The 144179-nt window shown below is 38.2% G+C and overlaps 2 long non-coding RNA genes across 2 annotated transcripts; one reads left to right on the top strand and one right to left on the bottom strand.

Annotated features, from left to right (window-relative positions):
* The first annotated feature begins 49528 nt into the window (after positions 1-49528).
* Positions 49529-98669, top strand: LOC108582696. Its single transcript, XR_001896483.2, has 3 exons — positions 49529-49954; positions 97784-98022; positions 98470-98669. It is a non-coding gene; the product is annotated as an uncharacterized LOC108582696 (long non-coding RNA).
* LOC103878958 lies at positions 82074-113452 on the bottom strand. The gene is made up of 3 exons (XR_002517771.2): positions 113258-113452; positions 109200-109279; positions 82074-82155 (listed from the first exon to the last, which is right to left on the bottom strand). It is a non-coding gene; the product is annotated as an uncharacterized LOC103878958 (long non-coding RNA).
* Between the last annotated feature and the right edge of the window lie 30727 nt (positions 113453-144179).

The following is a 144179-nucleotide window of genomic DNA, read 5'->3' as shown; positions in this document are numbered from 1 at the left end:
GAACTTGAACATGTTTCATGAACATCCTTATCTTACAGGTATCCTCACCCTGAGATACACACTTTGTGTATGTGTGTGTGTGTGTGTGTGTGTGTGTTTGCAGTATCTGGTAAAGGAAAAAAATACTTTTAATAAAACTCAGCTACTGCCAGCCTGAATAAGTGGCATCCCCCACTACTGAGAGGATCTCTATATTTACAGCAATGCTTCTTCCAAATGTTGTTGGGGGGTGTGTGTGTGTGTGTGTGTGTGTGTTTTTCTTTCCAAGTACAACTAAAACTTCTCGTGTGTTGCAAAACCACATGGAAGTGGAACGTTAAATCTGGGGGTGGGCATGTCTGTGTAATTTCCTTCATTTCTATAAAGTTTTGGTGACTTTATTCTCCCCTAGGCTACAGATTAGCTTAACAATTGCAAACCAGCTTCAGAGGTTTTCCCCTAAGAATAAAAAATAAATGATAGCATGTTTGAACAGGTGGGACTTGGTGAAAGTATCTTTGTTTTACATCTTAAAATGTTCACCCAGCATCTATCTATCCACTTTCATTTGGAACTATACAAATCATAGAGAGAGAGAGAGAGAGAGAGAGAGAGAGAGAGAGAGAGATTAAACCTCTTTTTTTTTCGAATTAACACAGAAGCCAGAACCAGAGGACATGGTGCTCCTTTCTGTTCTAATCTCTACCTAGATTGGGGTGTGTGTGTGTGTGTTGTGTGTGTTTTAATACAGATTCCCAAAGGAGGGAGAAAAAAGAAGTGTAATATAAATAAGCAAACAACCAATTGACTTAGCAAATCCTTATTTGGCTGGCCTCTGGTTTTTGAGAACCCCTTTCCTTGTTTTGATTTGAAATGATGCCACCAAAACATATTACAGAAACACTGCGCTTTGCAAAACAGAACAAGCCAAATGAGCCTCCCCAAGTATAAACAGAACTCTTGTTTGGATGAACTGTTTTTGAAAATCCAAATTAAACCAATGGTGGCCTTTTAAAGTACGTGCGTGTTTCCCTTAAGTGCTAAAACTATATTACATTCCTGCAATTATTTTATTCCAAACGTCCCAGTTACAATGTGGTTTTTAAGTTGTCTCGCGTAGGAATGATTTTTATACATTCAGGGAACATGATTTTAGAGACACCAGTGATAACAGAAGGTGTTTAGGTATTACATGTTGTACCATTACCAGGGAAAAAATTGGGGCAACACACAGCTTGGCAGAAATCAGTTGGGTGCCACTGTGTGAGTAAAGATGGACAAGTTCCTAGCATCTGTTTGCCAGCAATTAGTCAAGTCTATGTTTTTCCACCCTGAGTACACTTTACCTAAGTGCTTGTATCACGCCTTCCATCACGAATTGTGATGTTCTACTCTTTGCAAATCATTATTAATGATGGCGACATAGTTTGAGGTCAGATTCACTGGCCTGAACATTACTTTGTCATTAACCTCTGAGAAGGTAAAGCTATGAGTAACAAGGCCAGGCATGAACATTTTCAAAACATCCAATTTGCCTATTCTGGATAGATGCAAAAGGATGATACAGTGTGTTCTTTCCAGCATTGTATCAAATCAGGTTGCGCGTAGAGTCAACGCAATAGGAAGTTAGTCTATTTTACAAAAGTTCACTGGTACGTCTTATATCTGTTTGTTTACTCCAGACTTGAGACTTGGAAAAAATTCATTTGCCTTCCACATATGAGATTGACCCCTAAAATGAAGGGGTGAACAGGAAACTATCACTTGTCTTCCTTCATGAACAATGACCCCCACCCTTGTACCCCATCTTCCTTGCCCATACAAGGGCAAAGGTCTTGGCGTAGCTTCCTTAAGCAGACCTTGATGTGTGGAGACCTGCAGAGATGACCAGCGGAGGTTAGATGGTTTTTCTCTGAGATAAACTTAGTTCCATGCCTCCTGTCTCTCATCCATCGGAAGCTAGTTTAATGTTGAGCAGAGTGGTCAGAGCAGAAAGAAACAATTTCTGGCTGTCTTGTAGATGATTACTAATGGTTGTGCCTAGTTCATGAGTCCCTTTTGTCTTTTAGGGAGAATAGGATATGAAAAGAAATATGAGATGCGACTAAAAGATAAATAAATCTTGTTATTTTAATAAACATAAAAAGGTACACTCCCTCATGGGCATTCTCACCTTTGACTTTGTCCCTTTCAAAGTTTATACAATTTTTCATAAGCCTTTGGAGCTCCTTTTTTCAGAATGGCTCTTAGAGCCTGAAGCACATTCCTTAAATGTTTAAATATTTGAGGGCAGATTTGACTTTGGCAGCAGTCAATTACCTTTTACAGTTGGGGAATCCCATTTGGATCCCAAAAGGAGTTGCAACTGTAAAGTAATGAGACTAATATTTTTATGTGGGTGATGCAGTGTTTCTAAAAGCCCAAGAGTTTTGAAGGTAGACATGAATGTCCATGGTTTATTCAACCAACATCACTGACCTAACACCGAGCTTCCTGAATACGCATCAGAAAGGGACCTGCTAGCTATGTTTGGCTATGCAAAGCCTTAGTTATGGTTAGGGATGGGATTCAGCACCCGTTGTGGTGTAGTATCTTCCTGCTATTTCTAAAACGCATCTATATAGTCCATTTTCACGCTGCGGATAAAGACATACCTGAGACTGGGTCATTCATAAAGAAAAAGAGATTTAATGGACTCACAGTTCCACATGGCTGGAAAGGCCTCACAATGAAAGGCATATCTTACATAGTAGCACACAAGCGAGAATGACAGCCAAGGGAAAGGGAAAACCTCCTGTAAAATCATCGGATCTCGTGAGACGTACTCACTCCCCCGAGAACAGTATTGGGGAAACTGCTCCCATAATTCAATGATCTCCCACCAGGTCCCTCTCACAACATGTGGGAATTATGGGAGCTACAATTCAAGATGAGATTGGGATGGAGACTCAGCCAAATCCTATCAGTGTCTATGGGGATAATGACAGGCATGTGGAAAGGAAAACAGAAAATAAAGATGAGAACAAAAAGAAATTGGAGAAAAATAAGACAGAGAGTTTTGTTAATTTGGTGATGGAAAATGGTGGATAACAGGATCAGAAACAATCTTTTGAGCTTCCCTCAGTAGCATTACTCCCAAGAAATCCTTCTGAGATTTGGGGACTGGTTTCTGTGATGGTTAATTTTATGTGTCAATTTGACTGGTCTATAAGGTGCCCAGGTAACTGATCAAACATTATTCTGAGTCTTTCTATGAAGGTGTTTTTGGACAAGTTTAACAATTAAATTGATAGACTGAGTAAGGCCAATTGTCCTCCCTAAGGTAGGTGGGTCTCATCCAATCAGTGGAAGACCTGAATAGAACAGAAAAGTGGACCTTTCCCTAAAGACGAGAGAATTCCTCCTACCTGACTGCCTTCAAGCTGGGTCATTAGTTTTTTCCTGCCTTGGGATTCCAGTTGAAATAATGGCTCTTCCTCAGTCTCGAGCCTGCTGGCCTTTGATCTGGAACTACACCGTCAGTTCTCCTGAGTCTCCAGTCTGCTGCCTACAGATCTTACAACTTGTCAGCCCCTGTAATCACATGAGCAAATTCCTTATAATGAATCTATCTGTCTATATATGTATGTATGTATTATATATACATATATAATACATACACACACAAACTTCCTTCTGTCTCTGTTTCTCTGGAGAACCCTGACTAATACAGTTTGGGTACTCACAGTGATCTTGTAGTCTGCGGTTTTGCTGACCTTGCCCTTCATAAATCTTCATCACCATGTTAATGAATCTTGACAGATGAGAAACTCTAAGCCAGAAGGCGGGGGGTGGGGGGTGAGGGGAAGCCAAACACCAGGACTGGCAATAGCTTATTGTGGCTGCATGTCTCTGCCCAAGGCTCCCGGGATTAGCACAATCAGCAGGTGGCTTGGGACGGACATCTGAACCGGAAGAATCCTCTCCTTCCTCACTCTCACCCCCTGCACCTCTATTCTGTTGGGGATCATTACAGATTTTTAAACTCTAACTGTGGAAACGAATGCAGCTGCTCTTTGTAATTGTTTGTGAAACTGAGTTAAAGGGAGGTTGTTGTGGCACTGCAGGTGCAATCATTAGATGCATCTATGCTGTGTAATTAACCTCATTTCCATGTGAATGTCCATGGTTTATGCGCTGCTTACAGAACTCACGCCATGATCATTACACTTACAGTCAATCCAATTAGACAAAGGTTCCCACACTTAGAGAAAGATCAGGACAAACTGCAAGGGTAGGCCTCTCTCAAGAAGGTCTCTAGTTAAATGTCTCAAAATAAACAACTGTGGCCTAATTAATTGTATGACAGGCCAAAGGAACACACCAAGGAGCTACTTATGTGCCTGGAGCCCCATCCTAGGAAGCTGCTTAATAGAATTTCCTTTTGTTCACACTTGCAGTGGCTGAGAGATGTGCACAAATGGGGGATGGTCTGGTGGCTATACTTCATCCTCTCTCTCCGGTTGCCCAATGAGATATCCAATGGCTTTATTTTGATGATTTGTTTAAATCCTTTTTTTATGTTTTCAGAACAATTAGGGGAAAAAAAATCCATCCATGCTTCTCAGAGAAAGTTACTTGGTCAAGCTAGCAGAGTTTTCGTGATATTTTAGCAGAGCTACAGCCAGAGGGCGCCATTGAAGGATAGTCTTTTTCCTGGATATCTCAGATTTATTCGCTTCCTCTTCCTCTGAAGATCTTTAATGCAGCTGGTTGAACCCCTAATTTTAAACATTTTGTCATAACCTGTATGCTATGCATGTCTGTCCTTTCTCTTTAAGTGATAGTTAGTTCCTTGAAGGTAGAACTCATACCTTAGAATTCTATTGTGTCCCCAAAAATGCCTTGCACCACAACAGTAACTCCCCGGGAGCTCAATAAATGCTTGGAGGATCCACTGATTAAATGATAAGGACCAGTATTTGTCAACTATTCAAAGGAATTGACATAAGTTTTTAATATCACAGAACACATCAGAGACTATTTGAACCTCAAAAAAGTCAGGCTAAAAATAAAGGAAGTCAGGAAAAAGAGCAAAAAGATACAGAGTAAACCACAGTCCTTGAAAGAATGAAAGCTTATGAGGTTTTTTTTTTGTGTATGTGTGTGTGCTGAATTTCTGACTAAGGTCAGAAGAGCGAGACCATCCTGGCTAATATGGTGCAACCCTGTCTCTACTAATAAAAAATACAAAAAAATAAAATAGCCGTGCCTGGTGGCACGAGCCTGTAGTCCCAGCTACTCAGAAGGTTGAGGCAGGAGAATCACTTGAACCCATGATGCAGAGGTTGCAGTGAGCCGAGATCACGCCACTGCACTCCAGCCTGGGTGACAAAGTGAGACTCCGTCTCAAAAAAAAAAAAAAAAAAGAACACAGACTTGTCTATAGCATGTATAGCATCCCAGGCTGAAAATCCAAATGCTTTCTTCCCTCACCCATTCCACGATCATTTATATGCCAAGTGCTGTACTAATGGTTGTAAATGTGTTCAAAGTCTAATGAGGAAGGCAGACATGTAAAAAAGTAAATAGGTATTTATAGTATCTGGTAAATGCTATAATTGCAATGGAAACAAAATTGGCACAAAACCAGCCTGGAAGACTTGTATACTCTGTGTGTGTGTGTGTATTCTAGATACATATATATCATCGCTATATAAAAATGTGTGTGTGTGTGTATATATATATATATGCACAACCTAAATAAGCACAATTGCCTAGAAATGAGGGTCTACCCTATTGAGAGGAGATGATTCTAAGTAGAATTCTGGTGGTCCAGAGCATTAAAACATATTTAAAAAACATTTCTGAGATATCTGAAACAAATATGGCAGAAAGGTTAATGTTTATAAAATCTTGGTAGTGAGTAAAATATGATTATTGCATTATTTTCTAGCTAATTAAAATATTACCATAAGTAGAAATAAATAAACAAATGATAGAAAACAGAGAAAAAGCAACCAAAGAAGGTAAGAAGGTTTGCGTCAGTCTAGTATTATTTTTTTAAAAAACCTAAAATCAGATCACCCACGTTTACCCATCTAATATGACAACTGTCAGTTTCCGGCTGACTAAAAGTCTGTAACCTGCCGTTGAACCCTCCCAGTCATTCTGTCTGTGGGAATATTTTTCTGTAAGACAAGCCAGGGCAAGTCTACAGCGATCCCTGTAGAAGAGTTAAGGACTGACTGTAACTCGGGAAAGTTTGAACACTCAATCCGGTCCGTAGTAGATAAGAGCGTCATGGCCTGTGGTGGCTATTCTTTGTTTCTCTTTCCCTATTCATTGGTCATTATTCTCCTCCCTACTTCATGCCCTAGAAGACAGCCCTTAAAAAAAACTTCAACAACTGGATTCCCTTGTCCTCCGGAAAAATATTTTAGGTCAGAAACTCAAGTATCTAATTGAATTTGATAATTCTTGTCAGAGGAAAATTTCACCATCAAGCCTCTAAGATATTCTGCAGCAACATCCATAACTTGGGACTTGAGCCATAGAGAGTGTGAGGTCCAATTACTGAAAGTACTAATTACCTTCATAAAATAAGTGAGGGCTAAGGGATGGGGGTGGCTATGGGTGGATATAATTTAGTTTCTTTCCATTGGCCCACATAAGACCTAACCTGGGAAAACATCACCTAGGCATCAGGTCTCAGTTGGTCCTAATAGTTCTTTCCTGATCCGTAATTGCTAATTCACTTAAGTAAAAAATATATATATATATATATTCAGTCTCACAGGTGCCAACCTAAGTAAGCCATTGCTTTAGTTGGAGTGGCTGAAAAAATACAATTACATTACATTCAGGAACATTCCACTTTCTTGAAAGAATGTAATTAACATTTGGAAAATGATTTGCTGCTGGATAATCTGAGTCTGTTAGTTCTATAAGAAAACAAAAAAAGGATAATAAGTCATGTAAGTTTTTAAAGCACAGAAGTGTGTCATGTAGAAACCAGGTCTTGATGCCAAAAGTAAAGTCAGTGTTAACAATAACTTTTGCTTCTTGTCATGAAAATATTCTAATGCTTCTTATTGGGATAGGTTGTGAGTACATTGTGTCTATTCGTCCACCTGATCCAAAGAAACATCCACGCTTCCAGGGAACAGATTTTCTCAAACAACTTACTGGTGCTCCTTTTGGTGTTCTTATGGTAGACAGTATTGTGTATCCTTTAGCAAATATTGGTAAAGGTCTGTGTTTTATAACTTTCATCCATTCATAAAATAATTTGGTGTGGAGTAAGATTTAGCAATAACATAGTTTCTGGATAATAAAGCCATTTTGGAATTGGCATTCACTGGGAGGAAGCCAATATTTTAAAATAATGTTTAAACAAGTTTGCTGGCTTTATTTTTAGACTAATATGTTTATGTATGTATTAAAACTCTGCATCTCCCATTATTAAATAAATTGGGTATAAATTATGCACACTCAAATCCTTAAAGGCATTTACCTAGAGAAAAAGGGAGACTTCATTTGAGAAATGTTCATGTGGACATATAACCACAAGTATGTTGTTTCATTGCTGGTTAATCCATGTGTAAGTTTGTCTAGTCTATGCCTAGACTACCTATTTGTATTTATAGGTAAGAAGCATATACTATTTAAAAACAAGCAAAATTGAAATCAACTTCATAAGTAGTAGGAAAAGCGATAAATTTCTGATTTCTTGTAATTACTTTAGTAGGTGCAGCCAGACAGTGAAAGCCAACCTTCCATGGCAAATTCAAGGTGTGGTTCAGGTAGGAATAATTGACTCTTTTGAAGCACATTTCCTCCTTGTCAAATCTGACACACATGTTCAAAGCACATGGATGAATTTTTTCATAAAGTATATTTATAGCATTATTTACACAGGGACTTATGTAGTGGAGGAACAGGGACAAGAAAACAAAGGTAGAAACCTCCATCACCTTGATTCTGCATTGCAGACCAGACACTTACATCTTCCTATATGTGTTTTTATATGTGTGCCATTATTGGGTAAGGTTTGAATACTCATACTGAGTCACTGGACTAAAAGTTGGTATCAATAATAACTGAAAAGATAACACATCGTCAGACAGTGTCCAATGATCAGACTCATCTAGATATTTACTGCCATGAAGACAGGCCTGAGGAGTCTTGCCCAGATGTTGCTTGACTTAAGACGGGGTTATGTTCCAATATGCCCATCGTAAGTTGAAAACATCATAAGCCGAAAATGCATCTAATATACCTAACCTACCAAACACCATAGGTCAGCCTAGCTTGCCTTAAAGCTTCTCAGAATTAGCCTGAAGTTGGGCAAAATAACTAACATAAAGTCTATTTTATAGTTAAGAGTTGAATGTCTCATGTAATCTATTGAATATGATACTGAAAGTGAAAAACAGAACTGCTGAAAAGTCAAAAAATCAAAAGTTGAACTATCATAAATTGGGCACCATCTTCTGTATTTATCTTGAAATTTCTAAGAAAGACTTCAGCAAAATAATGTGAAAGTGTTTTGAATAAAAATGGTGTTTCGATGATATTTCAAATTTATTTTTCCTGAAGCGTGTTGAAGCTAATTCCAGTCAACTTGTGATTTCATTTGCAAGTACTTTAGTATTGTGTACATCCTGTTCTGGGAGTTTAGTATCATGGCAAGATGCTCGGTATGTAACTCTAATGTACTATTACAGAGAATGGTTTCTAATGCTTATGAAACATTTGATATTCCAACATAGAAGTTGGAAGAAGCTGCTATTTAGCTACCATCAGAAGAGTCAGATTTATTTTAAGAGGAAGACTAAACTTTGTAAAGTAAAAAAAAAAAAAAAAAGAAAAGAAAAAGAAAAAAAAGTAAAAAAGGAAAATATACCTGCATGGGTCGTAAATGACATTTATTATTACATAGACTTGTCAAATGAGAAACACAAATCTAGTATTTTCATATGTGTGAACTTCTACTGCTAATTTTGACTCTTACCTTTTTCATTCCTGAGAAGCATGGTGAAGACTATCCCCGGAATTTTTAAATGAAATAATCACAATAGCCTTGTGTTGAAATATGTCTAACAAATTATTAATAATTCAGTTGAAATTTCTGAGCACTTTTGATGCAGAAAACTGTACTAAAATCTAAAGTAGAAAAATAAGCCAAATGCTATTCCTGATGCAAAGAATTCATAATACAGTGGTTGTCAGAAGCATATATGGAAATTATTTTTACAATGTAGGCTTAGCTTAGTCATATTACTCACACAGAAACAAGGTGGTAACACACAAGATAGGATTATTGACTCTTCCTGGAAAGGGGAGTCCAGGAACATCTTCCCGGAGAGATGTCACAGTTGATTTCAAATACACAATGCAGAACCTTTCATGTGGTATGGTAATGAAGACTAACTGTTTATTGAATTTTTTTTTTCCTGGAGTCATATGAAATATATAAGTTACATGTTATAACCAAGTCTCTATGCAAGATTTGTCCAGTTCAAAAATTTAAAAAAAATTAAATTATATTTTAGAATTTTTAACGGGTACATGGTAGGTGTATATATTCATGGGGTACATGAAACGTTTTGATACAGGCATGCAATGTGAAATAAGCATATTTTAGGATCAATACCTTTGCAAATGGTTCAGTAGAGTTTTCTTAGCATACGTGATTTTAAATAAGGATACAATCAGACATTATTGTTAAAATTGTATAGAGTTTGGGGTAACCAGTCTGGTAGACTAAAAGAAATTTTAGACAGTGTTTTATAAGTACAAACCAGAGAAAGTATGACTATTTTGTCAATGAAATATTATCTGTTGATTAATTTGAAAACTCTAGGCCTGGGGGATTATGTGATTCTCATTTTGGTATCCAAGAGGCATCTGGATAAGCTTGTTTTTCTGTGCATCAGTTGTGCGGCAACACTCTTAGTTATTACATCTCCACAAGAAAGAGCCACAGCTGAACCTCATCATAACCTGTGTTTTGTGTGTCAATTCTTGCATTAGCAACATGACTTTTTTTTTTTTTTTTTTTTTTTTTGGTGAGATTTTACCTGCAATGTTAACAAGGTCAATGCGTGTCAGAAGCAGTTATTTTCATTTAAGATTTATTTCCCTATGGATAGTCTTAAGATGTTCAAGTTCCTAACGAGGGCATTGAAGTTAAAGCTTAACTACCTTATAAGGAAAAACATAACTACTGGGAGGATAGCCATGATACATATTTTAGTCACATCAACTCTCTTGTAGGAAGGCAGGAGGCAGAAGTGTAGGAGTGTATGTGTGTGTGTGAGAGAAGGTACACACAAATGCATATGTATTAGTGAACACAGAAGCAACGACTGATACTTCACTTTAATCTGTTTGTCTTTGTTCACATAGAGAGTTGTTGGTTTTGTCTTCTTCTAACCGTAACTTTATTTTGTATAGAGATATAATTTTACTCTATTTTATTCTGCCTGCTAAGGTTTAATGGTTTAAATCAAACCTTAGCAGACAGATTAAAACAGACAAAACTTATCTGTTTATCTCACTAGACCATACAATCCCCAGGGGACAAAAAAGTCATTTTGTGATATTTATATCTCTTAATATACCCCTTCCTAACTTCATTCTGTGTCCTTTGCAGTCTCTTGACATGAATATTATAAACACTCAAACCATAACATTGTAAGTAGTGCTTCTCGAACTTTCCATGCACATAAATTGCCAGGGATCTTAGTAATATGTGGATTTGGATTCCATAGTTCTGCAGTGGGGCCTGTTTCTAACAAGGTCTCAGGTCACATTGATGTGGCACGTTCTATGGATTGACTTTTGAGTAGCGAACCATCTGCCCAACCCTGGGCTCCCCACTTTTAACCCATTTCTAGCACAAAACTGAAATCATTTCTGAAAAAAAGGTGTGGTAATTGTTTGGGATAAGGTATGGATTTATTAAGCTCGAGTGTCAATATGACTTAAAACTGATTACACCGGGATTTACATATTAGTATCGTTCCCTTCAAAACAATTATCGACTATTTATTCCAGTGTGAAAACCCTACTTTCGGAATTGTCTGCAAAGACTCAAAGATCAGTACTCACTCACTCATTTGCTTATATTATGATTCAACAAATATTTACTATGTGTCAAAAAAGTCCTAAGTACTATGCTAGGTATTTAGAGACACACTGATGAATAAGGAAAAGTTGCCCGTAAGTACTCAAGGAGCTCAAAGAAGGAACAAACAGTAAACAAATAATGATGTTTCAGCATAATAAATAAAGATGTGTGTGCCTCAAGGCTATGTTTCCTTAAACCAAATAAAGGCCATTTGAATTTAAAATTGGTGTTGAGTCTGGTAATTCTGATTGAAAATAATTGTGGCTATCAAGCAATGAAACTTTTTTTTGAAAGTCTTATAACTTGGTTCCCAAGTCTAACTCTAGCACACTTAGACTTATGCTAGAAATGGCATTTTTTGGAGTACGTATATAGTCTCCAAAAATAATTTCTTTGAAGAAACCTATCGGTGAGTAGCAGCAGGATTGTGGCAGAATAAACTTCATTACTTCTTATTTAAGCATATTTATTTCACAAGCTATGGGTTTGATACCTGTGTGTGTCTATATACACACGTGCACACACACACATGAATGAATACCCTATACCAAATTTAATAATATTTAATAGTTCACTCAGTACGTTATTGGTTTATAAAATAAAAGACTAAACTTCATGAATTCTTAACCTGTACCTCATACGTTGCGTAAAGGTGGGTAACCATATATTTTATTATCCAAACTAAGGCCCTTGGAGAGTGAAAGACAGCACTATTAACAGTTACATCAGGCACAAATGGGGACTATTTTGGGGAAACCAGAATGTAAGATCCTCTGAAAGAAAAGCCCAAAAATACTAAATAAAAACATTCTCTGGTTTGGGTTTGGAGCACCTGCATTTAATAATTTGTTCTTTAATTTGGCAATAATTTTTCAGAATATGGATACTGCTACCATCTGACTTAAAGGAGATATTTTGAAGGAAAATCCTATACAGTTTTGAGAAGCTGGAATACGCCTCTTAAGGATATATCTATATATATATTTGGTGGTTTAAACAACATATCTGGGAGACTCATTTGATCAGTGGGTTTTTTACATAGTAATTTGTGAACTGTTTTATGAATGCCGGGCATTATTTTATAATTTACAGCTGCTTTGGCCAGACGTTCTTGAAAAGGGCTGTGGTACAGCTCTTTCATTGAATCTTGAAAAAATTATATTAAAATACATTGAAAGAAAGGAAAAAGGAATAACTCACTTGGGCTTAATAGATTATTTCTATGAGTATAGAAACAAAGAAAAAAAAATGTGGGGCCATCTTCCTGAGATACTGAATATACAATAGAAAGAATCCTGTATTTTCCATTGAAGTGGATATTTAATTTTTAATTGATAATTTGTTTTTCTTTTGACTCTAACTGCCCTTACCTTTCACAACCTTATATATGATACTCATTTTTCATAAAATTGAATTTCTTTACATATTTGAATTGCCTGTTTGTCTTTTTCTGCTATAATGGGACTATAACACTTTGACAGGTTATTCCTCATTTTTTGAAAAAGTAGCACCCTTCCATAGTTACTCTGTTTGAAATAAATTACATTAAATAAAAGGTTAACTAAAAATAACAATACATCATTAACATCAAAAAGACTATTGATTGAATTTCATCTTTTATTTCTAGTTGAAATTTTTCAGTTCGATCTTTTCTGATATTATAATTTTTTAAATACTCAGATTTGGGGGTTTTGTCTTAGCCTTTTTTATCTTTCATCTGTTCTTTGGAAATACAATTTTCTTTAACAAATCCAGATGGTCAATTTCTATTGCCTTATTTACCTAAAATAGTTTTTTGCTACCGATTGTTCTCATCTTCAAAACTCTTCACATTTGATTTTTTAACAGTGGAATTGTATGCAGTACATAACACATTTGTATTTGAAACACAAAATACAATCATCCAAACCCTCTCCATAGTATGTAATTATAGTATAGATTGTTCAGAACCTATATTTCATAGACTGTAGTTTTAAAATCAGTTGAACATTTAAAAAAAACCTTGAAATGTGTGATTAAAGTCATATTTTTTTTTAATTGAGGAAACAGAGAAAGTAACATCCTCGTGTGGCCTATATCTTCAACCCTAAGTTTTACAGGATTTGAATAGGAAGGTATTTGTAATCAGTAGACTACATTATTTTTTTCATGTAACTAGGAGCATTATAAATCCTCTCAAGTATTAACTTTGCTTTGTCTGACCCTTCGGTTTTATTTTCAATGTCGGATTTTGATTTAAATTGTTATAGTGCAGTGGATTTTCACAATTTTTCTACTGGTCTGGCCTTTGTTGAGAGTCTTATGCATCATATAAGAAGGTGACAGAATGTGTTTATGAATAAGGGCCTTAGGTATTTGAACTAGAAATACTTTTTTTTACATAAAAATTATTTTTTAATTTTTAAAATTTTACTTTAAGTTCCAGGATACATGTGCAGAATGTGCAGGTTTCTTACATAGGGATACATGTGCCATGGTGGTTTGCTGCACCTATCAACCCATCATCTAGGTTTTAAGTCGTGCATGCATTAACTATTTGTCCTAATGCTCTCCCTCCCCTGGCTCCCCACCTCCTGACAGGCCCTGATGTGTAATATTCCCCTCCCTGTGTCCTTGTGTTCTCATTGTTCAACTCCCACTTACGAGTGAGAACATGCAGTGTTTGCTTTTCTGTTCCTGTGTTAATTTGCTGAGAATGATGACTTCCAGCTTAATCCATGTGCCTGCAAAGGACACGATCTCATTTTTTTTATGGCTGCATAGTATTCCATGGTGTATATGTACCACATTTTTTTATCCGGTCCATTATTGATGGGCATTCTGCACAGCAAAAGAAACTATCATCAAAGTGAACAGGCAACCTACAGAATGGGAGAAAATTTTAGCAATCTACCATCTGACAAAGGTCTAATATCCAGAATTTACAAGGAAAAATTTTTAAATGACTATTTTCAATGCAAAGACAGAGAAACGACTCTCAGTATTTTGTTCTTGTTGAGATATGCCTGGAAACCCCTGGGAGAAAAGATACCATGTCAGAGTATAAAAGTTAAACTTATTTATGTTTATTTATTATGTCAACTAAATCATCCAAAGTCAATGCTCAATGATCCCTCATGGTCTATTCTTGAAAGGTGATTAGTTTTATGTGGTTTGACCATTTACCTTGGAAGATGATTTTTTGGTTAACTAGAACGCTATTTTGAAATAGATAGTCTCTTCTGAAACCTCCGAATGTAGCCAATTTAACAGACATCATGTTTTTCTGGATGCTGCAGAGATCAACAACAACAACAACAACAACCACAGAATTACTTGACTGTCATAGGGCAAAATCCTAAAGAAAACAAGAATTTTTTTTTGTCACCTTCTCTTTCTTTCTGACATTGGTTTTCCAAAATCATACCGCTGTCAGATAGCCCAGTACCCTTGGGAAAACATTATTCACAATTTCCTGATCACTGAAAATATTTTTATCTCTTCTTTCTACTTTCAAATACTCATTTCCCCAGTCTTCTTTCCTCAGAGGACTATCCTTGAGTTCAGCCATGTGCTAAATAAGTTTTTCAGTTCTATGTTCTTGGTTAAAATCACTCATAACACATCATACAGTTTGAAAATATAACCTATTTGTTTTTTCCTAGGCTTCCCCGAGTTTTACAGTGATGTTTAGAAGACCGCCTTGTAAAACTCTTTATAGTATTTGAATATGAATGAGTAATGTTAATTTTATTGTCATTTTCTTATGATCATTTTACTCGTATCTCTGGTCTCTAATTATGTGAATAATCTCTTCCCTCACCATTAATGAAACAATCAAAATAGCCTAAACTTACAAATCCATTCACTTAGACAACAGAGATACCAAATTGCATAACCATTTATCTATGTTGCCAAAAAAACCTGGATTACTTCTTCAGTCTATAAAACTCATGTTAGTAAATGTACATTTGACATATCTGTCACATGCTATCTTTTATCCAAGGGACTTTATAAACACAGATCTTTATTTTCCCTCCCTCTCTCCCTCTCTCCCTTCTCTCTCTCTCTCTCTCTCTCTCTCTCTCTCTTTCCCTCTTTCCCTTTCTTCCTTTTTCTTTCTTTCTTTCTGGATCACACTCTGTCACCCAGGCTAGAGTGCAGTGGTGTGACTCTGGCTCACTACAGCCTCCACCTCCTGGGCTGAAGCAAACCTTCCATCTCAGCCTCTCAAATAGCTGAGACCACAGGTCTGTGCCACCACACACAGCTAATTCTTTTTGTATGTTTTTGTAGAGACATGGTTTCACCATGTCATCCAAGCAGATCTCTAACTCCTGGGCTCAAATGATTCATCCACCTTGGCCTCCCAAAGTGCTGGGATTACAGTTGTGAGCCATGACTCCTGGCCACAGATTACCTTCTATGAAGGTAACTTTATTCATTTTACAGATGGATTAGATATGTCTTTATAATAAATTAATTTCTAAAGATTAAATGATATAAACAGAAAATTCATGTTTAATGATAATTATAGAGCCATTGTTTAATTAAGTACTTATTATTTATTACACACTGTGATAGGTGCTTTCTATAGACAGTCTCTTTTGCATCAGCTCTAAGCTGTATATGTAAAGATAATCATCTTACAAGGAAGAAAACCAAGAAAAAGAGGTTAGGAACACACCATTCATAAATAGAAGTGAATTTCAGGTCCTGAGCTGTCCAGATCCAAATGTCAGAGTTAGCCCATCTGGGTCATTTTTAAAGTACTTAAAAAATATATGTATTTTGTTATATATAATATTACATATAACATAATAGATACATATGTTTATATTATTAAAAAAATTATATTCATACAGTATATTAAATATATATTATATTTATATAATATATAACATATTACATAATTATATATAATATTTATATAATATATAGCATTTATATTATATATAATATATATTTACATTATATAATAATATACAATATTTACATTATGCAATAATATATATAATATTTACATTATATAATTATATGTAATATTTATATAATATGTAATATATAAGTATTTATATTATATATTATATATTATATTATATACAATATACAATATATAATATATATTTATATTATATATAATATATACATGCACACATATACATACACATATATATAATTTTCTCTTTATATATTAGGCAAATATTATGCACAATGAGACTGCCTCTGATTTTATTCTCTTACCTTTATTTTTCTGCTTTACTCATATCTTGTTCTTTTGTTCCTCATCCTCTGTTTCTTTCCTCTTTCCCTGTGGCTTACAGTTGCTGACTGCTTGATGTGGCAACCGTTAAGTCCTGCTGAGCTTCCTATGTATACTTACAGCTGCAGATTCACCAAATTCACTCTGCATTAGCCACATCTCATTCTCATTCCAGGTATTTTCTTCAATGCATAAAATAATAGGGTGCAAATGTATTATATTCAGAAATCTTCGCTCTAGCTGAGTGTTCCCCGAGACTTAGCTGATTTAACAGTGACTCTGATTTAAGTACACACATACACACACATGCACTCGCCCACGCACATGCACACACGCACCCTGCTCAGGAAACTGGTCTGAATCTTAAGAAACTTGAATTCCCTTTGGGGCTTCTCCATTTGCCCATGGAAAGGGGAATAAAAGGAGAGGCGGGAGGATATCGATAGGGTGGAACACTGTTTAAACACTAATAGTCTTTTATGTCCACTATTGATGATCAAATAGAGTAGAGCTGAGCTAGTACAACTGAGTTTTGATTTTGGAGACAGAAAATGCCCCAGAAGACTGAAAGGGAGAAATGGCGCCAGAAATTCTTCTTGTCTCAGGTGGTACCATGGATACTTCAAGTCATTCTTAATTTTTAATGGGCATGTCAATCACCTGAGGACTTATTAAAATACAGATTTGGCTACAGTAGGTCTGGAGTTGTACCTGAAAATCTGCATTTCTAACAAGCTCCCAGGAGGTGTGGACGCTGTGGAGCAGCTGAACTAACCCCATGTCCCCACAAATGTATTTTAAGTCTCCCCCTCTCACCTCATGTGTCTTTAGTTTACCCTACAGCCAATAGCAATGTGCTAGTGTTTGGAGATCCAAGGATGACAACACATCATCATGGCCATCAGGTGCTTAAACCGTGAAGCTTTGCATGTATACCAAAGTAATTCCAGCTAAATTCTATCTGGAAGGATGGACTTTTGTTGTTTTGTGTTTTGTTTGTTGTTGTGTTTCCTGCATGTCTCCTCAAATAGAGAAGGAACCACACAGGGAAAAACAAACAACAAACAATCAAACAAACAAAAAACATCAATTCAGTGGCATTGTAGCCTGAATATTTAGCCTATGCTTGTTCCATAACGATGATCTATTCTCTCCATTTTTAAAGAGTGCTTTCTAGGTTCTATTGCTCTCCTTCCTGGCCCAGTTAGATGCCAACATTCTCTCTAAACAAGGATATATGACTTGAAAATTATTCACAATTAACCTAACAAGAATATTTAAAGGAAAAAAAGAGTTGTCATGGTGACCACATGCATCAACAGATATTATTAATTAACAGCCTCTGCAAGGAAACAGAGACTTGGCTTTGGGGTTACGGATACAATGCACCAGTAGCTGTATCTGAGCAAATTATAAAGTGCCTGTGATTGTTAATTTTCTGTGTCTATTTGGCTAGACTGTGGTGCCTAGTTATTTACTCAGACATTAGTTCAGATGTTTCTGTGAAGGTGTCATGCAGATGTGATTAACATTTGCCATCCGTTGACTCAGTAAAGAACATGACCCTTGATAATGTGGCAGGGTCTCATCTAATCATGTGAAGGTTTCAGAGCAAAACTGAGAAATCCTGGAGAAAGCGTTTTGTTTCAAGACTATACCAGAAATCTTGCCTGACTTTCCAGTCTGCCAGCTGCCCTGTGGATTTCAGACTCAAGCCTGCAACATCAAAACTTATCTTAGTTTCTAGCCTGCCAACCTACACTACAGATTTTTGACTTTTCAGTCCCTGCAATTGTGTGAGTCATTTCTTTAGAAATAAATCTCTTTATATATACAGATACACACACACAGAGACACACGTGCAAATATATGCTGCGTACATATTAGTTCTGTTTCTCTGGAGAAGCCTGATTGACACATTGCTCATCTCTCTTTAACCTCTTAAACTTTTTCTCTCTCCATTCTAATGTGTGAATTGCTTTCCTTAAAATAAGTTGATTGATATAATAACACTGTTTGCTAAGAAATATATGTTAGCATTGTTCTGAAAGTATGATATATTCTGCATGGTTGATGATTGATAGCAAAAAAACCCAGAGTAGTCTAAGTCCTTAAGGTATATTCAGTAATTTTGGGGCAAAGATGCATGCCTAAGAAAAGGTAAAATAATATAAGGAATTAGATAATTAAGTGTTAGAGTGTATAACCAAGTGTATATTATTGACGATAAGTGCTGTAACTGTTTAATTAGGGAAAGAAAAATTTTGTGGCACAATAGGTAGAAAGATTGACTTGAGCCATAAAAGGAATGGAGATTGTAGGGATTAGGGCATTTAAAACTCAGGTAATGGTGTGAGTCAACAAATAGAAGCAAAAAGGAGATGATACTGATATAAAGAAAATCCACTCTTATCAGATAAACACGCCCTTTCTTTCTTCAGGCAATATACACCCAGATCTCAAGTGTCTGTTACCTGTACAGAGATACTCCTCCATGACTTTGCAGAAAAGAATATTTCATGACAGTTGGGTCTTTCGAGAGAGAGTGTGATTTTAACATTTCACACGAAGGTCAACATTCAGCAGTTTTTTTACATGGTAACCCAGCACAGAATGATGTGATGGAAATTAACACCTTAAAATATATGCGCGCGCGCGCGTGTGTGTGTGTGTGTGTGTGTGTATATATATATCTCACAGCCCCAATTGGACTTTTTAAAACCTCTGCTTCCTGCGACTTATGACTAAGTGTGGGTAATTAAGCCAAGATCACTTTTTCCACTCCACCCATACTTCGTAAAAACCTGTTGTAATTTTTCCTTGATTTATTTGCTCTTTTGTATTTTTCTTTTGCAATTTGCTACAACTAATGATTTCAAATGAAAGACTTTCATATCAGTAGGTGACCCAATGATTTACTGATCCTTTTAACACTGTGAAAAGAGAAGTCCATTACATGCTGGGGGGTGAAAAAGAGAGGGAAGGGGAACTCCTAACAGTGGTGTTCTATATTTATAGCTTTGGGCTTTGGCTCCATATGAGGCTATGGAGGTGTCGGGGGGATGGGTGGAAGGGGGTAAATGATACTCATTTGTAAGTATCAGCAATATTAACCAAGAAAAACAAAAAAATTGATTTGTGGAATCCATTAAGATATAATTATGAATAATAACCTGAGAGTTGGCAGGGTGGGACTTTAAAAGGTATATGAGTTTTAAAATGCATTATATTTTGCAATTTCAAAAGCATGTGTTCCAAATGGTAAATGTATGCCCAAATCTGGTCCATGAAATAAAACATTCAAACTAGAAACCTTATTTACTTTGGCTTAGTCTTGGTCTTTCCCTTTTATCTAGAAATGAGTCAATCAATTAGCATTTTCAGGGAGTCTGCTATGGGCCCAAGAGGGTGATGAAGAATATGGAAGAAGCAAGGATTATATACATGTTAAAACAAACAAAAACTTTGGGACTTAGTCCAATTGACTGAGTCCCAATTCAGTCAATGCCTCTCTTTCCAATTGCTTCCCCAAATATCTCCTAACTCAAAAACGACTTCTTACCTAGGGTTGCCAGATTCAGCAAATACAAATACAGGACACCTGTATTTATCTGGCAACTAAACCATCCGTGTATTTTTTTGTGATCAACACTTTCCATAGCCTTCTGCTTTAGAAAAGACTGCTATAAAAATGTGAGAAAACACCCCGATACCTTTTAAGAATAAAGATAATGTCTGCTTATTATTATAAACACAATACAGGCTTGGAGCTAAAGCAGGAGCTTATTCAATACTTTTAATGGTAAAGGTCAAAAGCATGGAGAACACTTACTCTCTTACCCTCCATTTTATTCTTCCCTTTGGCCTTGTTTCTTTGTATTAACAGAGATCTTTGCTTTAATACTAATGAGAATAAAGAGAGATTGTAGGCACAGTCCTGGCATAGCCTTTTGGGGAGCAGTGAAGCTTCTCCTAACCAAATCCATTCCCTGGCACTTACCACCATGTTGCCTATACAGAAGTCAGCATTTTGGAAGATTAATTGTTATCCAATAGTAAAGAAGGTGCCAGGGTCTCTTCCCCTGTGTCAAAATTTTTATGGCAAATAACCCTCAGCTCAACTCACTGGCACTCAGGCCCATGTATGGTTACAATCCCAGACTGTGGCAAAGGCAACTGCTATTTTTTTTTTTTAACAGAAAAGCCCAGAGCACTTATAATATTGGTATTTTAGAGCAATGAGTTAGTGTTCATCCAAAATTTCAGATTTTTGTACTCCTGTAAAGGAAAATCATATTTTTAGGAATGAAAATGTAAGTTCTATTATCTCACAACTTTCATCTCTTTCTCTCCTGCACCTGTGTGTGTGTCTGTGTGTGTGTGTGTGTGTGTGTCCCCTCCATTTCTACTTCTGAAAGTGCTGGCCAGCTAGGACCTGCTTAGAGAGTGAAAATATTCACTTGGGTATCACTACCACAGCTGTGGGAAACCCCTTCTGCCAACCCAATATCAAAGTCAGGGCAGTCTAGAGTTTCGCTGAGGTTTGCAAAGCTTTCGGTACATATAGACCAAAATATGATTTCAGATGGAAATCATGTAATATGTGGTCATTTGTACCCCCAAACCATGTAAAGCGTGGCAACATGGTTGATGTTTCACTTTCCATTGGATTTGGAGGGGTTCGTAGAGAATGAATTGCAAGTATGGTGATGATGGGGACCTCAGGTAAGTTGCATTCCCTAGCCGGGGCTTACCAAGCCTTTCTAGTCAAAATAATTTTTGTTATCTGCTTTCTAAGAGCATGGCCATCTGTCTTTTAGATTTTTCCCCATAGGAGAGATCCTCATCTCCTGGAATTTTTCACCTTTTGTCTGTTGAATAGCACAGAATTGGCTTTGAGGAATGGCAACTTCCAAGAGACTCTCATGCTGACTCAGCAATCCCCAAGTGTTTGTTTTTTTTTTTTTTTTTTTTTTTTTCTTCCTTAATGTTTGTAGCTACATTGAAAATGTGGAGGAAAAAGAACTGGCTAAAGCTATGCTGGAGAAAACAAAACAAAACAAGAAAAAGCAGAAACAAACAAAAAAAAGTCAGTGTTCCTTTTCTGAGAATTGGATAGACCACCTCTATCATCACTCAATAATCAGAGTTGATTCAACATTCTTGAACAGTGATAATAAGGCAATTGTCTTAAGTACTAATGAGCATTTGAATCTAAAGACCTCATCTAGAAATGAGTTTAGGAAATTTTCTCAGTTGCTTAATAGCCACTCAATTCTATGCAACACCCATTAAGCGATGTCAAGGCTCCAAAGAAAAGATTTAATATCAAGCTCATAAATGCCTTTTGGGTTTCTAGGTCGGATGAATAGTTGAAAGCACGTGCACCAATCAGGACCATTCCTTCTTCATGACATCTGATTGTGAAGGTTGTGAACAGTCCACTGTACATTTACGTACCATTTCTTTTTCTTAGTTAGAAATTTTTTTCCATGTAGACTGGGCTGATATCCTTTTAAACTCTACTTAAAAAGAAAATGAAATTTCCTAAATATGTATTTTATTGCTCTGAAACACACCATTTAAGTATTTGCAGAATTACCTGGAGTGTGTAATGTCATGGAGGTAGGGGATCTTGATTTCAAATGTCCCAAATCACAGGGTTGAAAACCTTTATTATAGACTACTTAGGTTAATTTGGGGTGTCGTCCCAGATTATTTTCTATGTCAGAGGTTTGAGAAATACAAAGACTAAGGGGACTGTTATTGTAAGAGGTGGTGGTTTGTGATGGGATCCCAGGCCTGGGTGTGGTTAGAAAACCTTTATTATAGACTACTTAGGTTAATTTGGGGCGTTGTCCCAGATTATTTTCTATGTCAGAGGCTTGAGAAATACAAAGACTAAGGGGACTGTTATTGTAAGAGGTGGTGGTTTGTGATGGGATCCCAGGCCTGGGTGTGGTTTTTCAAGTAGTACCTCCAGACAGCAGCAAGGTGCCAGGCTGGAACTAACATGAGGAGACTGGCAAGGTAGTATAAACAAAGTAGAATACTTCACTGTTTGTGTTTTCAGTGCCTCTTGGCTGCTTTCCTTCTCGCAGTCCCTTCCTTCATAATACACCAGATTCCTGATTGACTCACCAGGAAGACCCTTTAACTTTTCCTGATAGGGACAAAAACCTTATTAGTGAACAGGAAAATAAATACATTCCTAGAGAAAGAGCAAACGCCTCTTGTGTGGCTGCTATGTTATGGCCTCTGCCCTAGGTAATTTACATATATAAGTTCATGCAATTTTCCAAAAACATGAGAGGCAGGCATTCAGAAAAGTTAATTAACTGGCTCAAATCAAGGTCACATCATGGCTGGTGGCATTGGGTTTCAAATTCGACTGTGTTTACCAAAATAATTTACCGCTTTACAAAATAATACCAAACTGGATTAAAATGGTGTTTCACAAATTCTCATTTAAAGAGACTTCACACAAATTTTTCGTGATCCCTAATTCATCGCCTCATTATCCTACCTTTTTCTAAAAGAAATAATTTTGAAGTTGCCAGAGAGGAAAGAAGCAAAGGACTTTCATGAAGTCTTAAGTCCTGAAAATAAAATCCTATTGGGTGTTGGGGGAGCATAGATAAAAGTTCTAAAGTTCATATTAGTGATAAGCCCTAACTGAGGATGAAGATGGAGGTGATAAAGACCAGTTTTGGAATGATCACTATATGTCAGGCATCATCCTATGTTCTCTGCATACCTTGACTCATTTAATTTTCACAACAACCCCATGAGGTATCTACTGTTAATTAGTTAGTTAAGAGAAGTCAATTCATTTGTCCATGGGAACATGTGCACATGTGTCTATTTGAAACCACATTTTCAACCTTCACAACTATGTGCTGAATTGTGCTCTTTACATGTGAGTAATAATATAGTGTTGCTTAATTTAGCAATGGCTTGTGATTTCAGAGACATCTGTATGACCACTTATCATTTCTGGGTAGTGAGACACTACTATCAAAATCAGCGGAGACTATCATGTACCTTGGCCTTAATGGATGCCAGGCCTTAACTCGGAAAATAGTTGTGGAAGGAAGATGAGTGGTTGGACTTAGAACAAAATGAATCATTCTGGCTTAAACTTTGGCCTGTCCTTTATTAAATAACATATAATAAATAGAATAATAAATATATAGGTAGTGAGTGCAGGCTGGGCATATGTTTAATTTGTTTTGCTTTTTAATTTTTTTTTTTTTTAAGACAGAGTTTCACTCTTGTCGCCCAGGCTGGCGTGCAATGGTGTGATCTTGGCTCACTGCAACCTCCACCTCCCGGGTTCCAGCGATTCTCCTGTCTTGGCCTCCCAAGTAGCCAGGATTACATGCGTATGCTACCACGCCAGGCTAATTTTTGTATTTTTAGTAGAGACAGGGTTTCACCATGTTTGCCATGCTGGTCTTGAACTCCTGACCTCAGGTGATCGCCCGCCTTGGCCTCCCAAAGTGCTGAGATTACTGGCGTGAGCCACCGTGCCTGGTCTGCTTTTTAATTTTTATATGCTGATGTCTCCATTTACTTGTGAGACAGAGAGGAAGACATTGGAGGAAAGGTGCTCATATACAATTGGGGACACAGGAATGAGTCAATAAAATGTTGGGCAAAATGCTTATTGACAGAATTTTTGTACTTCTTTATATGGAGGAATTAAGAGAACAAAAAACAATAAACTCAAAGTATAGAATTTCTAACTAAGAATTGGAAGGCAGAAGAGAATGGAATTTTTCAAGCATCTTCTGTGTTATGTCTACTTCAAATATATGGTTGGTCATCTTGTCAATACCTTTACCAGGCTGATATTGTTTAACTCATTTTATAGTCACAGACATTGAGGGTCAAGTTTGAGTAAGTTGTCTAATGTTACATTGCCAGTAAGTGAGAAACATTTCAGATTCAAAAGCATGATCTTCCCGGTTGTAAAACCCGTGATCAGTTTAGCACTCCAGTTACGTTTTAGCAAACATTTTAAAGCATATCTTACATGTAAAACATTACATGTAAAGCATACCTTTATATGTGTGTAAAGTGCTGCTTTTTGGAGGAAATTGCCTGTCACCAGAAAAAAATTTTTAAGTGAGATTGTCGTTCTGTTTGGAAGATTTGAGTACTCATTTGTTGAGTTTGGGGGGTATAAAAAAATGGCTTCTGGAGAGAACTGTTAGATCTCCAGGGTTTGATTCTGATTAGGAATCTAGTGCTAAGGCTTGACATCACAGTGGCTTAAACAACAGAAGCTTCTTTTTCTCTCTAAAAGAAGCAGTCTAGCAGTAGGTAGACTAGAGATCACATTGTATGGGAGAAGCATCAGAAGCATGGCTTCTCCTGTTTGATCTTTCCGCTCTTTCATCTTTATGCATAAGGCTTCCTTAGACTCATTTCACACCTCACACTCCAAGGGGATTGTGGGAGTTCTAGCCATTGCGTCATCCCTCTAGGCAGCAAATAGAAGAAAGTTTGAGAAGGTGGCTATCTTTCCCCCCTTTAGGAGTCTTTCTCAAAAATCCCACATACAAATTTCAAATTACATCTTACCAGCCACTCTTAGCAGTAAGAAAGTTTGCAAATAAAGTCTTCTGGCTGGGCATATTGCCACATGGATTAAATTTGGGGTTCTATTACTTAGAAAGAATGGGATAATGGATATTGGATAAGCTACTTGAAGTATTAACCACAATTAGCTAATCAGGTACTCACTCCCAGTGGCAGGACTTCCAATATAAATTCATTAAAATAACATCCTCATTTGCTGTGTGTGGTCTGGGATCATTAACAAATAATTGGATCAGCTGCCCACTCAAGGGAGAAGCCATGGAAGGTAAGGAGAGTGTGTGTTTGAGAGCCGTGCAGTCTGAGGACTGTCGCCATGGATGGGGAAAGAAGGAATGACTCACAAGTCTTCACAGAGCTTAGTCATTGCCCTTGTGGATCTGTGTAAACCATGTACAAGCCAACCAGGAGAGAGACAGCTGCGTGAAGCTACATTCTTTACTGGCTTCAAATCGGAGACAGGAGTCCCCACCCAGGCATCGTTCTAGTGCTTGTATAAATTAATGGGATTTAAAAATATTTATTTTCTTATGAGCAAACACCTACGTGATCCTAGGACTAGAAGAAACCCAGGGCGATTTTCTAGTAGAAGCAAAAGTTACATCTATCCGCTCCCAGGTAGCTTTTCGAAGTAGGTGTTCAGTCAATCACCTTCCAGTGTTTGGACTTATTAAACGATTTAAGAGTTTTATCCACCTACCCTTGAGTTAGTTTTAACAACCCCAGAGATTTTTCTGTCTCTCTCTTCCCCGACTCCTACTTCCTTCCAGGGTTTGTGACAGTCTAGCTAGAGGCAGAGGCGTGGCTTGGATTTTCATCCCGCTGCCTCCCTTCCAATCAGCCATGTCATGGTGGAATTTTTATTGGTCATAAATTTTTTTACTGGCTAGATTAATGTGATTGAAAGCATCACACCCAGTAAATAGCGTCTGCTATTTGCTTTAGCAATACCTATGGAAAAGGGCAACTTGGGACCCCGGCACCGTGGAGCTGGTGAAACCATTGGCTGTGCACAGCGCGTTGGAGGCCCTGTTGACTGATGACCAGAAGTTGCTCTTAGAGGGAGGTCTGCCCAGCAAGAGGCTCCATTGGTGCATGCCACTGCCATGTGTAGCCATGATTCACTTCACTGACTATCAAAGCTTTCTACAACTTTGCTTGCTGACTTTTGACCAGAGGTTCCCTTTCAACACGAGGAAAATCTGCCGAGAGAGAGAGAGAGAGAAAGAAAGAACATTACGGGGAAATAAATGGCAGCCCTGTTTCTGGCAGTCTCGGTTTTATGGCCCGAGGAGCCTCACTTGGAGGCTGCCCTGGGGTGCTGCCCAGTGAATGTGTATTGTGGCATTTTATGAAGCATGGTTTATATCAGCATGGATTATTATAACAACAACAAGGGGGATATTTAATAAAACCTTGTTTGATGGCAAAGGCTCCCATACAAAACACTTCTCCTAGGCCAAAGAAACGAGTGGAGAGTTTATAGAAGCACTACCCTCAGAAATCTACGTTCACAGAAAACCATTTTCTGAGACAGGTTTTGAAAGAAGGTGTGGAATCTGCAAGCCTATGGTCCCCATCTGTTTTCTCCCCTCTGACCCTTGGTTGTTTGACTATATGGTCATGACCCTACGTTGAGTGGGGTAGATGATCTGTGAAGATGTTCGTGCAGCTTCATCTTCGTGCCTCCCAGCAGTGCCTAAAGCCCGCCTGCTCCTTCCTTCCTGGAAGAAATGCCAGAATTTCACTTCTTTAAAAAAAAACAACTTATAAAATAGAAACACAAACAGAGAATGAGCCAGATTGCTGAGGGGGATCAAGGAATGAAATACAGACTCAAAAGTTGCATGGACTCAGAAACCCCAAAACTTTCCCAAAACCCAACCTGGAACATTTATCTTCCTGACTTTCTTTAGTCTCAGGCCAGTTTTTAACCATTAGACGACTTACAATTATAATGTTGGCAACGCTTAAGTTAGAGGTGGCTGCAGGGAATTCTCTTTTTAAATTCAGTTGCTTGGGTAGGTGGTGTTGGCAAGACTGTCTTGTCTTTTGGTGCCAACTCCGAAGTACCAGAATGCCATTCCTGAGCTGGAGTTCCACAAATCAGTTTGGAGATGCAAACTGGGAAGACAAAGGGAGCCTGAAGAGGGGCTGACGTGGAAAGACTAAAAGAGTGGCGAAGAGAGGAGAGAAAACAGAGGAGTCATGAAAGATGTAAGACCAAGGAACGGAAAGTTGTTTGCAAAACAGAATGAGGGGCAGAAGGAAATGACAGGAAAATAAGGCGCAAGTCTCTGGAAAATACATCTAAAAACAGAAGACATCTTTTATTTGAAATTATGAAGTTGATTTCATAAGGCTTTCTAATAGTTTTGAAATATCTGGCTTGTGTTTACTCCTAGTTCCCTCCTCTTCCATTGTCATGAACCAAATCGTACCTAGCCTAGGTACTTCATGAGCTCTCAGCTTGTGTTTGTGAACGGGAAGTGCTATACAACAGCAATGAGCATTTTTGGTGTATTGATAGAGGGGAAAAGGCCTTGGTGAACCACAGAAATAGCCTTTTACATGAAACACCATCCAGATCACTACCAGCCAGTGGCTCTAATCTCAGCTGAATGTGCAGTGTTTATTTTTCCAAGAATGGGGCCTTCTATGACTCACAGTACTCAGATGCTACTTACTAATGGGGCCTTGTACAAGTCAAGAATGTGACACATGGCGAGACACGCAGCTTAACAATCACAAACAACAGCACAGTTAATGGGGGGTGAAGCTTCGGTGACATATGTCACACCAAAGAGCCGACTCGTCATGTTCCCTGAGGCCACAGATGAAGGGTCTCTGGATTGTGTAATAATGATAAAATATTGCCATCTGTTGTCATCCTGTGTAAGCAGGCTCTGACATACATAACATTGATGTTTTTCCAGACTGCCTCTCACATTTCTCCAGGGAGAGGATGTGTGAAAAGCATGGGGGAAAAGAGCAGAACATGCAGCCTGACCTTATAGGAAGAGAAAAATAACAACATTTTGAAAGTTCAAACTGGGAAGAGAACAGACTACATTGCGTTGGTCCAACCCCTTACCTCCAGTCATGGGAGTAGCTAAACCAACCAAAGGTTGCTGACACGCAACTGATCAGATTATAAGAGTTTGCTTCAGGTATGCTGTCAAATGATCTTGGGGGTATGTATTCCTCCTCACGATGGATTCAGAGAGTTTTTGATCTAGGAGGACCATTATTTATTGTCTGAGTTAAAGGCAGGGATATTGGGCTATAAAAATCACACATGGTATGGACAAAGCAGCAAACTGTAATAATCTCAAATATCCCCTACTGTGCTTATTCATCCTATCTAATAAATATCCAGAATTCCAGATAAATGTGACAAAATTGCTTTTAGTTTTTTCCTTTGGCTAAACTTGTAAAATATGGATTAAAAGGAAATTGAAAACCAGCGTGATAATTATGTGATGCTTCAGAAGCCTGAGGAGGCAATTATCAGACCTGACAACATAGAACTTGGGTTACGATATCTCTCCAGGGACTGCACAATGCAGTGGATTACAACTGAAATCCCTACATAAAACTGGGACCCTGGGAGGACAGCAACCTCAGAAGAAGGTGGTGGGGGGGGGAACAATTTCCAACACAAAGAATCTTGTTTGTATTTGCCAGGGCTCTGGCTGGAAAAAAAAAAAAAAAAATGTTGTGATGAAACTGCATCAGAAATTGAAAGGATTTTACAGATTCAAAGTTAACATTTATACTATTTTCATGTTTCAAGAACTCCAAGCACAGAAAATTTACAGTAAAACTATCAGGGCCAGTGGCCACTGGGATGGTATCACTGTGGTGTGTCCCAGAAGTGAGTCCCAAATTGTTCTAGAACAATTTTCCTACAAAGCAACCCCACACAGAAGTCTCAATAAAAAGAGAAAAAAAGACAGAAAAAAACAAGAAAGAGGGTTTTACTTTTCATGACAAGTTAATGGGTGCAGCAAACCAACATGGCACATGTATACCTATGTAACAAACCTGCACATTGTGCACATGTGCCCTAGAACTTCAAGTATAATAAGAAAAAAAGAGGGAGGGAAAAATCTAAGTCCCACTAAAGAATTCTAATGTCTGATGAAACACATTAGGGAAAAAAAAGTCCTCCATGAGCCACGTTAAAAAAAATAAAAATAAAAAAAGCCTCAGAATTTTCCAGAATCAGATATGTGTTCCTCAGATTCAAAAACCACATCTTCAAAAATGTAACTGAAAATTAATATACATTGGGATACATTGTAGTGAATGCAAAACATAAAAGACAAATATAAGTTTTCAAAACAAAGGGAATGAAAAAAACTGTCGGCACGAACTATCAAAAGCCACACAACCCAAAGGCAGATGTCAAAAGTACAGATTCGTTTCTCTCCAGATTTCAGCTGCCTCTTATAGAAACACATTACATTGCTTTCCAGTTGTTCACGAGAAATGTAAAACTGTAATAATGTGTACATATATAAAATACATAAAATCTTAACTTGACTCCCTAAATTCCATTTATTTTTTTATTCATGTTTAGTCACTGTGCTATAATAGTTGTCACCATTTTAAATCTCATTCACTACAAAAAGATAAGTAGGAATATGTTAATCCCCACTTAAGTAACAATGAAACAGTTTATACCAAGAGTGAGTGTCAACAACATATAAATAATAATTCATGGCCATAAAGTATGGTTTTTGTAATAAGACACAAAAGTAGAAATAATTTTTGTTTGTTTTCCCTGGAAATCCTGTTGTTGGGCAGATTATATTAACCTAGAAATTCACTTCCTAGAAAAACCAGCTTATTTCACACTATGCTTCCTTTCTTTCCCCTGTTGATCTATGGAGGATCTGAAAACCAGAAATGTAAAGGTGAGTCATCAATGACCAATGGAAATAATTTTTTAAATGTCCTTTTAGAATTAGCACATATTGATGTCACTGCACAAGGCCAAAACTTACATGTACCATGTGACTTATCCTTCAATACGTGGTTCATTATCCTATAGAAAATTTTTACTCCTAAAGATGTACGCACATTCATCTGGGGCTATAGACTGAAAGATATATTTTTTCCATAACTGTACTTTTTCTCTCATAGAACTGTAAAAAACAAACAAACAAACAATGCTTGGCTTCCCTTCCATGTTGAAGAACTATCTCAATCATTCTCTCCTTTTATACTCAATGCATTTATACAGCCTAGATTGGGGTGTGGGGGTGGGATATCACTGTAAATGCATTAGATTCTGGTGAAAAGACAACCTCAGAGAAGGTACAGTATTCCTAATCTAGTCAGATAATTTGGTGGTTGAGCTCTGATCCGGGTTCTAACTTGATTTTTTTTTTCCCTTAGAGCTTTCTCTTTCCATCAAATCATCATCCCAGTCTTCCTTTCTCTCTTCTGAAATAACAGAGTAAAATGTGGACTTTACAAACTTAGTGTATCCAAGATTATTTAATTTGGGTAGTTTGAGCATGTCACTAATAAAATATAATTTCAAGTTTGATTCATGCATGGGTTGGTTCAATGTGCTCTGCCTCACGGCTAAAGATTGTATCCCCAAAACATCCAGTTAAAAAATCATGATAATATGAAAGAAAACGGGGCAGTCGGATTAGGTATCGAATCGGAGATATCTTTACATAGCTGACTCTTCTCAACTGTCTAATCTGGACCATTTAATATTATGAAAGCATATCTCATTATTTATGGCCACAGTTCTCTATCTCCATGAAACAAACAAAAGTTTAGATGGCACAGTTGTGCTGAATTAAAACTAAAATTTCTCACGTGAGCTGTCCTACACAGCAACTGCTTTGTTATAGCTAAACACACATCTTTCAGTAAAATCAGGAACATACTGGAAATTAAAAGCTGTAAATATCATTTGGCCATTTTGCCCTGTGTTGCAATCAAGAGTTGTTTGGCTGTGTGGTTTTAATTCTGAAATATATTCAGATTTTAGTTTAATGAATGGTTGTGTTTTCAGAATAGCATCTCCACAACCCATTGTGCCTCAAATGCATATCAATTCATCACTGGCACACCTAGGATCTTTAACATTTAGTGGATTAAAGAAAACGGCAAGTGTTAGAGTGTGCCAATAATGTTATAATCAGGGCACATGCCCGCTATCACCTCCCTAAATGGAGGCAGCACTCAAAATGTTTGTTGTGCTACAATTAATCATATGCTTTTCAAATGTCAACATAATTTTCATGGTCTGGTAAAAAGTAGTGTTCGTAATAGAGAAAAATAATAGAGTTACCATTAAAAATTGATCTGTCACTGTTCATTTTAAAATAGTTGGTTCTGCCTGAACAAACTGTATGGAATTTTAAAAGTTTCCATCCAATGTATCCCCACATGCCTGCTTGGAAAGATTACCTGGCTTTCTGCATTCAGACCAAGTGTTGCTATTCTGCAGTGCTATACTTGAATGAAAACATGATGAAGGAAATAGAGTAATTTGATTCTTTCTGAAAGTCAGATCTCAACGTCTGAGTATCTTACACGTAGTAGGCTCTCTGACAAGACGTGCCATTTGTTGATATTTAAAGTGTCAGCAACTCTCGATGAAAAATGACAGAAAGCTCCTAAACTTTCCAGAAATAAGAATCCTGATACAGTGACAATTGCTCTTCTATTCCAGAATACTTTATAAGAGTGGGATGGGAACTCACCACATGTTCAGGTGCCCTTATTGTAAGCTTTGAGCCAGTTATTTGCTTTATTAAAATAAATACTTTGAAAATTTCTAAAAAAAAAAAAAAAAAAGAAGAACGCTTTCTTTCTCAGTTAAAATGTAAATAATCCAAAGGCTAAGCTAGTTTTGTCATAGTAACTTCAAGTCATAAATATTGCATGGACTTTGAGATTCATTTAACAAGAAACCAATAATTTGTGATTATTATGATCACATTTCTTTTATGACTTTTGCAGTTCTACATTGTTAACTAATTAAAGTTAATATCTACATGAACCCAAAAAGATAGGTCTATACAATCTATTTTACTTTTTACTAAAGACATTGTTACACTATTCAATAGTAGAAATGTACTTTTTCCAAATTATGAAAGTTATAAAATCAAAGTTAATAATTTCAAAAGTTAACTTATCTAAATCCATTGCTTATAATAACATTGCAGAAAGTTGCTCATTTTATTTTGTTTTGTACTATATAGACTGTTATCTCAAAAGTCTGAATGCCTAAGACTTCAGCAAATCTTCAAACGACCCTGAGCAAAATCACCTGGAAGAATTAGAAACACAGATTCCTGGGCTCCACTCCACACCCAAAGATTCAGCTATTCCAGGGATGAGCCAGAAATCTGTATTTTAAAATCCCTCCAAAATGATTCTGATGATTAGCTCTGTGTAAGTTATATCATATTGATCAGATCAATTTTTTTGCCAAAATCCTTAACACAGAAGGTTTTGGGATATGAATTATACTTGTATCCCAAATACTTAAAGCTGTCCATCCAATGGGGCTGATCAGTATTATTTATTTAAGTTAAAAATTCATGTGCTTCTCTGACCCAGCAATACTACTTAAGAGAATTTATCTTATATGTTTACCCAAATATATGCATATTTTAATTACAAATAACCAGAACCCACCCTAAGATACATCTGTTGGGAACTGGCTGAGTAAAAGATTGTAACACACATGCTCTGGGGCTATAAAAAGGAATAAAGAAACAGGATGTACATTCTGTTGTATATATCCAGGATATATTGTTAGATGAGAAACAGAAGCATGCAGTGTAGAATATATGTTATTATTTGTGTAAGAGAGCCAGGAAATAAAAAGGTATCTTTGTATTAGCTTCTCCTTGTCTAAAAAGAAGGATAAGGATACACTAGAAACTAATAAATATGGCTTCCTATGGGGTGAGAATGTTGAAGATTTTGGAAAGGTGGATAGGGCATGAGTGAGACATTTTGTGTACATATTATTATGTTTAAGTCACAAAATGTGTCTACAACATAATTTTTAAAATATATAAAAATGCAAAATAAAGTTATTTTCATGTTTTATCTTATAAATTACATGTTTTCTAATCTTGAGGTAATGAGAATGTATAAGTCTAATTTGTTCTTGACAATGCATTCATACAATAAAATAAAATCTAATAAGAGATCCTTCAAGAAGGACATAAAATAAGCCCAATATGTTAGGAGAAGGTGTCAAGCCAGGTGGTATAACAGCCTGCCATCAGTCTGTATGTAAACGCTAAGTGCTCTCTAAATGTGCTGGAATGACTTATTTTATTCACCAGGAGACTCTTCATCTTGCCGGAAGACTCTTCATCTCAAATCCAATAGTGTGAGGGAGAATATGACAGCCTCAGAACAACTAAGGCATCTTTCTAATGCAAATCTGTCTGAAACCCCAGATTCTGGGGAAATTCTGGAGGTGGGTGGATAACAGTTACCAGCTTTGACACACAGCCAGAACACCTGGGAAGGCACACCCAGATCGTCCTTCATTAGTTTCTTTTTATTTGAGGCATATCTTAAGGGTACGTGTGTATGCATACATACACTTGTCTGTCTGTGTGTGTATGCATACATACACTTGTGTGTCTGTGTGTGTATGTAATAGTGCTATGAAAATCCGGTTAATATCTGGAGTGAGAGCTATTCTTCCATGGAGTTTTGATACAAGCGAGATAGTCTAGACTTTCATACGAAGATATTTCTTAAATATGACTCCACTCTTACCTAACAAGCCAAAAGAATATTTCTGAGTGTTAGGCATATGGGGATTTCCAGTTACCCACTGGACCTTCATGAACAACACCATGCTGAAGCTTGTAGAAGGGGAAGGCAAGTATCCTAAGGCTTCCACCTATGCTAATTTTCCCAAAATACCACCTGCACCTCCAGTAAGCATGGCTCTCTTGCCGTAGGGTTTGGATTCTTTTCCCAAAATAAAAGACACCCAACCCTTCATAGAATTTTTAGTCATTTCATTCCTAACGAGATGATTCATCAGTATAAAATTAGGCAAACATATAGAAAAAAAATACTGTTGCAAATATACAAATGCTCATATGTGTCATTTTGAGAACCATCCTGGTTATGAACCACTTTTGAATGGCATTATTACATGCCCTTCTCATTGTCTGCAGAGCTTGTAGCAGCTGCCAACTTTATAATTCTGGGTTCCTCGAGGAATAGCTGAAATCTAGAAGTAGGGTTATGGGTGAATATGTGGTACTCTCACCTGGCACCAGAACTGAATTTCAATCGATGTGATAAAAGTCAAGAATTTGCACAGCAGTCATCTCAACTGAAAATCCAATGCAATGATTTGTCCTGACTGGCCTCTGGAAGATCTAACATAGAGTCTCGTTAAAGTTCTGTTTACTCAGATTTGAAGTCCTTTCTTACCTAATTCCTTGGAGTTTCGATGTTCATATCATGGCAACACACAGGAAAGCAATTTATATCTAATTTTATCCATGCATAATATATATTATGCCATACAATATTAATCATTTTAACAACAATAACAACAGTAACAAAAACAATCAACCTCAAAGGATGTCATCCTGGAAAAAGCCTTTAGTGCATTTAGTCCAAATTTATTTTTTCTTAGAAGAGGAAACTGCCATCCAAGAGATGGTGAAACTTGCTGGATTCACTTGTCTGGTTAATGACCGAGAAGTGCTGTCTAGATCACAGGCCTCCTAATTCTAAGTTTAGAGTTATTTCTTCCATCTCATGTCACCTTTTCATCACCATTGAGAAACATTCTAATTCCAGGAATTTTTAAAGTATGTATGTATTTGCACGGAAACTTTTAAAATTTTCATTTAATCTCTCAGTGATCTTGTTTTATTTTTATAAGTTGTATGCTTCATGAGTTTTCTTACAATATGCACTCATTTATTAGCACTTACAAAAATACCTTTGAAAATATGTTGGCATTACACCACTCTGTAGCTGTCTGGAAATTTCTTGAAAACAGAAAATATACATTAGGAAGGAAAATGTGAAAGTATAATTGTTCTGGACTCCTAAGCCTAGATTAAGGGTTGTTTTGTTTTGTTTTTGTTTTATGCTATCCCTACTGGTGACTTCTGTTTCTTCTAACTACTGGCTCTTGATACTATAGAAACTAAGTCACACATTCTCCTGGGTAATGTTCCTAGGGAGAAATAAGAGCTCTAGAGAAATCTTGTCCCATTGCTTATTCAGTCCAACTCATTTCTAGTTTGATTTTAACTGTGCATATGGTAGGCATTAAAAACTTGCTGAAATGTTCTTCTTTCGTTAGCATGCTCTAAATCAGAGGGAGTCCAACCACTAACCTTCTCAGACGTGTCCCTCGTTATGGATTATACTCAGAAGACAGGTCTGACAATTATTTTCAGCATGTCTTATTTTAGAGATTTTAAAAGACACGAATAGTAAGTTTATTTGCTTTTATTTTTATTTTTGAAGAGAGGGCTTTTCTTTTTTTCAAATTTTATGTGAGTCCCAAACGTATCCAGGCAGGTTTTAAGGAGCTGGATTCCCTTGGTGAATCAGTATGTGTGAGATTATTTGAGTCCTCTCATAGTCTGCTTAGATGGACAACCATTCCTTATCAAACATAGTCACAGATCTTCTTTTTCTAAAATCAAAGGTATAGAATATTATATGAATGTAAAAGAATGCAGCCTTTGTGTTTAATAAATGTCCAGCAACTTTCCATGCTATGAAACTATTTTTTTTTTTTTTTTTAAGATGAGTCTTGCTGTTTCACCCAAGCTGGAGTGCAGTGGCACAATCTCAGCTCACTGCAACCTCCACCTATAGGGTCCAAGCAGTTCTCCTGCCTCAGCCTCCCAAGTAGCTGGAACTACAGGCACCTGTCAGCATACCCAGCTAATTTTTGTATTTTCTGCAGAGACAGGGTTTCACAATGTTGGCCAGGCTGGTCTCAAACTCTTGACCTCAACTGATCTGCCTGCCTCAGCTTCCCAAAGTGCTTAGATTACAAGCGTGAGCCCCTGCTTCTGGCCCATGCCACCAAACAATTGAAAACTTCACATTTTTTCTATGCCTGCATCTTCTCATGACTGTACAGTGTAGCAGTGGAGGAGTGGAGAGGGGTGCAGGTCTCTGAGTGAGTCAGCGTGTCTAGGTTCCAGTATTTACTCTGTTGTCAATTCACTGGACAATTTTCTGAGGAATGTGTCTCTCAGCATGAATTGATTGAATGAATAAGGATTTCCTTGAACTTCAGCTCCTTTATCTGTAAAAGAACAGAAGACACAAGTGAGTGAAATTCAGCCATTCTGCACAGGGAATGGAAATATCTTAGATGTACCTAGAATGAATACAAGCAGATTTTTTTTTGATGCATTTTTTTTTTTGATGCTTCGCTGGCTGACTTTTACTGAGATGAGAGCAACTCCACTCATACTGGGTGTAAATATTGGATTTCTAAATAGGATTCCTTCTGACTTATGGTTTTTCTGACAAAGTAAAGAATTTGGAAATCACTGTGCTTTATGAATTTTAGAGTTTCTCCCAGCTCTAAGATCCTGTGGCTGTGCTAATTATGATGGCAGTTGAAATTAACAATCATCTTATGCATAAGTGCTTTTATTTAAATATGTGATTCAAAATATCTTCTGTAGGATACTGTGATGATATTTAACTTCTTCAAAGAGGAATTATATTCATCTCCTTATTTTAATTTTTAACATTTCTACTTCATAGATGAGTCAGACACAAAAGGGAACATATGGTCTTGGTTATTCAAGACCACAGAGTGAGTTGCATGAATCCCAGCATTTGGATCAAATGTTCTGATTTCTGATCAAGTTTTGATTCCACTATCTTACCTGGAAATTAAAAAATATGCATGAGTTCAATCTGTTGTTGTGTGAGGGTTGAAGTATTTTTATAACCCTTGTGGAATTCTGAGATGGGAAAAGTTGCTATGGGTCATCTAGTTTAGCTCTGTAACCCATGCAGGAAGTCCTACTACATGTTATTACATGTAGTAATAGTAACTGTTATTAATTGGTAGTAACAGTAACTGTTATTAGTTGTTATTAACAGTTCTTCCACATGCATGCCACTTTACTCCAAGATGGTCATAAATATTTCTGGCTCAACAATATAAGAATAGCAAAATAATCCTTGAAAAGATTTTATTCATCAATACTTGACTTAGAAGGATAAAAATTCAATAAAAGCTGGCCACATATGGCAATACAACAGGTACATTTTGTGAAATCTCTCAAGGATTTATCAATGAAGTTAAAATACTTGACACATTTGTAGTCAGCTGATTGGCTCAACTCTTCATGTTTCAACAAGTCTTTCACAGACACATCAAGAGACATTCTCTTACCATTACATATTAAATCTATTTTCAATGTCACACCAATGGAAAAGGATGTAAAATTAGGGCAAGTTGAATAGTAACAAAGAAGTACTTACCTAGCTCTGTTTGTCTTAACTATTCCTCCTAATGCTTTTAGGAAATGCCCAGGAAGTATCTCAGGTGAACTAACCATAAGTTTTCCCTACTACTTGTCATGATGTTTCTTCTGTTGCACTTATTTCTCTCTCTGACTCTATCAGTGATGTGTTTGTTACTCTGTACCCTAATTTCCAGTAATGCTGCCACCCAACACTACCTAACAGATATATCTTCTTATGATTTTCTACTTCAAACATTATCTCTGCTTTAGCTGCCATGAATATTCTGTGATCTAACACAGGGCACATTCACTTAACCTTCAGTTAATATTCATTCCGTATTAAAGCTACAATACAATGAGGCTTTGGTTTTTCGATGTCTTATAGGTATTTTAGCAAACTACTATTTTCATTTTTTACTACCACTTTATTGAAAATTACTCTTACCCTACATAAATCCGTAGAGTGAAGACCATATGTGAAATTGATCTTTCCCTTTGACTCTGAAATTGACCTTGAAACAAATTTAATGGCCCTCAGCTCTCTTTTCTGGGATGTTTTTTCACAAGATTCTTCAGTATCTTTGGATTAAGTCTATTCCACATCCCCTACAGAGGTGGTCAAAGTGCAAGGTAAATGTCACATTTTGTTTCTCAAGCCAAGACTCCCAACTACATAAAAAGATTGCATATTTTTTATAAGATTTCCACTGTAAATTTCCACATAAACCCACTAAATATTTTGTCCCCATCTGTAATAACTCCAAGCTGTTTATAGAAGCACAATAATATGCACAGTTACTCATATTTAGAACTATTGAAAGAATGGTTGTAGAAGTAGCACATGGCTGTTGTTTCCCAAGGAAAGAACTTAAGATACAACTCTTGCCCAGTTTAAACTTGGTGCCAAGGCACCCAGAGACTGTGTCTTTGAAATATCCCTGCCCTAGTAGTTAAAATAAATTGAGAGGTCTGCCTATTCCAGGAATGGTCCCTAAAATGGCCATTTTTTTTTTCTTCATGTCCAGTGATTATTTTTTCACAAAGTTGCTTTTAAAAACCGCCTTTTTGCTAACGAAATGCATAATCTATCCAAAAACAAGGCTGTGGCTTAGCAGGTTGTTTTACTCAGCTTTCCAACTGAAAGTAAACAGGATGCTGTGCTTAATTTTCCCTATTTTTCTTCATTTACAGTCATGCCATACTGTCTCCTCCCTCATTGCCCAAGGCTAATTTAGATGGAGCCACATCGATGTGGTAACACCAGGAAAAACTATTCCTCCTCCTTATGTTTAACTCAGAATCCAGAAGAGGAAAGAGTTAAAATAAAGAAACATACTTTCATATACTGGATATTTATCTACTGGATAATATATAGATGACACCAAGAATGGATTTCAGGAAAGTACTTAAGCAGAGAAGAATGTAGGTTATAGAAAAATTCCAATGTGAAAAATCCAGAGTAACTATAAGGAACATGTGAAACACAGATTAAGTCTTAATGCCGTTTGATTTTTTGTAGTTCAGATTCACAAGAATGAACAACTAGCACATTCATGAGCTAAATTTCTGTTTGTAGATTTATTACAAAAATTAAGGAATTTCTGACTTGATTGTGATTATTGGTGTAGCAATATCTTTGCTGTACCTGATTCTTGGATACTGTTTATGTTGGCAGAAATGCATATTGATAGGATACCAATGCTTTGCAAAAACAAAATCATTGTTTATTTTTAAAGTCTTACAAGTAAGTGTATCAGCAAAAGTATAATTCAATATCCTTTCTTAGTTATGCCTCTTAATCAAGCGTGATTTCTATTTGTTTTTAAGATTTTGCATGCATATCAACTTCACTGTTGGAGAAAAATTACAAGTACTACTTCTTAAATGGTGCAGTGGGAAAGTGAATCATTGTATTGATATTTCTATACCCTAAGCATATTTTATAATTATTATTTGATATGTCTTCTACCTAATATTTAATACAAAACATAAAAAAACAAGATAATAATATCAATGGAAGGCATGAATTAAACTGTCCAGTGAGGTGTCATAGAGTTGCACATCCTGGTGCTGACCACTTTGGGATATGACAACATGAACGCTATCAGCCTCAACTTTAAACTCACCTGCTTATTTTACCTTCAAGGAGTATCTATAAACTAGTCCATGGTGTCTTGAAATTTTTTGTAAGGGTTTTTGAATGGAGTTGCTCACAAAAACAAAGAGGATTCAAAATTTTTAAATACCTGTCTTAAGAAAAGCCTCTTTGTGTACTAAGACCAAATATTCTATAAAAAAATAAGATTGTCTATGTAGACAGTTGGGCTGTGTACAAGTCCAGCCACATCCAAATGCATTTCTGAAGACCAGAACTTATATGAAGCCTCATTTCACATGTCATTAAGAACATCTGTCAGCAGAAAGAATCATTTCACTTTAAAAGTTTTATGTCCTGAGGGTTACCCAGTGCATTAAGCCCTGGGTGAAAATCGAGTAAGCCGATGATTTGAACCCACTCAAATGAAAAAGAAAAAAAATAAAAAAGCAAAGCACGTTGATTTTTTCAACGAGGGATCAAGCTCTGAGCTTTGAGATGGAGTCCGTATCCTAACCTTTTGCACAATACTCCTGTGTGATTGACTAAATCCAGAAAAGCGTCCAGTTTCTTAATGCTTCAGGTATCCAAGCTTGGGTAGATTAACTTTCCATTCATGAAATGTTTCATTCAGGTATTCAGGTATATTGAAGGAAAAATAAATGAAAACTTAATATGTATTTGCATCAAGTCATTTCACCATCAATAATCTGGACTTGATGGAAAATTAGAAAGATAAACTGTAAAGTTGTTTATATTCATTGCAAAAATATGTTCTCCATATTTAGCAGCCCTGTTCATGTAGTAAAACGAATGTATACCTTTCTGTTTCTTTCACCATAAACAGTACTGAAATCTACCCATCAAGTTTAGATACACAACAGTTAGTTTAACTTAAATATTACCCTTATTTCAGTTGCATCTTTTTAACCTGTGAATACAGAGGGAAATGTGTCCTCTGTTTGTGTGTGTGTGTGTTTAATTGCTACCTGCAAGGACCCATTTTCTTTTACAGCTTTTCACATTATTTCCTAGTCAGGTTGCTTTTTTGTGCAGTATGTTTTTTGGCTGAACTTTCAACTAGAAGAGAAGCTTCATTCTTATTATTATTCATCTTTACATTAATGTTTTCAAGTAAGTAAATCTTGTAAACATTTATTGCTGTTGCTATTGTTATTCTTTCTCATCAGGGCAAAAACAAAACTTTGAGTTTTGAGGAAAAGGAAGAATGTTGAAGTCCATTGACAAGTATTTAGTTATCCCTTACCATATGTAGAAATCTGAATGAAAACTTCTACATGGATATGGGAAAAGTGGAGAATGCAAGGATCTTCTTAGAGAACAGGAGCCCATTAGAAAATCTAATGAGATTAGAATAAATGTAATATAAAATGGTTCTGATCATCCCTTGTTGCATCATTCCAGTTGCTTCAACTTAGTTGATTTCACCAGTGCTTGGTTGGGTTGTTGCAAAGCTTTGCTTCAGTGTGCCAGTGTACCATGTTATTATATATTTGTCCATGAAAGTGCCCAGGAAATGAGTTTGCATTCACGACATTTTGGTATTGCACAGAACTGCCATTGTAAAAGCCCTGGTACCCACTGCTAAGGCAGAAACCTACCCTTGAACTCAAGGCTAACACTTGACTGACTAGAATACGATGTTAAACTGATGTGAGTAGAGACTTTGCTTCACCAGTGCATACTTGGCTCTTAAAATTTAGTACAGCATATGTCTCCAAAACATTCATAGGCCCTTAAGTTTTAAAGATGAAAACAAGAACTCAGTGATTAGAGACCATTAAATCAAAAGAAAAATAGAGCATTTATATAGAAGACAACAGTTTATTTAAAATGTAAGGTATTTTGTATTCACCTAAAAGAACAAGGAAGCATTACACAACTTCACCCTTTTGCATTTAAGGATGACTGTAACCAGAAGTTCATTCATGTCACCCTCATACATCAGATGGAAACCAATCTTTAGCTAAATTAGTACTTATTTTTCTGTAATTCTCTATTTAATTTTGTTTTCCAAAAGACTATTGAGCATTATACTAATGAATAAACTTCCAAAAGTGCTCAGTTCAAATGAGATATAAACATTATTGGGATCTCTCAATTTGAATTCAATGAAATGGAAATACTGAAAATCACGTTATCTGAGAGTCACATATGAAATTATCCCCTAAGTCACTAATCTCTTAGTTACAACCTTTTGGCCTTAGGCTTTTTCTGTCTCAGCCAGAATGTAAGAGAGAAATCGTTGCTGCATTTGATTCACTAGATTAATCTAGGAATAGCAGCTGACTTCCCTCAAATCCATCATAAAGCACTGGCAAACAATAGTGTATTTCTCAGGTAGTGATTGATGCCAACTCCCTGCCCTTTATTTCTCTTAAGAGTAGTGAAAGCTTTTAGGTTTTAGGTTTTGAATTGCCCATGAAAAGGGCATTGGAAATGTAAACACAAACGGTTTTTGCAGAAGCCCAGTTGGTCCAGGAAGCCTTTAATTTGCTGACACTAGCCTATTGGTGGCTGAACCTGCAGAAAGTAGATATTATCCTTTAAAATGTCATGGGGCAGACTGGCTGACAGTTTTTTGTCAGTCAATCCAATCACCTAAATCACTTCTTTGTATCTGATCCTGGGAAAAAAAAAATAGCAGTAAGGGAATTACAGAGGATGTGGTTATCGTGAGATAATCAACCCCCTGGGGAGATCAGACACACCTGTGTTACTCTAGCTTTTGCCTGGGAGAATGATTAAGGCAGAAAAATTGCACCCTATTTCCTTTACCCCATCACACCTTAATACAGCATTAACCACCAGCCTATAAATACATCCCCTGATAAAATCAGCACACATTGCACACAGGACTGCTGTCCACAAGGAGAAGTGGCAAATCACACAGGAAGCTATAGACAGTTATTATTTCTCCAGCAAGAATTCACAGATAGAAAGTGATTGCAAAAGCAGTGTCTTCTGAGAATGAAGGCCATAGCTGGGTCCTCTGGGATTTACCCTACAAGTCGCACCTGCCCCAGCTGGGACAGGTCACCTTAGGGACAGAATCTTCCTCTTCTCAATCATTGGGTTAGTGCATATAAAAGTACCCTGCATAACAGGAAAGACAAGAGTTCTCTTTATTTCCTTTGGTTTCAAACCTGCTTTGCCTAGGAGCCTTCAGTCAGGAACAACTTTTCTGCCAGGTGAAATGGAGTGTTTACAGACATGGGAAAAAAATTTAAAACAAGAAATTTTTATATCCCTTCTCTACACTAAATGCATTTCATTGCCCCAGACTTCTCAGGCTATATGCCAGAAATCTCACATATGAAGGAAAACTAGTTAAAACAAAACCAATCCCGCCCATCTTGATTTCAATGTGGAAAAAATCTTTCCACGTGGGTTAGTTGTAAAATAGAAGTTAAAGAGCCACACCAAGTGAACCTTATGTGTGCAGAGGATTTGGGGGATTCCCGCTCCTTCCCTTATTACTATGGAGAAGGCAGCATTCTACATATCTGCTTTCGTTGCCAGTCAAAGTGAGTTTGCCACTGGGTTGGTCTGTGCTTTACGTGCAATAACTGATCCTTGGATGTATGCTTAAGTCTGAAATAGATTTCCACAAAATTGGAAAACAGTTAATGCAATAGAACATAAGGAAATGTGTATCCTTGTATGGATTATGTAATTTCGTGATGATTTTTAAATCATTTTGATGTCCAGCCTGGCTGAAGATAGAGATTAAAATGCACATGAGTTGCAGGTGGACTTTAAGATGCAAATATCTTCTGGGAGATGAGTGAGAGAGTCTTAGAAAATGATTCCTGAGGAGTTAAGTCAAAAGATATTTGGGAAAGGATTCCTGGTGGGATAAGAGTAAATTGTTCTTTTTAGTTAATGCACTAATTTTCCCCTCAAAATGATGTGTGAGTGCTGTGATTTCCCCCATATCATCTCCAGCAATAAGTATTACTAGACCTTTTATTTTATTTTTTAGTCTAAGAATTGTGAAGTGATATCTTGTGCTATTTTGTATCTTTCTAATTATTAGAGTGTGTAAGCCTTTTCTCTTATACTTATTGACCATTCAGCTTTCTTCTTTTGTGAATTACTTATAATATTTTGCCTATTCTTTATTGAGTTGCTTGACTTTATTGAGTTTTTTTCAATACTGATAGGCAAATCGTCCCAGTAACCTTCATTCAATAACTCATCCTTACTAATTTGTAATCACTAATTTGTAAGGCCACTTTTGATATATGTTTCATTATATTTATGGATCTGTCCTGGACTCTCAAAACTGTCCCTTCGATGAATTTCTTCGTGTGTATGTAAATTCTTTTGTGAGACAGTGTGTGTGTATATCTTCACAGAAGAGGCAATTGTTGTTGTTGTTGTTGTGAACACTTATCACAGGGAGCATTGCCAATACCCGAAGGTGAAGATACCCTCCCCACATGTGTGTTTGTGTGTGGCTGTTGTTGTTGTTGTTGTTGTTTCTTTTCTCTTAATATTTTTGTTGCCACTCACACACAAATGTCACTTTTGAAAGAACAACTATATACTATATATTATTATTGTTATTATTGAATATTTTATCTGTACGTTCTATGTGTTCACATCAAGGAACTTCTCTTTGGTTCACACCAGGGTGTTGCCACCAATTTCACATTTTTAAAAAGCTACTACACTTGTATTCCTAGTAAAATCCTATTAAGTGTTTATATTTTAATGTGGATTAAGTATGGTAATTTTTTTAGATCTTCACATTATTTCATAAAAGATAACAATTTATACTTTTAATTTATTATCCTCATTTGGTTTGGATATGGAGCTGTACAGGATCATAATGAATCAATAACTTTTATCTCTTTTGTTCTCTGAAACTGATTTTGAGAGATGATTGTAACATGGTATTGTGTGTATTAATATTTAGATCATCTCCAAAGTCATCTGAGCTGTGGAGGATGTTTTACTGAGGGAGGGAGAAGACATTTTTGATAACTGATTAAATTTCGCTAATTTTTTTTATATTTGTAGGTGTTCCATTTCTTCTCAAGTCAATTTTGGGAAGTCAGATTTTTTTTTTTTCTTTGAAAGGATATGTTTAAGCTAAGATTCAAAATGTCCAGCCAATGGTTGGGCATATTTTCTCATTTTTTTCCAAATTCTCCAACGGTATTTTGTTCTTCTTTTTATACTTATTTTGTTTATATTTTTGCCTTCTATGTTTTTCTAATCAATCTTTATCGTAGTTATTTATCTAGTCAAATGTTCAGCTTTTTGTTTTCTTGATCCTCATGGTTAAGGACTGTAAATTCAAACCAAGCTAACACATTGAAGTCATGTAGAATAATGCCTTGTGTAGATTATGTACGTAATGATTAGAGCTACTATTACTGTTATTATCGTTTCTATTTATATTATCAAATTCTCGAATGACACTTTTGTTTTGGGATTTCTTCCTTTTAATTTTATTTAGATATATGTTATTCTTATTTTTTACTTCTTGAGTTTGATGCTTACTTCGTTATTTTTATTCTTCACTCAGTATTAATGTAAGCATTTATATATGTGAATTCTCTTAAATAACTGAATCTTGCAAAATTTCTAATAGCTATTGTTTAAATTTCATTAGTATTCATTTCATTTCATTACTACTTAGACTTTTCTATGATCTTGAATTTAATTTTTACCTTTAGTTAACACATTTTAGAGATTAAATGTTTTCTTATTTTGTTTTTTCCCTTAATTCTGTTACCATATCATCTTTTACTTTGATGAGAAAGCGTTTTCTGTTGTACTGTCCTATTCCTGTCTTCTTGGAGCTTATTTAAGGTTTATTATGGCTTCATATATGTCAATTGTGAATGTCATATGGACCCTTGTAAAGTCTTTCTTTTTTCTGAATTGAGAGTAAAATGCACACAAACATGCACACACACGCATGCACGCACTATTAGGTCTCCCTTATTCATTTCTTTTAATGTTTTTAATTTTCAAAGTTATTTTTGATTTGCCTTTTTGTCAGGGATGTGAAAGATAAATTTAATTCTACTACTATTGGGTTTTTGTCTACTTTTTAAATTTCCTGTTGTTTTTGCCTTAAGAAATGTGTCATTCTTTTTGGTACACAGATAATTGCATCTATTAGATGTTCATTGTCATAATTTTCATGTTGCCTATATTGCCTTTTTTTTTTTTTTTTTTTGAGACGGGGTCTTGCTCTGTCCCACAGGCTAGAGTGCAGTGGCGCGATCTTGGCTCACTGCAGCCTCCTCCTCCCAGGTTCAAGCAATTCTCCTGCCTCAGCCTCCCGAGTAGCTGGGATTACAGGTGCCTGCAACTGCACCTGGCTAATTTTTGTATTTTTAGTAGAGATGAGGCTTCACCATCTTGGCCAGGCTGGTCTCGAACTTCTGACATCGTGATATACCCGCCTTGACCTCCCAGAGTACTGGGATTACAGGTGTGAGCCACCGTGCCCAGCCTATATTGCCTTTTTAAATGCTATCTTTCTGAATTCAACTATTTTATATTAAAGTTAAAATTCTTGTTTCCTTTAATTATTCATTTGTTTACTGTTCCTTGGTCTACATTTTTATTTTCAGCTACCACCTGCCTACTCGCCCTCTCCTGCCTGTCCTCCACCTCTGTCAAATCACTGTTTTGCCGCCACCGTTACATGGTATAGGAGTAGAGTCTGTATACAGTTCTATAGTACAGAGTTTAGTCTAGTGGGAGGTGCTTTTTAACTTTCTTTGCTACATTTTTATACATTATATATACCTATTTTATACATTATCTATAAATATATATTTACCATTACTGGTAATTTCTAAGAGTATAAGCCACAATTCATGTTATGCTTTATATTTTTTGCGCTGCTGCTTCTTTTGTTTCTTCCTTTTACAATATGATCCCTTTTTATTCCTAGCTCTGTTGTGTGCTGTATACACTCTGATTGTGCAAGTTTTACTTGGTATTTTTCATTCTATTTGGTTGGTGTGAAAGTAATGGTAAAAATCACAATTACTTTTGCACAACCTATAGTAGTTTCTTTACAACCAATATTACTTTGCAGTATTACTTTCAATCTCATCTTCTAGAGAGTATCTATTGACTGAGAACTAAGAAATTATGATTACCTTTATACTTTATTTTTCCATCCTCTGCTTTATTACCAGAACTTGATTGATTTAATTGTTTTAATAGTTTCATTAGTGTTTGCATTTATACTTATAATTTTACATCTTTATTGTTTTATGTAGTTTAAAACTATTTTCCTGACTTTTGTAGATTAATTTTTTATGTTATTTTTCCTTAACTACTTTTTTTCAAAGTTATGCTTTTAAGAAATTCTTAAGGATTACTCTTACATTTTAGTCTGCATATACAATATTATATTTCTCCCATAAAGACAAGTTTTATAATCCATATCCTGTCACCAAAAAGGATTTTAGCTACCTCCCTTAGACTCTAGGCTTTATGCAGGGACTCCTTAATATGCGGGAGGGGAGCTGCACTCTTAATCATACTTTTCTCAGTATTAGAATTTTAGTTCTTGAATTTGTCAGCTTTGATGCATTGTATTGTTTTAAATTTATATTCTTTTCTGGACCAGAAGATTTATCTTTCTAACAATGATTTATCGTTCTGTTTTGTTTTGTTGCTGTATTTCACAAAGCTTTTACTCATGCTCAATATGTGTGTATGTGGAGTGCTTTCTTCATATTCTCTTCTTGTTCTCTTGTCCCTTCTCTTGTGTGTGTGCTTACAAATGAACTCTGGGGGTAAACAAAAAGCCCTGATTTGTAGCATTTGCTCATTTCCATAGTGTAAATACTCCCACTGTGATCAATTTCAAGCTATGGACATGACATCAACACACTCTCAAAATTCCTGAAAATGTAGCAGTCAGCTTTTGCAAGTGCAAGTCACAGTGAACTAGCTTCACCACACCACAGTTAAATTACTGTATCTTCAAAGTTTTGGAAACTCTGATATTGTAATTCAGTGGAACTCTAGTAAGATTCGGGAATGTGTGGTTTTATATGCATTCTCATCATTCCGATTTAGGGGGCTGTGAACCATGGTGTTCTTTGTTAAGTGATATTAGCAAGAAGGTGAGTTGAAAGAGACATTAGTTAACACTAATGAGAAGCAGTATTTTCACTTGTTATGGACTGGCACTTGGATTCCTCTTTCAACATCTTCCTTAAAAACCACTAGTTTTATTATCTTAATTAATAACACCACCATCTCTGAGTCGTGTTGCTAAAAATGTTGTGTCATCCTTGATTCCTCTGCAACTCCTTTTATTACTAATTCTATACAACATATGTCCAATTAATCTGCTTCTCTCCATTTCCATTGCAATCGCTCTAATCAAACCATCATTAATATTTGCCCATTAATGCTGTCCGTACTGTAGTTAGCCATGTGTAGCTGCTGAGCACTTGAAAGATGGCTAGTTTGTATTGCGTTATAGGGGCAAATACATACTACATTTCAAAAATTTGGTACCCAAGAAAGAATGTCACATGTATCATTAGTATTTTCATGTATTGATTGTATGTTAAAGTGATAATATTTTGGGTGTTTTGATTTAAATAAAATATATTAATAAAATTAATTTCACCCCTTGTTTTTACTTTTTAATTTTGCTATGAAAAATTGAAATTTGCATATATGGATTGCATGATATATTATACTGACCTAAGAAAATTGGAACTAAACCTCTGTAGTAGTTTTCTAAATGGTCTCTTTGGCATCCACGTTTGTCTCTTCCCTCACCACCAGCACTTACCATCTAGTCCCTCAATTAGATAAAATATTTTAAAATTGTGAATCATTTAATGCCACTTCCCTGCTCCAATATATGTCTATTTCATTTAAAATAAAACATAATCTTCTCATCATGGCATACCAATTTATTTAAGATCTAGCCTCTGACTAGCCTTCTGTCTGCATTGCATGGTACATTGCCTGTCTGCTTTCTTTCAGTTCTCATCAATATCACCGCTGCCTCATGTCTTTGCATTTGCGGATTCCTCTATTGAAATACATTCCCTCAGAGCTTATAGGACTCACTCTTCATCATGTTCAACTCAAACATTACTGCTTCTCTTTTTTAGAGTGGGCATCACTGTGTTACTTTAACTTGCCTTACCATCTTCATAGGAGACTTAACTAGGGTAAAAACGTTACCCTTTGGACATATATAGGTTTATTGTAATGAAACTCAGCATCCTGAGCTGCACTGTAAGAATACCAATCATAGCAGGAAGTGAAGTTCTTAGTTGGTTGCTTTACATGTGCAGAAAAGGTTGATAGTTTTTTTTAATGTGACAGATCCCCCCTCCCCGACTCCTGCTTTCACCATGTGACATGCAAGCTCCCACTTTACCTCCTGTCATGAATTATGAATAAAACCTCCCTGAGGCCTCCCCAGAAGGCAAGCAGATGCAGGTGCTATGCTTCCTGTACAGCCTGCAGAACCATGAATGAATTAAATCCCTTTTCTTTAGAAATTACCCAGTCTCAGGTATTTCTTCACAGCAATACAAGAAGAGCCAAATACAATGACATAAATCAATTGACCATTACAAGAAACTGTTAATACTACTGCCCTACTTCATTTCAAAAGACAAACACATTGCCCTTGCTTATAGCCTCAAGTCCAAAGGAAATTAGGCTGTAATTAAGAAGAAATTACTGCCAGCATGGTGGCTCATGCCTGTAATTCCTGCACTTTGGGAGGCTGAAGCAGGCAGATATCTTGAGCCTAGAAGTTCGAGACCAACCTGAGCAACACAGCGAAACCCCCATATCTACAAAAATTAGCTGGGTGTGGTGGTGCATGCCTGTAGTCCCAGCTACTCAGAAGGCTGAGGTGGGAGGATCATCTGAGTGTGGGAGGTCGAGGTTGCAGTGAGCTGTGATGATGTACCACTACACTCCAGCCTGGGTGACAGAGTGAAACTCTGTCTCAATAAAAAGAAAAAAAAAATCAGACAGTTGTGTCAGAGAGAAAAGCAGCAAGTAAGCTCTGTATCATCTTTCTCACTGTTGTAAACCTGCAACATAAGTATTATCCTAGATTAAATTTGTTAACTAGACACCAGGAGCTAAACTTGACCCACATATACAACATGTGTAGCCCATTTTTGTGAAACATATGACTTGCAGGAATGTATATAAAACATATATGTACACTTTAATGATAAAAAGCAAAATAAACACTTGCCATCCATCGTGCAGCTTGTCTTAAACTAAAACTCCCTGTGTGACTCTCCCAGATTGCATCCCCTTCTGTGATAGAATAATGACCCCTCAATGATGTCTGTATTCTAATCCCCAGAACCTCTGAATAGGTTACCTCAGGTGTCAACAGAGACTTTGCAGCTGTGGTTAAGGTAAGAACTTTGAGATGGAGAGATTAAGTTGGATTAACCAAGTGGGATCAAAGTAATCATAAAGATCCTCATATGAGGGTGTGGGAGGAATCAGAGTCAGAAAAGAAAGACATGATGAGGAAACCAAAGGTTGGCATCATGAGCCATAAACTGAAAAATGCAGAAGGCCTCTAGAAGCTAGAAGAAAAAAGGAAACAGGTTCTTTCATAATGCCTCCAGAAGAAAGACAGCCCTACCAATATCTTGATTTTACCCTTTGAATTCTAGAAGTATAAGAGAATACATTCATGTTGTTTGAAGTCACTAAGTTTGTGGTAATTTATCTAATAGCAGTCATAGAAACCTAATGCACCCTCCATCCTCTGGAAATAACCACTATCCTGACTTTTCAGATAATCATTCACTTGCTTGCTTATTTGATTTTAAATTCATACATGTATGCATGTATCTCTAAACAATTTACTGTTCAGTTTGTATACCCAAGTAGCAAGCACAATCCTAGCTTCTGTAAGGACAGGGTAATGTTGCTACAAGTTATATGAGATGTCCACAGAGAAAATAAACTGAGCAGTAGCTCTGGTTTCAGTTCCCTGAGAGTTTACAAAATCTCTTTCTGGGTAAATCAACGGGCAAGTTCATGAGTAAGGCTTGAGTAACCCAAGACTCACCAAGCTGGTACGCCTGGTGCAGCTACAGTATGAGCTTCGTACTAAATATCTGGCAGAAATCTTTTCACTGGGTTAATACGTTCCAGTGTCTACACTTACAAAGGCTTATAGGTTCCACTTATAAGTCACACTTTGAAGATTTGTGGTTTTTTTCTGTATGGTGTCTCTTCCACCTCTCTTTATTCATTTCGACCCCTATCTTCTATGTTAGAGTCTTTTACAAAAAATTATCTGTTGATTTGGGGCTTTCTGCTCCATGAAGACTAACCCACCAATTAGAGTCATGCTGTTGGAATTGCTCTTAGGTTTACTGTAGAATAATTTGGGGAGCCATTGGTTTGGGATCCCTTGATGTCAGGATCCTAAGATAATACTAGTCAGATTTTCAGGAAAACAGTTTCCCAATTTCCTGTCTGAAGATTAATGATCAGGTCACCTGTCTGTTTGGAGCCACATGGGGAAAGAAGGCTGGGATGCAGGGTAATTCCTTTTAAGATTCAGGATGCATATGGCTACTTAATCCCCTGTTTTCATTCTTTACAGTATCCGCGTTCTCATCCTTGTCTGCCATCCCACAATCCCCAATCCACAATCCTACTAGCCACAAGACAAATCTGTAATATCAAACGTGTAGGGAAGAGCAGTTGCTCAGAATGTGTGACAGTGGACATGTGGGGATCTCTCAATATATCTCCATCAGCTTCTCAGCCCTTCTGATGTTAGCCATCCTGCCTTCTCCCCGAGTTGCAGAAACATGAGATACCACAGACTGAGCTTTTTGAAAATCTTTCTTCATTCCAAGCTTGGGATTTTGCTTTCTTGGGTCAGCTAAATCCATTACCACTGGGCCATCCCCTTACCAGCTTCCAAAACATTTCCACTAGTGTCCTTCACCATTTTTCTACGTCCTCAAGGCTCACGTATTTTAAAAAATGCATTATTGTAATTTTAGTGTGATTTTTGAAAAAAAGTAAAGAAATGTGTCTATTTAATCTCCCTTACAAGTATATAGGTATGTGTGTGTAATGGAGTCAGCTTTGTCGATATGTAAAATAAATAAGGATATAATGAGAATATTGTAGATCAAAATCCAGATTTGTGACTTCTTGTAACAGATCGGAAGACTTGCCAACATGAAGCCCGTGATAATAGTTAGTTCTGTTCGGTTGCCAACCGCCTCCTTTAATATGAGCATGAACTTTTTTTTTTTTTTTTTTTTGGATAGGTATTTTACTTATTTATTTATTTATTTATTTATTTTATTTGATTTTAAGTTTTGGGATACATATGCAGAACATGAAGGTTTTTTAAAAAGGTATAAATGTGCCATAGTGGTTTGCTGTGATCACCAACCCCTCATCTAGGTTTTAAGCCCCACATGCATTAGGTATTTGTCCTAATGCTCTCCCTCCCCTTGCCCCCAACCCAACAAGCCCCAGTGTGTGAAGTCCCCCTCCCTGTGTCCATGTGTTCTCATTGTTCAACTCCCACTTATGAGTGAGAACAGTGCATGAACTTTTTTTTTTTTTTTTTCTTTTTGAGATGGAGTTTTACTTTTGTTGCCCAGACTAGGGTGCAATGGTGCAATCTTGGCTCCCTGCAACCTCCACCTCTCGGGTTCAAGTGATTCTTCTGCCTCAGCCTCCCGAGTAGCTGGGATTACAGGCGCCCACCACCACACCTGGCTAATTTTTTGTAGTTTTATGTAGAGACATGGTTTCACTATGTTGGCCAGCCTGATCTCAAACTCCTGACCTCAGGTGATCCACCTGCCTTGATCTCCCACAGTGCTGGAATTACAGGCGTGAGCCACCGTGCCCAGCTGAGCATAAACTTTTTAAACAGTCTCCACCACTCCTTGTTGCCTTACAGTGAGAACATTTCATTATTTTCCAGTACTTTCTTGACATTTGCAGTGTGAGCAATAACCTTTCATAAATCATACAAACGAACACTATTTCTTAACTTTTATATCATGAGGAGGATATCCAAATGTGGATACTTTTTGTTCATTTCTCACTTTGTAATCTTCTTATTTCCACTTCTCATATGACACTTACTACACGTTACCTTGTTTTAAAAACAAGATTGTGTCATATTTCTCCTAGCAAGCTAAAAGATTAATAATGGCAGAGCTTATGTTTTGTTAGTATGTTCCCAGAACATACAACCTAGTAGGTACTAAAACATGAACATTGAATGAGTTCTTGTATACACAAAATTATTTTAATGAGTGTGTTTAATACTCTAGACAAGAGTTCCCCTAAAAGATGTTCTTTGGAAGATAAGTTGTATATAATGTTAATAGTTTTATGCGAAAAAATGGTTCCATGACTGTTACAAATTGGGAAATGTTTAAATGAGCAAAGCTAAATGCTTTCTTTACTGCAGAATTGTTTAAGTGTTCATTAATTTACCGATAATATTTTTACATGTCTTCTGTTTGATGGTCATTATGCTAGTTGCTTCAATGATAATAATGTTAACACTGATTCTGCTATTGTGGACCCTAAAATCTAGCAACATGCCAATAAAAGAGAGCATCAGTGGACTGTTTTCCCTCAAATTTATTTGAACAATAAACTTCTTTTTGGGGAGCATCTTATGGCACTAGTATTTCATGGTACACCCTTTGGGAAACCTGGCTCTAGCCATAAAAATAAGTATTTTGATTCAGAAACTAGTTGGGAATTTTTATGTGCAATTAGTTCCAGACCCTGTAGTAAATGGGGACTAATAGATTATAAATAGTACCAGATAGGGTACTCCAAACCCAACTCCATTTAAGAAAAAGTGGTGGAAAAACTACCTCCCAATGGAGATATAAATCAACTCCAAGGGCAACTAATGACTTTGCTTACCATTCGACTTTCCAAGCCAACCTCAGAAGGTAAAACATATTATAATCAATACAGAATATTGCCCAATAAGGACCCAGACACTTAATGGTGTCATGCTGCAAGTGACACACATTTGAAGCTCGTCATGATGATGAAGATGGTGCCATGCCTTCCCAGTGAGTAGCATATTATAGCAAGACTCATCATGACAGATGTTTTTCACATACCAACCAACCTAAATTACCCAATCCCAAATACCTCAAACTCACAGAGTATATTTTGGAAGAAGGCCAGATTCTATTAATTAACTTTTATCTCTCTCTTGCTCTTTTTTTTTTTTTTTACCTTCTCACATACACTTGCTTTTTTGTAATGCAATAAAATTTTCAGTAAACCTCAGGAATCTGCAATAATTAGCAATAAGCTTTTGAACAGGGATACACACGGAGGTATATTATAGTAGCATATTAGACTCTATCCCCAAAAGATAAATGCTAAAAACTGTCATCCGTGACTTTTATTTATTTATCTATTTATTTTTATTGTTTTTATACTTTATCCTTATTTTTTATAAATTACAGTCTCCACTTGAGGTTAAAACTGTAGATGCAGGATACTCTGAAAGTTATAGATCCTATTGATAATTCAACTTAAATATATATATATTTTTTATTATACTTTAAGTTCTAGAGTACATGTGCACAACGTGCAGGTTTGTTACATATGTATACATGAGCCATGTTGGTGTGCTGCACCCATCAACTCGTCATTTACATTAGGTATATCTCCTAATGCTATCCCTCCCCGCTCCCTGCTTCCCACAACAGGACCCGGTGTGTGATGTTCCCCTTCCTGTGTCCAAGTGATCTCGTTGTTCAATTCCCACCTATGAGTGAGAACATGTGGTATTTGGTTTTCTGTTCTTGTGATAGTTTGCTGAGAATGATGGTTTCCAGCTGCATCCATGTCCCTACAAAGGACACAAACTCATCCTTTTTTATGGCTGCATAGTATTGCATGATATATATGTGCCATATTTTCTTTTTTTTTTTTTGAGACGGAGTCTCGCTGTGTCGCCCAGGCTGGAGTGCAGTGGCGCGATCTCGGCTCACTGCAAGCTCCGCCTCCTGGGTTCACGCCATTCTCCCGCCTCAGCCTCCGAGTAGCTGGGACTACAGGCGCCCGCCACCTCGCCCGGCTATTTTTTTGTATTTTTAGTAGAGACGGGGTTTCACCATGTTAGCCAGGATGGTCTCGATCTCCTGACCTCGTGATCCACCCGCCTCGGCCTCCCAAAGTGCTGGGATTACAGGCTTGAGCCACCGCGCCCGGCCAATGCCATATTTTCTTAATCCAGTCTGTCGCTGATGGACATTTGGGTTGATTCCAAGTCTTTGCTATTGTGAATAGTGCCGCAATAAACATATGTTAAATTGAGTAATATTCCTCCCTAAATGTTTGATTATGACCCAGAAGCATGTCAGTGAACCTTCTGACACCTCTACTAAGACTAACAATTTCTAGTACAGTGAGGAAGCGAAAGCAGACACAAAGTGGTAAATACATCGCTCCTTCCCTAGAGGGACTTGCCTTTTAACTTAAGTAAGACAGAGCACAGACACAGCTGAATAATTAACCATAGCAAGTCATAGTCATAAGTTGACATGGTAGGGAAAAGAGCAATACAGAAATAGGTTGCTTTGCTTTGCTTTAATTGTTTACTGTGGTATATTCAATTTAGAAAATAGAAAGAATCATTTTTAAATGGGAACCAAAGAGCTGAGAATAAAAAGAACCCAACAGTTATTGGAGGGATTATAGAAAAATAATAGTGACAGCATTTATAATTAATGGACATTGACTGAGTGCCTACTATGTGTCAAATAGCTCATCTTCACATTCTGCTAATCTTGGCAATGGTCCAAAAGTAGTTGTTTTACTTACCATTTTATTAATGGGCAAAGCTAGACTCCCAAGCTAGTATTTAGATAATATTGCTCAATACCTACTTGCATGGAGAACTTGAATTAAAGCTCAGCTCAGTCTAACCCCAAAAGTCACAGGCCTTTCTACTATGCCAATTCCCTCCTAAGAAACAACCATATTTGAAGCTTTGCCTGTCAAGTTTAAGTGGCACTTTGTTGAAACCCCCAAACCGAGTTGCAAATGTTTTCCACTGAGAGAGCAAGACCATCTCTCAGTTGATATCTCTAAGTTAGAAAATATATCTGAAAATCATTAGTAAGGTGCTAACATTGGCATGGGAGAACAAAATCTTCCTTGGGACAAAGAAGAAGCTTTTAAAAATATCTAAACATTTGATCATAGTTAGAACATCTCGGTCTCTAAGGAGGATGACGGCCAACCTCTACCCCAGAACTAGGGTCGGATTGCCAAGAAGCCAGCATCTTATTATGACAATGTTATTTTCCTGCATAGCTGTGTGGGCCTCACAGGATCCCATCACCACGTGACAAGTTGCCTGCAGACGCTTGTCTGGGAATTAGTCGCTGGGGGCTGCCAACTGGCCTGGACAGGCTGAACCAGAGAAGCAGATATAGAAGCAATTAAGACACACATATACTCATGCACATGTGCTCTAGCGTGTGCAAACACACACACACACACACATCCCACTGCTACCACCAACCCACTCAAACACCTGTAGCTTCATTTGCAATTAATAAATTAATTAAAATGTTCTCATGGGAAAATGCCTTAGTGAAACCATAGGTTTATTGTAGTGAAACTCAGCATCCTGAGCTGCACTGTAAGAATACCGATCATAGCAGGAAGTGAAGTTCTTGGTTGGTTGCTTTACATGTGCAGACAAGGGTGATAGGTTTTTTGAATGTTTTTCCCCTCCCTCTTTGCACTCTTAGTGTTTTGTTTGTTTGTTTTAATTAGAGACTATGGTCTTGCTTTCTGCCCAGGCCGGAGTGCATTATTGCAATCATAGTTCACTGTGGCCTCAAACTCCTGGGCTCAAGAGATCCTCCCACCTCAGCCTCCCAAGCAACTGGGACTATAGGTGCATGCCACCACACCCAGCCAGTTTTGTATTTTTTGTAAAGAGAGAGTCTCACTATGTTGCCCAAGCTGGTCTCAAACTCCTGGGCTCAAGCGATCCTCCCGCCTTGGCCTCCCAAAATACTGGGATTACAGACTTGAACCACCCCACCTGCACCAGCCCCAGTTTAATTGACTAATGTCTGTTGAGAATATGGCCCAAACTTAGAGGGAAAGTGAGAGAGAGTCTAATAGCAAAAGTCGTATTATTTACATCAGTCCCCGTATTATAGCTAGTTTGTTCTTGAAATCAAAGCTAAAGCTAAAGTACACACTAAAAGGTGGGAGTTTCAAGGAATTAAAAATAACACAATAATAAGTATTGGAAACTTTTAATGAAGTACATAATTATACTTTTTCATGTAAATTATTATCTGCACAAGGTACCATGATGGAGTCAGAGGGTGGAAAATGGATATAAATATATTTATCTTTAACACCCCCTGGATTAACTGATGTTATTACCAGCATATAATCATACATATTAATCATGATGTATACAATCTTTTAATAAAGATACGATTCAAGACCCCCTTTCCATGTCTCATTGGTGCTACCAGATGTAGTTACTGAATAACCTGAATGTTAGTTCACGTCTCATTGTTTCATTCATTTCTTCATTCATTCACTTATCTGCTCACTAATTTATTCATAAATATCCAGTTTCTTTCAATTGTCCATAGTCCTAATTAAGGAGTCTCCAACAGGGTTTTCAACCTCTACGCCATTGACATTTTAAACGCGATTGTTCTCTCTTGGGGTCTAGGGTGAGGGGCCTGTCCTATGCATTGTAGGATGTTTATCAGCATCCCTGGCTATCACTCACTAGATGCCAGTATCATAACCCTACCCCTCCCTGGTAGTGACACCAAAAAATATGTCTCTAGACATTGTCAAATCACCTTCAGTTGAGAACTACCAGCATTGCAGGCTTTACATGTCTTTCTAAATTCTTGAAGTGTCATGACTCTGTTCTTTCTCCACTATTCTCTAAACCCTGACTCTATCTGTAGAAAAATAAGCCTTCTATGGCCGGGTGTGGTGGCTCATGCCTGTAACCCCAGCACTTTGGGAGGCTGAGGCAGGTGGATCACGAGGTCAGGAGTTCGAGACCAGCCTGACTAACATGGTGAAATCCTGTCACTACCAAAAATACAAAAATTACCCGGGCGTGGTGAGGCACACCTGTAATCCCAGGCACTGAGGAGCCTAAGGCAGGAGAATCGTTGGAAGCCGAGAGGCAGAGGTTGCAGTGAGCCAAGATGGCATCACTGCACTCCAACCTGGGTGATAGAGCAAGAATCCATCTCAAAAAAATAATAATAAAATAAAATAAAGAAAAGAAAAACAAGCCTTCTAAGTCTGTGCTCTTCTCATTGCATGTGGAATTAGTCCCCTACTGAGACAATTGACCATTGTTCCTTACAGTGGCTGAGGCACAAGTTTCAAACCCATCATATAACAGCATCAGGGTATGAATTTAGGAAATCTTTTTTATTTATTTATTTTTTTTGAGATGGAGTCTCGTTCTGTTGCCCAGGCTGAAGTGCAGTGGCACAATCTCGGCTCACTGCAAGCTCTGCCTCCCGGGTTCACACCATTCTGTCTAAGCCTCCCAAGTAGCTGGGACTACAGGCACCTGCCACCACACCCAGCTAATTTCTGTATTTTTAGTAGAGATGGGGTTTCACCGTGTTAGCTAGGATGGTCCCGATCTCCTGATCTCATGATCCACCCGCCTTGGCCTCCCAAAGTGCTGGGATTATAGGTGTGAGCTACTATAGCCGGCCCGAATATAGGAAATCTTAAATTTCACATGCCAAGAAGATAGTTTGAAGAAAGGAAAGAAGTTAAGAGTTTACAGGTATGATGGGAGAGTAGAAAGATCATAAGACTTAAGCTTAAATCATATCCTGTCCACTTAGCTAATTGTCTGTTATTTAAGCTTTCTAAGTTTTAGTTTCCTACTCTACAAAATAAGGAGAATATTGTCTATTATGCAGGATTTTCCCACACAATGGCAGAAAAGGAGTGCTCAGTTAATGTTTTGTCTCCTTCATCTCCATTAATATAAATTCAGACTAAGGTCTCAAATTTTGTTTTTGAAAATTATAGAAGTAGTTTTGAGTTTTCTTACCTACGTATTTTTACCATTTGTGAAATGTGGGATGTACTTCCTAGTATAGGTCTTCAGAAGAGACTCGGGTTTATCTCAGGAAAAGGTGAATGATAGTATCTTGTCAATCAGGGGCGATGAATCAGCGCTGACTTGCCCTGCATTTCTCAATCCAGCAGGTGCCTGGTGGAGCCACTGCGTCAAGATGCAGTTTGCTGTGTGGTCTCTGCAGTCAGGCCTCCCATCTATTACATTTGACTCAAATGGAGCCCGGATGGGACTCAAGGTCTTAATATTTGAGTCTCTTTACTGTACTGGAAAAATAGGTTCCAAAAATAGGGCTGTGAACTCTTTCACTGGGCAATCCTTTCTTTTTCTTAGGGAGTCCAAAATGCCTCAAATCAAAGTGGAGACGTTATCAGCCAAAGATAGCTTTAATGTGCCTCTGATATACAGTTTTTTTGAAATCATAAGTGGTTTTTGTGGAAGTGTAACTTTATTTGAGTAAACAACTGAAAAGTTGGAACCACACAGCATGAAAGGATATTTACTACAAAGAACAACAACAAAAACCCAAAACCTGTCATCTGATCTCAGAACAGCATTTTGCCCCTTGCAATAGCAACAATGAATGCTTTGTTGGAAAACAGGGGATTGGTCTCTCTTGATATGACCCTCAATTTATTAGATGCCCTCTGAACATATCTAATATTTTGTGTTGTACTATTTGTAGGCTTAGAAATTTGTTCACTTAATTTTTCCTATACATTTTCCATTGGCTCTACTCACGACTTTTACCATTTCTTATTTGCTTCACTGTAACTTATTTTTATTGTTCTACGTATTAAGAAATAAAGACTAGAGTGTAAGGAGGGGAAAGTGGAGGAGTATAAGAGTATAAGAATTAACATTATTGCTCTCCAGCTCGTGGGAGAAGAGTTAAATGCTTTAGAAACATTATCTCATTTAAATTCAATAATAATTTGGGAAGGGAGATATTATATCAATTTTTTAAGAAAAAGAGGAAACGGAGATCCAAGGAAATTGACTAACTTAGCAAAAAAAAAAAAGAAAAAAAATAGAGGTTTTGAGTGATGGAGCTAAATTTCAAAGTTAACTGATAAAACCCTAATGCTTTCTACCCTGCCATGTTACCTATTAGAAGTGTCTCTGACGCATCCTCTCCAATCTTCTTTGCAAGCACATCCCATCAAACCAGAGACTGAGGGATTCATATAGGATTTCCAACTCTCCTGGCAGAGTCTCAGTGAGTCTCTTTCTTTTCTTTTCTTTTCTTTTTTCTTTCTTTCCCTCCCGTCCTTCCTTCCTTCCGTCCTTCCTTCCTTCCTTCCTTCCTTCCTTCCTTCCTTCCTTCCTTCCTTCCTTCCTTCCTTCCTTCCTTCCTTCCTCTCTCTCTTTCTCTTTCTTTTTTTAAAAATAGGTATTTGCTCTGTTACCCAAGCTAGAGTGCAATGGCCATAGCCCACTGCAGCCTCCACCACCCTGGCTCCAGCAATCCTCGTGCATCAGCCTTCCAAGTAGCTGGGACCCCAAGTGCAGGTCACCACACCCAGCTAATTTTTGTACTTTTTTTTTTTTTTTTTGTAGAGATGGGGTCTCACTATGTTGCTCAGGCTGGTCTCAAACTCTTGGGCTCAAGCGATCCTCCTGCCTTGACCTCTCAAGCCATTGGGATTGCAGGTGGGAACCACTGCCCTTGGCCCTCTCTCTGATTTCTGAGATGAGTCAAGGCCATTTTCCATGCTTGCTTCAAGTCTTGTTCTTGATGTAGACAGGACTTGGGAATGATTTGACAACATTTCCCTTTACTCTTCCAGCCCGCTGAGCAACAGCTACACCAGAAGTAGCAGCAAATTGGAGCTTAGATTGTTCAAGGCTTATTAAAGAGCAGGCCTGTGCGAGTGCTATGCCTGCATTTTCCAAACTCACAGTAACCCTATGAGCTCAGTGATCCTCATTATGCAAATTAGGAAGCTGAGGACTAGACAGGAGACTAGTGGGTTTAAGTTACTTGCCTGAGACTGCACAGCAGAGCTACAAGTCAAATCCAAGCTGATCCCTGACAGCTACACTACCTGGAGAATTGACTCAACATGCTGACGGGGTTGAGCTGCAGATGTATTTTTTCCTTCAACCTGCCTCGGCACTGGATTTAATTTTCAGAAAATCCGAGCACCTGGGCCAAGAAAATACCCTGAGCTCACCACCACTGTTGTTTACTCAAGTCTCATTTAGTGCTGGGGGCAATGATGTGCTGGAGGCAGATCTCTTCAGTTCAGATAAGAGAATGGTTAGAGGGAGAAAGAAGCTGCCAATTCTCCAGGAGAGCCCCACCTTTGGCGGTTGCATCCCTTGGTGTTTATGTGAATTTAGAGGGCCAGGTTTTAATTTGACACTGTCTTCAGGAGATCTAATTAGCAAGTCATGGGGTTTCCGTCTGCTGATCCTCCCAGACAGTAAATGTGTATACCATCAACACCAATAAGAAGACAGCAGTAAAGAAACCTTGGGAGGGGACATAAAGGTCCCGGGGCAAGAGTGCTGATTCAACCCAGATGAGTCAGGTGTGCCAGCAGAGGGCACAGAGACCTGAACTTCCTTCTTTTGCACATGGTCTGGAGACCCAAGACTCAGATCCAGAAAAGAAAACAAGTAATATTTGGATATAATTGGTATCATTGGTGCCAGTGGTCAGTTATACTAGAGATCTTGCGGGGGCTGAAATAAAGTATTTTTCTTCAACAGTGACTACTGATACAAATTTTATTACTCTGCAGTTATCCCACAATGGTTTCGAATATGGCATCTGTATTAAAAAGTATGTCAATTTAGGACAATATAGCACATTTTGAGTCAGGTGGGCCTACGTTGGAAACTTAGCTGCCCACCTTCTAGATATGTATATAACTTAAGTCCTGTGAATCTCAATTTCCTCCTCAAAAAATGCTGGATTGAAAGGTGTATTTCTCGTTGAAGAGTTATCATTGTTAAATAACACCTTGTAAGCCAAGCATTTAGCACATAGCAAATGTTCATTGACTGCCATGTATTATTCATTAAATAAACATTGACTAAGCAACTGCTAATTGTAAAAATAGCAGCTATTATTTGCTGTGTATGCATTCCATATCAGACAATATATACACATTATTTTATTCTTCATGTAATTCTTGCAAGATATAGTTGAAGAAATGGCTATATTTGAGTCCTGTTTTGTTTTTGTTTTGTTTTGTTTTGTTTTAACAGCAGAATCTCAGAGCATTTTAACTTCCAACATTCTAAGGAGAATGTAGGATCTAAGAGGAAATTCACATAAATATATCTAAGTAAGACTATTTTATTGGCAAAATCATCATTGTCAATCACCACTGACAAAGAACAACAACAAGAACAACAAGAACAAAAACCGAGCTGAATGTGGTGGCACATGCCTGTATTCCCAGCTACTTGGGAGGCTGAAGTGGGAGGACTGCTTGAGCCCCAGAGGTCATGGCTGCAGTGAGCCATGATCACGCTGCTGCATCCAGCTTGGGTGACAGATGAGAAGACCCTGTCTGAAACAAAACAAACAAACAAACAAAAACGAAACTCACCTTAAATTTCCGTCTTTGCAAGGCTTCTCCTATTATAGGCTACTCTATTAATTATTTATTTTGAAATACAATTAGTAGTTTGAAAAGATACATTAGCTTTAAGTAAATTAATCAATACTAGCTTTTTAGATCTAGAGATAAAAATTACTTGAGCAAATAAGTTTTTTTTTTTTTTTTTTTTTTTTTGGTGAAAATGATGTCCTTGTAAACTAGGCCTTTAGGGATCCCTTTGAAAAATAAGCTTGGTTTGGCTATCACAAATGGACAGCTACCAGACAAACTGAACCAAAACAACCGTCTTTGTAGAATCCAAATGAGCATATGTGGCCTGCTATATAACTTCCAACAACAACATCCTTCATCAGTGGATAAAGGCCAGAGACAGAAATAATCAAAAGAGGTGGAGATTGGCTGGACGCAGTGGCTCACCCCTGTAAACCAGCACTTTGGGAGGCTGAGGCGGGTGGAACACCTGAGGTCAGGAGTTCCCGACCAACCTGTCCAACCTGGCAAAACCCCGTCTCTACCAAAAATGCAAAAATTAGCTGGACTTGATGGCAGGCGCCTGTAGTCCCAGCTACTTGGGAGGCTGAGGCAGGAGAATTGCTTGAACCCAGGAGGCAGAGGTTGTAGTGAGCCGAGACTGTGCCACTGTACTCCAGTCTAGGCGACAGATTGAGCCTCCGTCTCAACAAAAGAAAAAAAAAAAAGAGAGATAAAGATTACGTAGTGTGTCAAAAAAGGTGATAAATGACTCAAAAGGTTTTTCCCTGAAAAACTCCTCTTGTTGAAGGTTTTGAAAGAAAATGGTTTTCTGAGATATAAGTGGATAATGAATTATTTCTAACATAATCTTAATATAATGTGAGGTTATAACTATGTTACTAAAATATGTTAAAAGAAGTTGTCATTGTCTTTAAGAGCTTATTTTTTACAAGTAGGCAAATAATAACTTTTTATGTTTTAGAAACTTCATGGTTTTATACATTGCTGAAAGCAAGATACTATGCTAGTTGTCACTGTGAAATGAACATTCATCAGATATCAGTGCTTACTTAGAGGAACTTCCCACGTGGCAGGGAAAATAGGACATAGTTTCACAAATCTATTACATATAATAGGAAGTTACAAAACCGTAAGAGAAGCTATAAGTAAACTATTTTAGGAATTTACTGAGAGAGATTTCAAAATAAACCACAAGTATGACCTTTAATCGGTTTCTGGGTTTTTTTATTTGTTTGTTTTGCTTTGCTTTTGTCTGTTTGTTTGGTTGTTGGAGATTTGAGGTTTAGTGAGGTGAGTAAGTAGGGGTGACTTGCAACATATTCGGGGAATATTGACTCTGTCACAGACGTCCATTGAATTAGATGCAGGTTTAAATGCATAGCATAGCCTTCCTAGATGCCCCCAAATCAAGGTACAGTGACCTATTCTCATTCCAGGGCATTCAAATTCTCCTTATGTGCCTTAACTATTCTTGGATAACGTAAAAAACATTTATACATCAAAGAAATGGGGATATCAAACTCCAAGCTAGGGAATAAAGTTGAAAGGCAGTTTTAAAGAGGATACGATACTTAGGCCAATGACAAAATCGTTCTACATAACTGTGTGTTAGATAACTGATTCGTATAGTGTCTGTACATCTATTTAGCATTTTAGTAGCCTAAAAATTGGTGGACAAGTAACAGATTACAGTCTATGCCTCTATAAATAATCCCATGCTCTGTGTCTGTGGAAAAGGCTACCTGGTCCGTCTGAACACTCTCAGTGACTTAGAAAATGTTGATTAATAAAGCTTCAACTTGTTTTGGTCCACTATGGTGATAAACTTTTGTTACCCTTAAACTGAATTAAGTTGTATTTCTTTATGAATCCTACTTGTTTATGTATATAATTCCTTCTGAAGCATCATAGAATAAATGTCCATTTGCATGGTCATCATTTAAGCATATGATCTAAGAAACCATTAGAAAAACGGGGAAATTGCGTTAGATTTTTCATGTTATTTCACCTCTAAAGTTTTATAAAAGACCATAAAAACTATCACTTGTGGCTCTAGGTAAGAGAATTGGCACTAAAATAATTAAATCTTGCTTGGAAAACAACAAAGAGACAATTAGCACTGTTAAGTAAGCTCTTTGTAATATTTATTGCAGTAATGATGGCCTTGCACACACATACACACACACACACACACACACACGAACTAGTACACAATTCTAAGCCCAAGACTACACAGTGAGCAAAAAAGTTAGTTGCAGGCATTACTTGACGCCTAGCTTGAATTTTTTTACTAACCAGCTAACTATTTGGAGTATCAGAGCGCTGTCTTAGAGTACTAATGGCTATATCAAGCTGCTTTGTTGTTCGCCTATAGCTAACCTCAGCTAGAGTTTCATTTCTCTCTCTTGGCTGTGAACTCTCTAATGAATCAAAGCTAGAATGAATTTGCAATTTTCTTTTTTTTTTAAAGCGTTATTATTTTCATTGGATGCAAAGAGATGTATTTTCTTTTCTTTCAAGCAAATAGATGACATCTGGCCATTTTCTCCCTGTCGAAAAAGCATTCTGCTACAGCTGAGCCATGATCCCACAGTTGTTAAACAGCAGGGATTATCAGGCAGGACAGTATTAAGTGGTATTTAACAGCGAGACCAAAGTTCTCTGTCAAATGCCTGACTTAGGACTCCTTGATTGTTAGCATCCCGGCTCTGAGACCTTTTGCACGGAACCATTTTTCATTCTGACAACAAACTACTGTGGCTATCCTGGGTTGCTTTACTAGAGCTGACAGCCAAGTATTTCTGTGGCAGAAATATTGCCACAGAGTAGAGAGATCAGGGGTGGAAGGGAGACATTTTTATCCCCTTTCACTCCAAGTGCAATGACATTCCAAGCAGTAGGTGTCCCAAGTCAATGACTTGTTAATCTATTCAGTATGATCCCCTGTCTAGTCCAAACAATAGCGGGATGGGGGCAGGGGAGTGTGGACTATCGGCTTCACAATGCAATTGTCTAAAGTGCGTATTACTTTCTCCATCTCTTCTAGGCACATTCTCATTGACATAGGCAGGGGAGGGTGACCACTGAAACTGTCAATTTAAGTACCATTCTCTAAAAGGTTTTTTATTGGGGGGTAAGGGGGAGAGGGAGAAGTGTTTGACAGGTTCCTAAAGTTCAAGGGCAACCGTTTTATGGTCCTAGTAAGACATCATTTATGGAACTTATGATATGATGGGTGCAAAGGCAGGAAATAAAAGAAAGAACCTAATGAAAGTTTAATCTTCTGGGGAATTTGTTCCCCTCAGAGGCATAAATTGAGTGACCTAAAACTAAATTTCCCTGTCACAGGCTGGCATTGAGTTCATGCACATTTTACAGCTATCCTAGAAAGGAATATATATTTTAAAATAACTATTTCTATTATTAAGTGATTGCCTGCAATTGCTGATGGAGCCTTAGGAGCGCTCACGGTAGATTTATTGGAGAGGTTACTACTCTTCTATACAACAAACATAATGGAGGAGTTATATAAGTGTAGTTCCCTGCACAGTTGTCTGATCCTGATTGTAGCTGTACATATCTATATCTGATTGGCTGAAAAGCTAAAAAAAAAAAATCTTTGAGAACTGTCACATCAGGCGGCCCTATCTGGGATCTGGAGTGCTAAATCCGTATCTAACACTGGATGGTGGATGAGACATCATTCACAATCCCTATTACACATGAGGCATAATTCAGACTGGAGGTCATGTGACCAAGCCTGGACTGACTTTCCAGGTCTCTAGGAATGAAAAGGAGGAGGAAGCAGAGAATATGACTAAGACATGAAGAAGAACCATGTTGGGTAAGAATATGCTATGGCTACCATCTAATGTTCCCAACCAAGGCCACACATGATGGATGAAACCTATGTTCATGTGAGGAAGTCCTGGTTTGTTCAGTCTTTTTCTTTTTTTTTTTTTCTGAGATGGAGTCTCTGTCACCCAGGCTGGAGTGCAGTGGCGCGATCTTGGTTCACTGCAAACTCCGCCTCCCGGGTTCAAGCAATTCTCCTACCTCAGCTTCCTGAGTAGCTGGGATTACAGGCACCCACCACCACACCTGGCTAATTTTTGTATTTTTAGTAGAGACAAGGTTTTGCCATGTTGGCCAGGCTGGTCTCAAACTCCTGACGTCGTCATCTGCCTGCCTCGCCCTCCCAAAATGCTGGGATTACAGGCGTGAGCCACTGCGCGTGGCCTGTTCAGTCTTTATATAGTGTTCTCCATTAAGCCCAGCACACCTGGTCCTTAATCAAAGACAACTTTGGGAAACCTCACATGTCATGAACAGACCCTTTCAAATTCATTAGATCACTTCGGTAATAACTTATGAACACAATGTCTTATACATATGCTTTGTGTTCGTTGACACAATAAGCATTATATCTGAGATATATAACATATCTGTAGGATGAACATTAATGTTATATAATAGAAGCAAACACTCATCTCTGATGTATGTAATGGAAATGAAAATAACATGCACATTTAATTGCTGAAAGACTAAGAGCTGCTTTCAAGGTCACACTAGTTGTGCTCAGATCAAGATCAAATGGAAAGGGTGTTCTGTTTTTAGGGTTTTTTGTTTGTTTGTTTTTTCATGTGTTAGGGATTAGTTACATTGCAATGAAGGAAACACTAGAGAAAATGTCTACCAGAATATTGTGAGTGCTTCTTATAAAGTAGGCTTTATTCTTTAGAGTAGTTTTAGGTTCATAACAAAATTAAGCAGAAGACACAGAGATTTCCCACCTACCCCCACCCCCAACACATGCACAGCCTCCCCCTTTATCAAAATCCTCCACCAGATAGTACATCTGGTACAACTGATAAGCCTACGTTGACACATCATTATCACTCAGTCCAGAGTTTACATTAGGACTCATTATTGATGATGTACGTTCTATGGGTTTTGACAAATTTATAAAGAACCCTCCCTTTTAAAAACTCAATTTAGGAGCTAGTAGGATGGTAATAAAATATAAGAGAAAAAGTATTTGGGACATTAGCTTAATGATTGATAACAATAAAAAGGTTTTTAAGTCATCCCATGAATGATCTATCACTAGAAGGAAGACTGCAGACCCTGGATTCAAATCCTTGGTTTCCTACTTATGAGTAACTTTACCCATTTCTTCTGTTATATAAAATGAGAATAATTACAACCCATTCATTGTAAAGCATTTCAAGCCGTAAATGTGATTATGCCTTTCAGGGATATTGGCAAACAGTAACTGTTAAATACATGTAAGCTCTAACTATAATAGGCACTATTACCTTAGTGATAGCAAAATTAGCAACAGTTAGTTCACTGTCAAAATCAAGGGAATTACATTAACACAGGGGAAAATGACACAACATCTATAATTCATTTTATTTCTACAATACATGCTAAATATTTACTTAAATTGCCAAACTTCTAGCTCATTGTGGAATTGAGCAAGTGTCTTCACTTATTTTTCTTTGCTAATTAAATTAAACATTGTCTCGTCTTCTTGGCATTTGAGGCCCTCTGAATTACAGCTTCTAAACTGGATTATCAGCTTCTCTCACACTTCACTGTGTATGCAGAGATGTACTAAATATTCATTTTGGCCAAGTGCCCTTGGTCTAGCCCTACAACCAGTATTTGGTCAAATCCAAAATAGAAGCTGAAGTCAAAGAGCACGGCCATAGAAACGACTTTTGGGAAGTGAAGACATACATAAAAATGTACCAAAAAATCTCATTAATATCATGTTTTATCATTAAAAATTATAGTTGTCAAATGCATGTGGGCTACATTATATTGTAGAAAAGTTATTTCTCATATCTGCTCCTAGATTTTTTATGTTAAAAATATTTTATATTTTATATATTAAAATGTTACATATTAAAATATATATTTTACATATTACACACACACAGACACACACATATATATAAGTTGGAGTGCAGTGGCTAGATCACAGTTTACTGCAGCCTCAACCTCCTGGGCTCAAGCAATCCTCCCACCTTAGCTTCCTGAGTAGCTGGGATTACAGGCATGAGCCACTATGTTCAACCTGTTTTTTTTGTTTAATCTACATGTTGGTAATTATGAACGTATTTTCACGTTCAAATGGTACATTTAAAATCTTGGTCATTTCTTGATAACAGAGAGTGTAATACGAGTCTCTGTTATCAAAAAAATTACCAAGATTTTAAATGTGTCTTGAAGGAACTTTGTTCTTCAGGTTTATTACTTATGTAAACATCAAAACCCCTTTATCTTCAATTACTGGCAATCTATAAGCAATCATTTCTTTTTTAAAAATGTAATTTAATTTAATTTTAACTTCTGGGGTACATGTGCAGCATGTGTAGTTTGTTACATAGGTAAACATGTGCCATGGTGGTTTGCTGCACCTATCAACCCACCACCTACATATTAAGCCCCACATGAATTAGCTATTTATGCTGATGCTCTCGCTTCCCCCACTCCCCACAATAGACCCCAGTGCATGTTGTTCCCCTCCCTGTGTCTATGTGTTCTCATCGTTCAGCTCCCACTTATAAATGTGAACATGTGGTGTTTGGTTTTCTGTTCCTGCATTAGTTTGCTGAGGATAATGGCTTCTGGCTCCATCCATGTCCTTTCAAAGGACATGATCTCATTCCTTTTTATGGCTGCATAGTATTCCATGGTGTATATGTACCACATTTTCTTTATCCAATCTGATTGATGTACATTTGGGTTGATTCCATATCTTTGCTATTGTGAATAGTACTGCAGTGAACATACACATGCATGTATCTTTATAACAGAATGATTTACATTCCTTTGAATATATACCAAGTAATGGGATTGCTGGGTCAAATCCTAAGCAACCATTTCAACATTTTTTTCACTTAAAAATTGAACCTCTGGCTGGGAGTGGTGGCTCATACGTGTAATCACAGCACTTTGGGAGGTGTGTGGATCACGAGGTCAGGAGTTCCAGACCAGCCTGGCCAATATGGTGAAACCCAGCCTCTACTAAAAATACAAAAATTAGCCGGGTGTGGTGGTGCATGCCTGTACTCCCAGCTACTTGGGAGGCTGAGGCAGAAGAATCATTTGAACCCAGGAGGCAGAGGTTGCAGTGAGTCGAGATTGTGCCACTGCACTCCACACTCCGTCCTGAGCAACAAAGGGAGACTCCATCTAAAAAATAAATAATAATAATCTCTAAAGATTTAAAGCTGTATTGAATTGTCTTCTTAAATTATTATTGTAAATCTGTGCTTTTGAAGTTTAAGTAGTTGAAGCAAAATATGTCTAGATGTCTAGGTATATAATTTTTCTCTAACACTTTCTTTTTTAACATTTCTTAAATTCTCAACTATTAATATATCTAGATGAAAGAGGATTATCAATATTATTGTAATTTACTTTTTGTTGGTTTTTCTTTCTTTTTTATATTTCATTTTGAAGTTTAGCTTTTCCTTGCATTAAATTTTTAGTGACAAATTAATATCTCCTTTTAGTTCTGTCTCATAAGATTTCAAATAATTTTAAATATAGCTTAACTTTTTTTTGTTCTTTACATGTTTACGGCCTAAATTTAGTTAATTCACTGTAAATTCATTGCATATTAAAGGAAATTTTATCTGATGTTATGAATGTTAGGATATCAAGCAATTCTAAGTACCTTAGAATTGCAATATGATAGAATTCCTATTGTTTTATTTTCTATAATTAATGTATAAAATATTTGACAACACCATAAGAAAATGATGTTTTACTAAATTTTCTAGTTACGCTTTTTCTTCATATTTGTATTAAATATCAATTTATTATATATATGTGTTAGTTTTTAACTAGTTGAACATTTTTAACTGCTTTTGGACATTGCATTAATAACTATCACCATAATTAATTAATGTATGACTTATTCATAATAAGTTATACATTATACTTTACCTGACTAATTGCATTTCAATATGCAAAACATTTAAGATTTTCACTTCCAATTACATCTAGAATGAATTTTATATTTCAGTATTTTTCAACCAGGGATGATTTTTTTTTTACCCCAGAGGGCATTTAGCAATATTTGAAGACATTTTTGGTTGTCACAATAGGTGGGAGGGGTGCTACTAATATCTAATGAATAGATGTAAGGGATAGTGAAAAACATCTTAAAATGCATAGGTCAACCTCTACACAAATGGCAGTAGTGTCAAGGTTGAAAAAGAAAATACTGGAATATTACCAACAAATCTGAGTTGGGTAACTTGTTCCTATCACTGACATCAGTGTGATGATTGAATAGAATGTTCGTCTATATTATCCCGTGATCACTGATCAGGCAAGAGTTTGTGAACATCAAAAAGACAATGGAGTAGGTATATGGCATTTTGGGCCTACAAAGCTTATGACCAAAATTGGGTGCATTCTAAATGTTATATATTTCCTATGCTTCTACCATGCTGAACTCCTTGTCTTTGCTGACATATACTTTCTGCTATGCTGCATCCTCTACATTGTACAAGTCACTTCTCCATCTGGAATTTTAGAGACATTTCATCAAACTGCAAGACCATCTTCAATATCTTCTTCCTTAATAATTTTCTTTTTATCCAAAAGGTAAATTACTGTTTTCACGTTTAAACTCTCACCTCTTTCTTTGCATGCCTTTATGGTGACTACCTCTACCACCTTGATGCATAGCCACTATATTAATACTAAACTGCTATGCTCTTTTGGCAAAGAAATCTAACACTACAAATTGTTAAAATTTTCTGCAGACCATCACACTGATGAGCACTTTTACATGCAGGATCTCCGTGTGTTCCATACTTGTCTAATCCCAAGAATAAGCTTTCTAGGCCTTCCTCTTGAAAATGCTAATTTGGAATGGCTGGGGTGGAACACAAGACTTCCACTGCCAAGGTGTCATTGTTGTTCATGATGAGGCAGGTTTAGGGAGCATGGCTTACAACTCTGAGAGGAAGTTTCTATCATTATCCTTATTTCCAGATGTTTGGAAACAGCACCTTAGGAAGGCTGAATAACTTGTGCATAGGCACACATCAATCAGCTGGCATTGCTGGGATTAGACCTACAGAGCTTCACTCCAGATCTTATGTTCTTTATTTTTATTCTTTTTTTTTTTTTTTTGAGATGGAGTCTTCTCTGTTGGCCAGACTGGAGTGCAGTGGCGTGATCTCGGCTCACTGCAGCCTCCACCTCCCGGGTTCAAGTGATTCTCCTGCCTCAGCCTCCCAAGTAGCTGAGACCACAGGTGCCCACCACCACACCCAGCTAATTTTTGTATTTTTAGTAAAGATGGGATTTCACCATGTTGGTCAGGCTGGTCTCGAACTCCTGACCTCGTGATCTGCCCGCCTCGGGCTCTCAAAGTGCTGGGATTACAGGTGTGAGCCACTTTACCTGACCTGTTTTCTTTTTTTCTTCTTCTTCTTCTTTTTTTTTTTAAGACGGAGTCTTGCTCGTGTCGCCCAGGTTGAAGTGCAATGGCACAATCTTGGCTCACTGCAACCTCTGCCCCCTGGGTGCAAGTGATTCTCCTGCCTCAGCCTTTTGAGTAGCTGGGATTACAGGCATCCGCCACCATGCCTGGCTAACTTTTGTATTTTCAGTAGAGATGGAGTTTCGCCATGTTGGCGAACTGGTCTCAAACTCCTGACCTCGTGATCCACCCACCTTGGTTCCCCAGTGTGCTGGGATTACAGGCGTGAGCCACTGCACCCAGCCTGTGTTCTTAACTTATTGGGATATACTCATGTTTTTGTCTTAGCTGTATAATATTGTATAATGCCCTGTCCATTACTGGTATCCAGTAAATATCTTTTGGATTGAATTTTGTATAATGGGATCTAGAAGTCACTCAGCAGCTCATGGAAACATGGTAACAGGATGGAAGGAAAACAAGAACTGCACCAGCATCAAAAGAAAAGCTACACTTATAATATATGCTGTACAAATAACAATGGGTCCAAATTTTACTTGAAAATTTTCCATTGAGAGTGTACACCATGGCGGGGACTTACATAAAATTCTATGAATTGACTTAGATTGTCAACTCTTCACGGCCCAGGATCATATCTTTCTGTGATCATCACCAGTGTACTGGAATTAACATTAACAAAGCAAATGTCAACACTGTGATGTTTATTGTCCTCAGGGACTGAAAATATAGATCTATGAACAAACAATAAATAATGTGTGAGGCTTCTATACTGTTAACACCTACACTCACCTACACACACTCGCACATTTACACATTTCTGAAAAGTATCTTCAAAACAATAGGGTAAATATAAAACTGCTTCATTAAAAATGTTTCATAAGAATTAAAAGGACATAGAATTTTGTGAAATGTATTATTTTTACTTAAGTGCTTTTTTTTCTATTTCTACCCCCCAGTCTATTATATTATAAACCAGTTGATACATAAGTAGTTTCTTGGGTGATGATATATTACTTGTACATTTTCTGTGTAGTAAACATGTATGTGTATGTGTGTGATTGTGTATCTAACTACATTGTTGGAGTGATTCCTACGATTTGGAACTGCCGAGATCAAGTTTATGCAAAAATCTACATTTTTGGGTAAACTCCCTATGACTAGAGTAAGTTTCCCCAGTATTTGAGAATTTTTCATTTCCTAAAGTTGTAAAAACATCAGATATCATTATTTGTAAGGATCGATAATGTAATTTATAATGAAATTATTTTCTCAGCTATTAATGTTAAGTATATCATCTTCATATAGCCTTATAACTCATTTGTGCTATTCCATTTTTCTCTGTTCCTTTTATTTTCGCTTACCTTGTAATGTTAGTCTCTTTGTACTGATTTCCGAAGAGTTCATTTATGATTAAAGATGTTAACATTTTGTCCAAAATTGCAAAAAACGAAGCAAAACAATAGTCTAGGTAAACATCCATAATCTTATTGTTTGTTTGTTTGTTTGTTTTCCAAATGTGAGCTTCTAAGCTCCCTTCTGGGAAACTGAGACTGGTTCTCCAGAAAAGCAATGCTGTGAATCTGGTGCTGAGTTCTCCTGCTTGTCCATGGCATTCAGGTATGCCACTGCCTAGCTGGGCTATAGGAGGTTAGGAGTTCTATGTACTTTCATATTTTATGGGAAGATAGATTTCAAGTCTTACCAGAAGTGAACTGTATAAGGCAGTCACCATTGTCTTAATCTCTAAAAGAGGATTCCCCACTCTTCTTCTCTCTACCCCTTCACCCAACTTTCACTGGCTTATTTGCTCATATAGTTCCCCAACCAGGGCTGCCTATCTTAGACTCATCTCAAATGATATCACCTTCCACAGTGTTCAGTGTCTTCTAAGCGCTCCTGATTTAATTAGGCTGTTTTACCTGTAACAACACACTCATTCAAGTTACCTCCAATAATGGAGATTTACCGTAAGTATACATGGACAGGAAAACACAAAAAGACAGTGATCTAGGCATGGCCCCAAGAAGACACAGGAATGAAAGATCCATACAGAGTCCCAGGAAGTTCTAGAGACTTCAGTAACATGATTTTGTGGAGCTTCTTGATTGTTTTTTTTCCACTACTCTGTGGCATTTCACTCTTCTCTTTTCACACTCAACCAATTTATTCTTTCCCTTATTGCATACCTCTCTTTTCTACCTACCAGTTTCTGTGCATCCGTAGTTTATGCTCCATCTCTACAACAGCTTAAAATTGGTTCCATCCCTAGCGTTAGAAAGATGGGACCCTTCCTGGAGCAAAATACTTTAGAAAACCTCTTCTGGCCTTTCTCTGACCACACCATTCTCCATGAAGCAAGGCATCTGCAAAGTAAAGCAAACACGCTCACCCAGGGTTTGCACTCTGCCGTCCCTAGACCACATTCTGAATAACAAGGGTCCCTGGAAGTCCCTCTCCTGATGACCCAGAACCTTCTTCCAGGCCTTCCAGGGAACTACTCAAGGGGCAGCTGTTTGTGAAAATATAGTTAGAGTGTGGATATGTGAGCTGAGATTTCCATGTGCACAAGTACAAGGTCTCCTTAGTCATATGGGAAGGAGACAGCAGAGAAAGAGAAGCAGCAGTTTGTCTCAAGTCAGGAGCAATGCCTACTTTTCCCCACGTAGCATCACTGTGGTAGGAAAGGGCAAGGATTCTTAGAATCTTACATTTTAACTTGGCCTTCCAGGGCTTTACAAGATATATTTGTCAAATTTGGAAGGTAGATCATATTTTATTACACAGCTTATTGGCTTGATATATAATTTTTAAATATTTAGGTATATGATATTTTAGCTTCTGTTTTTATTCTTACCCCAGACCTGACAAAAATTGGAGGGAATATTACGAATGGGGTTGGGGTGGAGGGGACTTGTTTATAATTTCCCTAAGGCCTAGGAACTGAATTTTCCAGTTAATCTTACTGTGATAGCCATTTTATTAGCTAGCCTTGTGATTCTCAACTGATGGTAGCACTTCTTCCCACCCAGAAATATTTCAAAATTTGTGAGTGGTTTTGATTGTTGAGATGACTGGAGGAGGGAACATGGTCTATGGTGGAAAGCAGATACCATCTGTCCCATAATGTATGAGATCGTTGTACACAATGAAGTGTTATCTTGCCCCAAATGTCAATAATATGGTAATATAGAAATACTGGGCTAACCAGCAGATCAGCAGATGAGCTGCTGCCAAATATCCATTATCCATTCCTCATCCAATCAAGTGTGACTCCATAGAGATTTCAAAACACTAGTGTTTAGGCTCACCCTTCCTTGGGGGATAATGTATAGGGCATGCTATGTGTGATATGTACAATACAGTAAATTGGTACCAGGATTAGAGTGCTGCTACAAATGTGGAAGTGACTTTGGAACTGGGTAACAGCAGAGATTAGAACAGTTTGGAGCGCTCGAAAGAAGACAGGAAGTTTGGAACTTCTTAGAGACTGGTTGAACGGTTTTGACTAAAATGCTGATAGTGATATGGACAATGAAGTCCAGGCTGAGGTGGTCTCAGATGGAGATGAGAAACTTGTTGGGAAATGGGGTGAGGTCACTCTTGCTATGCTTTAGCAAAGATACTGGAGGCTTTTTTTTTGCCTTGCCCTAGAGATCTGTGGAACTTTGAACTTGAGAGAGATGACTTAGGGCATTTGGCAGAAGACATTTCTAAGTAGCAAAGCATTCGAGAGGTAACAGAGCATAAAAGATTAGAAAATTTGCAATGCAATGATGCAGTAGAAAAGAAAAACCTATTTTTCTGGGGAAAAATTCAAGCTTGCTGCCGAAATTTGTATAGATAACAAGGAGCCAAATGCTAATCACCAAGAGGATGTGGAAAATGTCTCCAGGGCACGTTAGAGACCTTTACAGCAACCCCTCCCATCACAGGCCCAGAGGCCTAGTAGAGATAAATGGTTTCCCCAGCCAGGTCCAGGGCCCCCTTGCTGTGTGCAGACTCAGGACTTGGTGTCCTGTGTCCCAGCTTCTCCAGCCATGGCTAAAAGGGGCCAAGGTACATCTCACGCCATTGCCTCAAGAGTGCAAACCCCAAGCCTTGGCAGTTTCCACGTGGTGTTGAGCCTGTGGGTACACAGAAGTCAAGAATTTGAGGTCTGGAAACCTCCATCTAGATTTCAGAGGATGTATGAAAATGACTGGATGTCCACGCAGGAGTGTGCTGCAGGGGCAGAGCTCTAATGGAGAACCTCTGCTAGGGCAGTGCAGAAGGGAAATGTGAGGTTGGAGCCCCCACACAGAGTCCCCACTTGGACACTGTTTAGTGGAGCTGTGAGAAGAGGGCCACTATCTCCAGACCCCAGAATGGTAGATCCACCAACAGCTTGCACCATGTGCCTGGAAAAGCCACAGATACTCAACACCAGTCCGTGAAAGCAGCCAACATTGAGGGGTGGTGGTTGGAGAGTGGCTATAGTCTGCAAAGCCACAGAGGTGGAGCTGCCCAAGGCCATGGAAGCCCACCCTTTGCATTAGCATGTCCTGGATGTGAGCCATGGAGTCAAAGGAGGTTATGTCAGTGCTTTAATATTTAATGACTGCCTCACTGGATTTTGGGCTTGGACCCAGCCTGTAGTTGCTTTGTTTTGGCCAATGTCTCTGTTTTGGAACAGGAGCATTTACCCAATGCCTGTGTCCCCATTGTTATCTTGGAAATAACTAACTTGCTTTTGATATTACAGGCTCATAGGCTGAAGGAACGTGCCTTGTCTCCGATGAGACTTTGGACTTGGACTTTTGAGTTAATGCTGGAATGAGTTTAGACTTCAGGGGACTGTTGGGAAGGCATGATTGTGTTTTAAAATGTGAGAACATTAGATTTGGGAGGGTCCGTGGTGGAATCATATGATTTGGCTGTGTCGCCACCCAAATCTCATCTTGTAGTTTCCATAATCCCCATATGTGGCAGGAAGGACCTAGTGGGAAGTGATTGGATCATGGGAGTGGTTTCCCTGAAGCTGTTCTCATGATAGTGAGTGAGTTCCCATGAGATATGATGGTTTTATAAATACCTGGCATTTCCCTTGCTTGCACTCATTCTCTCTCCTGCCACCCTGTGAAGAGGTGCCTCCCACCATGATTGTAAGTATCCTGAGGCCTCCCTAGCCATGCAGAACTGTGAGTCAATTAAACCTCTTTTCTTCATAAATTACTTAGTCTCCGACATTTTTTCATAGTGGCATAAGAATGGACTAATACAGGGTAGTTTTCCAAGGAAGGGTCTGTAGATATTTAAGACATATTAGCATAACCACAAGGCTTTCTCTAAATTTAGGCATCTGTCACATTAGGCAACCTATCAAGGTTTTCATGTATCTGCTTTACTGTTTGTAATCTGCAATACTATGATGTCAATTATGTATTGTCTTAATATCTTAAGGGCACCTAGTTAATATGTGAAGCACTCTAATCTGCAATGTAAGTCCTAGAAGCTATTAACATGTGAAAAGTACTAATATGAGCGCTCTTTCTGTAGATAGCTTTAAAAAGGCTTCAACTATATAACTAACCTACATAAACATTAGAGGGTTCACTAAGTAGCGTAAAGGATATTACAAAGAAACCTTTCATGGGTGAAATGAGAACTAATGACCAAGGGTGTGGACTGGCACTGCTTTTGCTTAAAGAGGGACTATGATTCTTGCAAGTCAAGTGGATCCTGTGGCCCATCACTTAATAAGGAATTTTTCAATCATATTAGAAGGTTGGATGAATTCTTTTACAGAAATACTGTTATCATCTTCCTCAGAGGAACCTTAAAATACTGCACATGTAATAATGCCTAAAGAAAAGAGAATGGGAATACCACAGAGTTTATAAGAACAGGTTGGATGGCAGCATGAGCTCGCTTGCTAACAATCAACGATTGGGATGTGTGGAAAAATTTGGTCTGATTACTTTTAAGGTAACAGACCACCTGACCTTAAAGTGGTGGAAGAAGTATCCTGTAAGACCCATCGACTCTCAACCTAGGAATCAACTGACTTCTACCGCAAAGACCGGGAGAAAATTGGTTTATGTTGGTATAAGTTTCTATACTGGTATGAATTTTTACTGGTAGCTGGTAAACTTGTGGATGGCATTAACAGCTTCTTATGTATTTTATTCATTCAGATAACATTCTTTGAGTATCTACCATGTGCCAGGCATTGTGCTTACTTTTCCCCGTTCATTATCTCCTTTAATCCTAAAAATAATAGAAGGAGATAGCCTTCCTATCTTTTACAGATGAAGAAAATGAGGTTGCAAAGTACCACTAATTTGCCTAAAGCTATACAGTGACAAAGGTAGAATTTAGGAATAAGAATCCCACCGTTTCTTAAAGAACAAAACAAAAATGATGCTTATAACACAGTCCAGTACCGTGTACCTTATATCTAGTTTGCAGATATAGTTGGTGGTTAGTAATGCTCTAATAAAATTTATTTTGTGAATATTCATTTCACGTCTGATTCTACAGAAAGACTTGAATGCTTAGTGGGCTATCGGGGATCAGAACAATTCTGCTGCCTCTGTACTTTGGAGGTTGGGGATTTTCATCAGCTGGATAAACATCCAGTCTAGTGTTTTGGGATGTGTTTGTTTGTTTGTTTGTTTATTTATTTATTTATTTTGAGACAGGTTCCTGCTACACTGCCCAGGCTGTTTTCAAACTCCTGGGCTCAAACAGTCTACCCACCTCATCCTCCCAAAGTGCTGGGATTACAGGCATGAGCCACCGTGCCCAGCCCAGTCTAGTAGTGGTTTATAAGCTCAGTGGGGAGGCAGCAGTGTCTTAGAATCACTCAGAAAAGGGCAAAGGAGAAGTCAGTTGGGCAATATTCTGTGACTACTGCCCCATTACCATTTCAACTTGAATATCTTCATTTAGCTTCTGAAGCAATGCAAATGTACACAAGACTATTTGGGAGAGGAAATTTGGAGGGTTGGGCATGGTGGCTCACACCTGTAATCCCAGTACTTTGGGAGGCCTAGGTGGGTGGATCACGAGGTCAGGAGATTGAGACTATCCTGGCTAACACGGTGAAACCCCATCTCTACTAAAAATACCGAAAATTAGCCAGGCGTGATGGAGGGTGCCTGTAGTCCCAGCTACTCAGGAGGCTGAAGCAGGAGAATCGCTTGAACCTGGAAGGCAGAGGTTTCAGTGAGCTGAGATCACGCCACTGCACTCCAGCCTGGGCAACAGAGCGAGACTCTGTCTCAAAAAACAAATAAAAAAAAATAAAAAAAAAATTGGAAAGCATTAAATCAGATAATTGATAATTTTACCTTTGATCAGAACAATTTGGTGCTGAGTAAGAATTCACTGTCACAAAGATAGTTATCTATTTTGACTGAGTTCAAGACAGAGACAGAGAAAGATAACATTAATTTATTTCACAGATAAAATCCATTTATTATACACATATTTTGCATCTTCACTCAAGAGATCTTTAGAACACCTGCTGGGGCACACATTTATGCAGCAAGCTGACATAACCCAGTGAAGGAGAGATATAAAAGATGAAAATAATGAAATAAAACTCTCAAGGGCCAAAGGAGAGACTCGTAAGTAGTAGTAGAGATTGGCCAGAAAGTCAACTTATTCAGGAAGTGATTAGCACAGATACTATCATTTTCTTGGGGAAAGCCATACATCTGGCTAGCCAGGGGTCTATAAATCTGCAATGCAACCAGAGTTGGGAATTCCATTAGCTATTGATTTCAAGGAGGTCAGTATTTTAAGAAATGTAGCTGAAATACACTTGAAAAACAATCCTCTCTGAAGTGTGTGTGTGTGCACATGGAGTCGTGTGTTAAGTAAACGAACACTGCTACAATCCTGTCACAGCACATGTGGCAGAGAAATCACTTGAGTTGGCTGCTTTTGTCACTAATAGCTGAGCATTTGGTTTTACCTGTGACAAGACTCTTTTGACAGACCTTCTTTTGAACTGATTTCAACTGTTCCACCTCTGCCTGTCAGAGAAGTCAGACTGAAAACTTTCATACCCTTCAGGGTGGGGGATCCCTAAATTAAAGAAATATGGGTGTTTTTGCCATTTCCATCCTCCCCACCCACCCCAGGGAAGGTGCTTTATCCACTACCCAGAAAAGACTGAAGCTTCCTGTCTGCTCCACCCCTGTTGATATGTGTATCCAAACTCTGCAAAGGTTTTCAGACTTCTAATTTGTTTAACAGCCTGATTCTAAAATTAAAAATGTTTGGATATATCCTAACAGGCTAAAATAGAACCTATCTTTTATTTCCTCTTTTTGAAGAATCTCAATATATTACAGGAGACACAATTTATAATATGGGCTATTTTGGTAATTTGTCAGCTATTGAAATGAGTTCCATTTGGCTTGGCTTGACTCTGTAAAAATAAGTGGTAATAGCATCTGTAGATTCAAAATGGGGCCTCATTCTTTGAAATGCCCTTGGCACAGATAGGCTGTTTAGGACACCAAAATTCAGGATGAAGTTGACAGAAACCAAAGAGTAGTGAAGCCGTGAAGAAAGGAGTTTGAACAGGAGGAAGAAGAAAGAGGAGACACCAAAAATCGAGTAAGAAATACATATGATTTCCTTGAAAGTTTCTCAAATATTAAAAGGTACTAGTAAAATTCTGCTGGGCAAGTTCTTGACATTGATGTTCGCTAATTGCCCTATTGAAAAAGATTTATTCTCTGAACATTTTGATGTGTCTAATGGTCATTTTATAAGAGCTTACGTCTTGAAATTCAGATAATTAGGAAATTCTTCCAAACGGAAAGCGAGAGTCTGACATGTGGATTTGGATGGAAGTTATTTTGGATTCCAGAAAGTGTTCTCTAGGTCAGAGCTGGCTTGTTTCAGTTAATTTATAACTAGATCATAATACTGAGAAAATGTTCCATCTGACTGTGTCCTCATAGCTTCAGAACTCCCATTTGAAAATTAGAGAATCGTAACGTGATGATTTCACAAACTGATTCTAGTTCTCTAACTACTCCCAGGCTTCCATTTGATGTTTTGATTTCATATATAGTAGTTCTTGTTCAGCTATTGAAATGCATATATATATATCAAAGCTTATATGTATATACTGAGATTCGTGTGTATATTGAAATCAGAGCCTTGAGACACACACACACACACACACACACACACACACACACACACACACATCCCACACAAGTGTAAGAACCATGCTTAGAAGGGTTTCAAAGGGGTGTGGATCTCTTATTGGACTGATTTTAATGAGGTACAGATAAAAGTCTTTAGGTTATATTCCATCCCGCTGGATGACTATTAAAGAAATTTGCTATAATTACCATTTTTATGATCTCCAAATATAAAATTCCTGAATAAAAATGATCACTGCCCCTACTATATTTAGTTCACCTAAATACTTCCCTTTGCCCACTCACATTAGGAGCCCTGAATTGAATTACAAGCCACATGAACTGACTGATTTGTCTGCATTTATTATTACCTATTACATAAACTGACTACCCTATTTGGGAACAGTCTTTTCTTTCCGAAGAAGAAAATAACTTGATAGAAACTTAGAATCTGGATTCTAAGTTTAGTACTGCTTTGGTTTGACCTCTAATTTATCTGGAAATGTAACCCTGTGTACCTTTCTGATGTAGCTCCCATATTAGGGAAGCCCAATGTGGAATTTTATTTTAAATGGAATATAGTAGTTAAGCTCACATGCACCAAAGCCTGAAGATATGAACTTCAATTTTGGATCCACATCTTATAGCTGTGAACTTGCCAAAATATATGATTGCATAAATGTTATTAGATATTATTACTTTCAGTATTTTAAGTTACATTTTAGTGTCTTTATATTTCTATTTTTAAGAGACCCTAAACTAATCAGGTACCCAAACTCTTGATTTTAGGATATGTCTATGTGGAAAAAGTAAAGAAATAAACAATTGTCTAGATAACTAGATTAATATAAATTATAGATCTGGATAATTCAAATCAAAAATCTCAAATAGTCATTTTTTCATTAGCTTATGGAATTTTGAGAAGGGGTTGAATAATCTATGAAGAAACACTTATTGATTGCCAGTCACAAAGACCACACTCCTTATCTACCAGAAGAGATATTGGTAATGGTCAAAACCTAGTAATTGCTTCACTCTCTCAGAAAGAGTCTCTTTGTGAATGCCGTAGAACCAAGCAAGAGTGGCCTCAACTTCTCCACCAATATCTTTCTTCAAACTGAGTGAAAAAGAAAAGCCTTCTAGAACAAAGGACTTTATGCACCACCACCAGACCTGAATTCTTGGTGTCCTTCTTGGTCAGTTCAGCCCAGAAGTGGAAACCACCACAGTAACTGGAGAAATGAGTTTTCCAAACTCTCAGCTGAAAGAAAATCAAGAAGGATAATTCTTGACTCACCATGTGGATCACACTGGGATCCCCATGACTTGTGTGTTTAGGGGAGACATTCAGTATCTAAGGCTTTTGCCTAATCAAAACTCATTCCTGAAACTGACACTGAGAAATAGTAAGTGTTCCATAAATGGTGTGATGATCCAGATACTGGACATCTGGAGGCAAGTTAGACTGCTTGTTTTCTGAACAAGGAATATACTCACATTTTGCAGCATTTTGAAAGCATTATTTAACACACAATCTAAGCACAGATGGAAACACTGATACTTCTGGCGGGTAACATATATGTAGAAAATATATTTCTTTGCAACTCCCTTGATTTTTATCGTTGATACTTAGTGAGCACCTTCTGTAAGGAAAACCTCACCATACCATTGAGACACTTAAAACTCAGTCTTTGATTGAAAAAAAAAAAAAAATCTCTTCTCTTTTTTTTTCCTGTCTGTTTCTTGAAGGATCCAGAAGTACTTCCAGATAAGACCATCCATATAGCAGCTATAAACCCTCTGCAGCGCAGCCAGCTTTTAAAAGTGACATGCAGTCATATTCCATAGCTATTACCAGAGTACCCCAACCTCTTTCTCAACATCTCAAACTGTTTTTTCTTTTTTCTTTTTTTCCCCACTAGGCAGCCACATGCTTGGAAAATTCCCAGCATCAGTTGTGTTGGAGTTAAAAATCACCTAACACCCACATAAAGATTTTTTTTTTCTCTTTTATGAATTGGGCCTTAAATCTTTACCTTGATTTAGTGAGAAAATAAAATTGGGCAACAGTCAATGTCTCATTTGTATATATTTGTATGAATTCTGTAACCTGGAGGATATCTCCAATCCAAGGAAATGTAACCATTAACCCATAGCTAAACAGTTTCCAAAAAAGCCTTTTCAAGGAATAGCTTTTAAATGCCCAAGGAGCTCAATCGAATGGCAAAGATATTTGAAATATACACAAACATACAAGTCTTTTAGATAAACACATTTTCAGGGAGCTTTTGATGAAAGTGATAAGTTACATTCTCTACAACTACACACACTGTATTTTATTACCCTTCAGTAGACACTTATCAGCTATGAATGTTGGGTGGTTTAGGCTAGGAATCAACCCTGAGGGAAACAGTGGGAGGACTCTGAGACTCACAGTTCTATAGATCAACATAAACCTGAGACTCAATTTTATTTTCATTTATTAAAAAGGTCTGTGGTCCGCTTCTGCTATTTCAAATCCATTAGCTTCCTGCCCCCTTTAAGAAAAAAAGGAAGGCAACTGCAGATTTTATGGACTGATTGCTGATGGCTATGCTACTGCTGTATTGGTTTTGAGTGGAGAGTCCATTATAGATACATTATCCATAAACCATGTTTCCAGTGGAACCTGTAACTTCCAATCTGACTGGGGAATGAGTGGAGCTGGCTTGGTCAAAAAGAGGTTGGGGAAAGGGTCAGGTCTCCTGGAAGCTAACACCGGGTAGGCACCGGTATAAATTACAAACTTTCTTTCTACTTCCACATAATTATGTCTCAAATGTGCAGCGGTTGGATTTTGTTAACCAGCCACCAGATGAACTTGGAAATCATATCGGCAGTAGATTAGATTGAGAGTTTTCAACCTTTTCTCCTGCCATGTATGTTCAAACAATATATTTGTCTGCCTTTGAAACCCCCCTTCTTCTCACCACACATATTCAGCAGCTGACTGTGCCTATATGTTTTTTCCTAGTCTCCTGTATACTGTGTTTAAACCTTTGTCAACAAAGATGCAAAAACATTTTTAATGGCAATAAAATGGATAAAAATATTGTTTCATATTTTCCCTTTCTAACTCTAAATCTTTTCTTTCCTCCCCAAAAAGTTAAATATCCCCAATGTGATTGCTTGCTTTTCCTATTCAATAACTACTCTCTTTGTGAAAGGAGACAGAAAAGTAATTGGAATAATTAGAACAATACAATTGGCATTCATGTAACAGGAGACCTTCTCTGAGGACTGGTCTCATTTATCTTTGGATTCCAGTTTCCTTCATACTTCACTCTTGGCTCATAGTAGATGACCAATAAATTTGTTAAACTTGGCTAAATTCTTTTAAGTGCAATTAATGACATAAAACTAGCCTAATCCATTCTTAAAATGGAAAGATATTTCCTTTCCATTATTAACACAAAGACTGTGTTCACTCAGGCAAAGCACAGAGAAGAATTTACTTCTTTTTTAAGATGATTTTAATTCATGTCATCCTTCCCAGTTCTCCACTTACACGTTTTCCTCTCCTCAGCCTGAAGCTTCTACTTTGATCTGGGGGTGTGCATCCATGGAGCAAACAAAGAATCACAAGATGGGTCCAAAATCCGTTCTTTTGTCTACGTGGTGCCATCCTGATTTCATTGCATATTTCATCCATTCATCAATTATTCTTGTCCACCTGTCATTTTGGACAATTATTTTCATAATTTTGCTTTCTAGTGGATGAAGACCTGGGTTTAGAGTCTTTTCTTCTACTAACTGTGCTTCTACCTTTGACAAAACACTTGACCTTCCCCCGCTTGCTTTCTTAATCTGCCAATTGCTTTGGAGGTTTTCTATGCATGTCAAATTATATAACATGTTTCCCTAAATCAGATGTTATTTTTAAAACTCTGCGTAGCTGCATTACAATCATGATCACTCTCTGGGAGTTGCAACTACTTACATGTTTAGTGCTAAAAAGACTTGGAAGAGCATCACACTCCTCTCCACCTCTTTGCACCCCGCCCTGCTGGGAGACTCTACGGTCAGCTTTCCTCATCACAGAGCTGTCAATCATCAGCCACAGTTGCCCCACCAGAAGCACAGGGTACACTTTGGCAGGTCTGCGAACAGAAGCTGTTAACAAAGATCTGCTGACCCCGTGCTCTTTAAGGATGTTTTAAATTCCATCCTTTGATGCCCTTTGCCCTTTGACAGGAAGATATCAGCCCCTCCTCTAAAGTCACTGGGCTGTAATAGAGCAAATGACAGTGGAATTGTTCTACCTTGATGCAGATATGTTTTGAGCTCATGATTTTAAAATGTAGAGGTTACATGAAAACATCAATCTCCTTCCCCACACTGAATTCCCAAAATGTGCTATGTTCCCTGGTCATCTTTTTAACTTATCAAAAAAAAAAAAAAAAAAAAAAAAAAAGTCCCAATATGGGTTTTCCTGGCATAATCTCTCACAAACTAGTGAAGGTTCAAACAAGAGGGATTCGCTGTAAGAAGTAGTATCTTTTATCTAGAACCCACAACTATAATACATAGTAAGTAGCATTAAGAAAACTAGCAAAGAATTTCCAAAATGGGAGGGCCCAGAACCGTTACTGTCTTTCGTCACGTTACCCCTCAATAAGACCACAAAACCAGGCAGTAAAAATTGGGAGTCTGTGGTTCTCTCCTAACCCAGAGACATGAGAAAGCAGACGGAGCTGTTATGTTTTCTTTCTGCTTTTAAGGGAACTCCTCATGAAGTCAGCCTTTCCCTGCTCAGCCCTGGTTCTGACTGCTACGCAGTGGCAGTGGTTGTCCCGTCCTCTCTAGGTATCGTGTGCTTTGTCACGAACACCGTACCCTTAGCTGTGGTTAAATCCTCCTTGCCAATCCCCTTGTGCTCTCCTAAAAGACGAGTCATTTCAGGGTGGGGAATGTGTGCATGTGAGAGAGAGAAAGTCTTTTCCCATCAACCAATGCACAGGATGGTCCCATTTAAGCACACATTTCTCATGATAATTTCAGTTTCCAAGACTGTATTTAGCATCACCCATCATCTCTTATAATCTCATTTTAGGGGATCAGTTCTTGGGAAAATAAAGTGGCAAAGAAGGGTGTCACGTTATCACCATCGTTGGAAACAGCATTTGCGAGATCTTAGAATTTCACATTTGGTGCAGGGAGGCTTCTTGCTAGTGGTGGTGTGTCATTAGCTCGGAGTTCATACCGTACTGGGTGAACAAAATCAAAGCAGGCAAAAAATTGTAGAGTTGGAAATGACCTTAGACACTTTCTGCCAACCCCTTCATTGTACAGGCAAAGGAATTGTATCTCCGTGAGTTTTAAGGACTTGCTGAAGTCCACCCGGCTGATTAAGAGCAGAAAGCAAACAAAACTAGATCTCTTGATTCTCATCTGTTAAGAACTTCTTCTAATGCACAACCTCAATAATTCTCAGCAAATTGTCTTCAAGGGGATGAGTGATGCCGGGGCTAGTTAACATAATAAGCATTATCTATATTCTGCAGCAGTGTTGGCTTCCTGATGTTTTATAAGCCTAATATAAAAACGAACTTGAATTGTATGTAGATTAATCTTCCTGAAGTGAGAAACAGCCTAGATGCGTCTTCAGTGGTAAGAGGACGGCAACTCGGAAATGGAAATTTAACCCACAGACTGGAGAATCTCAGCGCTCTAATTCACAAAGTGGTTCTACTAATTTTTCCATTACTTCTTCTTGTTTGTTTATTGGTTTTCACTGAGGAAACATGGACACGTGTTCTTTGTAGAAAGGGGGAAAATGTGTTGTGCAGGAGATTAAAACACAAATATGAAACCAATGAAAGACCCAGACATGCTAGTTCAGCCTTCCTTTCAGTTCCCTGGCAACTCTGCTGCCATCCCAATTGCTTCGCACATAATTAGCCTTGATATTGGGAGCCCACGTTTGTAGATCCCACTTACCACATTTCCTGTATATTACTAAACATTTCAAACCAAGACAGAGAGAAAGCAGGAGAAAGTGATTTCTACTGGCAAAAAGGCTCACTTTCTTTTTTCTGTCTTGTAAAACAAAAGAGGAAAAATAATGTTAAATTACTCCAATGATGACTTCTTTTCTTGAACTTCCCCCACTCCTTTCTCATCCTATTTTAAATAAAACCTGATGATGCAAAATACTGCTTGGCTTGTGACTCTGCAGTCCATCAGCTTGCATGGAAATGTTTTCTTATTTTTATTTTTTTTTAAATGGCTACATATTAAAAGTGAACCAGTCTTTGCCAGCTTTGGATAAAAGGCTATTTATTTTCAACCAATTTGATAGCTGCAGTTTTCAGTAATTGAATTTTCTGTGGTCAGAAAAGCAGTAATCTTAGAAACCAAATAAATATTTTTTAATAAAATGGAACACTGAGAAACCCTATAATAATGTCAAAAATGTAGCCACTTATGGATGAATAAATATTTTAAGAAATTTACATTTCACCCAAAGCTTTATGCTTCTAGCTTCCCTGGAGATTTTGAAGAGCGTAACATTTTGCTTTGGGAATGGAACAATGTGAGGCTGAGATGAAATATGCATGCCCTATAGAAACCTTTCTGGTTGTTAGGGTCTCACGAGCTGGTTGCCTTATCAATGGCTCTAACAAATAGTCTACACCAAGGTTTCTCTATCTCAGTACAACTGACATTTTGGCCCACATACTTCTTTATGGTGGGGGTTGTCCAGTGCACTGCAGAATGTTTAGCAGCATCTCTGACCTTTACCCACTAGTTATTAATAGGACCATTCATCCACCCAGTTGTGACAACCAAAAATGTATTTAGACGTTGCCAAATGTGCCCTGTTCTGACATACTGTGATGGTTAATTTTATGTGTCAACTTGATTGGGCTAAGGGATGCCCAGATTGCTGGCAAAACATTATTCTGGGTGTGGCTAGGAGAGTGTTTCCAGGAGAGATTAGCATTTGAACTGGAAGAACAGGTAGAAATTTACCTTCACCAATGTGGGAAAGCATCATTCAATCTGTTGAAGGCCCACTTGAGTAGAACAAGAAGACAGGTCTTCAGACTCCAAGACTGACATCAGCAGCTCCCACATTCATCCCTGGTTTTTTGGGTCTTTAGTTAAGATTTCGAATGCTCCAGAAAATGGGTTTTATATCTCAAAAGCTCCTGTAACTAGGGGTTGTATCATCAGCTCCTCTGGTTCTGAGGCCCTTGGCTCAGAATGAATTCTGCCAGCAGCTTTCTTGGTTTTCCAGTTTGCAGACAGTATATTGTGAGACTTCTTGGTTTTCATCATCATGTGAGCCAGTGCCCATAGATCTTCTCCTGTATATCTAGGTATATCCTGTGGGTTCTGTTTCTCTGGAGAACCCCAATACAGGTGCAAAATCACCCCTCGTTGAGAACCATTAGTCTAGGGAAGAGATTAACTAAGTTTGATACAGATTTTCATAGATTTTATAAATGTCCAGAATGTTAGTTTCCTTCATCAGTTTCCCATTGAATGACTTGTGTTATTTTGAGTGTAAACAAAAGTCCTTCGTAAGACTATGAAGAACTGTGCAGAAAAATGTAATTTAAATAGATTATAAGCATGATTTGGTTGGGGAAATACAAATCTAAGTAACAGAGATAGTTAGATTTGTCCTAGGCCCATTCTGGGATTTTTTTCTTCTTTAATCCTCAATTGCCAGATTTCTGCTTGGATACATAAACGTGTGTTAATTTTGACTACTTAATGTCTTTTTTTCATATACTACACATATTTCGCCTCAAAGATTTTGACACACTTTTCTATGTGGTCCAAATTGCTTGATGTCAATGAATGAAAAAGAATCAATAGGTATGAGGGTGTTCACATTTCAGCATACAAAAATTTCAGCTACTAGTAGCTAGTAGAAGATACTAGTTAGTTATACTGCTACTAGCTACTAGTAATGCTACCAGCACTACTAGTACTACTAGGTAGTACTTCTAGCTACTACTAGAAGCTAGTAGAAACTACTAATGGATACAATATTAATTTGGGGACCATATCATAGAAATAGAAGATTGTCATGTTAAAGGCACCCCTTCTCCCCAAGTAGAGAACAATGATTTAACTTAGCAGGGACATAAAGATACCAAATACAGAATAACTAGAAAGCATGAATTCAAAAACTGATATATTTGTGTTTATATCAATGTATTTGTAAGGCAATTCCATCTATACCCATTTTACAGATTGGACAGCTGAGACTTAGAATGCCTAGGAAAATGTCTCTTAGATCTAAAAAAAAAATTTTGGTGATAAAGAACTTGTGGGCCAGACACAGTGGCTCATACCTCTAATTCCAGCACTTTAGGAGGCCGAGGCAGGAGGATCACCTGAGGTGAGGAGTTTGAGACTAGCCTGACCAACATGATGAAACCCTATCTCTACTAAAAAAAATACAAAAATTATCCAGGAGTGGTGGCATGCACCTGCAATCCCAGCTGCTTGGGAAGCTGAGACAGGAGAATCACTTGAATCCCAGAGGTGGAGGTTGTGGAGCCAAGATTGCGCCACCGCACTTCACCCTGGGTGACTGAGTGAGACTCTGTCTCAAAAAAAGAAAAAGAAAAAAAAAAAAAGAAAAATATAACTTATGCCTCTTATTTGCACTATGGGATTGGCTTCTAAAGTAAGGGAAACTAGTCCTTACATTGTCAAGTTCTAGGAGATCTCTATTAACAGTTATCCTTTGCCCTTGGTAACATTCCAACAACTAGCAATTATAAGTCATTAGAAAGGTGGTGAAGTACATCACAGTTAAGAGTTTAGGCTTTGGAGTCAAATTCTTGGTTCCAAATTCTTCTTCTCATCACTTACGAGTGGTGGCATCATGGCACATTTTACTTAAACCCTCATTGACTTGGTTTCCGTGTGTGTAAATCAATGCTAATAATCAAACCCATTGCATAAGCTGGTTGAAAATTTCAAGTATTTCATTCACATGGAAAGTGCTTTAAAAACAAAGAGGCGATTTATTTTTACACAAACTCTTAGGAAATACTTGCTTTACTTATTTCACTCTACCAGCTTTAAAGTAAGGATTGCACCTTTAGGAAACTTACTGTGTCACTGTACATGTAGAAATATACTAGTCTAGTTCAGGCTGTTTCATCTAGTGTAACATTGCTTTTTTTGGAAGCGTTCAAGCTCTAATCTTGGCTTCACCATAACCTCTGTGACAGACTTTAGGCAATTAGTAACTTTAGACAACTATCTTTATTGCTCTTCTTTGTTTTTAACCTACAAAATAGGAGTGATTATAACAGATACGTTAAAATTTCTCACTCTGTGCATTATAATGTATTGAATAACCAGTGGTAGTCATTGTCTTCATGTAAACTGAATAATTTCTTACAATCTTTTGTTATGAAATAAAGAAACTAAAGAAATTTTGACATCAGTTTTCTACATCTGCCAGTTGCTAATCAGGTGTTTTTCTAAACTACAGGCCAGATTTTTTGTAAATGATTCCCTGAAAAGCTTGTTGGGAAGAAGGAAAGATTACTATGGAGTTAAGAATGGAACAGATGGTCAGAGAAGTTGGTAAAACACAACTTGTTTACCCTGTTTGCAAAATGCCAAAATATATTCATTCAGGTTCATACTGTGATTGAAATTTCACATGAGCAGAGGACAAAGGCTAACGTAGAAAGTTATTAGCTTTGGGTCATAAAGAAAGTTAAAAACTCCCCCCAAAATACATCGAAAGACTGAGAGTCCCCTAGAAACGACTGGGCAACATTTCTAGTGCTGTGAAGTCAGGCCATAGCATTGCTTAGCTACTTTCCAATGTAGTAGAAATGATGCCGATAAGATAACATAGAGATTTAAAAAATAAAAATAAAAAGGCCCAGCATAGGCCAAGATGTGGATTATATCACAGTTATGGTTTTCAATTACGTTTAACAATAAGGTTATTGTCCCCGACTACACACTTGGCTAGATCTATAGGTTAACTGTGACAATGGCTCACCTTGGTAAGTGTGTTTTTCATCTTTAATGGCATTTACCATGCAATATGCATTTAAAATTCATTGAATACATAAGCATATCATAGACCTAATTTCACATGTCACAATTTTAAAAGTATAGATTTTTTTTCCCCCATCATGGTTACTTCATTGGTGTTTTTCTGGAACTTTCCTGGAGGCAGTGGGCACAGTTTCAGAGTAACTGCTAATGTATACATTTGGTGAGGGGAAGGGGAAGGGAAGGAATAGTCACATTTTTATTAGTGGATCCAGACCTATCCATTGGCCTGGAAATTTCTTTTATACTTCTGCATACACATTTGTTTTTGCTGATTCAATTCATTATTCAATTAAATTAGTCCCAGTTTAATAATAACGACCTCCCTCTAGCCTATGCCTTTAATGTTAGTGAAAACTAAAACCCAGGTGGTTTTCAACATGACACTTGCTGGAAATCAGTTATGAAATTACCTGTTTATTAATGATGTGTCAGGAGACTGACATGCTAACGGCAGGCACCGGCTGGAGTTGTGCTAATATAGAAATAACAAGACCATATTATGTGCAATATGTATTCTATACAACTATAACTTTCATTCTCTGGGGACACCCTTGAAATCCAGATGTTTTATCTCAAGAGTTTAATCCCAGAGAGTGAAGATTTTAAAGCGAAGTCAAGCACACTCGACGTCGCCGTTTGGCCACACTTTCTCACTGGGGAACCCATGTGAGCAAACATTTAGTACCAGATGTGCAAAGGATTAGTGTCGTATCAGTTAATTAGACAGACAGGGAAAAAAAGTCACTTCGCAATCACAAAAATGGATTTAAAGCATGACCTTAAAACGCATGTTAAAGTCTGGTCCATTGATGAGCGACAATGTAAGTTTTCAAGATTTGGTGGTTTTGGAGCAAAATAAGGGCTGACCTAAACTGGGGAAGAAAAGGGTAATTTTTATTTAAAATAAAAATTTTTACAGGAAGGTTTTACATTTTTATCATGAAAAGGTCTAGCCACAAGACTATAAATAATATACTACATAGATTCATATAAGCCACTTTTTTTTTTTTTGAGCAGACAAAAATGTACCATAAAGTTGATATTAGTAACAGGTAAAATAAACCAAGAACCCTGGCAACTTGGGTGGGGAGAGAATTTTTTTCTTTCTTTCTTTCTTCTCTTAGAGTTTTTTTATAAGCTAGCACACAGAGCAGATGGAGTGAAGGAATAGCAATGATCTGATGATTCTATATTGCTGCAAATAAACCCAACTATGTAACAAGCCACTGAGAAATTTGTAGAAAAAAAATACAATATATCTCAATAGCTGCATTTGCATGGACTAACTTGTTGTGCCTTATTTTCCTGTCACCTCGTCTTAATATAAATATGTTATCTTTCGGAGTCATCGCTCATTCTGGAGGCCAGTCCAACTGGAGAGTATGTATGTAGCAGCCAGCAACTTTGGAATCTGAATGTGGAAAGTAACTTGAAGCCACAAATGTCTTTAAGTCAAATAGCTTCTGGACGCTAAGTATCAGTGCTCTAATACAAAATGGCAAGAGAATTAAGAACACATCAGCATGCTTTTACAAAAGGGAGGAAAAATATTACAATTTTTACTCACTTGGACTTCAAATTGCACTCTGGAAATTTCCTTGCACTTAAGAAATCTCCACAGTACAGAATAGATGGCTGAATTCTGAACCGGGAGAGGTGTGGGGGCTGTGGATTTGGCTGGGGTAGATAATCTGTCCAGGTAACTAATGAAGCTTGTTAGCTTTTGTGCTAAGAAAATCACGCAATGGAGTTACCCATTGCTGATTACCTGGAATTTAATTTCTTAGGAGGTAGTGTAGTGGTGAAGGAAGCTTCGGATTTCAGCGCTAATAACACCACCTCTGTCTTCCCTTACCTCTTAGTATGCTTTTGATATCTTCCTTCAGTGCTTTTTAAAAACCTTTCTTTCCTAGGTCCTAGGCATTATCACATTATACTGTTTACTGGTTTCCCCCTCTAAATTGAAGTTTAGTCTTGATTTCTTATGTTTCTGCCTTTGAGCCAAGTGTCAGGCCATTGCTTCATACTGTAGTATGTATTAATTATTGCACATGCTACAAGTTTGTAGTTTACAATTTATTTTCTTGTGCATTTTCTCATTTGATATTTACAGCAACCTTTTGAGATAGGTGTAATGTATATTAACAATCCTTATTTTACAGATGGTCATTGAGGCTCAGAGAAGTGATGCCATTTGCTTACCACCATATGCAGAAAGGAAGAGCAGAAGGGTTTGACTGAAACCAAATTGACATCAGGCCTTGTGTTCTTTCCACTGCACTACCTCAGCAAGCTACTTGGTGAATAGGAAACAAAAAATCTTAGCTATCAGAGACAGTAGGAGATTGTTAGCTGGTTAGGTGCCACCATAAAAGCAAAACCATAACCTTGGAATTTAAATGTCTAGTTTTTGAAACAATAGGTCCTCTTTTTATAAGAAAATGTTTTGATTTTTAAAGCCAGCTTCTCATCTCAAAAATACTTTTTCAATTCGGGCCTAATGTAATGGGAACCTCAGGATTGATAAATCCTCAAATAAAGAAAAAAATTCAAGTTTTCAAAGAGGCAGTAGTGATTTGGAATATTCGTTGGAGCCTAAGGGATGTATAAAATCTAAATGGTTATTTACATATATTTTAAATAATTTCTATCACAAATATAGCCTTGCTCTTTTCCCAAATCTTTATTTAATAATGATTATAATAAAATTAAGTTTATCTTCTCTGCCTTGCTTTTGGTGCCAAGCAGCCAAAGTCAGCAATTCATTTTTTAAAAATTCCTTTCCAATAGAAGTCCCACAAGAAAAATAACGTGTGACTGTGTGATGCTTATATTCATGGTGATTCAAAAGCAGCAACTCTCAAGTGGAAACAAAATTTAGATAATTACGAGCAGTCTCCAGTTACTCTTTCAGTAAAGGCAAGTGATGTCTTCTGGTGTCCCCTAATTTATAGGAATTTAAAAGCCCACAGAATAAAAGGAAGTGTCCTGGGGTGCTGTCTTCTCTCAGAGTTAATTTCCAAAGGGAGATTCTGCCCCTCCCATACCAGATTTCCAAATCCAAAGGCTAGAAGAGATTATAAAGGTAATTTAGTTCAAGGAGCTCTTAGTGAGCAAGTTCATCGTAGAACCAGTGTGAGGATGATTTCAGGCAAAAGCCATAAATGAAGGAATTCAATGTCCAGTATTCAGTGTCCCATCTAATGGGAAAAGACTTCCTGAATACAGTATCTTCCTTTACTAAAGAATTTTCTGTATTTATGGGATGCATGTACCCTTGTGTTTTCTCTATCTTAGATGACTGAGTAGAACATGATTCAATTAAGCTAAAAAAAGAAAAAAATTAAAAAACTGAAAACAACAAACAACATCCCTAAGACTTACTTCTAATTTTTCCACTCTGTCCTTTCCAATATGTCCTGTTGATTTTGAGGAAAAAACTATCCTAGCTAATATTTATGGATCTCTTACCATTTGCTTTGATCTAAGCTAAGACCTTTCCAGGCAATATCTACTCTTTAAATTTCTTTCAAGCCTGTCTTCTCTTCATCCTGCATTCTAATCCTTAGTGTCCTCTGCCTCAGGACAATTATACTAATTTTGGAATGGGTCATTCTTCTGCCCAAAATCTTTTTTCTAATATATAAAAAATATTTATATATCCATGACTGTGTATTTACATTTAAATATTATATTTAAATCAATATATAAATATAAATAGCATAAATTTTTTAAATAGCCTGCAGAAGTACAAATTGTTAGCTGTTTCTCAATATTTTAAAGAATAAATTCCAAAATACTCATTAGGCCATTCAGCACCCCACAATCCACAACCAGCCTGATCTTCTAGTCTCACTTTCACTTCTAACACTAACACAAACCTTGCAGGTAATGGTCTGGCAACAAGCAGATGGATCACTTTTTCAACACCATTTTGCATACTTTAAAAAATTATTTTCCTTCATCTAGAACATTTTTTATGCCCTCTTTTCTATGTGTCCATATCCTTACTTCACTTCCAAGTATGTTTTAAGTATCACCTTTCTCTCTTTTATATTTTCATAGCACTTATACTTTTATTAAAAGCATTAATCAGATATTGTTACATCTTTTGTGGGGCCCAATGCAAAATGAAAAATGCAAGGCCCTCGTTCAAAAACTGTTAAGAATTTCAAGATGGTAGCCTCAGAGCATGAAACCAAGTATGAGCATGTGGTCCTATCTGGCTGCATAGGTCAGATGCCCAGAACATGACCGTGGCAAAAAAATAAAAATAGAAAGAACACTTCTGTTTTAACTAACCGAACATCTAACATGGATTGGGTTAAGAGTATTTGTTAGTGAAATTGAACAGTCCAAAATTGGGACTGGATTCAGGCACAATTGAGTACAGAATTCTGTCCCGGGTTCTAAGCTTTGTTGCCCCCACAATGGAGCAGGTTGTCCTGTGCTGTTCTCATGACAGTGAATAAGTCTCATGAGGTTTGATGGTTTTATGAAGGAGTGTTTCCGTGCACTTCTCTTTTGCCTGCCACCATGTAAGACATGACTTTACTCCTCATTCGCCTTCATCCATGATTGTGAGGCCTCCCTAGCCACGTGGAACTGTGAGTCCATTAAACCTGGCTTTCTTTATAAATTACCCAGTCTTAGGTATTTCTTTATTAGCAGTGTAGAAACAGACTAATACACTCCCTCTCTGTGATACAAAATAGCTACATTAACTACAGACCTCACAGTCATTTTCACATTGCTCTCTTTTCTATTAATTAACTCATAGACGTGTTTATTTTGAATAGAATGAATTCACCCCAGAGTGTTTTTTGTTGATTGTTCTCCTGAGTATTTGTTTTGCTCACATTTTGGAATATTATATATCAGCTCCTCTTGAATGAACATTGTTTCTTTCTCTCTTGTTTTTACATTTTCTGCCCTATTGGTTGTACTTTTCTTTCTTCCTGTATTTCAAGATTCCTAGATTAGTGCCGGGACTTGTACTGTCATCTTCCACCAGTTTATCAATTAGGCTAGGTTTAATGATTTGACTGATAAGTTATAGTATTTCGGTGGCTTAATGCAACAGAAATTCAGCTCTCCTTCCAGCAATAGTCTAATGTAAATATGTATCATCAGAAGACAGCCTTCCATACAGGAATTCAGGGCTTCACAATCCTTTCACCTTGTAAATGGTTGCCATCTCTCAGGGTCTCAGAATCTTCTGATGGCAGATGGGAAACAAAGGGATGAGAAGCACAGCAAGATCCTAATCACCCTGTTTTGCGAGGGAGACACATCGCTTTGGTTGATGTTGCATTGGCAAGAACTGGTCTCCTGGCCCCACTAGGATTCAAGAAGAATTGAGAAGTGTATCTTATTGGCTAAGCATCTACTTTTCAGGAACAGTTTCTTTTCTTTTCTTTTTTTTTTTTTTTTTTCTGAGAGGGAGTCTTGCTCTCTCACCCAGGCTGGAGTTCAGTGGCACAATCATGGCTCACTGAAACCTCCGCCTCCTGGGTTCAAGTGATTCTCCTGCCTCAGCCTCCTAAGTAGCTGAGATTACAAGTGCCCGCCACCACACCCAGCTACTTTTTGCATTTTTAGTATAGATGGGGGTTTCACCATGATGGTCAGGCTGGTCTTGAATTCCTGACCTCAAATGATCCACCTGCCTCTGCCTCCCAAAATGCTGGGGCGTGAACCAACCTCGGGAACAGTTTCCACTTTTTTAAGTCATAGAATTTTAAAGGCTCTTCGACACTGGTAGTAACAACTGCTCTTTCTGCCTTTTTTTCAGGGCCAGGGGAGCTTTGACTGGTCCCAGATTTCATGCAGTGAGCCTGGCTCCTTTACCGTTTACTTCTCTCGGGGGACTGTTGATCTTTGACTTTACAAGATGCAAACTCTAGACCTTTTTCTCTTGAATCTGAACTCCAGTTTAAGTGCATGCTGTGTTCTTACTGATGAGAATTAGGTCTTAACCCTTGTCATTGAAGTCAGGAGAATAAGATTCATTAATTAGCTCAGAGCAATCACGGCCCATCCCTGAAGCTGAAATCAAGATCAATTTCATCCAAACCAGATGGTTTGAGGGTTCAAGGGGTAATGAGGATGATTTTCCCAAGAAACACTGGGGTGAAACAAATGGATGCTGAGCCTCAAAAACAAACTGACCACTCTTATCATTTGCCTAGGTCTATCTGAATTATCTCTGATTGTTTATGTTCCTCATAAGCTTTCACTATTTAGAAACCATGTCCTGTTCATATTTGGATCCTATAACACCTGGCATTGAGAACTGTAACGTAGTAAGAATTCAGTGAAATATTTGTCCAGTTGAATTACAACCATTAGAAAGAGATGATGGAGGCCAGGCGCGGTGGCTCATGCCTGTAATCCCAGCACTTTGGGAGGCCAAGGTGGGAGGATCAAGAGGTCGGGAGTTTGAGACCATCCTGGCCAACATGGTGAAACCTTGTCTCTACTAAAAATACAAAAATTAGCTGGGTGTGGTGGCACATGCCTGTAATCCCAGCTACCCGGGAGGCTGAGGCAGGAGAATGGCTTGAACCTGGGAGGCGGAGGTTGTGGTGAGCTAAGATCATGCCACTACACTCCAGCCTGGTGATAGAGTGAGACGCCATCTCAACAACAGCAACGACAACAACAACAAAAAGAGATGATGGAAGTGGGCAGGCTCTACTGCAAGTTGGTGTCCATTAGTGCACATAACGCAGTTATGTGTCTTATCTTTTTTACTTTGGAGTGTAAGTGATTATTTTCCTCGTTTTCCCATCCAGGATCATTCTAGCCCATTTGTCCATCTTGAACTTCTCGTGTAAGGAACTAAACTCACAATAAAGACTGCCTAACCAAAGGAACTTCTAAGCATGCCTTCATCAGGAAAGACCACACTAGGAGTGGCGGTATTCAGCTGAATAAAGTGGGAAGAAATAAGAGGAGCAGAATTTCTGCCAAAATAGCTATTCATTGTGCAGTGAAGATGGCATTGGCACTGTGACAGCCTATCAAAAATGTCGTGAGTCCAACCGGAAAATATTTGATTTGGGTTCTGGAGACTCAAACGCCACTGATTAGGATTTGCTCATTGGTGTTTTATCCATCCTCATTGCTATTGAAAACAGTTTGCAATTCATTTGAGGATCCTTTACATATGGCCTGAAGTATATGTGGCGTTTAATTGAAAAACCACCAAATAAAGGCTTTTGGGCCATGTAAAGGGACCACATGGGTGCCAACTCTGAGCTATACGCCTTCTTGGTTTTCCCCTAAGTGAATTTTGATTCATGGAGATTCCTGTTATTGAAAAAATCATTCTGCACATTCCCAAAGTAGGCACATCCAGCCTCTGCTGGCTCCATCAGGGGGGCTAAGGGCAGGGATTTCGGGCTCTAATATTTTCTCTATTAACTTACTAATTTAGGAGACAAAACTCACTTCTAAAATTTTATCTCTTATCTGCCAGGAAGAGCAGGAGCTGAGGTAGAAGAGTTTCCTCCCTTGTTTAAAGGAAATCATTGAAGAAGGGAAAGAAGGAAGGAAAGATGGAAGGACGGAAGAAAGGAAGGAAGGAAATAATTCCTTGATTCTCTGAAATCTATTTACGTTATCAAGTCACATAATGGGGGGAAATGTCTGAACAGTACATTTAAAGAATTATCTAAATGTTTAACTTTTTATCTAAGCACCTGTATTAGAAGGCTCCCCCATTCATCATCCCATCCTCAAACCCATCAAAAATTTTTAGAAAGAAAGAAAAAGACACCTTTCTTCTAAAAGCAAATGTGTTCTGCGCTACTGGGTTAAAGATCCCAAGAGACCCCCTTGACTCCATCTATAGGGGCACTTCTGTCACTTAAGCCCCTGAGACAGATGGTAAACATTGGTAGTGCATGTACAAAGGATGACAAGAGACAGTTCCCCATCTCCCCCTCCAAGTGTAGGACTTCAATTTCTTCTTATGGACAAAACCTGTCTGTATCACAGTAAGGAGAGGGAGGAGGGTTGGGGGAGGAGGCTGGAAAAAACTAGCAAAGGGAAAAAAAATTGGAGAGCCAGCCTGGCACCAAAAATATAATTTAGTGTGCAGGTATTTGATTTGATAGAAAACCTGCATTGATTTAAAAAAATAGGTTCTTGACAAGGTCGTAATTCATTGAGAGAGGCCAAGCCTGCAGCTTAAGTTTGACATCCCCCTCCAACCTAAACCATAACTGGTTTTAGGTGATCCCCTCTGAGGGTAGCATGTTGCAGCTGGCAAAAAAATAAACACTCCAGAGCTCTGTACTAACAGAATTTTTTTTTCCTTTTTCTTTTTCTTTCTTTTTTTTTTTTTTTTTGATTTATGCCACAAGCTAAGGAAAACAGTTACATATTTGTGAGTCCCGGTTTTGTTTGGCCTTTGCAAGCTTGCAAGCACTGGTGTCCTGCTGAGGGAGGGAGACACTGCAAAGCCTGTAGCAGGCAGGAATACAGTGGATAACTCACTGGACAAGGCAGTGAGTAGGGAAGTGTAGGGGGCGGATGGATGATGATAAAGGGAGAGACATGTTAGCTAAAAGGTTTGATTGGCCAGGCTCCTTTTCCTTTCTTCTCTGCCCCAAAGCCACTTGAATCTTAGGTAAAAGGCAGATTCCTTCAGAGACAGAAACTTGTAAATGATTAGCCCATCCTTATTTTCCCCAAGCAGGATCATTCTTTTCCTAGAGCTTGGTCAATCGGGAATTTCCCTCCTTTTTTAATTTCCTGCATGGCATGGTCAACTCAAGCTTGGCAAATGCAAATGGGAGCAAGTAAGGAGGGCTTACTTTCCTTCATTACTTTCCTTCCTCGTTGTCTGAGTAGTACAAACTGTGCCAAGAAAAGACCATGTCATATGAGTGTTCTTCTCAGGCTGATAAATGGCTCACTTGGTCCTCATTTTGCCGAGCAGGGAGTTTAGAAGCTGGTATGGTCTGGTTCTGTGATCCACCCAAATCTTACCCTTGAACTGTAGTAATCCCCACATGTTGTGGGAGGGACCTGATAGGATAGAATTGAATCCTGGGGGTGGGTTTTTCCTGTGCTATTCTCATGATAGTGAATAAGTCTCATGAAATCTGATGGTTTTTTAAGGGGTTTCCCCTTTCACTTGGCTCTCATTTTCTCTTGCCTGCCACCATGTAAGACATGCCTTTCACCTTCCACTATGATTGTGAGGCCTCCCCAGCCATGTGGAATTGTGAATCCATTAAACATCTCTTTCTTTATAAATTACTCAGGCTTGGGTATGTCTTTATTAGCAGCATGAAAATGGACTAATACAGAAACCCAGCAAGGTTGATTAGCTCAGGGTCCCAAGCTGGAGGACCTGAGGACCAGGTCTAAGGGTAAGGTCCTGGTTTGTCCATCTAGTTGACTTTACACTTGAACACATGCCCATCCCCACTCCCATTTAAAGAATTAAAGAAACACTTGTTAAATGGAATGAGGTACCCTGGGCTGGATCCTGGGGCAGAATAAGGATGTATATAGAAAACTGGCAAAATTCAAATAAGGACAGCTTTTTAATCAATAGTAATATATCAGTGTTGGGTTTTTTAGTATGGACAATTATCAGGATAATGTAAGATGATAACTACAAAGGAACCTGTGCAAGGGGTACACAAGATAACTCTATTATATTTTCGATTATTTTATAAATCTAAAATTATTTTTAAAATATTTGCTTTTTTTTTTTTTTTTTTTTTTGAGACGGAGTCTCTGTCGCCCAGGCTGGAGTGCAGTGGCCGGATCTCAGCTCACTGCAAGCTCCGCCTCCCAGGTTTTATGCCATTCTCCTGCCTCAGCCTCCTGAGTAGCTGGGACTACAAGTGCCCGCCACCTCGCCCGGCTAGTTTTTTGTATGTTTTAGTAGAGACTGGGTTTCACCTGGTTAGCCAGGATGGTCTCGATCTCCTGACCTCGTGATCCGCCCGTCTCTGCCTTCCAAAGTGCTGGGATTACAGGCTTGAGCCACCGCGCCTGGCCAATATTTGCTTTTTAAAAGATATAATTACAAAAAAACAAGGCATTTTAGCACTTTCGTTGAAGTTTGTATTAGAACACATCCCCCAGATGGACTCCGTGAGGATCATGCAATTTGCTACTTACTCCCAGCAACTGAAATGATCTTTCTTCTCTCAAAAACTGGGAGGTCCAAACAAAAGGATTTTAACACCCCTAAAGAGATCTTCTAGGGGTGAAGATCTTTAAGGGAGTGGAGGGATACAGGTGGGTGCTCGCTTTATCATTTTATCTTTAGAGAAGAAAATTTACGTTTTGTGTATGTATCCACATTTACAGATGGGGAAATTAAGAGGCTGAGTGCATATCTTTATTTCTCTTAGGCACAGAAGATTAGTAATGACTAGCCTTGAGTGAATCCTATCTTAACCCCAGTGTTTCTTGAAAAAAACATAAATAAGATCTTTCCCCAGGAGCATGTAGCACAACTTTTGAGAGTTGACTGCAGTCATGGCTTACCACCCACGTACTTGCCAAAACCTCTAAATTACTTACATTATTACATCATCCTTCTTTGTGTATGTGCTTGTCGCATTGCATAAATATACCCTCTCTAGCTGGCTTCTTTAATCTTTTCTATCCACAGCATATATCACTAAAAAATGACTTCACAGGAGACAAATTATTCCATAATAATGTGCAGAATCATTTGAATCACATTTGGTCTCCATGACAATATGAAAATATAAATGTCTGCTGCATAAAAATGAATAGAAAACTGTGTTATGGTGGTGTTTAAAAACATGAAGTTAATTCAATACTTCAACCAGATTTTTTTTTTTTTTTTACCACTTTGTTCCCATAAGTACATGATGCAACCTTACTGCCTTTTAAAGTACACACATAGACAGGAAAATGGATATTTTTTCCATCCTATTTGTCTCCTTTTCAGACACAACCACTGATTCACCAGTCTCTGGACAGGCAGCAGCAGGGGCGCCTGTGAACCTGAGTATAATAAAATTCTAGTATAACAGTGTGTTGAATGTTTACTTTGGCGATGCTGCCCTCTCAAATCCCCCTTTCAACTAATATTTTAAAATGTGGAAAGACATTAAAATGGAGATAAATTCAAGGCTCTTTCTGAAAGTGAGCGTCTCTTAACGCTGAGAATTCTGAACTCTGTCCTCTCTGCTCCATTCAAATTCTCTTCATTTTCATAATTAGCATGGCATGAAAGTTCAAGCTACCACCTGCCTTTTGGCAACTATCAATTTAACTCTGAAGTAAAAGAGAAAACGGGGATCAAATACCCTGTTATAACCACTCTTTTTTCGTTGCTGACATTTAAAATTGGTCCTATCGAAAAAACAATGGAATTAACTGGAATTTATCATTGGTCCTTCATAAAGTGTAATATAATTAAGAGTTTAGGTTCTGGAATCAAGCAGCGATTCAATGGAATCCCTAGCCAGCACATTACTGGAGCAAATCGATTGCTCCAGTTTCTCCTCTTTCTCTCAGTTTCTTTATATGTAAAATAGGTCTAGTAGTAGCAGTAATGCAATAGCAGAATTAAATTAGATAATTCATATAAAGCACCTGCCGCAGAGCTCCATAGGCAATATAGGTGCAAATGAGTTTACCAGGAGATGATTACTAATGCTATTGAGATTTGTCCCTTTTTATTCCCTTAAGTCATACCTACCAATGAGCAGAGAATAAAAAAGTGCCTGCTCTCATGGAGTTTTTATTCTAGTGATGGATGGAGATGGACCAATAAAAAACAAATCCATATATAATTTTTTCAGTTGGTAAGTGCTATAAAGAAAAATAAACAGAGATAGGGACTACAGGGTAGGAAATGCTATTTTAGGTAGCATTGCCAGGGAAGAACTTTTTGAGGAGGTGACAGTTGAGTAGAAACCTGGTCAAAGTAAAAGACATCAAGCCAGGTGGATATCTTGCAGGATTATTCTAAGCAGAAGGAACAGAGCATCAAAGCCCACTGAGGAGCGTGATTGGTAGGTTTGTGGAACATCAAAGGGTCCTCTGTGGCTGGAGTAGATTAAAAGTTGGGAGAGCTGGAGGCGGAGATAAAGTCAGAGGGTGGCATGTGTAGACCTGGCAAACCCTGGGAATGACTTTGGGCCATATTGAGAATGAAATGGAAGAAGCCATCTGAATGCTTTGAGTAATAAGATCCAAATCACATGAATTTAAATCTAAGGAGGGAGTTGACTGGGGTGGGCAAAAGCAGGAAGAACAATGGTAGGACTTTGGCTTCAGTCTGGAAGAGAGCTAATCATGACTGGGTCTAGGGATCAGTAGACGAGTCAGCAAGGAGTGATGTTATTTGGCATTTTCTTTTTTGGGGGAGGAAACAACAGGTTTTGGTTTTGAATCGGATGCTTACTCCCTCTACCTTTCTGAGTTACTTTCTTTTAAGTCAATGTTCAACCTCAGTCAATGAATAATTTGACATTTCTCTGGAACCTATAGTAGAAAGCACAGCTATGCCTCTTCCAGAATATTGCCCTTACTAGTCGAGAGTAGCAAGGTGTTAGAAATCAGTGAGTGCCAAGGCTGAGTGTCTCCTTTGCCTTTTAGTAACTAAGTGATCTTGGTGAGTTAGATGGCATAGATGGCAGTAATCATACCAGGTGATATGGTTTGGATGTGTCCCCACCCATATCTCATCTTGAATTGTAGCTCCCATAATTCCCACATGTTATAGGAGCAACCCAGTGGGAGATAATTGAATCATAAGGTTGGTTTCTCCCATTCTGTTCTCGTGGTAGTAAGTCTTAAGAGACCTAATGGTTTTATAAGGGGAAACTCCTTTTGCTTGGTTCTCATTCTCTCTTGCTGCCGCCATGTAAGATCTGCCTTTCACCTTCCACCATGATTGTGAGGCCTCCCCAGCCACATGGAACTGTGAGTCCATTAAACCTCTTTTTCTTTATAAATTACCCAGTCTCTGGTATGTGTTTCTCAGCAGCGTGAAAATGGAATAATATACCAGGCAACATCTATTCCACAAAGCATTCATAAGACACTCTGCTGAGCCTGTTACTTCTAATTAACTTGTAGTACTATTCCCACATAGCTTGATGAGGTAGGTACCAAATACATTATCTCCGCTTTACAGACGTAGAAACTGAGGTACAGCCAAGTTCTGTGACTGGCCTAATAGTTCTACAGATAGTAAGTGGCAGAGTGTGATTTGTATGTCACTGTCTGGCACCAGTCTCCACAATCTTAGGAGTATGTTTTACCACCTCCAATCCCATGTGTTTCCTTGAAAAAAGTTATAAGGATGCAATGAGGCAATGTATGTAATGGGTTTATTTAGTATCGATACTACTGCAGATATCCAATAGAAGTTTGTTCCATTTTCCCTTCCTTCTTTAAAGTACAGTAATCATGTGATCTCTTTCCTTAGAAATAGGCTTTAAATTTTGGTGGGTCAAGAAGTAGTTTTTACAACTAAGATATGGTCAGAATTCCAAGAGTTGGCATTCCATTTCTCTTTCCTACTAGGGTGATGAGTGCACATTTCTAAGGGTGACTTTCCAGAGATCTGACAATGACTGAAATGTCAGGAGGTAGATAGGACCCTGAAGTCACCACCTATAAGCAGCAATCCCTCACCATAAGAGTCTCAGAGAAGACACATTTTAAAATCAAATGAATAACTAATATAAATACACCAAAGAAAAATGGAAATAGTTGTTTATATAATAGTGATAGAAGAAAAGACCTGGAAAAAAATCTTAAAAGTTGTCCTTGAATTCGGAAAAAGAAAGTAGTATTACCATCCTTCCCATATGTAACCTTCCCTAAAGGAAAGAAGATCTGAATATTTGGAAGAAGTGAGTCCTAAAGGGGATTCGTCCCTCTACCCCTGCTTGCTCTTTCCTATAGCACAATTTCCACATTGAAAGAGGACTTCTCCTCATTTTTGTCACTCTGTTGAGAGATTCATCATTGCTGCTTTCCCAAAAAACATAAATACCAAGGTGAGCATTCGTATTCTTTCCATTTTCCTTGGGAAAAATATTATCCTTTTTTATTTTGGATTTTAATCTGTTTATTTTTTCTCAAGTCTCTTTCATCATCTGTGAAGGACTCCAAATGCTTCTTGTTCCATTGAACAAAAAAAAAAAATTAAATATGGCCCTATCACCCCCTCATCAATCCTTCCTTCTACATCTTCTCATTTGTACAAGAGTTTTCTGTCTTCTTGCTAGTATGGCCTCCCCCTACACACAGAGGATGTGAGTTAACAAGGAAAGAGTAATAGAAAAGATGAAAGAATAGCTCTTGTTGCGGTTCTTACTTTAAAAAATACAAAAAACAAAAAACAACCAAGCAACCAAATAAACAAGAACATCTTATCCTTCTTTCTTCATTCCAACACAGCCCCATTGAGCTGCTGGAGTCTTCTGTCACTCAACGTTTCTCATCAAGATTACAGGTTTAAAAAAACTTAAACATGAGAGAATAAGATTTACTATTATTAGAAAAATTGAATCGACTACCTTATTAGGTTATGGTGATAAGTTAAGAAAGACACAGTGAGGTCTCATGAAAGCAGAGCAAAATGAGATTCTGGTGGAAAGCCGGAGGTAATCTGGAGGCTCTTCAGGGAGAGGGATACATTAAAATGGTCATGTTCAGAATGAGTGCCCTGCAAATGTTATCTATTGTTATTTAGCAAGAATTTCCATTTGTCATAGAACATAATTTATAATTGGTATGTCTTCTAGAGAACTCAATAAACTCAATACATTTAATTAATTTTTCACACTGTGGGTATTGAATGAATATGAGAATCTACTAAGACTGGACTTGGATGTCCTAGTTTTAGCTGGATTACATAATTCTTTTTTTAAAGTACTATTTTTTTCCTTTTCTTATGCATTGGTTTTTTCTTTTTTTAGCCTAGAAGCATCTTATTTTGCTTGTTTATTGTCTGTGCAATTGTTTGTGAAGAAATGGCATTGAAGGACCAAACATGATTTAGAAGCAAGATTCTGATTCCCTACTTGGTTGTCTGTTTTGGGTCATTCATGTATCTATACATTAACAGATATTTACTGGCTATTCAAAATGATAAACACATATTTTTTTAGCCTAATGGAGTTGACTGTCTAGTAGGGGCTGGGGTAAGGATAATAAACACTTAAATAAATAAACAAATAAATGCTTAGTGTACTAATACTATGAAGGTAAGAGTGTGCAGGCACAGTAAGTTTGAAAATGAGGGAAGAATATTCATAGCCTGACTAGGCAGTGCCCCTCCAAGAAGTTGACATTTAAACTCAGAACTAAAAGATGGAAAAATACCAACTACGCCTAGAGTGAAGAACAGATATATAAGACAAACACTGAGTCATGAAAAATATATGGCAAATTTTGGAAACTGGAAAGAGAAGAGTGTGACTGGGGCAGAGTGAGCAATGGCAGATCTTCCTGCAAAGATTCAGGAAATAAATGGAGCAGATTAGGTAAGATGGTATATACTAGACAATACACATCATTTGTTTTCCAAAGTGGGATACTTTCAAGAGTGATGGCAAGTGTCAGGACAAACACAAGTTGGCACTATCTCAAGCAAACTAGGAAGTATGACCTCTTAAAGTATCTTGGATTTTGTTTGAACTGTAATGGGAAACCATGGCTGGATTTTCCATTACTTTCCAAAGGTTATGCTATATATACCCAACCCAAATGTCCATCAATGATAGACTGGATTAAGAAAATGTGGCACATATGTACCATGGAATACTATGAAGCCATAAAAAAGGGTGAGTTCATGTCCTTTGTTGGGACGTGGATGAAGCTGGAAACCATCATTCTCAGCAAATTATTGCAAGGACAAGAAAACCAAACACCGCACGTTCTCACTCATAGGTGGGAACTGAACAATGAGAACACTTGGACACAGGAAAGGGAACATCACACACCAGGGCCTGTTGTGGGGTGGGGGAAGTGGGGAGGGATAGCATTAGGAGATATACCTAATGTAAATGACAAGTTAATGGGTGTATCACACCAACATGGCACATGTATACATACGTAACAAACCTGCACGTTGTGCACATGTACCCTAGAACTTAAAGTATAATAAAATAAAAAAAAAAGAATGGATGGATAATTTCTGGTGTGTTTTGGCAACAGAATACTACCCAGCAACGAGAATGAACAAACTATAACTACTTGCAAAAATATGAATAAGACTAGTCACAAAAATACTTAATGTTTATAAAGTATAAACATAAACATAAAAATCATCTATGATGCTTCAAGTCCGGAAAAGTGGCTACTTTTAGAGAGATCTACAACTAGGGTCCTATTAAAATTCTACCTTTTTATCCGGATGTTAGTTGTATGGGTGTATTTGTGAAAATCTTTAGTTGTACACTTACTATGTATGTCCTTTTCTGTATACAGTACTTGCTATAATTAAAAGAAGCAATATATGCTTCCTACCGTATAGAGAATATAGTAAAAGAGGTTAAGAGTAGAGAGTGTCTCAATTTTTTACCCATTTATTGTAATTTATTTCTGAGATACACAAGAAACATTTTATTCTGTAGCAGGGTTTGTTCACCACAGCACTGTTGATATTTGTGCTGGATAATCTGTTGGTGGTGGTGGTGGTGGCGGTTGTGGTGGTGGCAGTAAGTCGGATGTTTAGTAGCATCGCTGGCCTCTGCCCACTAGATATCAGTGGCATTTCCTGTCCCCAGTCTCAACAATCAAATATGTCTTCTAACATTGCCATATGTCCCCGGAGGGGTAAAACTACTCCCATTTGAGAACCACTGAACTGCGGCAATAACAATTCCTGACATTTATTCAGTGCTTACTATGTGCCAGTTTCTCTTCTAAGGGTGTTGCATTTATTCACACATTTTCTTTACCAACACCCCTAAAAACTGTGCCTCATTTTCTTTGTTTCCCAGAGGAGGAAACTGAAGTCCAAATATTTTAAGCATATTTCACAAGATCATGTAACTAGTAAGTAGATGACAAAGCCAGGATTTATACCCAGACAGACCGTAGTGTATGTTCTTAGCCACCGCATTTTCCTGCCTTTTGCCCCTTTACCTAACACATGCCCAATGCTACCTAGGTCATGCTCAGATTAGAGGGATATGCCAAGACCTTCTGATTTCCATAGTGATGTGTTTTCAAATCTGTTCATTCTTTAAAGTTATACAAAGCTAGGATTCATATTTTTAAAAAGTACTATGAAAGTCAAGCTTCAAAACCAACTATTAGTGTGACTCATGGGTTACACCTTAATAAAACTTCAAGAGCTCACAGAGACCAATGTGATTATGGGACAAATTATTTCAGTTATTTAAACAGAGGGGAAATATACTTATGTTTTACAGTTGCCTTGAGTTATATATAAAACCAGCTTCTGGACCTTTAATTACAGATAAAGGTAGAACCACTATGAGAGCCTCACGAATAAAGCAGTGCCATCCATGTCGGAAAAGGCACTTCTGTAGCCTCCAGATTCAATGAAAAGTCCTCCCTTTGAAGCATAATCTGTCTCAGATTTGTGCTTAAGGGTTTTCTTGTTTTCTGTTGCTAAGTAAATATTATCTGGAGTGCATGATATAGTTTGGATATGTGTTCCCACCCAAATTTCGTGTCGAATTGTAATCCCCAGTGTCGGAGGTGGGGCCTGGCGGGAGGTGACTGGATCATAGGCGTGGATTTCTCATGAATGATTTAGCATCATCCCTTTTTGTACTGTCCTTGCAATAGTGAGTGAGTTTTCTTGCGATCTCGTTGTTTAACAGTGTGTGACACCTCCCCCCTTCCTCTCTCACTTGCTCTTGCTCTGGCTGTGTGACTGTATCTGCTCCCTCTTCACCTTCCACCAGGATTGTAAGTTTCCTGAGGCCTCCCCAGAAGCTCAGAAGATGCCAGCCTCATGTTTCCTGTACAGCCTGTGGAACCATGAGCCAATTAAAACTCTTTTCTTCATACATTGCCCAGTGTCAGGTATTTGTTTACAGGAATGCAACAATTGACTAACACAGTGCAAGAGAAACAAATATTAAAAACTCTGCATTAAATAAGCAGTATAAAAAGAATAATCATGAACAAATATCACTGAATTCCACTCTCATATTTGTTACAAACTTACTTTTTATGAGAAAGGTGGTTATCTTTTTCACTTACCATGCCTCGGTTGTCCTGTGTATTCCTGAGAGCTGCAATGCTGCCTCTATTATTGTTTTCTTCCTGTGTAATGGTCTTCTCTATGCAGACAAATTGTGTTTGAAAAGTTGGTAAGTTAGTTGCTTAGAACTGAAAGGCATACTAAAATAGAAATTTTACTATAAATTGTCTTTAGATTCCCTGACCAGCCACTAAACGCCTCAAAGAAAAAAAAAAAAAAAAAAGAAAAAAATAGAAAGAGGAGGAAGAATAAGCATGTCATAAGTTATTGACATTATTTGTTTTAGTAAGCCTGCATGCGTAAATGTGCAAATATACATATACAGTTACATATGTGTGTGAATATATTACACACATCTACACACTACATATATTCTTATTGAGACCAGATCCTGTAATTTAAAATTATTGAATGCATGTGAAAAATGCCATTTTAAAGCTTTGTTTTTTGTGGTATTTATTGTTGGTAGCATTTTCGGTTTTTCTCCTGGCTGAGGAAGTTGAAATTTACCACTGAGGAAATATGCATCTTTGTTTTTGGAAAAGATACTTTAAGGACTTTTAAAAATATCCCACGGTAAAGAAATATTCTTATTCAGAAGGGAAAGATTGAAAGCAATATGGAGTTAAATTTTTCTCATAATTATATAGTTTGTCTTGCTTGGAGGTGAACATAAAACTCTGCCAAGTCTTTCATTTTAAGAATTTGTAATTTTTTCAGTAGGAATTAAGGAAATGGAAATTAGTTTCCTATGAGAAGAGACAAGCTCAAAGATACCTTTTCTCTGAGGTGAGCACTTTGGGAGTGAATAGATCAGGAGAGAAGCTGTCAAAGTGTGGATGCCAAATCAACATCATCAAAATCACTTAAGAACTTGTTAGAATTGTGGAATCTCAGGCCTTATTCAAAGAATCAGCATTTTCACAAAATGTCCAAAGACATGTATGCACAGTAACATTTAGAAGGAACCAGCACAAAGGATTTTCTGTGTGGTAGAGATTGGCCTATGGAGTTCAACAACAGTCATATCTAGGATTCATTCATCTTTAAGGTTTACCTTGTGTCTTTGATTTGTGCTGCTGAAACAGAATACCACAGACTGAGTAATTTATAAAAGACAGAGACTTATTTCTCACAGTTCTGGAGGCTGTGAACTTCAAAGTCCCAGTGTCTGCATCTAGCAAGGAACTTCTTTCCGTATCTTCCCATGATGGAAGATGAAACAGGTATGTGAGAGAGAGCAACAGGAGGGTGTTGAACTCACTCTTTTATGAGGAACCCACTCCTGCAATAAAGGCATAGTCCATTCGTGAGGGCAGAGTCTTCATGACCTAATCATCTCTTAAAGGACCCACCTCTCAATACTGTTGCATTGGGGATTAAGTTTCCAACACATGAGCTTTGTGGGATGCATTCAAATCACAGTATTCTTCCCCCGGTCCCCCAAATTTGTGTTTTTCTCACATGCAAAATACATTAATTCCATCCTAATAGCTCCAAAATGTTAACTTGTTTCAGTACCAACTCAAAATTCCAAAGTCCAGAGTGTCATCTAAATCAGACACAGAGGAGACTCAAGGCACAATGCATCCTGAGATAAATTCCTCTCCAGCTGTGAGCCTGTAAGATTAATAAGTTACATGCTTTTAAAATACGATGATGAGAGAGGCATAAGATACACATTTCTATTCTTTGTTTTTTTCTTTTTTTTTTTTGAGATGGAGTCTCACTCTGTCGCCCAGGGTGGAGTGCAGTGGCATGATCTTGCAAGCTCCACCTCCCAGATTCAAGTGATTCTCCTGCCTCAGTCTCCCAAGTAGGTGGGACTACAGGCACCCACCACCATGCCTGGCTAATTTTTTTTTGTATTTTTAGTAGAAACGGGGTTTCACCATGTTAGGCAGAATGGTCTCAATCTCCTGACCTTGTGATCCACCTGCCTCGGCCTCCCAAAGTGCTGGGATTACAGGTGTGAGTCACTGCGCCCGGCCAACATTTCTATTCTTAAAAGGAGAAATACTCAACAAGAAAGGGATGACTTGTCCCAAGTAAGTCAAAAATCAACAGAGAAAACAATGTTAAGTCTTAAGGCTGGAGAATCTTCCCCTTTGACTCTATGCCTTGTGTGATGGGCACACTGGGGTGGCAGCTGTACCCCCAAGGTCTCAAGCAGCTTCTCCCCTATGACTTCAATGGGTTCGGTCCATTGAACAGTTCTCAAAGGTTGGAGTCTCATACTTGCAGCCTTCCCAGGCTTGAGTTGCACACTGTTGGTCCTACTTCTGGGGTCTCAGGAGCTGCCCCATTCCCATGGCTCTCCCAGGCTTTGTCCTAGTGGAGGTTCTTTGTGGTGGCCCTGTTCCTGCAACAAGTCTCTGCCTGAATCACTGGGCTGTCCCGTACATACTTTTGAAGTTTAATCTGAGGTTGCCATGGCCCCACAGCTTGTGCACTCCTCATGCCTGCAAAGCCAGCACCATGTGGATGCCGATGACATTGATGTCACCAAGGCTTATCACTTTCTCCCTCCAGAGCTGTGGCAGGAGCCACATCTGGGCCTGTCTGAGCAACAGCTGGGGCAGCTGAGGAGCACTGTGCTGGAATGTGGGGAGCAGAGTCACAAACAAGCCCTGGACAAGAGAATGCTAAGGTCCATGGGCACCTCTCTGACAACCTTGCCCTTGGGGTCTTAGCTTGCCTTGAAGATCTCTGAAATTCCTTTATGTTTATTTATTCATAGTATTTATGACTAGAGCCTGGCTTCATTCTATCCATATTAATTCCTTTAGTAAGGTGTCACTTAGCAACACCCTTAATATTCTCTCCTGAGCACACTTCTTTAGTTTTTTCATGGCCAAATTGAGATTTTTCCAAATACTTCTATTTTGTATTACTTTTAATTATAAATTCTATCTCTAAATAATTTCTGTTTTATCTCTTTTTACTGTAAGTGCTCAAAAGAAGCCATATTGTACCTTGAATGCTTTGCCGCTTAGATATTTCTTATGCCAGATATCCTAGTTCATTGCACTTAAATTCTGCTTCCACAAAGTCCTAGGACTTGAACACAATTCCACCAAGTTATTTTCAAGTGTATAACAAGACTGACTTTTACTCCACTTTCCAATATCTTGTTCCTCATTTCCATCTGAGGCCTCATCAGAATGGCCTTTACCATCTATATTTCTGCCAGTATTTGATCATGACCACTTAAGTAATCTCTAAGAAGATTTGGGCTCTCTCTCTCTCTCTCTTTTCTTCTGAGCCCTCGCCAGAATTTTCCTTAATACTCCACTCATGGTAATACAGAGTTTTTCAACTTCTTATAGCTTCTACCCATTAGCTAGTTAGTTCCAAAGCTACTTCCACATTTCTAGGAATTTGTTATAGCAAGAGCCCCACTTCTTGATGTCAATTATTTGTATTGGTCTGTTTCATGCTGCTATAATAGAACACCAAAGAATGGCAATTTATAAAGAATAGAAATGTATTTCTTATAGTTATTGAGGCTAGGAAGTCCAAGGCTGAGGAGCCCACATCTGGAGACACCTTCTTGCTGTGTCATTCCATGGCAGAAGGTGGAAGGGCAAGAAAGCATGTGAGAGAGAAAGGGCGGTGGGGTTGAGGGGGAGAGAGAGAGAGAGAGAGAGAGAGAGGAAGCAGCCGGAACTCATCCTTTTATCAGGAACCTACTCCTGTGATAACCAACCCACTCCTGCCATAATCTACTCATGAGGGCCGAGCCCTAATTACCTCTTAAAGCTTCCACCTCTCCACGCTGTTGCATTGAGGATGCATTTTTCCAACATATAAGCTTTGGGGGACATATTCAAACCATAGCACCTTGTTTGTAAATTTTCTGTGTTCTGTTATTTTTCAGATCTTCATCTCTCTGAGGAATTAAGAGGAAGGCCTCACCCATACTTGAAAAATAACTGCTTCTAGTGAGCATTATTGGTTCCTATCCACACATTTTCATTTCCTAACAAGTCTGAGATTCACCTTTGTTTGCACCCTGTCAACATAGCCAGCACCTTTTGGGTAAACATAAACCTACCTTAGCTGAAGTGGTGGGTCCTGGTTGGTTAAACCAATGAGGATATATTATCACTTGGCCTTGGCCATTGGTTCAAGGTTGGGTATGTAACTTAAGCCAACCAGTCAGGGAGAGTCTTGGTACTGTTCTTTTGAATGTTAGATCAGACACATTCTTTTTCCTGTTTAACAAGAATGAAGAAACACATGTCCTTATTTATATTAGAAGATTTTTCATGACCATGGGGTCTGGAAGTGGAAATGGAGGAGAGTCAGACTTAGGATAAAGCCAATGTCTGGAAGGCAGACTAAGGCCGTAGAAAAAAGTATGTACCTGGTGATATTTTCTAACTATCAATTCATGAATGCTGAAGCCCTCCCTATAGATAAACTTTCTGTTATGGAAGTCAATAAATCCCCTTTGTTATGTAAGCCAGTTTGAGATAAGTTTTCTTTCACCCACAGCATGAGGAGTCTTAGAGACACAATTGTATAGAAAGAGTGGCATTAGCATGATTGAACATCTATGCTTGAAATACTAAGAAACAACTTAAAAAGTACAAACTAGCTGCCTGACTTCGGGGAACTGGCTGGCTAACTCCAGGAGGCTGACTGATTGGTTTGTGCAATGCCTATGCATTTCTTAGAAAGACTATTAAGACTATTTTGGAAGGGCAACTTGTAAAAGGCTAACTTCCTGCATTTGAACAGAAAGAAAACCCGAAATTCCGCCAACCAATCTTCCTTCCTTCCTTCTTCCTGTTTTCTTTTCCTTTCTTTCTTTCCTTACTTTTTTTAATCACTAAAAGGATCTGTTGTCTTTGAAGGCTAGAGATGGCTGAAAAAGTTAGCTCATGTAATATGAGTGTTACCTTGACTATGGAGTATTTGGTACATGTAAGGGAATGAATAATATTTAAGTTCATCTCATTCCCCTGATCCCTGTACCCCCATTACAGCCTCAACAACACTGAAAGGAAAAAAAAAAAAAAAAAAAAAAGGTGTTAGTGAGAATAACTACAGTTTCTACTGCTGCAGTTGTTCCCAAGGCAGTAACTGCTACTCAGGGTCTCTTTCCTCCACTACTCTTTCTAGGCTTCCTTCCTCTTCTCTAGCATTTTGGATGATCTGGTTTCTCGCCTGGTAGGGTAACCTAGCTCCTCATCCTGGAGGCCTCTCAGTAACTGAGGTTTTGTGTTTTTTTTTAAAGGTAGTTCTCTACTTACAGTTGAAAACTGGTTTTGGGGATACCAAGAAATATCCCAGTGGCACATATATTCTTCCCTGGCCCTATTGTGCAGCAATGGTTTACTTCCTTATGAGTATGAATTTCTGTACCTGCTGGCTTACTGTCATGAAGATTCCAAAATTTTAGCTTTAATTTTAGCAGAATTCTTACTTTGTTCCCTGCCAGCGGCATCCCCCACTCTGAACTCCAGGACTTCTAGATCATAGAGCCTGAAGTTGCAGGGACAGAAAACACAACACATTCTCCCAGTGCATCACTGGTCATGAGTATGAATGAGGACAGTCCTACTTCTTCCCCTGATTCTCAAACTTACATGTGCTACCTATTGGGAACATAGCAGCACCACATATGAACTGTTGGTTTAAGATGTATGACGTATACTTCAATCTAAAGGGTAGTTCCCCATCTTCACAGTGTGTCACCTCCAAGTCGGTGCCTGGGCTAAAATTTCAACAGGCTATTCTTTCAAACTAGCAGCTTCTAGATGGTGTGGTATATGGCAGGACCAATGAATCCCATGGTCATGTGCTCATTGCCATGTTTTATTTGTTGTAAAGCAGGTCTCTTGTCTGATGTGATGTCATGCAGGAGTCCATGCTGGTAGATCAGATGCTCTATGAGACCTGGAAGAGTGGTGATGGCCAAAGTACTGCATGCAGAAAATGCAAATTCATAACCACAATATGAGTCAACCCAAACCAAGATGAAATATTGTCCATTCCAAGATGTTACCAAATGGCTGGCTGACATTTGGCAGGAATTGAACTCTAGTAGGGAGCGTGGGCCATAGTCCTAGTCTGTATTGCTCACAGGTCAGCCGTCCACCAGTAGTAGGCTTGGTGAGAAAAAAATCCTTTCTGTTGAGCCTATGCATAGACTCCATCTAAGACACCATAGATGCTCTGTACACAAGTCCATTGCTTAAGCACTGGGATGTCCAAGGGCAGAGACTAGCTGATATCTACTGGCCGTGTCATTCTGTCAACTCAGTTATTTTTTCCACAGTGGTCTTTGTGCCTTGTCCGACATTCATGTAAAAATGCAAAGATTCTCCCTCTTTGTGTTCATTACCGTTAGGTCATCCACATACCTCCTTGCCAGCACTCTGGACTTCAATCTTCCAAACTTTCCAGGTTCCTATCCAACCACCCAAGCCATTTATGACTACCCTGCCCATGAGACTATGTGTATTCTTATTTCAGGCCTTTTTTTTTTTTTTTTTTTTTTTCCGAGATAGAGTTTCACTCTTGCCTTGGCTGGAGTGCTGTGGCATAATTTCAGTTCACTGCCAACTGCACTTCCTGCTTCAAGCGATTCTCCTGCCTCAGCCTCCTGAGTAGCTGGGATTACAGGTGCCTGCCACCATGCCTGGCTAATTTTCATATTTTTAGTAGAGACGGAGTTTCACCATGTTGGCCAGGCTGGTCTTGAACTCCTCATGCAAGTGATCCCCGCACCTTGGCCTCCCAAAGTACTGGGATTACAGGTGTGAGCCACTGCACCCGGCCATTTCTGGCCATTGTAAAATTCACACAAAGTGAATAACCAAGTGCCCCATTCAAAATTCTGCTCATGAGGAAAGTTTTCCATTCACCAATATCCTTCAGGGTCACCTCTAAGTGCGACTATAGTCCGTTTTTTTATTGACATTGACATACTTAGCCAACTCTTCTGTTATGTGTGTCTGCTGATTTTACTTAAAGGGATTTGCCTTTATATGAGCTTGGCGATATTGATTCTGAGATCTTTGATAGAATTTCATCTGTGTGGCCTAATTGAATATGCCTAAATCGGATGTTTCCTCCAGAGATTAGTGGATTTTGCCGGTATTAGAAAGTCTCCACTGAACTGCAGTCTCAGCTCATCATCAGAGTTCCAGCTTCAACTTTCTGCTCTCTGTTACCAGAAAGGGGTCCCAATTAAGACCCCTAAAGAGGGTTCTTGGATTACATGCAAGAAATAATTCAAGGCCAGTCCATAGAGCAAAGTGAAAGCAAGTTCATGAAGAAAGTAAAGGAATAAAGAGAATGACTGCTCCATAGACAGAGCCGCCCTGAGGGGTACGGGTTGCCCATTTTTATGGTCATTTCTTGATCATATGCTAAACAAGGGATGGCATATTTATACCTCCTCTGTTTAGACGATATAGGGTAACTTCTTGATGTTGCCTTGGCGTTTGTAAACTGTCATGGTGCTGGTGGGAGTGTAGCAGTGAGGATGACCAGAGGTCACTCTCGTGGTTATCTTAGTTTTGGTGGGTTTTGGCTAGCTTCTTTACTGGAACCTGTTTTATCAGCAAGGTCTTTATGACCTGTATCTTATGCTGACTTCCAGTTGTTTCTTGTGACTTAGAATGGCTTAACTTACAGGGAATGCAGCCCAGCAGGCTTAGCCTTATTTCACCCAGCACCTATTCAAGATGGAGTCGTTCTGATTCAAATGCCTCTGAAAACTCTGTAGCTGGTTCAAGCTCAGTGTTCTAATGGCAGTATGAAGCTTGACTTTTGCCTCCAGGGTTACTCCTCTCACCTTCTGTTCTAGGTCTAGTCTACACTTTTGGTGAAACTATCAATGTCTCCAAAAGTGAGTCTTATCTAGAGTTTAGGTGTTCTGCAGTGAAAAGATCTACAGAGAACTTCAATTAGCATACCTGCAAAAGGAGTACATTTAAATTTCTAGAGGATAGCCTGGCATGGTGGCTCACGCCTGTAATCCCAGCACTTTGGGAAGCCAAGGCAAGCAGATCATCTGAGGTCGGGAGTTCGACACCAGCCTGATCAACATGGAGACACCACGTCTCTACTAAAAACACAAAATTAGCCAGGCATACTGGCACATGCCTGTAATCCCAGCTCCTCAGGAGGCTGAGGCAGGAGACATGCTTGAACCCAGAAGGCGGAGGTTGCAGTGAGCCGAGATCACACCATTGCACTCCAGCCTGGGCAACAAGAGTGAAACTCCGTCTCAAAATAAAAAAAAATTCTAGAGGATAATTTTGATCGTCACTGAAATAAGGTCTATTTCTAAAAGAACAGCCATCACTGGAGATTTAAGACTGAAAGAAGCCACTGTTTTCTCTGCCATAGTGTAACAGTAGTTCATTTTGTATGCTTTGCATACATTTTCTCATTTAGTCCTCACAAGACTCTTATAAGAAGCTGCATTGCTATTTTTTTAGTGGAGATGGGGTTTCACCATGTTGGCCAGGCTGGTCTCAAACTTCTGACCTCAGGTGATCCACCTGCCTCGGCCTCCCAAAGTTCTGAGATTATAGGCATGAGCCACTGTGCCTAGCCATTTCAGGCCCCTTTAAAATTCACACAAAGTGAATGACCAAGTGCCCCAGTCAAAACTCTGTCCATTACCAGGGCTTTCCCTTAACCACAGTCCTTTAGGGCAACCTCTAAGTGAGGTTATAGCCCATTTTTTACTGGACTTTTGTTGAACTGCTGATTCTAGATGAGGAACTGGAAACACAAAGAAATCATGTAGTTGGTCAAATGCCACAGGACTGACAAATCGTGGACCTGGGCTTTAAACTTAGGTATCCTGACTTCAGAGTTCAGGCCATCCCTCTCTTCCTCCAACACATACACATGCTGGCTTTCACAGTACTTGGATATGAAGAAAAATGGCATTGGAAAAGACAAGCCCAGAGTCGTCTTAACTGAAGGTGGTATTATTTTATACCATGCATTTAGAACAACTAAATATTTGAACTGCTATAAAAGTTCACTCTGACCATTGATTCATCCATTGCTCCTAGCAATTCCCCAGACCCTCCATTTTAGTATTTCAATTCTTAGGTAAATTTAAACTACATTGAGTGTTAGTTAAGTTACTAAAATGTACTAAAATCTTAAATGCACTAAATGTGTCCAGTTTCTATCTCATCTTGTGTTCTTACTGCAACGTTTTTAAAAAACAGCCCTAACTTACCTTTTAATCTGCATTTCAAAATTTAAAAACAGCTGCAAAGAAAAGAAATAAGAAAAAGCATGAGGTGAGAAGAACAATTAATTTAACAAAAAAATGTTTTGGATATGAATACTGCAATACCCAGGATAATTATGATGATAGAATACTATATCCAAAGGAATAATTTTGGATAGCATCCACTCCAAAGAAATAGCACATACAGCTTTATTGACTTGCTCTGAAATAATCAGGAAAGCAGTGCTGGGGAATATTCTATTTTCTCTTTACTATGTTGGTATATCATCAATTTTGTTACCCTGTGCCAAAAAATGTTTTTGGCAATGTTTCACCCTCAATCTATGCCAAAAAAATCACTGCTGGTGGATAATAACAAAAGGAGGTAGTTGACAGTATAAAGCTCAATATGAAAGAAAAGTTAGGCTGGGTGTGGTGGCTCATGCCTGTAATCCTAACACTTTGGTAGACCAACGCAGGCAGATCACTTGAGGCCAGGGGTTCGAGACCAGCCTGGCCAACATGGTGTGAACCACCCCCACAACACCGCCCCACACTGTCTTTACTGAAAATACAAAAATTAGCCAGGTGTGTTGACGTGCAGCTGTTATTTCATCTACTCAGTAGGTTGAGGCATGAGAATTGCTTGAACCCGGGAGGCAGAGATTGCAGTGAGCCAAAACTGTGCTACTGTACTCCAGCCTGGGTGACAGTGAGACTTTGTCGAAACGAAAGAAAGAGAGAAAGAGAGAAAGGAGAGAAAGGAGAGAGAGAGAGGAGAGAGAGAAAGAGGAAAGAAAGAAAGAAAGAAAGAAAGAAAGAAAGAAAGAAAGAAAGAAAGAAAGAAAGAAAGTGAAAGAAAGAAAAGAAGGAAGGAAGGTAGGAAGGAAGGAAGGAAAGAAAAGAAAAGTAAAGAGAAAAGAAAAGAGAAAAGGAAAGAAAAGAGAGAGAAGTTAATAAGAAGCAAAATATATTTTGTATACTTGGCTAAAAGAGCAGAATGTCAAGCCACCGGAAATCTGTAGTGATTTTGTAATGTCTGTGGTCTGGAGTAAAATTGCTCATGAAGTTTCTACTAAAGGCACAGCTTTCCACCTTCAGCCACAAGAGGATCTGTGCATTGTTTGTATCTCTTCTGTGGGACACTTTTCCTGACACTTTCGATTCCTCGACTGGTATTTGTATTCCACACTGTAAGCTTTCAACATGGTTTTATAGAACCACTGGACAGCTGGGGGCCAGGTGGGTGGAACAACTCAGACAATTGTTAAACCACCATGACTTAACAGCAAAAGAAAGCAAAATATCTACAAAAGTAACCAGACCTAGACACATGGTAAATACTTTCCAGCAATATGTAAAAAAAAAAAAAAGAAAAAAAAGAAAAGAAAAAAGAAAGGAAGAAAAAAAATGAAAGAAAAACTTTTCCAGAAATCAGTAATTTAAAATGACACTACTGCCTTCATTAAGCTTAACTTAGATTTGAGTTGGAAAGCTGTTGCAATGCGCAAAATGATGGAAAAATATATATGTTTGAAAATCTCAGCAAGAGTAATTTTAAGCCTTCTCTTGAAATTGTGTGAACTTGGAGGAACACAGAAATACATAGATCTAGAAAATGAAATGAAAGCAGTTATAGAACTGTGCCCTAATTGTCCATGCTGAATAGCACTCATGCACACACAGACATACACACACACACACACATCACTCGGTCACATAAAATGGAATAAACTAAGTATATACAGTGGGGAAATATATGAACTACTTAACTATGTTTTAGCAATTAAAGGTGTAATACAAAAAACCTTCACGGAGAATTTGATATTTGACTTGTGGTCCTTTAAGCAAAAGTATTTTTAATTTTCTTTCCATTTTCTTTCTTTCTTTTTTTTTTTTTTTAAATGTACAAAGAACTGGCTATAAAGGCAGTACGGTTTTTTGGTCATTGTCTTCTTAAAGAAACCATAACGAGCATGACTGAACAAAGAATAAACTTCAAAGTCTTGCTGTTTGGTAGGAAGTGCTTTTGAACAAAAATTATAAACTTTTGTCAATGAAACCTTTGTGAGAAATGATGAGTGCCTTTCTCCCACCTTTTGTCAACGTCATTAAAACTAAAGGAACTTTCTCTACCATACAAAAGAATACCTGCAGTCAGAAGAGTCTTGTCCTAACAAACCTTCCCTTTGCCCCAAGCATTGTCCTGGCACCGAGTTGGGAAGTGATTTTGTAATATATCACAAATAAAGAAACATAGCCATTTACTCCCCCTACCCCATCTTTCCTTTTCTTTCTTTCTTTCTTTCTTTTATTTATTTATTTTTTTAAATCTGTACAGTCCTGTCCTTTAACAGATCTCTAGGACATTTCTAAAGCAAGGTATTGTAGCAAACGCATGACAGTTGGAAAATAAAAATAAGTTTACATAAGACAATTACATTTCTCCAGGGCAGTTCACTGTTTTCTCAGCTGTCTTTTCACAGGAGCAGAAAAGGAATCTATCTTCTGGAATTAGGGGAAAAAAGCATCTGCCACCCCTTTCTCCACCTTTTAGATGCCAGTTGGAATACCCACTGAACAAATCAGATTGGTCAGAAAAAGACCAGACTGGTAGCAGAAACATTCTATTTTGTGGTAGACTGTAGTGCTATTTACGTTGCCTCCGAAGTCAGCCTCTCGAGGGCTATATTTGAGGGCTAGAAGAAATAGTTCAGACCAGAGAGGTTTGGCATCAGTCGCCTCATGAAAATATAGAAGGATAAGTGTAAGAAAGTTTGGTTAGGTAGCTATCCACTTCAACTAAAATCTTAACTTGATAAATATCTGTAATGAGGGCAAATCATTAATTTGAACTTGAAGCCTGCATAATTATCATTTCTGCTTCATTTCCCCTTATGGTAGTTCACCCCTGAACTATTTTTCCTGCAATTACAGGTTGTTTTTGACTCCACTGATGGAAACGAGGTTCTACATTTCACCCTTGACTTGTCAAAACAAAGTCGATGGTATTTTGCAATTATCAGTAATTTTTTAACCTAGGTTTTTAGCCACATATTAGGCAAAGAGTGGGCACAGAACACAAGTCCTATTTTTTGTGCCTTGGTATAAAGGCAGTTTTTAATGCAGGAAGTGGGAAGGAGGGCTACTCAGGCCGAAGTGGGCACAGTGACTTACGTTTGGAGTAACTGAAGAACGAGAAGGTAACTTACAAGGTGCAACTTGACAATTGACCACCCTAGTGGGGTGCGTTCTTGTACCTATGGGACCATCCCCTTTCCCCTCACACCTACTCAGTTTTAGATAGGCGTGAGACACCTATGGCAAAGAAGACCACAGCGAACCCTTTATGGAAGAATTAGTCCCAGCCCAGATCATTTTGTCTGCTTAAGTTATAGCTACACAGTTTTAATCTTCCCAATGGTGATGATGTTGCCATGAAAGGAGACTTTTTAAAAAACCATAATTGCTTTGTTTTTCATCACACTTGCTGCTTTCAAGTTTTATTGAGGGCATTTCACCAAATAAGAACAAAAAGAAGTTGTGGAAATTAATATATTGACCAATAGCATCTTAATGAATTAGTGTAGCACTGAGTAAGAAATGACTCCAGCTTTGTACACAACAAAATCCAACACTTGTTTACCATGCTAGCTTTGAAAGAATACCAACGATAAGAGAACACTTGGCAAAAGTAAGCTTTCCCCTTCTATCTTATAGATATTTATTCCAGGAAAAAGTTCTTGTTGGTGGGGTGTGTGTGTGTGTGTGTGTGTGTGTGTGTGTGTGTGTGTGTGTGTGTGTGTGTCTGTGTCTGTGTGTTTTGAAACAGGCTCTTGCTTCGTCACCCAGGATGGAGTGCAGTAGTACAATCACTGCTCACTGCAACCTCGACCTCCTGGGCTCGAGCAATCCTGCCTCACCCTCTTGAGTAGCTGGGGCTACAGGTAGGCACCACCATGTCTGGCTAATTTATGAATATTTTTTAGAGATGGGAGTCTCTCTATGTTGCCCAGGCTGGTGTTGAACCCCTGAGCCCAAGCAATCCTCCCACCTTGGTCTCCCAAAGTGCTGGGATTACCTGAACAAGTCACCACATCCAGCCCAGGAGAAAGTTTTAACTTGCAAAATACCTAGGTCTGCTTAGAGCAGCCTTAAACTACTTTATTTCAGTAAGTAAAAGTGTCTGAAGAAAGATGTAACCTGGTAACATGAGTTCATCTTCCTCCAGTTGAAAGAATTAAGATGTTCCAAATTCTTAATTCTATTACTAGACTATATGTAGTCCAGGGAGGAGATTTATGGTGCCTGATTTTCTTAATCTCCCATGTTTAGTGAAATACTTAAAAACGCCAAGGCATTTAATCATCGTATATTGACTTAAGCCTCAGAGTGTTCTTCTAAGAGGGTTTTAGTTCAAAAAGTCTACCTTAAGCACAGGTCTAGACTGAGTAACATGTTTGGCTGAGAAAATCAAGTTCATCAGTGTCAATCCCTGACTCTGACATTCAAAAGCTTACTTCCTCTCTCCACCCAAAACTTTTCCAAACTGCACTTAGCAAGCAATAGGTACTGGCAAGAAGCATGTTTTCACCTACCAGGATTTTCGAAATTTAATTGAATTTGACCCCACCAAAATCTTTTAATCTAATACTTTATTATTAGATGGCTTTTAATAATGAAATATAAATACTTTGAAAATACTTCCAAAGGTGAAGTAAATTGTTCCTGTAGGAATCTGTCTAGTTTTTGTAAATTACTTGTTAATGATCATTTTAAAAAATTTTAACAAGAGTGGAAATGTCGATGGCTTGTATATTCTGTCCGTTCCTAAATCATTCCTTCTCTAAATTATTTACCTGAGACACTCCACTACTGTTTGTTTGCTTCCTATTAGTGGTTAAGCTTATGATTTTTGATACCTATGATTTAAATATTGTTGGTGATTAAGGCTCCAAGCGAATATGTATACTTTTCCTGAGTCTAAAGTTCAGAAGTCCTTATTTCCTTAGAGTAACATGTTCATAAGAGTTTAGCCATTACCTACAATAATCCTCTTATTTTATATGTGAAGAAATAGGTATCCAGAAATATTAAAGGCTTCCTCAAGGTCAGATATTGGAGAGTGATTCAGTAACAAGAAATGGATCTTTCCTTTCTGCCACCCAGCCAGAAAGATCAGCATGAAAAGGAAGACATTTGCATAGCAGGAGATCAAATTCAGCCTTCCCTGTCTAGAAAGGGCAGTTGGAATGACTAAAGATCAGATGTGTTTTCAGCCTGTTTTGGCATCTGTCCTGTCCAAAATCTGTACAACTGAGTACACACTGGGTTTTGCATAGCCGGCTCCTGTTTTCTTGCTAATTTTTTCATCTGTATGCAGACGTAATGTAAGAGACCTTATTTCAAATGAAGGCTGACAGCAGGCTCCTGGATTCAAACCCGACTTCCGATCAGGTCTATCATTTTCACAAATAGACAGTAATGTTTTTGCTTGCTCCATTTCCATGTTTACTAGGACACAACATTGTTCCACTTGGTTGCATCAGAAAATATGGGAAGAGTTCTAAAACTGACCCTCCCACATGATCACAGAACTCTGCTCTATCACCAGGGAGTTTACCAGCAAAACAAGCTCAAATAAAGTCTGGGATGCCACTAGCAACTGCAGAAAAGTGAACCAATTTCCAAATTGAGATGGGAAGGTTTTGATTATGTTTCAATGAATGTATATATGAATATACATGAATACATTAACTGCAATATCATATCTTTTTTTTTTTTTTTTTTTTTTTTGTATTCCCATGGAAAGTATTGGTTTCCGAAATGCTTGGTGTAAGCAGAAGCATCGCTCACTTCACTTAGTACCATTGAGACACTTGGCAGGGAGGTGGGATTTGTCTTGGCACCCTCCCTCCTCTTTTGGTGCCTCTCCTTCCCCTTCCCAGGCATTTCATTCCTCACCCCATCAGGTTTTAATCTTGCTCTCATTTTTCAACTACTTCCCTTTAGGTGTTTGTGATCATGGCTTAAAGCGTTCTGACTCCCACAGGCATTCATATAGAGGTTTTAGAATTTTAATATGGGGCTTAGAAACCTAAAAAGCCATCACAAATTAAATTGTTTGATGACTCCAGGACCAAGCAATGGGAGGAAATCTATGGGTAGGCAGCCGTTAAGCATTTCTGGGTGCCCCCCCAGGTCACAGAGATCTGGGCTGTCTGTTAATAAGTTTGGCCCTGGCTTCATATGATGACCTCTGGAATATCTAGGGGCTAGGGGAGCTGTGAATAAAGCTCCTCCAAAAGAATGGATAGGGCGTGGACCAAAAGAGCAGAAATGTACTAAATTTTGCTTTTTAAAAAATTAATACATAATATTTTACATACCTATGGGGGTACATACAAGTATTTGTTACATGCATAGAGTGTGTTATGATCAGGTCAGGGTATTTGGGGTATCCATCACCTTAAGTGTTTATCATTTTTCTTTTCTTTTCTTTTCTTTTTTTTTTTTTTTTTTTTGAGACAGGGTCTCACTCTGTCAGTGTGATCTTGGCTTACTGCAACCTCCACCTCCTGGCTCAGGCTATCTTCCCACCTCAGCCTCCTGAGTACCTGGAACTACAGGACTGTGCCACTATGGCCCACTAATTTTTGCAATTTTTGTAGAGATGGGATTTTACCATGTTGCCCAGGCTGGTCTCCAACTCCTAAACTCAAGCAGTCCGCCTGCCTGGGCCTCCCAAAGTGCTGGGATTACAGACATAAACCACTGTGCCAGGCCTATTTATCATTTCTATGTGTTGGGACCATTTCAAGTGCTCTCTTTAGCTACTTTATAACACAGAAAACGTTGTTGCTAACTACAGTCATCCTACTCTGCTGTGGAACATTTGAACTTACACCTCCTATCTAACTGTATGTTTGTAGCCAGTAACCAACCTCTCTTCATCCTCCCTCCCACACACATACCCTTCCCAGCCTCTGGTATCTATCATTCTTTTCTCTACTTCCATGAGATTGAACAACTTGAATCATTGTTCTCTTGGGAGAAACCTTGGATTGTTAATACATTAAAAAATAGTTGTATCTTTTCCTGCCGTAAACTGAAAGAGAAGACCAGAAGTTTGAGATAGCTTCATTAAAAAACAAACAAACAAAAAACACTATAATACATATTGTTTCTCTTGCTCACTCAAAATCTTATTGTACTGTACCATGGGTAACAGAAACTGTGCAAAGCAAATCTGAAGATAAAAGGGAGACCTACTGAACCTCAATTTCTGGAATTAATTGTATTTTGGAACAAGATGGGTGAATTATACTTGAAAATTACAAGCTTTTAAAAAATTTATTGTTTTACTGTTTTAAACCTTCCCAAGTTACTTGCTACAAAGGCACATAGGATACATAACATTTTAACCTGGCATGGGAGTTACGGTTCCTCCATTTTTTTTTTTTTCTTATTTTCTAATACTTTGGAAGTAATTTTTTTAAATTCCTGAAGTTACATCCCAGTAGTTAGATGAGAAAGCATTTCATGAAGTAACTTGGTTTCACTGAGTTTTAAGTTCTCATCATTTCTCATCATACACTTGGTCTGAAAAGGGGGACAGTTTTGCATTTGAGCAATGGAGGCAATGGTAAAATAATACCCTCTGGTTTGTACAAATGTCAAATGCAAAGCCCTGGAAATTTGTGGTGCTTTACTGTATCTGGCCTTAAACTCTACTTGTCATAGAAAGCTCTAATAAGAAATAGAACTCATTTTAAGAATGGGCCATGACCTGAATAATCAAAAGAAACTAACTGGATGTCTTAAATTCTTCAAAAAGGAGATTCTCTCCTTTAACTTTTAATGATCTCACCCTCTTTCCTCCTATTTTATTGCTATAAGTCTCTTGATTTATTAAAAATCCGTGAATGCTTTTAGATGTTATGTAAATAGTAGTTGCAGAAAAGTCATTTCTAACAGAAGAGACATTATTCATTTTCTCAGGGGAAAAATAACAACCTCTCATTAAACCATGGCATCAAATCTAGACTGTCAATGGGATTATTCAAAACTATCCAATGTTTCTGGTGACTCTTATTTCTATTATTACTGCAACTATTTTTCATTCACAAATGAACTGCAATAGTGAAATACTAGTATAATTCTCCATGACAAAAAAAAAAAAAATCTTGGTGACAACAGTTTTAATGGTATGAGCCTTGTATCAAGGTTCAGTCTTATGAGTGACCAGGTAAGACAGACCTAATCGCCACCTGTCAGATGAGGACATATAGTCCATTAAAATGCCAAAAGAGGTCTTTTTAAACTTTCTAAACTTGGATTCTTTTGATGATATTGGTAAAATATAAAAAAAAAAAGTCCTTGTAAATAAGTATTTCAGCCTAAGAACATGAATGATCCAAAAGAAAGATATTGATACCTTTTCTTAAAACCACTACAGTGAAATTCTTAACAGGTTTCTTTGTTTTTTTTAAGGTTTATCTGATCAAAGAATTGTGTGAACTTTCCTTCTGATAGGAGTGTTTTCCTTCCTTTCACATTTAAATTTATGTTTGGAGTTTCTTATGTGTGTCACAGTAGAATATATTCAAGATAAAGTAAAAATGAAAACACTTTAAAAAGGTGTGAAATCTGTAGTTTCATGTGTTCTGAGAATTGCACTATCATTATATTTATCTGACAGGGTATTTGATAGCCAAATATCTTTTTTTTTTTTTCTTTTTTGAGACAGGGTCTTGCTCTGTCACCCAGGCTGGAGTGCAGTGGTACAATCAGTGTTCACTGCAGCCTCAACCTTCCAGGCTTAAGCAATCCTCCTGCTTCAACCACCTGAGCAGCTGGGACTACAGTTGTGTGCCTCCTCACCCGACTAATATATTTTTAAAAATTTGGTAGAGATGAGGTCTCACTTTGTTTCCCAAGCTGGCTTCAAACTCCGGGACTTGAATGATCCTCCCATCTCAGCCTCAAAAAGTGCTGGGATTACAGGCCTGAGCCACCACTCCTGGGCTCAGCTAAATATCTTAAATTCCTTTATGGAGTAGTTGATGTGCCTAGTTTGAGGCTGTGTATACCAATGGGATCATTCAGATAGAATCACCTCCTGATACCCACCATATGCATTCAGTTGATATAATTAGAAGTATGCCTATTCCCTCTTCTTATCCTCTATTTCCTGCCTGGGGTGAAGCTTTTGTCCTGAAAGCTTACTTAATTCTTGCTCATCTTTTCTCCCTAGAACTATTTGGGGTGTGTGTGTGTGTGTGTGTGTGTGTGTGTGTGTGTGTGTGTATGTGTGTATTTCCAAAAAAAGTACCTGGGCTTCTTGCTTCTGGCTAAAGAGTTACCTCCCAGAACCATGATCCTGAATATCACAGAGCTAAATACAAATAGTACTATTAGCCCTAGTGGGAAGACACGTGTGAACAATCACTAATAATTGCAGCACTCCTGGTCACAGGACTTGGGTACAACCTCAAAAGCTTTCTTTGACACCACCATGTATCAGACTTGGGATGTGGGAGCAGTTTCCACCCTGGTTTACAGACCCCTGATTGCTGTGTCCCACAGTCAGATTCTTGCTCCTGTCATTGCAAATCCGGCATGACACCTGTTTGTCACCTCTATGACTTTTGACTGCAGGTCACTCTTTCAGGGAGCAATCTGTCAATATTTACCTGTTCCCAGACCTTCTTATTCCAAATTTACTTTCCTTTCCATATAAAACACCGCTGAGGGCTTTTGTCTACCTTAGGCAGAAGTCCCTTCCAGTACACATTGCTTAGATAGTTAATTGATCGCTACTTAAGTATTTTCAGAAATTCAAGTCTACTATCTTGTTGAGTACACGTATTCTTAGCAATCTACCCAATCATGTTGTGAAGGTTAGTTAAGCAAAGGTGTGGTTTGGTAGTCACTCAGGTCCCCGGAAACCACCTGAAACTCTGTATAGGACAAAATGTTATTCCCAAGCCTTACTGGTGGACAGGGGTTGCTGGCATGAATACTAACTCTTTAGCATTGCTCATTCCTTGCCCCAGCTGAGTGAAGCGCGAGATAGTGGATAATGATGCTGTCATGCATTGAATATTGCTATATTTGTCTTATGCGGTGCTAACATCCAGACTATATTTGAAATAGTGATTTCTTTTTTGAGTCTGAATTTGTTCAATAAGTTTTTCTTAGTATTATGTCCTGTTGAAATAATTTTAAACCTAGGCTTCATTATTTATTATTTATGACTTCATTATATGCTAACGGCCATAAAACATCATGGCTAGTGACACTGACTCTGATGCCAGACTACCTTTGCTCACAGTCCAGATCAAAATTCCTAGCTGTGTGACCTTGGGCAAGTTACTTAACCTCTCTGTCTCCCAGTTTCCTCTTCAATTGTTAGAGTAATAGAGTTTTGTGGTTATTAAACATATTCATGCAAATAAGATTCTAAGAACATATTTAATGCTAACGCATGGAGGAATTCTTATTATTAGATATTTATCCCACAATTTAACTTATACATAAACTTTAATGTGACTTCCCTGAAAGTTAAGTTTATTATTAATGTGGGAAAATGATAATAATGTCCCACAGCATAGAGCTTGCATTGCTTATTACATGTAGACCCTTATACTTGGATATTTTTAGTTGACAATCTTTAGATTTTTAAGTAATTCAAAGATAAATTTAGCTATTAATGTTACCCAGTATAAAATCTTAAATCAGTACCCATCTTATTTATAGTTCTAACCTGAAAGACTGTCGAATATTTTGCTGATAAAATTATATACGTATTTCACCTGATCTGTACTTTTTATTTTACTAAAGTATGAAATGAAGTTTCTTTCGATGATTCGTTCTTTAGGGCCCTTGTTAACTTCTAGTGGTGATCATACTTTTTCTGTCTATAAACCCTGTGATGACTTGTTTCTGAATTTTTCAAAGGACAGACATTCTGATTCTATTATGCATTTGTCAGAAGTCATCGAATCTCTTCTGACAAGTGAAAATAGATCTGACTTACGGCTCCTGTTCTTCACGATTACAAACTTTTCTGATAATTGTCTTGAAATGGATCACGTCTTTGTGTATTACAGAGCATCTTGTTCCAGATATTTTGGAAGTCACCTAGGCAAATAGTTATTTTACTTCTATTTTCTACCTTGGATAAGGGCTTCAATGTCTCCTGTAGGCCAAATGGCCTCCTCTTGAGAATCACTGACATATGTTGTGCTTGTATAGGCATAAACATTTTCTGGAAAAATATACAAAAAACTGTAAGTTATTTCTTCTGTAAAATGGGTAAAGGATATCAACAACTTTTATGCTGGCTGAAGGTTTTACCTAGTGTGTATATTATTTTAATGTACTCATGAATACATTCAAAATATGTGCGTATGTGTATACACACACACACACACACACACACACACACACACACATATGCTCTCTCAAGTCATTCTGGGCATTAAGTACCCAGAAATTAGTAAATTTTTCTAGTTGTCCTTGATTACAATTCCTTCCTCATACTTTTTTCCTAATTCTCTTTTTCTTTTCAGTCTTTTGAAAAAAAAAATTCAATGCTGCCACATTGATTTCTTTCCTTCCCTTGTCCTTGCCATTATTATGACTGGTTATTGCAGGATAAAGATTTCTCTCTTTGTCTGGAACTCTATTGCCTGCCCCTTCCCTCTGTCTCTCTCTGCCGCCAATTATTACTCATTAGTCAGACTGTAAATCTGGGATCATGCCCACATTTTCACAAAACTTTTAAAATGTACGTTTCTAATCTATAGTGCTCGTTCAAATTTGCAGTGCTTCTTGAAGCTCGAGACCTTGTGGAGTTCAACTAAAATGCCATTAAGTTGGACATAGTGGAGCTTTCAGCGGGTGACAGTCAGTAAAATAGCAGCTTCTACTGGAAACAGAACCTGGCAGCTGGGGAATCCCAGAGTAGCAATCCTCATGTCTAAAAATGGTTCTGATATTCCATTTAAAGCATGTATATTTTTATTTAGAAAATATTTATTTAGCTGTCAGAAACACTTCAAGTAATCACTACTCTTTAAAAGGGCTGGAGTCTGGTTACACCCTCAGACATCATCAGAGCTCTCTGGTTTTTCAAAGCTGAGTATAATGAGCTATAGTTGAAGAACCCTTTATAGTTTCCCATGTGGAATTTTCTTGTCACCTACTGTATACACAACAGGAATCTCTGAATCCTTTGCATCTTCTAAGGTTCTATTCTTGATTTGTCGGCACCCCCTTATCTTTCATAGTAAACAGAGACACGCCTTCAACAAGGAAAAGCAGAGAAGATCAAGGGAACTCAGTGACTCAGTTTAATCTCCTTATGTACCCAGACTGAAAGATTTCAGCAACTACCCAGTCAGACATCTCTTAATGGAGGAAATTAGAAAGCCCCGATAAGATAAGGAGGAGGAGGTAGTAACTGATTAGCTGCGAGGATCTCAGGAAGGGACTGACCATGAGAAAAATCAATGGACATTTTGTTTGGTTCTGTTTCTAAAGCAAGTGGCAACCAAGAGAGCATTTGGAATCAAAGCTAAATCAATAGTCTAGGAAAAGAAATCTAGGTCAGGGGGATTCCTAATTGACCAAGCAAACTCAAACCATGACCTAGCTAATCTTTCATTTTCTTCTCTGCCTTCTTTCCTGCTCTCTTAACTTTCTGACTTCATCTTAGAAATTATGTCTTCCAGATATCTGCATCGAATGGGTCTACCTGGAATTACGACACCCACACCCACACATGTGTGTGCATACACATGGTAACACATGGTAATGTAGATTACTAGGTACAAAAATACACATCTGTTTATTTTCTCATCACTTTGGCTCTTGTTTTTATATCTGAGGATTCATTTTACTTAATGGTTTTTCAGGGGTTGCTAATTTGTGCTTGTGTTGCAAGCACTGAATTCTATTCCGTTATGCTCTCCTGATATTCACCATTCCTTATTGAGTCTCTTCACCCTCTCCTATAAATCCTCTGTTCTTCCAATATGTGCATTCACACGTTTACTTTTGCCACAATCAGTGCAGGGTTCTACAATCATAGTATGTGATTAAAACATTCACAATCTACTGAAATTTATGAAGAATATTGGACACATAATAATAAAGATGAAAACCCCAGGGATGCGTGGTCACTAGATCACTCAATGATCCTTATCCATAAACTGTGACACTATATCCCCTCAGATTCATCAACTACCTCAAATAACAACATTTCTGAAATCCTTACAACTAGATTGCAATAAGGAAAAAAAGGGATGATGTTTCTCATTTACATCTTATTATGAGAGTGTGGAAATAAAACGTAAATGTGACTCATGAAAAATGAAGAATTGTAAGGTCTAGGTCTGGGCAGGACTTAGTTTAAAACTTATCTACCCCTCTTTTTTAAAGATCAATCAGATCATTATTTTTCATGTGGGCATGAATTTGCTGAATAATTTTAGCATAATTATTTTGTAATTCTCAGGAAAAAGTTGAACTTAAAGAACTCAGTGGAGAAATTTAGATTATTTACATCTGTCATTGCATTGCTGAAGGCCTGCTAATATATCACATATTTTGGTGCAATGAACCAGTGTATGTAAAAGCTTCTAAGGAAGAAGCTCTCTAGACATTTGCAAAACTTGTTTTCTCTCTGAGACTCTGATCATGCTCAGCTAGAGCTGATTTTAAGTTGATTGATATGAAAAGATGCTCTCTAGTTCCATTCTGAGGTCTCCTCAGAGAACAATTGAGAAGGTCTGTACTTCTCAGAGTGGGACTAGCCTCTTACAAAGCTTGGAAAACGTTTATTTTATGTTTCAGAGAACTACTAAGTTGAATGAAGCTGTTGGTAAAGAAACTGGTCATCTAAACAGTTTAGGTGGTTTATTCCATCTCTATTGGCTACTTTGAAGTATTATATAACCTCTTGGTGATCTGGAAAAGTGATAGAAAGAGAAATGTTGGCTAGCCAATGTTAATTTTTGTTCAAAACAGTGAGTCATATAAACTGGGATTTCCTCTTTGGGCTGTTTATTCTTGGCATATTGTCTGAGTCTCAATAATTTGATGCAATAATTCTTACTTAGAATGTGGAAAATGCCTTCCTGGGTTTCACGGAGACCTGTATTTGTCTTGATGTTTCCTGTTGGAGGGTCTGCATTGGATGCATTTGGAGGAATAAGTAATCTCATTAATGGCTACCTGGTGAGGCTGCTTGGTTTTCTTTTTCTCCCCTTTTTACCACCTCTCCATGACATGTATCAACACATTGGCTCATCTGCTATTATTCTAAGAAACAGTTTCTCATCTGTGTTTTCTCATACACTGACCATCCAATTCAGAAGAAGTGCAGAGGTGACCTTCAACTAGAAAAGGCATGAGAGAGGAGGGAAAGAGGAGATGCTGTTAAAGGCTACAAAGTTTTAGTGGTTAGACGGGAGGAAGAAGTTGTAGTGATCTACTGCTCAGCATGGTAACCATAGTTAGTAATAATGTATTGTACATGTCAACATTGCTAAAAGAGCAGATTTTAGATGTTATCGCCACAAAAAGCAATAAGCGAGGTGATGGATATCTTAATTTGCTTGATTTTAGATATAATAAAACTTCATATTTTACCCCATAAATATATACAATTGTAATTTGTCAATTTTAAAGAAGAAAAAGCGGCTGGGCATGGTGACTCAGGCCTGTAATCCCAGCACTTTGGGAGGCCGAGGCAGACGGATCACAAGTTCAGGAGTTTGAGACCAGCCTGGCCAATATGGTGAAACCCTGTCTCCAATAAAAATACAAAAATCAGCCTGGCACGGTGAAAGGTGCCTATAGTCCCAGCTGCTCGGGAGGCTGAGGCAGGAGAATCGCTTGAACCCGGGAGGCGGAGGTTGCAGTGAGCTGAGATCACACCACTGCACTCCATTCTGGTTGAAAAAGTGAGACTCCATCTCAAAAAAAAAAAAAAAAAAAGCTCAGTCGCTCACAGAACAGGGCCTATAATAATCTCTCATGTAAAGAACAATTCATCATTTCCTTTCCTGCAAGGAAAACATGAGATACATGTAAACTATCATGTAAACTATTTTCCTGTGTTTATCCTTTCATGATTTCAAGGGTGTCCTTGGGTCTTCAGGACTATAATATGCTATATCATCATGCCATCTGCTTATAAGATGAAACTATTTACAAAGTAAGTAACCAATAGGCATCTGGACTGCATATCTCATCTCTGGACAACCCTGTTCCAATAAACCTGGGCAGTAACACAGCATCATGATTGATAAGATGTGGTACAGGTTATGCAGTCAAGCAGACCTTAACTCAACTCCAGGTTTTGCAACTCACTAATGTATCAGTTTGGGCCCCTCTCCTGCAACTCATCTGTGAATCTATTATGAGAATTGAAAGCGATATAAGCCACCTAAGCAAAGGACGTGGCACAGCGAAAGTGGACCACACAGATTTGCAATTACTGTTATACAGTTAAAAGTCAGTTTGTTGCTGTGGAAGACAGTATGGTGGTTCCTAAAAAGAAAAAAATTAAACATAGAATTACCATATGATCCAGACATTCCACTGCTAAACATATACCCAAAAGAATTGAAGGCAGAGAGTCAAATAGATACTGGGACATCCATGTTTATAGCAGTATTATTCACAATAGTCAAAAGCTGAAATCAACCTAAATGTCTATTGACAGTGAACAAATAAACAAAATATGGCTTATACATACAGTGGAATTTTATTCAGCCTTAAAAAAGGAATAGAATTCTGACACATGCTACACCGTGAATGAACCTTGATGTCACTACGCTAAGTTAGATAAGCCAGGGACAAAAGGACAAATGCTATATGATTCCACTGACATGAGGTGCCTAGAGTAGTCAAATTCATAGAGACATAAAGTAAAATGTTGGTTATCAGGGGCTGAGGGGATGGGGAATGGGGAGCTAGTGTTTAATGAGTAGAGTTACTGTTTGAGGTGATGATAAAGTCTGGAGATGCACGGGGGTGCTGATTGCACATTGTGAATATATTTAATGCCACTGAACTTTATATATAACTGGTTAAAATAATAACATTTCATGTTGCACACATTTCTCACAATAAAACTATTTTTTTTCCTTAAAAATCACTTTGTTAGTCATTTGTAGTCAAAAAAGCTTATTCTTCCAACTTACAGAGGTCCTCACATATCCCATACTTGTCATGATGATGATCATGATGATGTTATGTATTCTTAGTTCCTTTTAATTTCTATTTTGTAGAACTGTAGAAATATAAAGTTGAGGCAGAGGGGAGGAAGTGTATTAGTCTGTGTGATATTGTGGAATGCATATTTGGTCTTCATTTCCGTTTCCTAGCATACAAGTCCTAAAATCTTTGGGATCTCCAAAGTGCTGCCTTTTGTGTGTCTTTGGTCTGATACGTTCAGAATGGGGCTGGTCACCTGAAAGACCAAGGCAGGATCAGAGGGCTGGGACTTTCAGCCCCAACCACAACCCAACCTCCAGAGAGGGGAGAGGGTATGAAGGTCAAGCTGATCACCAGTGGCCAATGGTATAATGAATCATGCCTATGTAATGAAGCCCTCATAAAAATCTAAGAGGACAGGGTTGGGAAGGCTTCTGGAGAGCTGAACAGGTGGAGGCTGACAGGAAGGTAAAGAAGAATTTATGCACGTGCTGGGGGAGTGGCCTACCCCAATCCCACCAGGACAGAAGCTCCTGTACTTGGGATGCTTCCCAGACCTTGCCCCATGTATATCTCTTCATCTGGCTGTTGATTCGTGTCTTTTTTTTTTTTTTTTTTTTTTTGGCAGAGCCTCGCTCTGTTGCCCAGGTTGGAGTACAATAGTGTGATCTCGGCTCCCTGCAACTTCCACCTCCTGGGTTCTAGCAATTCTCCTGCCTCACCCTCCCGAGTAGCTGGGATTACAGGCTCATGTCGCCATGCCTGGCTAGCGTTTTTTTTTTTTTTTTTTTTTGTATTTTAGTAGAGACGGGGTTTCACCATGTTGCCCAGGCTGGTATGGAACTCCTGAACTCAGGCAATCCACCCGCCTCGGCCTCCCAAAGTGCTAGTATTACAGGCGTGAGCCACCGCGCCCAGCCCCATTCGTGTCCTTTAAAATATCCTTCATAATAAACCTGTAAACATGTTAACCTGAGTTCTATGAGCCACCCTGGCAAATTAATCAACCCAAAGAAGGGCTTGTGGGAACCCCGGTGAAGCCAGTCAGTCAGAAGTTCCAGAGGCCCAGACTTGTGACTGGGCAAGAGGAGGAAAGTGGTCCTGTGAGACTGTGCCCTCATCTTGTGGGAACTGATGCTATCTTCAGGAGGATGGTGTTGGAGCTGAATTGGAGGACACCCAGCTGGTGTCTGCTGCTTGGTGTTCGGGGAAAATCTCCCACACCTTTGATCATAAAAGTCTTCTTCTGTGTTGATCATCGTTGTGGTGGTAAAGCGGTGTCATTGTCTGGAGTAAAAATACCTGAGGTTCATTGTCTCACGCCAAGGGGATTGAGGATGCCGACACACAGAAGAAGTGAGTTTAGGAGCAGAGGTTTAATAGGCAACAGAAAGGGAAAAGAGAACAGCTCTCTCTCTTGCCAGAGAGAGGGGCACCTGAATGAGACTTCTGGCCTGCAGCAGAGGGCACTGGAATTTAGTCAGGTTTGAGGAGGTGGTGTCTGATTTACACAGGGCCCAAAGATTGGCTGGACCAGGTGTGACGTTTATAACCCAAAGGGCAGCTGGCTGCTCCACCCTAATCCTCTTATTAGGCAAGCCAGCTTTCCACTTGGCTGGTGCCATGTTGTCTGCTCCCTACTTTACACGTGGTTGGAAAGGAAAAGGGAAGATGGAGCCGCCATTTTGAACATGCCTAGTCTCAGGTAGCCTTATCCTATTGGCACAACTGCCAGCATTCAGCCATGCAAGCTTCCAGCTTGCTTGTGTCTGTCTGCAGCTCGATATTACAGGCTGCTCTTTGTTAGAAAAGAAAATGATTTGGGTAATGCTTTTCATTAAAAGGAAAACCTAACCGAGGACTTCCTTACCTTCACTATCTGCCTAAATAATTTCTTTTTAACTCCTGTGTCAGTGGTGTGAGAGCAGAGGAAACACACAGTTGAAACAGTCGGCTTAGGCTTCCATAACCAAATACCACAGACAGAATGGACTTAAACAACAGGAGTTTATTTTCTCACAGTTTTGGAGGCTGGGTGTCCAAGACCAAGCTGGCAGCAGAGGTGGTTTCCTTTGATTGCCACAGGGAAGTATCTATTCCAAGCCTCTTTCCTTAACCTGCAGATGGCCACACTGTTGCTACATGATCGTTTCTTCATGCACACACATCTGGTGTCTCTCCATGTGTCCCACTGTCCTCTTCTTATAATGACACCAATTCAGATTGGATTAAGAAACACCCTAATGGCCTTATGTTGATTTAATAATTTTTATTTTTGCCAGGAATTAAACTTTTTATTGGTACAATTCAGATTTTATGAGAACAGCATAGAGACGCCCAGACATATAGATGTATTATAAATAATGTATGTATATGTAAAATGAGCCAGCCCTTTCTTCTTCCTGCCCCATCTCTTCTTGTCTATCCCCAGCCCCAATCCAAAACAAGTTGGGCTCCTGGTTGCAGTTCCCTGAGTGCTAAAACAAAATTTCCTGTCTCCAAATACAGTCATATTTTGACATACTAGGAGTTAGGACTTCAACCTCCAGTAGGAATTTTGGGAGAAACCTGCTTTAGATCATAACAAGGGGGTGGTAATAAGAACATATATTTTGTATAATTTGTATTTAAAAAATCAATTTAAGCCAGGTGCATTGGCTCATGCCTGTAATCCCAGCACTTTGGGAGGCCGAGATGGGCAGATCACTGAGACCAGGAGTTCGAGATAAGACTCGCCAACATGGTGAAACCCTATCTCTACTAAAAATACAAAATTTATATGGGCATGGTGGTGCATGCCTGTAATCCCAGCCACTCGGGAGGCTGAGGCAGGAGAATCACTTGAACCCGGGAGGTGGAGGTTGCAGTGAGCTGAAATCACACCACTGCACTCCAGCCTGGATGCCAGAGCAAGACTTCATCTAAAAAATAAATACATAAATAAAAAGTCAGTTCAGTTCTTTACAGTGACTTTTATTTTTCAACAAGAATTACTGAGAGTCTACTGTATCCCAGGCATTTTTCTAGGTTCTGGAACCACAGTGATGAACAAGGCAATTATTTAGCAAGAGAGAAACGTACAGTCTACCAATGAATAAAAATATACAATTCTATGTAGTGATACATGGTATGAAAACAATTAACAAAGGGCCATGGTGCTCGTGGTAGAATGGGGGGAGAGTGACAATTAGATAACGAAATCTACGAAGAGCTCTCTGAAAAAGTGATGTTTTAGTAGTCGTAAAAGAAATGAGGTGGCAGATTTGCCCATATCTAAAAGAAGATTACAGAGTCAAAGAACAGCAAGAGGGAAGTCTCCGAGGAAGGATAAGCTTGACACACTCAAGGGACGGAGAGAAAGTCAATGTGAGTGGACCAGTCTGCAAAGAGAAAAATGGTTGGAGATGAGGAGTTAACAGGGGCCAGATCATGTCGAATCTTGAAGGCTATGAGATAGAGTTACAGTTTATTTGTGGTTTATTCTAAATACAATGTAAGGTATTGGGGGAATTACAGAGGAGGGACATAATCTGATTTAACTTTTTAATAGATGACATAACTAGACTTTTGAACAAGTATGACTAGTAACAAAATCTACTGTCTTTGTACGTTATTCTCAGTCTATTTTATTTTTTTATTGTTAGATAAGGTCTCACTCTGTCACCCAGGCTGGAGTGCAGTGGCACAATCAGGGCTCACTGCAGCCTCAATCTCCTGGGCTCAAGCGAGTCTCCTGCCTTAGCGTCCCATATAGCTGGGAACATAGGCATGGGCCACCACACTTGGCTAATTATTTTTTCTTTTATTTTCTATAGAGACAAAGTCTCATTTTGTTGCCCAGGCTGACCTTGAACTCCTGGACTTGAGCAATCCTCCTGTCTCAGCCTTCCAAAGTGTTGATATTACAGATGTGAGCCACTGCGCCGGGCCAATTCCCACCATCTCTTTAAAGCCTAGTCAATGGGAATAGTTTTACCCTCATCCTGGAGGAAAACTCTGGCAGGCCACAGCTTTCCTGCTCACTGTTTGGTCATAGACGGTTCTATAATTACCTTAAATTGCAAACAGAGTTTCACTTCAGGAAAGTGTACAGCCCTGTGTAATAATCCAAATCCCAATTTTCACTCAGTGTTCATTTCTACTCTGTCTCCCCGTGCTGGCACCATATGGGAAGCTGAATTGGAAAAGGGGCAATATTGACTTATCTCCCCTAACCTGCCACCTTCACATAGCTGTGGCAGGTGGATGAGACTTGGTTGGGTAGCTTCAAGTTCTTTGGGTCTTATACGGGGACTTTTTCTCATGAGATACTGTTGTGTTTCCTGTATTTCCTATGATAGAGATGTTTACACTTCTATTCTTGGTAATCTTTGGACATTCTTGCCAGGCTCCTGGGCATCTGGAAGTCCATATCTGGGTTCTTTCTGCTGAAGGTTTCTTTTTTCCCTGGAGACTCTATTGGACAAGAGGCAAAGACTCAAATTCTTTTTCTCTTGGACTCTTGCTTAGAATGAGTGAGGGAGATGCAAGATCCTTGCAGCAAGGTGTTCAGGTTTTCTTTTGAAAAACTACATGTGAGTATTTGTCTCACACTCGCTTTGGTACCTGATGTTAATGTCTCAGCAAAACGGAGACAGAGAGTCTATTTCTTACATACGTCATGTGACTCCAGCCGCTGTGTGAAGACTGCTCCGTATAGGAACAAGAGTGGAAGGAGAAAGAGAGGTGGACAGCATTAGCAGTTTGGGTGAGACACGGTGACTGCTTGGAAGGAGACGGTGATGAATAGAAATATTTGGGATGTCTTGAGGATAGAACTGTAAACACATATATCGACTTGTCTATCAAGAATGGCCAGTGAGAAAGAGAAATGAAAGCTGACTTTGAACTTTTTGGCTTAAGTCAGCAAACAAAAAATAAATATCATTTTCTGAGAAGTATGAAACTGTGGAATATAGCATCTAGGGTGTGGAAGAGGGTGTGTGATAAAAAGGTTTATGAATCAATTGTTCTGTGTATTTTAAGTTTTAGAGCTGGATTTATGAGTTTAGAGTTCAGGGAAGGTTCAGGACTAGAGCTATAAATTTTGAACTCATCAGCAGATAGATGATTTTTAAATCCATAGGATTGAATGAGATTACTTAGGGGGAAACAGTGTATTTAGCAAAGAGGAGAGATTCTATGGCTGAGTCCTTTGGACTCTTATGTTTAGAGTTGGATAAGTCACACTGTAGTGAGGATCATAGAAGGAGAAGATACGTTCATTGTGTTCAGAGAGATGAATAAAGTTATAAGTGAGAGTGGCATATGGAACCGCCAAAGTCCAGTAAAGAGAAGCCAGGTGATTCATTTTTGGATTTGGCAAGGAGCTGTTGGTGATCTTCATAAGAGTGGTTTCAGGGCAGTGTAAAAGCAAATGTGATGGGTGTGGCCTAAAGACAGAGAGAGAGAAAAAACAGAACAATGTGTGTTGAGTCAATTGCACATTTTATCATTATTTTCTTTATTTTTATCCATACTGCTGATAAAAAATGTTAAATAAGAAAGGTAAAAATACCAAACCAAAACAAAACAAAAAAACAAGAAAAAGAACTGTATGGTCTGTTATCTTCCCTCCTAGGTGACAAGAAATAAAGTTTCATTATATTATCAATACTTTTTGCCTTCGTGGTGAAAACAACCAAGTGCTAAGAAAGAATTCTGGCAAAATTACTTCGAGTCCTTGCTACATCAGGACTTCTTTTGTTTTGTGTTTCTTTTTTAAAAAAATTAATTAATAGCTCTGTACATCTACTAGAATGATACAAATCTGAAGTACTGACAATACCAAATGCTAGTGAGGATTTGGAGCAATGGAAGCTCTCATTTGTTTCTACTGGGAATGCAAAATGATACCACTGCTTTGGAAGACAGTTTGGCAGTTTCCTGCAAGACTAAATATACTCTTGTCCTATGAACTGACAACTGCACTCCTTGGTATTAAGGCAAATAAGTTGGAAACTTATATCCATATAAAAACCTATACTCTGATGTTCATAGCAGCTTTATTCATAATTGCCAAAACTTAAAAGCAACTAAGGTGTCTCTCGGTAGGAAGGTGGATAAATAAACTGTGGTACATCAAGCCAATGGAATATTATTCAATGCTGAAAATAAATGAAGTATCAAGTCATGAAAAGACATGGAAAAATTAAAGTACATATTATTAAATGAAAGAATCTAAGGTGAAAGGATACATAGTATATGATTCCAACCAGATGACATTCTGGAAAAGGCCAAACTATACAGACAGTAAAAGATCAGTTGTTGCAAGGGCTGAGAAGGCATAGCCAGGTAAACAGGTGGAGCGTGGAAGATGTTTAGGGCAGTGAGGACTATGCTGGTTTGTAATATGATGGTACAATAATGGTGGATACATGTCATTATATGTTTTTCCATATCCAGAGAATGTATAAATAACACAAAGTGAATTATAATGTAAACTGTGGAATTTGGGTGTTAATAATGCATCAGTGTATTAGTACATCTGCTCATCAAATGTACCACTCTGATGGAGATTGTTGATAATAGGGTAGGCTGTGCCTACATGGGGATAAGGGGCAAATGGAAACTCTCTATGCTTACCTTCAATTTTGCTGCGGACCTAAAACTGCTCTAAAAAATGAAGACTATTAAAAATAATTAGTAGTATTTAAATAATTAGTAGTTGGAGCAAATACTCAGATTACTGAAATATAAGCATTCATTCTGGGCTTGCTCAATTTTAGGAGTAAATGACTGTATGCTGTTCCAGCAGTTTCATTAAAATGGCTCATTTCTTTTTACTTAAATTAGTGATTTAGGCATACATTAATCCTTAGTGCAGAAAACCTCTTTCTTTTAAACAAATTTCTCAATCATCCCACCCTGACAGATAATCAGAATTAAGTCACAATTATTTTGAGTTGAAATGTTTGCAGTTATTATAAATGATAATGATGCAGAATCTTTTGAAATATAGAAAGTAACTTTAAGTCATAAAACATTAAAAAGAAGACATGATTGTCACTGTAAAATATACCAAACTGGGCAATAATCTGCAAAAACGGAAAAGTGAAATCAGTTTTAGAGTGGTGAGATTTCTTTTTCTTTCTCTGTTCCAAAACAATTTTAATTGATTTTGCTTCCATTGGAAAGTAGTTATAGTCACTTTCTTGTTAAAAAGGAGTTCATTGTTATGAAAAATTTGGAATAGCTGCACTTTTTTTTTTTTTTTTTTTTCTGAGACGGAGTCTCGCTCTGCCCCCCAGGCTGGAGTGCAGTGGCGCGATCTCGGCTCACTGCAAGCTCCGCCTCCCGGGTTCACGCCATTCTCCTGCCTCAGCCTCCCGAGGAGCTGGGACTACAGGCGCCCGCCACCTCGCCCGGCTAAGTTTTTTGTATTTTTAGTAGAGACGGAGTTTCACTGTGTTAGCCTTTTTTATATGATTCTCAGTGCAGCAGACCTCACATGGCATACTTGTTCTTCCTGATACCATTTCTTCTGAGACAATCTGTTTACTAATTAATTTTACTTATTTCTGCGGAACACAGAAGCCATGGCATACATTTTGTGTTCAGTGACTCAAGAAATGGCTTAATCTGCCAGGCTCGGTGGCTCACGCCTGTAATCCCGCACTTTGGGAGGTCGAGACGGGTGGATCAGGAGATCAGGAGATCGAGACCATCCTGGCTAACACGGTGAAACCCCGTCTCTACTAAAAATACAAAAAAAACTAACCGAGCGTGGTGGCGGGCGCCTGTAGTCCCAGCTACTCGGGAGGCCGAGGCAGGAGAATGGCGTGAACCTGGCAGGTGGAGCTTGCAGTGAGCTGAGATCGCGCCACTGCACTCCAGCCTGGGCGGCAGAGCGAGACTCCGTCTCAAAAAAAAAAAAAAAGAAATGGCTTAATCATTGCATTCACATATTTGGAGTCCATTGCAGTGTTTCTTTTTTCTCTGAGTAAAGACAGTGTGTATATACATATATATTTATATGTCTAATATAAAGATTATTATATATATGCTGAAGTAGACTCTATTTTCAGATAGAAAGAGCCATATATGTATATATATAGAGAGAGAGAGAGCGAGCGCCATATATATGTGTGTGTGTGTGTGTGTGTGTGTGTATGGGGGGGGGAGAGAGAGAGAGATCAATATCTATACAGATATCTGTATATTTCCAAAGTACGTTGGGGAAATCCACTCTTAAAGGGTGTCTTTGTTTGTGCTGCTATAACAAAATGCCATATACTGGATAATTTTAAGACAATTAAAATGTATTTCTCATAGTTCTAGACACTGGGTGGTCCGAGATCAAGGAACTGGCGTTTGGTCTCTGGTAAGGGCCCTCTTGCTGTGTTTCACAGGAGAGAATGAGGAAGAGCAAGAGGGCCAAACCATGTATGAAGCCTTCCTTATAAAGGCCTTAATCTTATTTACCAGGGCACTTCCCTTATGACCAGTCACTACCCAAAGACCACACTTCTTGAGACATTTACATTACGGATTGAGTTTCAGCATGAATATTGGAGGGGACACCCTCATTCAAACCACAGCAAAGGGAGCTAGGGATTATGCAGATGATATCTTCCATCCTTGTTGTGTTATCTGGACTCCTCTAGTACTTATCCATGGCTTCTAGAATTAATTGCTTCTGCTGCCTTCATTTTCTGTGCTCCATCTCTGCGAACAGGCTTTGCTTCCTTCGAACACATCATATGTTTTTTTCCTAAAATCCTAAATGCTCTTCCTGCTGCCCGAAAGACTCCCTGGCTAGTCATTACCTTGGCCAACACGTATTCAGTGTTGAATCTCCAGGTAAAAGCCAACTTCTTAAGTAAGCTTTCCAAGACCCTATTGTAGTCAGTTAATTATCTGTCCTTTTTAATATCCACTTTTAGATTTAAACTCTGTGCAGGCTGGTTTGTGTATTGTTGCATTCCAAAGGCCTTGCACAATGCCTGTCATATAGTAGGTGTTCAATAATATTTATTGAACCAATAGTCAGCGCCAAGCACTCAGAAATACTGCCTAGAGAGGTCACAGCAAGAAAATTGACAGGCCCACCATCGTTTCCCGTTATCTATGCTCAGGATCTTTGCAGCTATACTCAATCACGCATGCATTGGAAATTAATTTTCATAGCACTTACTGTTAGAAATCAAAATCTAAACATATACACTACCAAAGTTCTGCTTTTGAAAAGTCGTTTTCCAGGTAGAATTTTCTTCACAAATTGACCATTGCTGAGTCTAATAAAAATAATTTATCTATTTTGGAGTTCAGCTTATAAAAGTTTCTGAAATCCAACAGATTTCAGCCATTTCTCGAATACTACAGATGTCTTGTTTTAAAAAAAATTACAACACCATATGTGCCCTGTTCCCCTGAGTATGTTTCAGGGAAGTTTTAGCAGTTAAAGTAGGTTTTTTCTTTCTTTTGAAACCTAGCATGTGGATTTAGTGCTTATTAAAGTGAGAGACTGAGCATGGTGGCTTGATTTAGG

The sequence above is a fragment of the Papio anubis genome, chromosome 17 (assembly GCF_008728515.1).
Source record: "Papio anubis isolate 15944 chromosome 17, Panubis1.0, whole genome shotgun sequence".
Lineage (NCBI taxonomy): Eukaryota > Metazoa > Chordata > Mammalia > Primates > Cercopithecidae > Papio > Papio anubis.
This window is presented reverse-complemented; position numbering and strand designations above follow the sequence as displayed.